This window comes from Acomys minous, assembly GCF_964271855.1.
Source record: "Acomys minous genome assembly, chromosome: 13".
Lineage (NCBI taxonomy): Eukaryota > Metazoa > Chordata > Mammalia > Rodentia > Muridae > Acomys > Acomys minous.
In genome coordinates this window covers 112,670,442-112,810,018 of record NC_140495.1, presented here as the reverse complement: position 1 = coordinate 112,810,018, position 139,577 = coordinate 112,670,442, and the positions used below count along the sequence as shown (strand labels likewise).

At 46.7% G+C, this 139,577-nt stretch overlaps 11 protein-coding genes across 19 annotated transcripts; 8 read left to right on the top strand and 3 right to left on the bottom strand.

Moving 5' to 3' along the window:
* Window positions 1-4,391: 4,391 nt before the first annotated feature.
* LOC311581533 (popy Class I histocompatibility antigen, A-1 alpha chain-like) lies at window positions 4,392-8,833 on the top strand. 2 transcript variants are annotated; one of them, XM_084753901.1, is made up of 6 exons: window positions 4,392-4,917; window positions 5,135-5,404; window positions 5,553-5,828; window positions 6,329-6,604; window positions 6,736-6,843; window positions 8,426-8,833. In XM_084753901.1, exons 1-6 carry the CDS (start codon window positions 4,845-4,847, stop codon window positions 8,473-8,475), a joined length of 1,053 nt encoding a protein of 350 aa, XP_084610027.1. In that variant the 5' UTR covers window positions 4,392-4,844; the 3' UTR covers window positions 8,476-8,833. The 2 variants fall into 2 exon arrangements, with proteins under 2 accessions (XP_084610027.1, XP_084610028.1); XM_084753902.1 differs by having other exon boundaries at window positions 4,838-4,917; window positions 5,152-5,404.
* Window positions 8,834-25,678: 16,845 nt separating this feature from the next.
* Window positions 25,679-29,344, top strand: LOC311581530 (H-2 class I histocompatibility antigen, Q10 alpha chain-like). The gene is made up of 6 exons (XM_084753898.1): window positions 25,679-25,761; window positions 25,986-26,258; window positions 26,422-26,697; window positions 27,329-27,604; window positions 27,738-27,845; window positions 29,106-29,344. The coding sequence occupies exons 1-6, from the start codon at window positions 25,689-25,691 to the stop codon at window positions 29,168-29,170; spliced, it is 1,071 nt and encodes a 356-aa protein (XP_084610024.1). The 5' UTR covers window positions 25,679-25,688; the 3' UTR covers window positions 29,171-29,344.
* Window positions 29,345-44,230: 14,886 nt separating this feature from the next.
* On the top strand, window positions 44,231-44,607 carry LOC311581550 (SRA stem-loop-interacting RNA-binding protein, mitochondrial-like). The gene has a single exon (XM_084753949.1). The coding sequence runs from the start codon at window positions 44,234-44,236 to the stop codon at window positions 44,567-44,569; it is 336 nt and encodes a 111-aa protein (XP_084610075.1). The 5' UTR covers window positions 44,231-44,233; the 3' UTR covers window positions 44,570-44,607.
* A 4,511-nt stretch (window positions 44,608-49,118) lies between these two features.
* Window positions 49,119-53,635, top strand: LOC311581845 (patr class I histocompatibility antigen, A-126 alpha chain-like; the record flags this gene model as incomplete). The annotated part of the gene is made up of 6 exons (XM_084754363.1): window positions 49,119-49,191; window positions 49,320-49,589; window positions 49,825-50,100; window positions 50,530-50,808; window positions 50,926-51,039; window positions 52,551-53,635. The coding sequence occupies 6 exons, from the start codon at window positions 49,119-49,121 to the stop codon at window positions 52,592-52,594; spliced, it is 1,056 nt and encodes a 351-aa protein (XP_084610489.1). The 3' UTR covers window positions 52,595-53,635.
* A 6,155-nt stretch (window positions 53,636-59,790) lies between these two features.
* Window positions 59,791-61,812, bottom strand: LOC311581532 (uncharacterized protein ZNRD1-AS1). The gene is made up of 3 exons (XM_084753900.1): window positions 61,430-61,812; window positions 61,170-61,245; window positions 59,791-60,748 (listed from the first exon to the last, which is right to left on the bottom strand). Exons 1-3 carry the CDS (start codon window positions 61,657-61,659, stop codon window positions 59,996-59,998), a joined length of 1,059 nt encoding a protein of 352 aa, XP_084610026.1. The 5' UTR covers window positions 61,660-61,812; the 3' UTR covers window positions 59,791-59,995.
* A 272-nt stretch (window positions 61,813-62,084) lies between these two features.
* On the top strand, window positions 62,085-64,507 carry UBD (ubiquitin D). Its single transcript, XM_084753944.1, is given in 3 exon segments — window positions 62,085-62,344; window positions 62,347-62,522; window positions 62,526-64,507. Coding segments are annotated over 3 exon segments (444 nt in total). The 5' UTR covers window positions 62,085-62,214; the 3' UTR covers window positions 62,664-64,507.
* A 1,012-nt stretch (window positions 64,508-65,519) lies between these two features.
* On the top strand, window positions 65,520-68,616 carry POLR1H (RNA polymerase I subunit H). Of its 2 annotated transcripts, XM_084753948.1 has the most exons (5): window positions 65,520-65,706; window positions 65,777-65,924; window positions 66,184-66,284; window positions 66,385-66,494; window positions 68,418-68,616. In XM_084753948.1, exons 2-5 carry the CDS (start codon window positions 65,789-65,791, stop codon window positions 68,440-68,442), a joined length of 372 nt encoding a protein of 123 aa, XP_084610074.1. In that variant the 5' UTR covers window positions 65,520-65,706; window positions 65,777-65,788; the 3' UTR covers window positions 68,443-68,616. The 2 variants fall into 2 exon arrangements, with proteins under 2 accessions (XP_084610074.1, XP_084610073.1); XM_084753947.1 differs by having other exon boundaries at window positions 65,522-65,924.
* Window positions 68,617-70,054: 1,438 nt separating this feature from the next.
* Window positions 70,055-73,270, top strand: PPP1R11 (protein phosphatase 1 regulatory inhibitor subunit 11). Its single transcript, XM_084753946.1, has 3 exons — window positions 70,055-70,327; window positions 71,771-71,879; window positions 72,096-73,270. The coding sequence occupies exons 1-3, from the start codon at window positions 70,259-70,261 to the stop codon at window positions 72,296-72,298; spliced, it is 381 nt and encodes a 126-aa protein (XP_084610072.1). The 5' UTR covers window positions 70,055-70,258; the 3' UTR covers window positions 72,299-73,270.
* Window positions 73,209-79,456, bottom strand: RNF39 (ring finger protein 39). The gene is made up of 4 exons (XM_084753899.1): window positions 78,294-79,456; window positions 76,602-76,624; window positions 76,071-76,162; window positions 73,209-74,547 (listed from the first exon to the last, which is right to left on the bottom strand). Exons 1-4 carry the CDS (start codon window positions 78,654-78,656, stop codon window positions 73,961-73,963), a joined length of 1,065 nt encoding a protein of 354 aa, XP_084610025.1. The 5' UTR covers window positions 78,657-79,456; the 3' UTR covers window positions 73,209-73,960.
* Window positions 79,457-80,205: 749 nt separating this feature from the next.
* LOC311581551 (uncharacterized protein) lies at window positions 80,206-100,735 on the top strand. 7 transcript variants are annotated; one of them, XR_014773786.1, is made up of 5 exons: window positions 80,206-81,151; window positions 96,356-96,465; window positions 97,632-97,716; window positions 98,457-99,312; window positions 100,315-100,735. XR_014773786.1 is itself a non-coding variant. In XM_084753950.1 (5 exons), exons 1-4 carry the CDS (start codon window positions 91,491-91,493, stop codon window positions 99,653-99,655), a joined length of 312 nt encoding a protein of 103 aa, XP_084610076.1. In that variant the 5' UTR covers window positions 91,311-91,490; the 3' UTR covers window positions 99,656-99,844; window positions 100,315-100,735. The 7 variants fall into 7 exon arrangements, 1 of the variants encoding a protein (XP_084610076.1); XR_014773789.1 differs by having other exon boundaries at window positions 97,627-97,716; XR_014773791.1 differs by adding an exon at window positions 99,650-99,844 and having other exon boundaries at window positions 97,627-99,312.
* Window positions 100,736-127,438: 26,703 nt separating this feature from the next.
* Window positions 127,439-136,836, bottom strand: LOC311581844 (E3 ubiquitin-protein ligase TRIM31-like; the record flags this gene model as incomplete). Its single annotated transcript, XM_084754362.1, is given in 9 exon segments — window positions 127,439-128,388; window positions 130,233-130,274; window positions 130,757-130,831; window positions 132,248-132,363; window positions 132,855-132,877; window positions 133,768-133,998; window positions 135,860-135,955; window positions 136,426-136,722; window positions 136,726-136,836. Coding segments are annotated over 9 exon segments (1,518 nt in total). The 3' UTR covers window positions 127,439-127,861.
* Window positions 136,837-139,577: the final 2,741 nt, after the last annotated feature.

Sequence of the window (139,577 nt, the reverse complement as noted above, 5' to 3'; positions counted from 1 at the left end):
TCTGAAATCAGGGATGCTGGGCTCTGCTACTGACCAAATTATTTCTCAGGTTGTGGATCCAAAGATCAGCCACACACCTTCAGGCTTCAGGTGGAAATGGCTGTGCTTGAGTTTCTGGCCACATTCACCAACAGAGGAAGCAACTGGCAGCTCAGCTCCCCGCGGTGAGAAGCCGCCTCTTCTGTCATTACCCACGAGCCATAACTTCTCCTAACTGAGAAGCTAACGCTGCTAGAGCTTCGACAGAAATGTCAAACGCCAAAGCCAGTGAGAGAATTATCCAGAAAACTCCCATCTCAGCCCAGCACTGACATCAGCACAGACAAGGCTCAGAGGACGGGGCTGAAGGAGAAAAGGCTACCCCTGATTCCTGAGGAGAGGGGACAGAGCCTCGAGATCTCCCTAGTCCAGTGGAAGAAACTGAAAACCATATAACAATGAGCTACAGAGCACAGGGATCAACAGCAGCAGAGCCAGGGCCGCAGACGCAGAGACGCATTAGCCGGTAAACGGCTCCATCCGTGAATGTATAGCGCATGAGCAAAAATGAGGCCAGGGCTGCAGCTAGCAATGGCTGAGGAGAAACTTTTTATTGTACACATGAGGGAGAGTTCAGCCAGAGGCATCTGGGAACATACAGACTGAACCAGGCCAGCAGACTGATCTGGACCATGGAAGTGGGGGTCGGGGGGATGTGGGAGGGCAGGAGAGGAAGAGAAGGGGGGGGCAAGAAAGGAGCCATGGACCAAGAGGCCAAGGGTGATCCGGGAGACCAAGGCAGCACGTGTAGCAGAGCTACATAGAAAAGAGAAGCTGAGGGAAGGGAAGGGAAGGCAAGTCCCTGGGTTAGAGAGGCTTAAGGTGGGAGGGGCAGGGGAGGAGCCACGGGTACTGAGCAAGACTTGTCTTGGGTTTCTTTGGGACTTAATAAAGTAGCCACACAATTCTTTGGAAATGATGTATAGGAAAACAAGAAGTGAAAATGATTTGGGGCAGGGGAGTGGGAGAGTTGAGACAGGGTCTCCCTAGGTAGCTTTGGCTGCCGCAGAACTCACTGTGTAGACTATGCTGGCCTGAGTGATGGGATTAAAAGCGTATACCACCATGCCTGGCATGGAAAAGAATTAGTTAACTAATTAATCAATTAGGTTTTTCAAGACAGGGTGTCTCTGTGTAGCCCTGGCTATCTTGGAACTCACTCTGTAGACCAGGCTGGGCTCAAACTCACAGATATGTCTGCCTGTCTCTGTCTCATGGGTGCTGGGATTAATCGCATATACCACTGCCCAGCAGGAAAAGGAATTTTATTTTAGTTTTTTTGTTTTGTTTTTTAGACAGAGTTTCTCTGTGTAGCCTTGACTATCCTAGACTCACTTTGTAGACCAGGCTGGCCTCAAACTCACAGCGATCCGCCCCTGCCTCTGACTCCTGAGTGATGGGATTAAAGGCGTCGTGCACCACCACTGCCCAACAGGAAAAGGAATTTTTAAATAAACAAATCTTGGCGCTGGAGAAGTGGCTCAGGGGTTAAGACTGCTTGTTCTTACAGAGGATCTTGTTTCAATTCCCAGCATCTGCGTGGCTCACGATCACCTGTAACTCCAGTTCCAGAGGATCCGATGCCTTCTGACCTCAGTGTGCATAAGCACACACATGGTGCACATACATACATGCAGGCGAAACACTCACATACAAGATGAAATGAATAAATCTAATTAAAAATTTAAAATGACTGCTCTTAAGAAAACAAATCTTGCCTTAGAACCTTATAGAGAAAAACAGCATTACTGCTTTTGGGGGAATGTTGAAAGGGCACACTCCTAAAGATCAGGGCCCTCCAGGGGTTCCTTTTTCCTTACAGAAAGATATACACTAATGAGTCAATGATCTTTGATTGCATCCTAGAACTAGAAGTAGAGGATCCAGGCTGGAGAGATGGCTCAGAGGTTAAGAAAACTGGCTGCTCTTCCAAAGGTCCTGAGTTCAAGTCCCAGCAACCGCATGGTGGCTCACAGCCATCTATCTATAATGAGATCTGGTGCCCTCTTCTGGCCTACAGGCAGAATACTGTATAAGTAATAAATAAATAAAATCCTTTTTTTTTTCTTTAAATAAAAGATTCAGAACTGGAGTTTTATTGCTATTTTTTTCTCTAGTCTTGGGTCATAGAAATTGCGAATGCCTCATATTTCTGATTCCATTGAGCTGTTGGAGTCTGTGAACTACGTATTAAATTGTCCAACTATCACAGCCAGCCCCGTATTATCAGGCAGTCTAAGTGGCTCAGGCTCTTTAGACCTCTTCTCACCAGTGTCTATTTAGAGAAAAGTTTGTCATATAGGGTTAATGTCACCATATAATGTCACAAACTATTTTTATTTCCATGTCCTCAGAGCAGACCTCAAGCTTCCTACTTTATTGTCTTTTTAGGAACTTATCTGGATTTAATTCGCTGAGAAGAGAATGACACGAGACATCACGTGATAACGGTGGTGGGCTGCTTCTGACGGCAAACCCATAGCCCTTCCTGAGAGGAAAGCAAACCTTTCCCTTTGGAAGCCTAACACCACCACTCTCAAGAGGCAAAAGAAAGAACCTGTAATAAATGACAGATTTTCACGTCTTCACTCTATAAAGCCAATCTTATCATGAAAGGAAGAAGAAAATTGGGCTCAGAAACCAAATATATTGATTTGAAAAAAATAAAGCAAAACAAAACAAACAAACAAACAAAACAAAACAAAGACAAAAAGAAAAACAAACAGGCAAACCCAAACCAAACCCAAATGCTATAATTCTTTGTGTTCCCTCAGGATGATGTGCCCTGGTTCGCAGTGATCAGCCTCTGCTCATCTTTCTTTCAGATTCCTTCACACCCTCACTTGCCATTTTTCCTCTGCACTCACATTTGGAGGGAGAAAAATTAATCTGGAGTCCAATACCTGAGGCATAATATGGATTTCCCTCAATACTTAAAGATGTTTTAGATTCCATAACCTTCATCCAAGGTTTCAGTTTCACACAATATGATGATAATTTCTTGGCCAGATAAAATGGGGTGTGCTTGCGGACATTATTTAGAAAGCTCTTGCAGAATGAGGCTTCGATGCCTCCAGATCAGGATGTCAATGCCTACAAACACCTGCTCTAACTTTAAGACACTAGCTACCTCAGGGCACTCCGAAGTTCAACCCAAAAGGCTTTTGATTTTGCCCAAACTGGTCCTCCAAAGAAGCAGTTATGTATCATTTTGGGAGCACCTGGCTGCCACCACCCTGATTCCTGATTCTGCTCTGTCTCACTCTGCCCTCCTCGCATTCTGAAACCTATACTCTCCCTCGAGGCCCTAACTTTCTTTAAAGACGACCCTTTGCCTCACAGATCCATTCGGTGGCACTTTTTTCGTGCTCCTTGGACCCTCTGACAGCAAGCATTTTCCCAAGGCCTGTGTGCACTGTCAGTCTGACATCCTAGTCGGCCGGCTTCTCTGCTAGGCTCCCCCTTCGTGACCATCACGGCTTGACGCAGCACCTTGAAAGCAGGAGGGGGTCTGGTTGGGAAGCTGGAGCAAAGCTGAGTATTCTTGTTCCCCTAAACTTGCTTTCCAAGAGGCATCGACACCAAGAAACACCTGAGTTATCTGAAGAGGTGCCCCAAAACCGCTTCTATAGAGCTGAGCCAGTGACGTGGGGATGGGGGTGTGGGTGGGGACAGGAATCTGTCAGGGGTGGGGACAGGAATCTGTCAGGGGTAGTTAGATGTATAGATGGATGTGAAATCTAACAGAGACAAGATTGTGGTCCGTTGACGCTTAGGCCCCACACAGAACGGCAGTTCTTAAAGCAAGTTTTGCGGAACCTACAAGGGTCACTTAGATGCTTTGACAGGATCCACAACACCATATTTTCATACTTTTAAATTTTACTTTTCATATTTACTGTACCACTCCTAACAGAGAATCAGTCTGTTGGCACCTTTAATATGACTCCAGGCTGAGGAGCCCAGTGGCGTTCGGAACTGTTAATAATTATATTGTCCAACACTGGTTACTTACAGGATAAAAAGGGCAGTTTCATTTTATAAATGTCTTTCGTTTGTTTTGTTTTCTGGTTTTTTGCTTGTTTGTGTAGATACAGGGTCTCATGTAGTCTATGCTGGCCTCAAACTCTGTAACAAGGCTGTCTCCACCCTCCAAGTGCTGAGATTACAGGCCTGGATGACCATACCTGGCCTATCTTTCTGTGGGGGGAAAAAGATTTATTGCATGTGCACCAATTGTTTGCAGGAGCCTGAGGAGGCTAAAAGGTGGGGGGAGGGTTAGAACCCAGAAAGTAGAGTGACAGGTGGTTGTGCCCATGCATGAGCCCAGATTATCTAATCTTGAGGAAACTTCACTTACACAGCCACAAAACAAAACTGCCCGGTATGGATCTTGGATTCTCCAGCCCCTGTCTTTTGGTTTTTAATATGAGGAACACGGGCCGATGTACATCTCTCTGAGGTCCTCACTCTGTAAAAGTGTACAGAGAGCCTGGAAACAAAATGTTGAGACACAGATCCTTGCACTAGGTACAGGAGGAAGAGGGTGTTAAAATTCCTGGTGCGACTCTCAGGTCTGGTCTGAGGTGACAAGACGCCACGGGTTAGGGATTCCACCTTACTTTTGAGCTCGGTTCTCCAGTTCACCACTTGAGTTAACTTAGTCTTTCTGCTTGGACACATGTTCTCGCTCCCACTGCATGTCTGAATTCTGGAGAAAGCCATTCACTCCCCACAAACCACAACGCTATAAAGTCCACAGAGGAATGAAGTCCCAGCCCCTCTAGGCCTTAGAAACACCTAGGATGGGAAGCCCGGCGCTCTCTGCCTTCCTGCCTTTGCTCACCGGAGCTTTGGCCTTGACCCAGGTCCACGCAGGTGAGTGCAAGTCAGGAGGGAAACTGTCGTTGTTTGGAGGAGCTGGGGCTTCGAGTGGGCGAGGACAACACTTAAAGCCTTGTCTCTGGAGTCTCTGGAATCGCCCACTCCTTTCTCTCCTCTGCATCCTGAGCCCTGCGCCCTGCTCCGCTCCTGGCCGGAACACCTCCACAGGTCTCAGGAGGAGGGAGTGGGTCTCACTGCCCTCTGCCGGTAGGCTTCCATTCTTTGCAGTTTTTCGCCACCGCCGTGTCCCGGCCTGGTTTGAGGGAGCCTTCCTTCATCTTCGTCGGCTTCGTGGACGACACGCAGTTCCTGTGCTACAACAACCAGGGGGAAAGTCAGAGGATGGAGCCGCGCGCGCTGTGGGTGACGCAGATGGGGCCCGAGTACTGGGAGCGGCAGACCCGGACTGTCAAGGACATTGCCAGGAATTCCCAAGTGAACTTGCGGGAGGCTATGGGCGTCTACAACCACAGCGAGGATGGTGAGTGACCCTGGGTTCCCGGGTTCTCAGGTCCAAGGAGGTTTGGCCCTAGTCTGCGGGACTCACGGAAACCCTGGACCGCAAGGGACCCGTGGCTGGATTTCCTGTACGGTTTTTGGTCCAAATACGACCCGGGGCGGGGGGCCAGGCTCTCACGTCTTTCAGTGTGTGTCTGGCTGCGAAGTGGGGCCAGAAGGGCTCTTCCTCCGCGGATACGAGCAGCACGCCTACGACGGCCGCGATTACCTCGCCCTGAGCCAGGACCTGAGCTCCTGGACCGCAGGCGACAGCGCGGCGCAGATCACGCTGCGCAAGTGGGAGGAAGCCGGTGTCTCGGAGCAAAGGCGCTCCTACCTGATGGGCGAGTGTGTGGAGTCTCTCCGCACATACCTGGAGATAGGGAAGGAGACTCTGCTGAGAGCAGGTACAAAAGCCACGAGGAATCTCCTCCATCTACCCTCGGGCTGAGGCTCAGGTCTCTCTGGAAGATAGAAGGGAGGAACATGGGCTGGGCTGGAATACGGCTTCCCTTCCTTGCGTCTGGAGAGGGAATAGGGTCCTTGGGTTTCCTGATCAAGCACCAGAGAGGGACTCATCTGCAGCCCTTTGTGAGCCATGGTCTCCCTTAGCCAGTGTTCTATGCCCGTTTGAGTCTGACTCCAGTGACACTGAGTCTGTCACCCCTCACTCAATCTGGACCAGAAACTTCTTTCTTTTGGGAGAGCCCTGTACTCCATCTTGTCTGAATCGTTCTGACTCTAGAGCTTTCCAAGGAGTAGATTACCCCAGGTGCCCGAGTCTAGAATATTGTACGGTGCTTAGATCCCTCAAGCCTTCTTCTCTGTTCCCAGGATGCTCACATAAACACTGCTGCAGTTCGTCGAAGAATCCAAAAGGTCTGAACTGTCCAACTCTCTTCCTCAGATCCTCCAAAAGCACATGTGAGCCACCACCCCAGACCTGAAGGAGACAGCATCCTGAGGTGCTGGGCCCTGGGCTTCTACCCTGCTGACATCGCTCTGACCTGGCAGAGGGATGAAGTGGACCAGACCCAGGACATGGAGATAATGGAGACCAGGCCTGCTGGGGATGGAACCTTCCAGAAGTGGGCAGCTGTACTGGTGGCTTCTGGGGAAGAGCAGAGATACACATGCCATGTGGTGCATGAGGGGCTGCCTGAGCCCCTCATCCTGAGGTGGGGTAAGGAGGGTGTGGGCCCAGAATGACCATTAGGAAAAATGGGGGAGCCCCTCTGGAGATCCTGAGGAGGTCATGGCTCAGCGCTGAGGGCCAGAGCCCACACCTTCCCTCTCTTTCCCTTCCCTTTCCAGACCCTCCTAAGCACACCACCCCTACCACTGGAATCATTGTTGGCGTGGATCTCCTTGCGGTTGTGTTTGCCGGAGCTGTGTTTGCCATTGTGATGAGGAAGAGCAGAGGTAGGGAAGGGGCTGTGTCCGAGGGCTTTTGTCTTACTGTTACCATAAGGCATAAACATACATGCATGCTTATCCAATCTAGGATCGTGTGTTCTGAGGCTTTCTAAAGCACATTTGAAAAGAAGTGACAGATATCGCACATTGATGTGATCGGACATGATCTGCCAGTTGGGACAGATCTGCAGGCTGGAACTTGGGCTTTGACTACATCTCTCTGTTTTTTCATTTTCTGATTCTGCTGTAAGTCTCCAGATAATAATTCTGAAAACACACTTGAGGCACTGAACTCAGAAATTTTCTGCTAGGATTTCCTACCCTGCATCTTTACTTATCCCTTTCTTCCTGCAGGTGGAAAAGGGTGTAGTGGCTCAGTCTGTCCTAAGAGTTTACTTTCCCCATTTTTATCTCGATCCCTTGGCAACTTGTCTCAGCTCCTGACCTTTCTTTCTTTTCTTTTCCTCTCCCTCCCCCTTTTGGTTTTTCGAGACAGGGTTTCTCTGTGTAGCCTTGGCTGTCCTGGACTCACTTTGTAGACCAGGCTGGCCTTGAACTCACAGCGATCCGCCTGCCTCTGCCTCTCGAGTGCTGGGATTAAAGGCGTGCGCCACCACACCCCCTGCTCTGACCTTTCCAGAAAGGGAGCAGAGACCCAGCCCCTCCCTCGCCTTCCCCAGCGCATTTCTTCAGCTGAGCACAGCTTGCTCCCCGCAGTCATAGGAGCACATGCACATGGTGACAAGGAAACGCAGAAACTGCAGAGGATGCTTTTGACAAGGGTACACTGCTGCATCCAGGAGCCACAGGGAAACTGTCCCAGCCAGTGACCAGCACCTGTGTTCAGGGAAACTGTCTCACCAGTGACCAGTGCCTATGTTCAGTGGCAGGAACAGTGAGTGTATCCTGTGTGGTACCTGGAGGTGGTAGGCTTGTGTGTTCTCCTCCTACTGTGAATACTCAACTTGGTTCTATTATAAAATAATATTTAGCCCTTCAACACCACGTATGCGTTTTACCTAGAGCTAAACCCATGGGAGAGAAAACAGTGTGTTTCTACCAACATGACAGTTCAGGGCTGATGCATGAGTTCTTTCTCGGGGAAAAATACTACATTCCTATTTGAGGCTGTTCTTTGATGTTTTTTAAAGATGCTCTGGTGATTGAATCGGTGACCACAAATCTTGTTCTGAAACAGCCAGCCTTGAGCCCCAAGCCCAGATATTATCCCCTCCCTGACTTGAGAAAGGTTTAAATCTTTTCACTATTTGTGTGTGTGTGTGTGTGTGTGTGTGTGTGTGTGTGTGTGTGTGTGTGTGTGTGTGTGTGTGTGCCACCTCATGAAGGAGCCTTCAGAAGTCAGAAAACCTGTTGGATTTCCCTGGAACTGAAACTGGAGATCATTGTGAGCCACAGGGCAGGTGCTAGGAACTGAACCCAGGTCCTCTGCAATCGCAGCCGGCGCTCTCAACTACTGAAACACCTCTCCAGCCAGTCACTTTTTATAAAGATGTTTATTTATTTTATTTTGTGTATGTGTGTTACTAATCAGCCCGCCTCTATCCCTCCCCCATCTTTATTTTGGCAGGGTCTCACACTTCGCCCCCTGCCGGCCGGGAACGCACTGTGCAGCTGTGATGGCCTGGAACTCACTGCGCCGCCTGCTGGCCGGGAGCTCGCTGTGCAGCTGTTGATGGCTGAAAATTCAGGAAATGTCAGTGGTGTTTCCAGAGATTAACTGAGGAGGCGACAGTTGCGCAAAGTGTGGGTGACACCAACCCATGATTTTGGGGCCCAGACTGAAGACAAGGGAGGAAAAGGAGAAAGCCAGCGAAGAGCCAGCATCCTCACAGTTGGCTTCCTGATGGGTGGAGTCGCCCCGGCCACCCGCTCCGGCTGCCATGGACTCCACCATGTCTTTCTTGACAGGATGGGTTGTACCTTCTTGAATCAAAACCCAAAATAAATCATCTTGCCTTGAGTTGCCTCCTTCTGATTTCGTTTTGGTTTGCTTTTGTTTTGTTACATTAATGAGAAACGTGAGCGATACAACTCCTACTCCTGTAAATCTTGCTGCCTTAACCTGAGCGCTGGTATTTCCACTATAGGGGAACACAAGCTGCTTCAAGAATGAGTCGTGCTACCATCTGTGAGAGAGACGGATGCATCACCTAGGAGATCCTGGCCGACATTCTGTGTAGTCTGAACACCAGCAGGCTCAGTCCGAGCTTATTAAACAGAATCTCAGCCCAGACCCTCTGGATCTTGCTGAGATGTCCAGGGGACTCCTGTACAAGGTTGAGACTTGTCGTGCGTTTTCTTTATTCTTTTCTCATACACTGCATCCCAACCGCAGACTCCCTTCCCGGACCCCGCCCAGTCCCCCTCCCCCAACACCCACCCACCTCTGCCCCAGATCCACTGCTCCTTCCGTTCCCTTCAGAAAAGAGCAGGCCTCCCAGCCGAACACGGCATAGCAAGATGTGGTACGGCAAGGCATAAACCCTCATATCAAGGCTGGACAAGGCAACCCCGTAGGTAGAAAAGAGCTTCACAAGCAGGCAAAAGAACCAGAAACACTGACACTCCCACAGTTAGGAGTCCCCATAAATACCTCAAGTTAAACAACCACAGTGTGTATGCAGAGGACCTAGTGCAGACCCGAAAACGCTCCGTGATTACCGGTTCAGTTCCTGTGAGCCCCTATGAGCCCTGCTTAGTTGGTTCTGTGGGCTGTGTTCTGGTGTCCTCCATCCCTCTGGCTCCTAAAATCCTTATCCCTCCCCCTCTTCTAAGGGTTTCCCTAATGTGTGGCTGTGGGTCTCTGTGTCAGCTGCTGGAGGAAGGCTCTCTGATGACAAGTGGGCGGGGCACCGATCTGTGGGTATAGTAGAATATCATTAGGAATCATTTCATTGTCTTTTTTCCTCCTGTCAGTCATGCTTGGTTCTACCCTAGGTCTCTGAGCTATGTAACTTCCGGTTCCTGGTCATCCAGGCAGTGTCTGGCATGGGCTCCCTCTCAGGTTGAGTCATTGGTTGGCCACACCCACAAGCCTTGATAGCAGTTAAGTAATGGATAACCACACTACAATCCACAAACCCAGAGAGGAAACTTCCTGCACATTGCACATTTTTAAAGCTCATCTCTGGCACTGTACTGTTTCAGGATTGTGGTCTGCCTATAAAACATCCCCCATAGGCTCATGTGTGGGCGGTGCTGCTGGAGGTTGGGCTGATGTGGTTGGATGCTAATTACTGCTTGCTGGCTTTTAATGTACTCCAAATATTGCTGTGTAACCTTGCCTAAAAACTTATTCCTGTTTGACCAATAAAAAGCCGATACACCTGGGCAGGCAGTTGGGATGATTGTGGCCAAGAGAGATCTTAGGAAGGAGAGAGGAGAGGAGGAGGAGAAAGGAGACCATCAGGAATTAGGTGGAGTCAGAAGCACATGGCTGGCATGGATGGAGGATTTCACCCAGATGAAGAAAATTAGCAAATATCTGGGATTATGGCTGGGAGGTAGCTCAATAGACAAGCAGATGGCGTGGGATTGAGTCTGGGAGATACAGGAAGTAGTTTAGGGGGTTAATATCTGGCTTGCCCCAGGCGAACCAAGGCTATCTTAAATTATAACATGCATCTGTGTTTTCATTGATTGATAGTAGGTTAGAAAATACTGCCATAATAATAATTAGCTTAATAACAAACATTTATTGGGTCGCATTTCTAAATTAACTGCAACGTGGTGCTGTTTAGAAAATGTTTAGGAGGGTAGAGTGTGGTTCTAGAAAGTGGTTGCTGGTGACGGTGCACCTGGGAGGCAGAAGTAGAAAAATCAATGCTGCTGAGGTTTTTGTTTGTTTGTTTTGTTTTGTTTTGTTTTGTTTTTTCGAGACAGGGTTTCTCTGTGTAGCCTTGGCTGTCCTGGACTCACTTTGTAGGCCAGGCTGGCCTCGAACTCACAGCAATCTGCCTGCCTCTGCCTCCCGAGTGCTGGGATTGAAGGCATGTGCTGCCATCCCTGGCCTTTACTGATTCTTTGTATGCAGAAAGAGCTCTGTATATAGAGGCTGCTGAATTTATTCCTAATAAACTAGAATTAACTTTGTTAATTGCAACTGCCCATCATGAGTGGAGACTATTCATTGTATTTTTCTCATATTTGGTCTCCTACAGGTTTTCCAGGTCCATTGCACAAGGAAATGAGGACATCGGCCAGTTACTATTAGGAAACATGTTAGAAGCCTCACATTTTCATGAGTATTTTATTTCCATAACCCAAGACCAGTCTCAAGCTTCCTACCTTCTTCTTCTTCTTCTCTTCTTCTTCTCCTTCTCCTTCTCCTTCTCCTTCTCCTTCTCCTCCTCCTCCTCCTCCTCCTCCTCCTCCTCCTCCTCCTCCTCCTTCTTCTTCTTCTTCTTCTTCTTCTTCTTCTTCGTAGAACCCTGACTGGGTTAGAATCTCTCTGAAGAGTGTGCCATCTCTTCAGTATTACCCAGGGTGAGATAAATATACAAGGTGGGACTGTCACTGACAGACCCATGGGTGCTGCCTAGGAAAGGAACAATAACAACACCTTTCGCTAGACACAGAAAGTTTCCTTTTTCAACAGGATGTCTAATTTCACTTCCTCACCTGTAACTGAATATTGTCAACAAAAGGTGATGGAAAAATGGGACTCAGACATCTATCCATTGATTAGAAAATTATTTGTGTCATAAATTGTTTTTACCCCTTCCTCTTAATGTGTCTTGGTTTACCATGATCATCCTATGTTCATCTTTCTTTTAGATTCCCTTATTCCCCCGACTTGCCATTTCTCTTTGATTTGTATTTAGAGAGAAAATCAACCTGGAGTCACGTACCGCCGATATGCTATGAATTTCCCTCAGTATTTTCACCAGTACTTAAATGTTTCTGGTTCTATACCTTTTACCTAAGGTTCCAATATTGTATAATACATTGATAATTTCTTATTTTGTAATAAGACAAGCAGGGCATTCTTAAAATTCTCCTGCTAAATTAGCTGAATCAGTAGCTATAAAATCCCCCACTCTAGATTAGAACATGAGAAACCTGGGGAACTCCAAAGCTCACTTCAAAATACTTAGCATTTGAGGAGCTGGAGAGATGGCTCAGGGGTTAAGAGCACTTGCTGCTGTTCCAAAGACCCAGGTTTGTTTTCATCACCCACATGGCAGTTAACAACTGCCCATAACTCAGTTCCAAGAGATCTAATATTTCTTCCAGTTTTTGCAGGCACTAGGCACAGACACACATACCAGCAGAACACCAATACACAAATTAAAACAAGCAATTTTTGTGTGTTTGTTTGTCCATTCTGTTCTCCCAAATGAACATCTCTAGAAATGCATGTAACATTCTTTTTTTTTTAAATGTAGCATTCTTTAACTCTGATTTACCCTATCTTTCCAGACCTCCTTCTCTCTCTCTCTCTCTCTCTCTCTCTCTCTCTCTCTCTCTCTCTCTCTCTCTCTCTCTCTCTCTCTCTCTCTCTCTCTCTCCTCTCTCTCTGTCTATCTCTGTCTCTGTCTCTCTCTACCTTTCTTTGAAACCTTATGTCTATCACTGTCTGTATCTCTGAACTGCAGTTTATATAATGTTAATAAGCCTGTATCACCACATGAAAATCATGGGATTGCTGAAGGCATTCTTGCATAGCCTTTTCCTTATTAGGTCCACCTAGTACCTTACTTTTCACAAAGAGTAGACCCTAACATTAGACACTGTGTCTGTGTGCAGTTGACGCGACCTCCTGCCAGCAGGAAAGACGCTTGACACAGGATCCTTCTCAAACACGTTTTATTGGGAGCGCTCCTTGAAGCTGAAGCGAAAGACCCCGAACCCCCCTAGAGCTTGAACTTAAATACCATCTAAAGCGGCGTGTTAACACCTCACAGGTTCAGGCAGAATGCCTAATTAACATATGAATGCAGATAGGTCAACAGCTACACAAGCGTAGTTGCAATTAGCATAGTCCCCCTGATGGGAGGGGCAACTAGAGATAGCTCTAGCAAACGCATGCGTACTGGCAATTGTTTACAGGTAGCAGCACACAGACCAGCGCCATTATTGGGTGCGGCTGGCACAATCGTGGCTGGCTCCTTACACTTCCCCCTTTTCTGTTTAATAAGAAGATGAGCAGTGGGGAAATACTCCGATCAAGGCATGAAACAACTTTGTGTACCATCCGATCGAGGGGTAAATTGATGTCAATACAAGACACCATCCTGCGTGCAATGGGTAGAGTCCCAGCAGGGTGCAATGGCTGTCCTGTATTGGGAAGGGAAACACATGCCTTCTGACGTGCAATGGCAACGAGGCCAGTCAGGTGCAAAGGCCATGTGATCAAGGGAAGCTCATTTCTTAAGGCTTGCAAGCCACACTTGGGGGGAAGCGCCCTGCTCAACTGCCAATAAAGCTTGGACCATAAGCATCTTATCACGGGTATGCTTATTTTTCATTTTGCAAATGACCCAGAGGCAAAACACAATACCGCAGATGGTAAAAGCTCCAAAAATTCCCACCCCCACCCATTCCTTAAAGTAAGAAAATGCAGAATGCAGCCAAGAGGTGAATTCTCCCAGAGTAACGGGTTTCATTCGGGTTCCATTCAGGTATGCAATGCTGACCAACAGCTGTCGGGATAGCTCTTCAGCCTCCAGCGTCCAATTTCCTGCAAGATATTCTGATAACAATTTACTTTGATTAAAAGAAGCTGTAAAGTCATACTGTATTGGAGTGATGCAAACTTGACCATGATGCGAAATGCATCCGGTCTGAACCATCTTATATAGTTCTTCCACCTGTTCTTGAATCAGGTCCATGCGCTGATTTGCCAATCGGAGGCCATGAATAAAATGCGCATTATACTTTTCTTGATTTAAGAGGGCGGTGGTTGTTTTACTAACAACCTGATCAAAAGTCTCAGCTGTTGCATTTGGTACATGTTGTTTTCCATCCAAACTAACGGAAATGGACTGTAAAGGAACAGCAGCAGCAGAAGCCCCTGTACTAAGATCAATCTTAGGGTTAACAATTTGCTGTGGTTCCAGCCAGGCACTTAAGGTGGTATGTTGAAGTCGAATACATGGCATGAAGCCATGAAATGAAAAGCAAAGAGTACCAAGCAAATGAAAATTAGATTGATTAAATGGTTTAGGGTCTTCCCCAAAAGCAGAGGCACAGGAAATCTCTCCTTCACAGGAGGTGGAGAAAAAAATGAGGAAACACAGTTGAATTAGCATGTACTGGCATGGGAAGTGGCCATGCTCTAGTGACGGCCCAAAGCTCTAAGGCTTGGACACTACTCCGGAAAAGCACTAACGTCTGAAGAGTCAGGAACAACAGGCTCGTCTTCCATGGAGTTCTGTCCCTGGTTCTCTTCTTGCTTGTTGTCATCTTGCCTTTCTTCTTGAACAATCCGTGTCAGCCTCTCGGGGACCCACACTGGATCACTCTGCTCCTGTGGAAAAACACAAACAGCTCCCCTGGATCTGGCTATTACCGGATCCGGGCCTCTCCATTGTTTTATCAATACATCCTTCCATTTTACAGAAGGGAATTTGGTAAAGGAGGCATCACTATGACGCTCCGCTGCCGTGCGATCAGCAGAATCAATTGTTAAGAAATTTAAAGTAAATAATGTTAAAGATAATTGATTCTTGGGGGTGAGCCCTTGGCTAATTCCCCCTTTCTGTTTTTGCAGCAATTCTTTTATGGTCCGATTAGCGCGTTCTACGACACCTTGTCCTTGAGGATTATATGGCAATCCAGTGACATGCTTAACTTGCATAGTGCCGCAGAATGAGTGGAAACCTTTAGAACTGTAAGCAGGACCATTGTCCGTTTTTAATTCTCTGGGTTTGCCCCAGGCTGCCCAAGCGTCAAGGCAATGGGTAATAGTATGTGCTGTTTTTTCTCCAGTATGTAAAGATGCAAAGATTACCCCTGAGCAGGTGTCAACGGACACATGCATGTATTTAAGTTTTCCAAACTGTGGAACATGCGTTACATCCATTTGCCATAGATCTTTAGGGCGTAATCCCCGGGGATTAATTCCTGTATGCGGAGGATGATGAAAAGGCACACAAGCTGTACAGTTAGTAACTATTTCCCTTGCCATAGCACGAGAGATTTGGAATTTTTTCCTCAGAGTTGCAGTAGGTACATGATATAGGGAATGAAATTCTTTGGCTGCTTTAATATTGTCAAATACTGCAAAAACTATTGAGCGTGTAGCAATATCTACCAAGCGATTGCCTTCAGCCATAGGGCCAGGCAGTAATGAGTGAGCTCTAATATGCTGAATAAAAAATGGATGACATCGAGACCATATAACCTTTTGGAGATCTTTTAAAATATGTGCCACCGGGCTACGAGGACAAATATTTCCTGCTACCTCCAACATGTGTACGGCATTAACAACATAGCAGAAGTCAGAAATTAAATTGAATGGCTCAGCAAAACGCTGAAACACTGTAAGAACTGTTTGGCATTCCACCAACTGTGGCGTATCAGGAGTAAATTGTAACTGAACAGGCTCCTGTCCTGATACCATATAAGCTCCTAGCCCTGTCTTGGACCCATCTGTAAAAATATCAATAGCATTTGAAATAGGTTCTGTAGCTGTCACCTTAGGAAAGATAATAGGATGAGTAGATGCAAAATGCAATAAAGGATCTTTAGGGAGATGGTTATCAATTTTCCCAGGAAAGATAGTTCTCAAAATTGCCCAATCGTCAATTGTGGCATATAACACCTGTAATTGTTGGGCATTATAGGGGGTAACAATAACATCAGGATATTGCCCAAAATGGGTTAAACAAGATTTCAAACCTTGTTGAGCCAACACAGCAACACTCGATGGATAATGTTCCACCGTTTTACTAGGAGATGAGTGGCAATGAATCCAAAGCAAATGCCCTTTTGCCATAATACTGCCGTAGGGCTACAAGGGGTGGCTAAAATACACAAGAAAATAGGCTCACCAGGGGTTACACGGGTGAGTTGAGCTTTTTCTATGGCTTGTTCTACCTTAAGAAGAGCTTCCCTTGCTTGAGGCGTCAATGCCCTGGGTGAGGAGATATGGGCATCTCCTTCTAAAATTTGAAACAAGGGTTTTAAATCAACTGTAGGTAAATTAAGATAGGGCCGAATCCAGTTAATGTCTCCTAAAAGTTTTTGGAAATCGTTCAAAGTTCTTAGGTTATCTTTACGTATCTGTAACTTTTGAGGTTTAACATAACTGTCAGAAATGACAGCACCTAAAAATGAACCAATATTTCCCTTTTGCACCTTTTCTGTGGCTATAAATAACCCTTTGCTTTCTAATTTTTGTACTGTCTGAATGTAAGCTGAATCCAGCATCTGACAGTTTGGTGCAGCCAGGAGTATGTCATCCATATAATGGCACATGCGCATCTTAGGGTAAATTTCTCTAATGGGTGCAAGTGCCTGAGCTACAAATAGCTGACACATAGTAGGGCTATTAGCCATGCCCTGAGGGAGTACTCGCCATTGAAATCTATTATCAGGTTGTTCATGATTAATGCTAGGCAAGGTAAATGCAAATCGTGGGCAGTCCTGGCTTGCCAAAGGGATAGAAAAGAAACAGTCTTTTATATCAATAATAATAATTGGCCATTCCTTAGGCAAGCTTGACAGTAACGGAAGGCCCTTCTGAATAGGCCCCATTACTTGCATTTGTTCATTTACAGCTCTCAAATCATGTAATAATCTCCATTTTCCAGATTTCTTTTTAATAACAAATATAGGAGTATTCCATGGAGACTGCGAGGATTCTAAATGACCAGCCTGTAATTGCTCTTTTACCAAGGCATGAGTGGCTGTCAATTTCTCAGAGGAAAGAGGCCACTGAGGAACCCATACTGGTTCCTCTGTTTTTCAAGGTATAGGAATAGCATCCTCAGTGGCCCTTAGGAAAAACCCAGGCCCTTAGTAGAGGATTGGCCTTTGGTTTGTAACGGTGTTGAAATTCCTTGTAAATATTTTCCCAATCCCTGACCCGGGGTATAACCCATACCTTGCATTAGTTTGACACTTTGAGGTGAGTAATTAGCTTTTAACTCATTAGTGAGCATCAATCCTAATTGTTCCATGACATCCCTTCCCCAGAGACAAATTGGCAATGGCATAACATAAGGAGTAAACTTTCCTTTACGTCCTTCAGAATCTCTCCAAGTCAACTCCTTAGCACTGATAGCTGGAGTATCAGCATAACCCAATCCCTGTAAAGTTTGCGAGGAAACTTGAGTGGGCCAATTTTTTGGCCAATCCTTAGTTGCTACAATGCTATGATCGGCTCCTGTGTCCAGCAAGCCTTTAAAAATCTTCCCCTCTATAGATAGGCACAGTGTAGGTCTCTGTTCTAATGATAAAGATAAATATCCAATATCTATCCCTGTGGACCCGAGGCCCTTATCCCCTCGTTCCTTAGACTTAGAGGGAAACTGTTTGTGTAGGCTGGGTAGTACTAATAATTGAGCTATTCTGTCCCCAGGGGATATTGCTGTAATTCCCCGAGGCAAGGCACACAAGGCTTTAATTGTTCCGGTATAATCCTCATCTATTACACCTGGAGTTACAGACAGCCCTTTTATAGCGGATGAGGATCGACCTAACAATAGCCCAACCGTGTTTGGAGGTAATGGACCTTTAAAGTCAGTGTCAATTGGCTGGACTCCCATTTGGGGAGTCAATACACATCTGGTGGTGGCACAGATGTCCAATCCGGCTGAACCCGTAGTGGCTCTCCTTGGGCTGTCAGAGGGCACAGGGATGGTGTTTGCATGGCCCCATATATTTGTGGGCCCTGTGGCCGAGAGCCCTGTCTCCTGTTTTTTGGCTCCGCCTTTTGTAAAGGTGTTCCATTAATATTCCTTACAGATCTACACTCATTAGCCCAATGCTTCCCTTTTTTACAGCGAGGGCAGAGGCCTGGGCGTTTAGCATTCTCCTGTTGAACAGACCTGCTATTATTCTGTGCCGAAGGACACTGTTTTTTTATATGTCCTTGTTTTCCACAGTTGAAACAGACTCTTCTAGGCCCTCTGTCCTTGGAGGCTGCCAAGACTGCTGCTGCTAGGCCTGCATTAGATAATGGTCCTCAAAGACAGAGAAGGCAGCAGCTATTCTTTTCCAAGTATTAGGTTCTGCAAAACTAGATCAAAAAGCCTTCCCCTTATTAACTTTGTGTTTATCCAGATGCACTGGATTGTAAGGAGGGGGCGCTAAAGGAGTCACCCTGATTGGCCCATTCCTTTCCTGCTCATATGGAGCTGTTACCTCCTTTAGGCTTTTTTCTTCTTCAATACTTAACTCCTCCTGTTCACTATAATTCTCGGACTCTGATTCACTGTTTAAATGCAAGCTAGTGAATACATCGAGTACCGGGTACAACTTATTATTATTATTATTATTATTATTATTATTATTATTATTATTATTATTATTATTATCTCCGGCTTTTTTTCTTACTGTTGTCTGAGCTCGACTATATATTTCTTTTTATCTTGTTTTTTCTCAGAATTAAATTCCTCTTCTTCATTATGTTTCTCTGTTTTTGATTCACTTGAGCTACTAAGCTCCAAGTTTGCAAATTCCTCCAGCACTGGATATAGTTTTCTTTTAGGATCCTCTGTTTTTTGTTCCTCTTTTTTTTTTTTTTTTACCTTTTTTTGTTTTATTTCATCAGTACTAGTACTATATTTTATCTTTTTCTGTTTCTCCCTTTTCTTTAAAATACCTTCTGTTTCAGACATACTATCCTGATGGTCGGCTAATATCTGTTGGCTGCTTTTAATAATTTCCTCACAACGTTTATCCTCCAAGCAGGCACGTACTAATCGCCACAACGGCCTTGTGCCTGCTCGTAATTTGCGATCTTCTGCTGCCCTGTCTAGGTCTTTCCCCAGTTTGTCCCAACTAGCAAGATTTAAGGACCCAGTGGGCTCAAACCAAGGAGCAACCTGGTCAACTTCCTGAAGAAAGCCCTGAATTGTTTGTGAGGATACTTTTAATTTTCGCTGTTTAAGAAGTTCCTGAAGTGGCCTAAGAAAAGGTGTTGATTGTTGATTCCCCATATTGCGCTTTTATCTACAAGCGACTTAATATATATATGGGCAGCCTGCCAAGTTATCTACCCTGGCCTTGCGGCTTATCGTCCAGCTTTATTCCCAGCAAATACAAGTGTGGTCTGGACGATGGCAATTCAGGAAAAAACAGCAAAGCAACACAACTACAGCCATCAGTAAAATTAAGCCTGCTGCCAGAAGGGGATCCACACCAAAAGGAGGCATGGCCTTGAGGGAGAACTTACCGGTACCGCCGCTCCACGTGATGAGTTCTGAATCCTCCCGAGTTTTTAACCTCGGGGGTCCCCGCAAGTGTCCAGTGGTGCGTGCACTGTTCTTATAAAAAATTTCCCGGGTTTCGGCACCAACTGACGCGACCTCCTGCCAGCAGGAAAGACGCTTGACACAGGATCCTTCTCAAACACGTTTTATTGGGAGCGCCCCTTGAAGCTGAAGCGAAAGACCCCGAACCCCCCTAGAGCTTGAACTTAAATACCATCTAAAGCGGCGTGTTAACACCTCACAGGTTCAGGCAGAATGCCTAATTAACATATGAATGCAGATAGGTCAACAGCTACACAAGCGTAGTTGCAATTAGCATAGTCCCCCTGATGGGAGGGGCAACTAGAGATAGCTCTAGCAAACGCATGCGTACTGGCAATTGTTTACAGGTAGCAGCACACAGACCAGCGCCATTATTGGGTGCGGCTGGCACAATCGTGGCTGGCTCCTTACATGCAGTGGTAGCAACGGCCATTGTAACGGATAAAGCCACTCATCCTCATGGTCTCAATACTGTGCCTCCCGCTGCACAAGTCCTTAAGACAAAATACCTGTGGGTCCCATGACCAACACTCCTCATCTGTCTGTATACATGAACTCCTTTAGTATCCATCTGTATACATGATCCCTATTTCCCTCAGTACGATCACCTCACAGCAATACAAGTGTTCTGAAGTAGCAAGAGGTTCTCAGATACCTCTGTAGACAACCTGACCTATTTCTCTGTGGTAATGCCTCTTAGGAAGCAGTTTTAGAAGACCATGTGCCAACAGATATTATCATGACTGCTCTATTACAGGTTATTCACTTTCCCACTAAGATTGCTACGGTAAAGAAGCTAAAACTACATGCATAGCAAATTAGAGGCCTGGCAGGTGCTTAATACAAACCCTGAAATGCCCTCGCTCTTTCTGAACACAATAAACCTGTATTTATCTGACTAATATTATTAATTTCCCACAGTCTAAAATGGATACGAAATGATATAAAACATCACGAAGGATTCTGGCCAAATGGATTCCCTGCAACCTTTAACATTTTGGTTTGCACATATCTTCTATAAAATGGGATGTGTGTGTTCCGGGGGTTACTTAAAGGACTAAGAGGTATTTGGTTCTGCCCTAGTTTCTACACAGGAAAGAACTTTATGCAGTACCACTAATCAACCAACTAACATTAAAATGAGAGAAAAATAATCTCATGAATCCATGATAATCACAAAGCAAATGAGATTAGGACAATTGGAGGGGCAGCCCTACAGGGAACCTTAGATTGCCAGGGCTAGTTCCCAAGCCCCAGAGACAGACAGCACCATGAAGCACACAGCCATTTCCCAAGGTGATGGGTCAGGACCCATCTACCCACTTTCCTACTCATAGTGTTCTTTTTTTTTTTTTAATCCTCCTAAAAAGAAGTCTTTTAAACATTTTTCTCTTTGTGGGTCATTCTTTGATTTCCTTCCTTGTAATCACGCGTGCATACACACACACACACACACACACACACACACACACACACACACACACACCCCTCAGCCAGGCTGGCTGTACCTTCCAAGTGCTGAGATTTCAGGTCTGTGCTACCAGGCTAAATTCCTTTACTTTTTTTTTAAATTTAAGATTATTGTATTTCCTTACAAGAGGAACACTTCAACAGACTTTACATGTATCAATCACCCCTTTCCAAATTGGGTACACATCAAAAGTAACATCTATAGTACAGGGGATACTAGATAAACTAAGGTCAGATGGTAGGGGAGGAGAGCTCCCCTATCTAAGGACTGGGGGGGGGGAGGGAGAGGAGAGAGGGGATGGGATCAGGAGGGGAAGAGAGAGGGGTCCATAATTGAGATGTAAAGAACTCAAATTACAGAACAAGCAGGTAATTTATATTCCATGGGAATAGTTCTGAGACTGACAGAGATATAAATGTATAGGCATAGAGAGGCCTCATGTGGACCACAGATTCTGTGACTTACTATTAGAGGACACTACTAGTAAGGGAAGAAGGAAGATCTGTAAATGCCTTACATAGACCCATACAATGACCAGAAAACTAGCTTTAATTGTTCTGTGCATCCCGCACACCTCATACAATTATAATGTTAGACCTGTATAATACTTGTGAGAGATTATGTTTTCAGAACAAAATAACCAGCTGGATCGGACCTGACAGGAATCATTCCTCCGACCACGATGGACACTGAGATCCTGCATCCTCCTAGTTGCAGACCCGGATGATTCTGTTGCTTTTACCCATCAGATTTGGACAGCTTCCTGGACAGCATTGTAGAAAACTTCTGATCCAATTTGGACCACCATTTCAATCTCCTTCTAAGCCTGGAATCTCTCAACATTTAGGAACTGAACCACAAATGCAATCACTAGATTGCTTAACCATTTTCTCCAATTTTGGGGGGCCCACTCCAAAGTATTATGTGCCCCAATCGAACCTGAAGAAACCTTAAGAGAACTATGCCCCATTCTTTCCGGGGGCGGGGTGGGGGGGGAGAGCTTGTATAGGTTGCTGTTTGCTCACTTGATCTACAAATGCTGATTCTCATTGGGAGGTGGTCATAAGTCATTATTGGTCTTATACAGAGGAAAAATTAGGGGAAATGCAGGAACATCTCTCTTTGCCTTTATCTTGCATACATAGGCAAGGAGATGGGAACCGAAAAGAAAGAAAGGGAGATTTAGGAACACAGAGGGAGGATAGAACAAAAGCTAGATGATTGAACCTTCTCCTTAACTTAAGGCCTTAATTGTTACTTATAATGAATGTTATGTCTAAGTCATTGCTATAAAATTTAGTATATTGATACAAAACATGGGCATGTCAAATACGTGGCAGACTTTAACACAAGAGTATATATCCTAAGTCTAACAGATAGATATGACTCTATCGATATATGAGGTAAAATAGTTGAATAAGGTCTTCAGAAGCCTCAGAGACACACAGAATATGGCGTTTAAAGTTGTTCTTATGATCCTAAATTTCTTCAACAACAAGACAAGTTAACTCCTGACAACACCCAGCCAGCCTCAAAGAAGTTGATGAGCATCAAAGAACCTCCTTATGAACATGGCTTCAAAGGTGGCAAAATAGCCACTGGGCAAAATGTCCTCGTTCCTGCCGCAAGCAGAATCTAACTAAAAATGGGCAACTTAGATACAGGCAGAGTCGACATCTGTGCTCTGCCAAGTCAGGGAAAGCAAGTCCTCAATAGTTCCTGCCCTGCGAACAAGTCTGGCAGAGATATTGGGCCAGAAAGCTGGAGATGAGGCTCCAACACTGTAAAGTGTTTTGGGGGGCTGGTCAGGCAGTACACTGTCTTAAGTCAATTTGTGCATTTTGGAAGCTGCTAACCCACAATGCTGGTTCACTCAGGAACTTAAGTTTTATTCCTGCTCCAGTCTCTGAGCGGCACTGAAGACAAGATAGTATAGTTTTACAACCAAGAAATTAAGCTATTAGAGTTGAGATAAGATAGATATTGAATCTCGTTTGGAAATTTACCCAACGAGACAGGAAAGATATTTACTTCAAACTGGACGACTGCAGACGGCCAAGTCACTATGAATGTAACATGTATAGAACTCATTATTCTCATGATGGTCACATGGTTCTCCCTGCTGTATGTAGTTTGTTTTATTCGTGTATAGTAAAATAAAAGTATTAAAAAAAAAAGAAAACTAACATCATGGATGTTTTATTTAGATGTGGATTTTGAACTATTAATACAGATGCCAAGTTACTACACAAAACATCCACAGGAACTTTTTCCATTTTTTTTTTTTTTGAGAGCGTTTCTCCACATAACCCTGACTGCCCAGGACTCACTTTGTAGACCAGGCTGGCCTCGAACTCACAGAGATCCACCTGCCTCTGCCTCCAGAGTGCTGGGATCCTCTGTTGTTATGCTCGGCTTCATATGAATTTCTTAAAACACAAGATATTCATCAGACAAATGAGGCTAAATAATTAGTGACTAACTTATTTTAGGAATGGTTGGTTAATGGCTTTTGAGGAAATGTGTTTAGATTTTTTTTTTTTATTACTTAGTCTTATTCTAATTTATGTTTCTTTCTCTGTTTGAAGATCTATTGCCACTTGATAATTGGTCTGATTTTCCTTTCTTCAGACAGCCACTTCCTTGTGAAAGTTCTAGGGAAAATTCAGATTAGAGGAAGTGACTGGGTCCAGGGGCTGTCACCACAAAATATGGAATATAAACATATTTATATAGGGTGGAGCATATATACCCTGATATGCTGATTTGTTTGTTTTGTTTTGTGTTTTGAAAAAGCCTCTCTCTGTGTGGTTCTGGCTGTCCTGGAGATCACTCTGTCTTCAGAGTACTGGGAACAAAGGCGTGTACCATCATGCTTAGCTCACAGTGTTGTTTTGTTGTTGTCATTTGTTTGTTCGTTTTTCTTTTCAATGGCTTTATTTACATTATGTTATTTTCCCATGCAAAGCTGGGAAAGCTGTTGACAGAAACTTACACTGAGTGGGAAGGCAATCTCCTATTAGAAGTGGGCAACACAAGACTCACCTGGCGCATGAAAATAACACAAGGCTCATAACAGTGATCCCCCCACAGGGCTGCGCCTCTTCTCAGGTCTCACTGCTACATGACACTGTCAGCAGACACGCTCCAGGGTAGCCTGCCATGCACAGGGCAGCAGAGAGGCTGGCAGCCACATGCCAGCGATGACTGTACCCAGGGCTGTGTCGCTCTGCAGCCTTATACTAGTTATTTTAACTAAAGGAAGTTAGGAGCAGATGCTCCCTCCAATGCTCCAAAGAAAATAACTTTCAAACCATTTACAAACTCATCTGTTTTCTGGACCTAAGAGGCAATTGCATGTCCTCCTAGCCTTTCTCTGAAAGTCATTTACCATCCCCCCACATGCTGCATTCTTTTCCTCCCACACAGAAAAATGATGTAGGCCAGACTGTTCCTCAAATTCCTCCTGTTTCAGCCTCTTGAATGGTGGAAAAACACCATGTGTCTCCAAGGATGACAAAAAATAATAGTGCTTGTAGCCAGTGGAACCCATGAACTCACTTTCATGAGCTGTATTGTGTCAAGTATATTGGTATGTTTCTAGATTTACTTGCCATATTTACTGTAGTTAATCTTTTGAAACCTTAGTATGACTCAAGGCTGTGAAGAACAAACTAATTAGGAGTTGTTACTTTCTTCACCACCACCCACTTGCAGAATTTAAGGGTAGCTCCCCGCACACACTTTGTTTGTTTGTTTGGTTTGGTTTGGTTTGGTTTTTGGAGACAGGCTCTCTCTGTGTAGCCTTGGCTGTCCCAGACTCTCTTTGTAGACCAGGCTGGCCTCGAACTCACAGCGATCCAACTGCCTCTGCCTCCCGAGTGCTGGGATTACAGGTGTGCACCACCACGCCTGGCTAGGATGGTCTCACTTTTTAAAAGCCTTTGTTGGTTGGTTGGTTGGTTAGTTGGTTGGTGGTTGGCAGGGATTTTTGTTTTTGTTTGTTGTTGTTGTTTTAGGTCAGAGTCTCAATGGTACTGAAGAGATAGTTTAGTGGTTAAGAGTTCTTACTGCTCTTGTAGATGATCTCAATTTGGGTCCCAGCACCCAGCTCACAAACACCTGTAATTCCTATACCAAGGAACCTGACTCCTTCTTGCGGCCTCCGTGGACATCCTTACACACGTGGCACACATTTACACGGTTCACACATACATACCCATGAATAAAATTAAATCTTTTTTTAAAAAATGTCAATGTCTAGTTTAAGCTGGCCTCAAACTCATGTCAAACCTCCTGCCTTATCACAGCCTGGAATTACAGGTGTTGGCCACCACAAACTGTTTAAATGTCCATTTTTAACATGGTAAATGTCGTTAGAAGTAGCCTGCATAAAAACTCTTTGAAGTCTTTAGTAGTGACTAAGCACAAACAAGAGATCTTGAAAACAAAACATTTAGAATCTTGTAGGGCACCGCTCCTGAACAGGACTGAGAAAGCGGAAGGGACAAAGAGCACCAGGTACTAGGGGAAGAAGGGTCCTCCATAAGTCTCTGGTCTGCGGTTTTGTCTTCAAGGTGCTGAGGAAACGAAGAGCAACGGGTTAGGAATCCCCTCATCCTTTCTACAGCCTGCAACCTGTGTCAGCTGTCAAGTAAACACATGGTCTCACACCCATTGCATGAAGTTTTGTCTTCAAGGTGTCTGAGGAGAGGAAGCAGCTGGTTGGGAATTCCCGCGTTCTTTCTACAGCGTATAACTGCGTTAGCCGCCCAGTCCTTCCGTATGGACACAAGTTCTCTTTCCCACCGCAGGTCTGAATTCTTGAGAAAGCCACCCACAGTCACTGTGGTCTCTCCCCACAGACCTCAACGCTATAAAATCCATAGAAAGGAACAAGGTCTCAATCCTTGCTGGTCCTTCAGACACTGAGGATGGGGCCCGCAACACAGCGTCCTGTCTTCCTGCTGCTCTCAGTACTCCTGGCTGAAACCCAGAGCCTCGCTGGTGAGTGCAAGTCTGAAGGTAACAGCTTCAGCCAGCCTGAGGAGCACTGGACCCTGGGTAGCTCCCAGCAGCACCTGGAAGCCACCTCTCCTCACCCAGACAGATCCTCCTGCTCCCATCTCCATCCCGTGTTCTGAGCCCTTTCCTCTGTTCCCTCCTGGGCCGCACGAACCTGCTGAAGGTCCCAGGAGGAAGGTCAGGGTCTTACCTCATACTGCCCGCAGGCTCACACTCCCTGCGGTATTTGGTAACCACGACTGCATCTAAACCGGGTCTCCAAGATTCCCATGTCTTCAGCCTTGGCTATGTGGACGAAATGCAGTTCATGCGCTTCGACAGCGACGCATCTACTCAGAGGATCCAGGCACGCGGGTCTTGGGTGAAGAAAATGGGACCCAAGTATTTGGAGACGGAAAAAAAGAATGCCGAGAGTTATTCATACAGGGCCCGAGAAAACCTCCGGTTTGCAATTCAGGTCTATAACCAGAGTGATAGCGGTGAGTGACCCCTTCACCCTTCATGTGTCTGTGTCCCCCAGAGTCTCAGATCCTAGGTTTGGCCAGAGGCTGCAGGATGGGCAGGGACCCTGGACCCAAGTTCCCGTTTTAGTTTAGGTAGAAATTCCATGGATGGGCGGGACTGACTTTGGGGCTGTGGCAGTCTCGCATACCTTCCAGTGTTTTATTGGTTGCGACGTGGGGCCAGACCGCCGCCTCCTCCGTGGGCACTATAGACATGCCTTCGATGGCAACGATTATATCAGCCTGAACGCGGACCTGAGAACGTGGACTGTGGCAGACAAGACAGCTGAGATCACCCGGCGACAGTGGGAGAAAGATCGTGTAGCAGAGGACTTCCAGCCCTTCTTGACTTTGACCTGCGTTGATTTGCTACAGGAGCACCTGAAGGCAGGGAAGGAGATTCTACAGCGCTCAGGTACCAGGGTTGCGGGGGGGGGGGGGGGGACACGACTCTTCTATATGTACTCGGAGTAGGGCACTCGCCTCCTAGGAGGAAGGAAAATGAGGTCAGCTGAAATATTGCCACTCTCGATTGCTTCCGGAGGGGGCAGGGCGCACCTTGTTTTTCTGACCCAACACCAGACAATGACCAGAGCCCTGTCCCAGGGCTCACACCTCTCTCAGAGTCTCTCAGGATGGTAGGAGAGAAGATCTTTGAAAGAAGAAATAGCAGATCCCTTCAACCTGCAGCCCCTTGTGGAGGAACTATGGCCTCCTATAATATAAGCTTGGCTCTGGCCTCACACCCAGTAGCTGTGGAAGTCTGACTCACATGATGCTGAGTATCTAAGCTGTCCACCTAGAAATCTTTTTCATGGTGTCATGGTGGGAAGCTTGGGAGTTTTCTACTTTGGACTGCCTTCCCATAACTGTAGAGTTTTCTAAGGAATAAATTATACTGATGCCTGAGTATAAACTTCTTGTTTAGGGCTTGCATCCCTACTCACCTTGACTCTTCTGTCTATTACCAGGACAGGGACACGAATACGGCTTAAGTTACCAGAAAGAATATAAAATGCTAGAAATTTTCATGTGTTTTTCCTCAGATCCTCCAAAGGCACATGTGACCCATCACCCTGGATCTAAAGGTTACGTCACCCTGAGGTGCTGGGCCCTGGGCTTCTACCCTGCTGACATCACCCTGACCTGGCAGCTGAATGGGGAGGACCTGACCCAGGACATGGAGCTCGTGGACACCAGGCCCGGAGGGGATGGAACCTTCCAGAAGTGGGCAGCTGTGCTGGTGCCTTCTGGGAAGGAGCAGGATTACACATGCCATGTGCAGCATGAGGGTCTGCCTGAGCCCCTGTCCCTGAGATGGGGTAAGGAGGGTGTGGGTGCAGAGCCTGTTGTCAAGGAAAACAGGCAACTTTCTGAGTAGGATCAGTTGCTGAGCTGGGGGTTAGAGCCCTTCAACTCTTCCCTCTCTTACCCCATTTTGTTTTTTCTTCCTAGAGCCACCTTCTCGGCCCACGGTTGGAGTAACTGTTGGTATAGTTTTCCTTGGAGTTGTCATCATTGGAGCTGTGATTGCCATTGTGATGATGAGGAAGAAAAGCGCAGGTAGGGAAGAAATTGTGTCTGGGTGCTTTGTCTCCATCAAGCCTTAGATGGATATTTGCTCATTGGCTGTTTTGTTACTCTAAGACACATCTACACAAGAATGCTTACCCAACATGGGGCTCTGTGTGCTAGATTTTTTTTTTTTTTTTTGAGACAAGATCTTCTCTTTACATTCACCCTAGCTATCCTGGTAATGACTGTGTAGACCAGGCTGGTCTCAAATTCTGAGATCCACCTGTCTCTACCTCCTGAGTACTGGATCAAAAGTGTGTGTGCCACCATGCCTAGCAAATACTACCACTTAAAAAAAAAGTCTAGGGTGATGGGGGTACTCCACGACGTCATTATCCTGGATCCCTATCGGTCTTTTTCTTTCTCCAGATGTAGTTGCTCAGATGACTTTTCCAGGAATCTGCTTTCATCAGCCTATATCTACCTTGTACCATCTTGTCCCAGCTCTTGAACTCTCTTCATGCACTAGGGAAATACCTAGTAAGAGTATAGAAAGGAGCTGGAGAGCAAGTTCCTTTGTCACTTCCCAAACGTTCCTGTAGTTGGCCACCACATGAGGCCTCGGTTCCACCAGCTGAATGACCACATGCTGGACCTTGACTCAGCACATGGTGGTAAGAACAATCTGGAGCTCCCGAGAAGGAATTTAGCTCAAGGGTGACACTGACACAAGGGTGACAGGTTCCATGGGAGCTGTTTCAGCCACAGAGGCCAGTTCCAGGCAATCAGTGAGGTGACCCATGGTTTCTGTGCCTGGTGAATCCTGGGTGAGAACTGATGCTGGCAGGATAGTCAGTTGTGTTCTGGCTTTCTCCTGTTCTTCCTTTTACCCCAGAGCCCCGGGCACTCCAATAGCATATGTTAAATTCCTTTATTTTTTAAAATAAGGATTTGGATTCCATTATTTGTACCTAAAAGTAAGAAATCAGCCTAGGGAATTTTCAGATAGCAGCTGCTCAGAGACTCTTGTTACATAATTGCTTGCAGTGTTTTCTATCTGTGGCTACAGCTCATGGGAGAGAAAACTATACATTTGTCAAGATGACAACTGATAATGCACACCCTCCCTTTTCTTTCTCAGCTCTGCCCCCACCCCCCCACCCCCACCCCGCAATGCCCAAATAAAACCCCCCCCTTTTTTTTTATCATTGGCCATAAATCTTGTTCCAAAATACTGAAGACTCTTTCCACATCCCTCAGTATGTAGCCCAGAACTCACTTCTCCCTTTCCCGTTTGTCTGTTGATAGGAGCTCATGGCATACAGAGATTCTCTGAGGATGGAAGACCCCCCCTCAGTGGTATCATCCCTTGAGCTGGGGCCCAACGTAAAAGAACAAGAGGAGCCAGATAAGAAGATCCCTATTCTCTGCTTCCTGATCTACTGAGGTTTGGGGACCAACAGAAACCATGCTCCTGTTACCTTGTACCCCACCGTGCCTTATGCTGAGATGGAGTGTACCTTCTTAAATCATGAACCAGAATAAACTTCTTCCTTTAATTTTTTTTTTCTGTTTGGTATTTTGTCACAGGCACACATGCTGGTGGAATACTGCATAAATAATAAATACATCTTTAAAAAAAAAAGAGTAACAAAAATCCATTAGGCCTTGAGGCCTCTGCAATCTTTCTCTCCCTAATCTGGAGTGCTAGACTTACATATATGAGACGCCACACCTTGATGTGATAATGTATTGGGGGCAGGAGCTTTTCCTACTCACCCACTCTAGTTCCCAGATAAGTTACACAGAGACGTATTACATTTATTAACAAGCTTTAGGCAGCATAACTGGGCAGATATTTATTATACTAATCCTTTATGCGAGTCTTGCTATTTCTCCTGCCCAGATTTACTTGCAATGTTGGTCCTGTTTGTGCTGTTTCTCATCCATCAGGTCAATTCTTAATCACCACAGACTTTCTCCACCTCCTCTTCCCCCTTCCTCTCTCCTTTCTTTGTGGTCCCTACCTGAGACCCCAAGATTGGGAGTAAAATCTCCACCTACCTCTCTCTTCTGCCCAGATACAGGCTGTCCAGCTTCTTTATTAACCAATTAGAGATAACTGGGGAGCACAGCTTACACAACACTCACTGATCAGCATACTTGACAATGCCCTAGTGTGGACTGCAGCTCAGGGCCCAAAACTCAGTGTTTGAATACACCAGACCAACCCCCACCATGCCTGGAGGCAGGAACTACTTATGTAATATGCCATAAGTGAAGTTGACGCTTAGGAGGTCTTTGTCTACATCCTTATAACTCTGTGACCCGAACACCAGAAGCCTCTGCACCTACTTTGTTATACAGAGAATCTTGGCCCTTCATCAGACTTCCCAAATCTTTTGGTTTTGTTTATGAGTTTTTGTTGTTGTTGTTGTTGTTGTTGTTGTTGTTGTTGTTGTTGTTCGTTTGTTTGAGACAGAGTCTCACTATGTAACCTGGACTGGCCTGGTACTTACCACTCAGCCAGGCTGTCCTTGAACTCAGAGAGGGAGGCAACCATCTCCGCCCTGAGTGCTAGGATTAAAAACCTGTGTCATCTAGCCTGGCTTCTTTCTGAATCTTCTTGAGAAGTTCAGGGGACTCCTGTGCATAGGAAAGTCTGGGACCCCAGAGCTGCACAGTCTGTTCCAGGCGTGTGCTCTAATGAGATCACTGAGCACTGGAGGGGCCCGGGTTCAGCCCTGCTCTCTTTCTTGTCTACAATTAATCATTTGTTTGGTGATTTTATTCATCTCCAAGGTTTTAAGTATCACTTAATATAACCTCCCAAATAAACTTTTCCAGCCCAGACAAGACTCCCAAACATCACCAGACTTATCTGTTTCAATTGTCAACCTGGTTACTTTGTGTCCTGTCTGCAAACAGCAAATCTATTCTACTGCTTGTACAGCCCTAAAATTTTGGCATCGTCTTTACTTATTTTATAGTCCAGATTTAGTCCAGTGTTGTAATGCCTACGTTTTAAATGAACCCAAACTTCAATTTCTTTGCACTGATTTCTCTGCTCACACCTTACAGAAAAGCAACCACTGCCCTTCGCCTAAACTGCTAATGAATTTCCAATTGCACCTCCATTGTGCTTGCTTCTCACAAATTCGTACAGTTCTCAACAAGAATGGACTCTTGTTTTTTAGTTTATTTGTTTTTGAAACAGTCTATGAAGCTGAGCTTGCACAGGAACTGGGAAGCAGACACATGAAACTGAAAGTAATCTGGCTCTTGGTTTTGTTGTTGTTGAATTATTTACATATTGTAGACATTAATCCTCTTTCAGATGTAAGCTGGTAAAGATTTTCTTCCCATTCCTTTAACTGTTTTTTCACTCTGTTTATTTTGCTGGGCAGAAACTTTTCAATTTCATGTGGTTCCATTTGTCAGTCCTTGGTATTATGTACTGAGCCACGAATCCTTTTCCAAAATTCCTGGTCTACACATATATCAAAAAGATATGAAGATATTTCTCTAGCATATTTCAGAGTTTCGTGCTACATTTAAAACCTCTGAGTCTCTTTTTCTACAGGGTAAAAGATAGGGATGTAGTTTTGTTCCACATGGGGATATCAACACTGTGTGTTGAATGGGTTTGCCTTATTCCCCCGATATATGTTTTAGGCATTGTGGTTGAAAATTAGAGAACTGTAAGATTTGTGTGTGTGTGGGGGGGGGGCAATTAGAGGGCCAAGGAATATCACAAAAATCACACCATGTAGGCTGGGCGTGGTGGCGCACACCTTTAATCCCAGCACTCTCGAGGCAGAGGCAGGCGGATCGCTGTGAGTTCGAGGCCAGCCTGGTCTACAAAGCGAGCCTAGGACAGCCAGGGCTACACAGAGAAACCCAGTCTCGGGAAAAAAAATCACACCATGCAACAGATCTCACACAAGAGATTTATTGGGGGATCAAGAAAGGTTGTCTCTGGAGGAGAGGAGAGGAGGAGAAAGGGAGGGGGAGAGAAAGAGTGTTACAGGATCTTTGATCCCATTGTGATCCCTGTAATTGTGAACTATAAAAATCTGCCACTGATCCTATTGGGATCTCTGAGATTAAACTGTAAATCTCTGTTTCTTGTGGTTGAGCCCTAAAACACCTCTAACCCAAGAACTTTCTGTTTATTGTAAACAGGTGATTAAGGTGTGGTTCAGCCAGCCTTACACACACCTTTAACCCAAGAGCTACACAGGATTTAATAAAGTTAAAACCCTAGGTCGAGAGGCAGAGCAAGAAACCAGCTGACAGGGATTAAAGAGTAGGAGGGACTTTGAGTTAATGGGTATTTAAGACAGCATGAGCTGGGCCGTGGTGGCACACGCCTTTAAACCCAGCACTTGGGAGGCAGAGGCAGGTGGATCGCTGTGAGTTCGAGGCCAGCCTGGTCTATAAAGTGAGTCCAGGACAGCCAAGGCTACACAGAGAAACCCTGTCTCAAAAAACCAAAAGAAAAAAAAAAAAGACAGCGTGTAGTAGAAGGGGTCTTTAGTATTTGGTGTTTTAGCTCCTGGGATTTTAGCTTGGGCTCTTGAGCTCCTCAGCACCTTGGCCTTTGGCTTTTTGGGCTTTGAGCTATTGCTAGCTTTGGCCTTTTCCTCCTGGGCTGTGGGCTGAGCTAGTGAGCCTTTTTGGGCCTTCCCCATTGGGACGTGAGCTGAGTAGGAAGTTCAGCTGGGTGCTTTCTCTGCCTCTCTGAGCTAGCAGGGTTTTCCATCTGGCAACTGAGTGTTTATTGGTAAAATAGAATGATCTGTAATTTTCAATTAAAAGGAGAGAGAGAGAGAGAGAGAGGGAGAGAGAGAGGGAGAGAGAGGGAGAGAGCGAGTGGTGATAGCTCAGACTTTATAGGGAGGTATGGAGCGTGCACATATGTGACCATTGAGGCAGTGGAAATGTTGGGTTGGGATAATGCGGATGCTGGCACTGAGGTGCCAAAGGCACTTGGTTCTGTGGGTGGCTCTAACACTGTAACTGTATATTATATCTGAGTCTTCTATTCTACCCGATTGGTTTGTGTCCACTTCTGTGCCAGTGCCGTGCCTTTTCCTTATCTTTCTTTGTTGTTACTGCTGTTGATTTTTGTTTGTTTATTGGGTTTTATTTTGTGTTTGGGTTTTTTTTTTTTTCGAGACAGGGTTTCTCTGTGTAGCCTTGACTGTCCTGGACTCACTTTGTAGACCAGGCTGGCTCCGAACGCACAGCGATCCACCTGCCTCTGCCTCCCGAGTGCTGGGATTAAAGGCATGCGCCAGCACTGCCCACCTGTTTGGTACTTTAAAGCTTTATTGTAGATGCCTTTAACCCCATTAATTGTATTCATAGGTGTTTAGTTATTTTATTTTGTTTTTGAAGCAATTATTTATGGGATTGCTTTCCCAATATTTCTTGTCATGTTTGTTGTTGGCTTTTTGTATGGGGCTTTATATACTATTACTTTTCTGAAATTATTTTAGATTTCAAACATGGGATCATGTCACTTACAAATAAAGATCATTTGAATTCTTTTAGTTTTTTTCCCCCTTTATTTCTTTTGTTTTATTGTTTGTTTGTTTGTTTGTTTTTTTAAGACATCAAGAACTATATTGAGGGCTGGAGAGCTGGCTCAGAGGTTAAGAGCACTGGCTGTTCTTCCAGAGGTCCTGAGTTCAATTCCCAGCAACCACATGGTGGCTCACAGCCATCTATAATGAGATCAGGCGCCCTCTTCTGGCCTGCAGGTGTATGTGCAGGCAGAGCACTGTATACATAATAATAAATAAATAAATCTTCAAAAAAGAAAAGAAAAGAAATATATTGAACAGGAGTGGAGAAAATAGTCACTTTGGCTCTCATCTTAATTTTAGGGAAAATGCTGTTTCCCTCACTGAGTATAATGCTGACTAGACTACAGAACACAGAAAATAGAATGTATTGGAGTACATTCCTTTTATTTTTAGTTTTTCAGGGTTTAAATTTATCATAAAAGATGTTGAACCTTGTCAAAGACACTTCCCGCATCTATTGAGGTGGCCCCGTGATCGATTCTGTCCTTGTATCTATTTATATTACATTTATTGTCAGGCATATGTTGAGCCACCTTTGCATGCCTGTATTACATTTATTGACAGGCATATGTTGAGCCACCTTTGTATGCCTGGAGTGATGCCAACTTTGTTATGGTATATAACATCTTAATGTGTTGTTGACTCTTGTTTGCAAGTATTGTACCAAAATTTTTCATCATGGAAATTGGCCCATTTTTCCTTTGTGTTTTTACACAATTTTAATATGCTGGTCTTATAAAATGCTTTTGGTAGTATTAGTTCCCTTTTTATTTTATTGGATGATTTTAGACACATTGATGTTGGTTCATCCTTAGAGGTAATGTTCAACAGTGAGTCCTTATGTCCTTGTATTTGTTTTTTAATTTTGGAGACCACATCACTGCTTCAATGTTGTTTATGTCCTGTTAGTTTAGTATTCATGGGACACACATCTAGAAAATTGTCCACTTTTTTTTTTTTAGATTTTAGATTTTTTAGATTTTTTTAGATTTTTTTAGATTTTTTTTAGATTTATAGACTAGACTATAAATTTTGAAAGTGCTACATAATGATACTCTGAATTTTGTTAATATCTTATTTAATGTTCCATATGTATGAGTCTCATTATGTAGTCCAGGCTGGCCTTGTCTTGCACTTCCAACAATTTTCTTGCCTCTACCTCCTGAGTATATAGGTGTTTGTCACCATGCTCAGCTTTTTTTTTACTGTGGGTATAAAACCACAATAGAGTGGAAATGTAGCAAAACTATAGGCTTGTTGAGTTAGTGAGCAATGAGAAAATACTTTACACCGGAGACAGAAATGATGGGAACGGTCTGATGAATTTTGATGCTAATTGCTGCTTGCTGTCTCTGTGATCCACCTTTTGATTAATAAAAGGCCATCCCACCTGGGCAGGGCAGAGGAGACAGAGGTGTGGCTAAGATTCCACAAGGGGAGAAGAGAGAACAGGCCACCGTGGGTTAGCTGGAGGGGAAGCACATGGGTGGTGGAGTGGATGGAGAATCCAGCCCAGATAAAGAACATTAGCAAGTATTTGAGATTATGGATGGGAGGTAACTTGATAAAAGTTATTAGAAACAGATGGCATGGGAGTGAGGCAGGGAACCCATACCTGCCCCACTATGGAAAATAGTTTAGAGGATTAATATCTGCCCTGCCCCAGGTTAACTAAAGTTATTTTAAAATATAACAAGTGTCAGTGTCTTGGTTGATAGCTAGCTGGGCCTACATATAATACAAATAATACAGATAATTTAAAACAATACAGAGCCAGGCTATGGTGGCGCACGCCTTTAATCCCAGCACTCGGGAGGCAGAGGCAGGCAGATCGCTGTGAGTTCGAGGCCAGCCTGGTCTACAAAGCAAGCAAGTCCAGGACAGCCAAGGCTACACAGAGAGACCCTGTCTCGAAAAACCAAAACCAAACCAAAACAAAACAACAACAAAAAACAAAAACAAAAAAACAAAACAATACAGAAACACATGAAATGCTTACTCCTTCAGTTTTTTTTCTTTTTAAAAGTCTAATTTTAAGGGCTGGGTGGTGGTTGCGCAAACCTTTAATCCCAGCACTTGGGAAGCAGAGACAGACGAATTTGAGGACAGCCTGGTCTACAGAGTGAGTTCTAGGACAGCCAGGTCTACATAGAGAAAAACCTCAAATAAAAAACAAACCGAAAATCCCCCCAACAAAAGACAAAACTTCCCTGACCCAGCCCAGGTGCATGGCTTCTCTGGCCTCTTTCTTGAGACCAGTGAACTAGTCTAAGAGTTGCTCCCAAAAGAGTTGCTCTTAGACTTTTTTTTTTTCTTTTAATTTGGCTTGGTCAGGCTTCTTACATTGGTGGAGAAACTTATCTGGGGCAGAAGCCTTTTACCTGCCCTAGGCTTACAGGAGGAGCAACTCTGAGGCTAGAGACTTGAAATAGGAAAGGGTGACCAGTGAGACAGGAATGGGGTGTGTGTGGCCCCATTTAGTCTGTAGACTGCTTCCTGCTGTCTGGATGGGGTGTCAACATCTTTGAGGACAAGAAAGTTGGGATGCTAGCCAAGTATGGGAGGATCAGCCTACTTCACTTGCTGTCCAGGCTGTGCGGGACCATCGAGGGCTAGCACTTCAAAGCTGTTCAGGCACAAATTTTGAGGGAACACCTAGAGCTGGCAGGTTGCTGTTTTACCAATAAAGATGCAGGAGCCAGATGTTGTGGTGAAAAACAGGCTCATCTGGCAGCTCAGGAGGAAAACGCCCAAAACCCCAAGGCCAAAGGCTTGACAGTTCAAGGCCCCAAAAAGCTAAAGGCCAAGAAGCTAAGGAGCTCAAGAGCCAGAGAGCTAAGAGCCAGAGAGCTAAAGCTAAAAGCCCAAGAGTAGAGGCCAAGAGCTGAAGCACCAAAGGCCCTTACACTTCTGTACACGGTCTTAAATACCCATCAACTCAAAGTCCCTGCTGCTCTTTAATCCCTGTCAGCTGGTTTCTTGCTCCGCCTCTTGACCTAGGGTTTTAACTTTATTAAATCCTATGTACAGATAGCTCTTGAATTAAGGTGTGTGTTAGGGCTTAACCACACCAAACAAAAGACAGGTTTATACAGTTCACAAACTCAGGGATCACATTGGGATCAAATATCCTGTAACACATCACTACCATTTGCAATCTGTACTGAAATCCATGTTGTAGAAAAAGCAGTAGACTCAAGCCTTTGAGTCATAGTAAACGCTTGGGGACCCAAAATGATTCTGAGTTAAAAGCATGAACACCTTTTCCTCTATGTAGAACATTGTGTGTATATAGACAGATGTTTTGGCTAAAGGAAAAGTACTTTTTGAGTCTATATTTAGAAGATAACCAAAGGAAAATTAAAAACTTGAGCTTGTGACTATGTTAGTAATAGTGTTTAGCAGAGATAGATTAATAATTTGTCAGAACTCTAATAACTGATGTTATAATTTTGAACTTGAAGTCAGTATAACAATATCATAGAGAGGGAAAGAAATCTGAACTTTTCATTTGTACATGTCTCTTAAATGACTTTCTTATACCTTTATAAATTGCAGTTAACCACCATAAGACACTTTCTGTGTGTGCACCGTCCTGGGGGTGGGGGTGGGGTGGGGGGACCAGAGAAGGACATTAGATTCTGTGGAACTGGAGTTACAGGCAGTTGTGGGCCACCGTGTAGATGGTGGGAACTGAGCCTCAGTCCTTTGCAAGATGCATGATGTTGTTCCCTACTCAGCCCGCCTCTATCCCTCCCCCATCTTTATTTTGGCAGGGTCTCACACTGCGCGCCCTGCCGGCCGGGAACGCACTGTGCAGCTGTGATGGCCTGGAACTCACTGCGCCCCCTGCTGGCCGGGAGCTCGCTGTGCAGCTGGGATGGCTGATCTTCATTAACTGGATTTAGAGTCTCTTAGCACCTGAAATTCAGGAAATCTCTGTGGTGTTTCCAGAGATTAACTGAGGAGGGGACAGTTGCGCCAAGTGTGGGTGACACCAACCCATGATTTTGGGGCCCAGACTGAAGACAAGGGAGGAAAAGGAGAAAGCCAACGAAGAGCCAGCATCCTCACAGTTGGTTTCCTGATGGGTGGAGTCGCCCCGGCCACCCGCTCCAGCTGCCATGGACTCCACCATGTCTTTCTTGACAGGATGGGTTGTACCTTCTTGAATCAAAACCCAAAATAAATCATCTTACCTTGACTTGCCTCCTTCTGATTTCGTTTTGGTTTGCTTTTGTTTTGTTACATTAATGAGAAACGTGAGCGATACAACTTCTACTCCTGTAAATCTTGCTGCCTTAACCTGAGCGCTGGTATTTCCACTGTAGGGGAACACAAGCTGCTTCAAGAATGAGTCATGCTACCATCTGTGAGAGAGACGGATGCATCACCCAGGGGATCCTGGCCGACATTCTGTGTAGTCTGAACACCAGCAGGCTCAGTCCGAGCTTATTAAACAGAATCTCAGCCCAGACCCTCTGGATCTTGCTGAGATGCCCAGGGGACTCCTGTACACAGCAAGGTTGAGACTTGTCGTGCGTTTTCTTTCCTTTTTCTTTATTCTTTTCTCATACACTGCATCCCAACCGCAGACTCCCTTCCCCGACCCCGCCCAGTCCCCCTCCCCCAACACCCACCCACCTCTGCCCCAGATCCACTGCTCCTTCCGTTCCCTTCAGAAAAGAGCAGGCCTCCCAGCCGAACACGGCATAGCAAGATGTGGTACGGCAAGGCATAAACCCTCATATCAAGGCTGGACAAGGCAACCCAATAGGTAGAAAACTGACACTCCCACAGTTAGGAGTCCCCATAAATACCTCAAGTTAAACAACCACAGTGTGTATGCAGAGGACCTAGTGCAGACCCAAAAACGCTCCGTGATTACCGGTTCAGTTCCTGTGAGCCCCTATGAGCCCTGCTTAGTTGATTCTGTGGGCTGTGTTCTGGTGTCCTCTATCCCTCTGGCTCCTAAAATCCTTATTCCCGCCCCCTCTTCTGAGGGTTTCCCTAATGTGTGGCTGTGGGTCTCTGTGTCAGCTGCTGGAGGAAGCCTCTCTGATGACAAGTGGGTGGGGCACTGATCTATGAGTATAGTAGAATATTATTAGGAATCATTTCATTTCCTTTTTTTTTCCCTGTCAGTCATGCTTGGTTCTACCCTAGGTCTCTGAGCTATGTAACTTCCGGTTCCTGGTCATCCAGGCAGTGTCTGGCATGGGCTCCCTCTCAGGTTAAGTGAGTCATTGGTTGGCCACACCCACAAGCCTTGATAGCAGTTAAGTAATGGATAACCACACTACAATCCACAAATCCAGAGAGGCTAAGTAACAAGGAGGGCCCTTGGAAGAGGAAACTTCCTGCACACTGCACATTTTTAAAGCTCATCTCTGGCACTGTACCTTTTCAGGATTGTGGTCTGCCTATAAAATATCCCCCATAGGCTCATGTGTGGGCAGTGCTGCTGGAGGTTGGTCTGATGTGGTTGGATGCTAATTACTGCTTGCTGGCTTCTAATGTACTCCAAATATTGCTGTGTAACCTTGCCTAAAATCTTATTTCTGTTTGACCAATAAAAAGCCGATACACCTGGGCAGGCAGTTGGGATGGGTGTGGCCAAGAGAGATCTTGGGAAGGAGAGAGGAGAGGAGGAGGAGAAAGGAGACCATCAGGAATTAGGTGGAGTCAGAAGCACATGGCTGGCATGGATGGAGGATTTCGCCCAGATGAAGAAAATTAGCAAATATCTGGGATTATGGCTGGGGGGGTAGCTCAATAGACAGGCAGATGGCGTGGGATTGAGTCTGGGAGATACGGGAAGTAGTTTAGGGGGTTAATATCTGGCTTGCCCCAGGTGAACCAAGGCTATTTTAAATTATAACATGCGTCTGTGTTTTCATTGAGTGATAGTAGGTTAGAAAATACTGCCATAATAATAATTAGCTTAATAACAAACATTTATTGGGTCGCATTTCTAAATTAACTGCAACGTGGTGCTGTTTAGAAAATGTTTAGGAGGGTAGAGTGTGGCTCTAGACAGTGGTTGCTGGTGACAGTGCACCTGGGAGGCAGAAGTAGTCAAATCAATGCTGCTGGGGTTTTGTTTGTTTGTTTTGTTTTGCTTTGCTTTGTTTTGTTTTTTCAAGACAGGGTTTCTCTATATAGCCTTGGCTGTCCTGGACTCACTTTGTAGACCAGACTGGCCCTGAACTTAAAGGGATCCACCTGCCTCTGCCTCCCAAGTGCTGGGATTAAAGGTGTGAGCCACCATGCCTGGCTCAATGCTGCTGTTTTAAATAACATCATTTATTTTGTATACTTGTAGGCAATTTTTTGCACAAAGGTATATTTCCTTTTTAGTATACCATATCTAGTTATTTTTTGATGGTTGTGCACATTTCTTATATACTTTGGTGATTTTCATGTAACACCATCCCCTGTCCAGTGCCCACTGTGTCCCTCCCTCTTTCCCACCAAGTGCCCCACCTGCTCCATGAGCTGTGAGTCTGGAGAGCATTGGCCGTGTGGTGTCCGTAAGACAGCTTCTCGCAGTGCTCCTCCCTGTCCTCCAGCCTAACGTTCTTTTGGCAAGATGATACCTCAGCCTCAGAGGGAGTGATGTAGACGGCCTGGCTAAGACAGAACATTCAGCAGACAGTGACGTGCAACGCTTTGGCCAGTTAGGCTCTACCTTAACAGGACTCTTAAAAAGGAGCATCTCTGGGCAAGGCTAAGAGTAGCAACAATCCGTGGGCACCAACATAAATATTCAGAAGGGCATTTGACAGGATTACCATTCAGCAGCACAGCAGTAGTAGGTGGGGCCCTACCTACCCCCTATGGCTTAGGAATTCCGTTGCTATGGGCTTCTCTCCATGTTTACAATATGAGGCATAAATTCCCACCTGGGTACCAGGCCTCAAATCTAATAAGATTGGTCATCTCCTTATCTCTGACAACATGAGAGTGTTCTGTCTACAGCCTTAAGCAAATGGGAAGGAAATGTTTATCAAACTCTTTGTGTGTGTGTGTGTGTGTGTGTGTGTGTGTGTGTGTGTGTGTGTGTACATCTGTGCAAGTACCCTTGATGGTCAGATCCTTGAATCCTCAGATCCCTGAGAGACAGTTATGAGCACCCAGCAGGCCCTCTACAAGTGCTCTTCACTGCTGGTTCATTTCTGTAGCCCCTGCTCCAGCTTCTCGATGGCTGGGTGCACAGCCCCATCAAGCTCCTGGGATGGTGACGAAACCAAGGTCCTCCCGCCTTGCCAGGCAAACACTCTGCTGAGCTACAATTCCTGCTCCAACTTCTTGGTCTTACGAGGCAGTGCAGCTGCTCCTCATAGCCTCCCTGCCTTGGGCTCCTGAATAATGAGATTAGAAGTGTGAGACGTGATGCCTGGTACAAAAGCAAGACTCTTAACAAAAGAGTCTAATCCCCCTCCATGTGAGAACCATAGAATTTACTTTCTAATGTTTACAGGTTTTATAAAAGGTGGGTCAGCGGAAGAGTAGCTGACTTGTATTTAAATGGGAGGACATATTCCCTAAAGATGAGTATATGCCACGCGGGTTAAATACGGCACACATGGGAGCAACAATCGTGATCGAACCCTGAGACTACTCAGTTCTAATAGATCAGGAGCTGGAAGTTTTAACGATAGTGGCGTGACGTCTACTCTCTGGCTAGAGAAATGATGGCCAGTGACCCTAATTCTCTCCTTATGTGCCAGACTGCTAGGCAGCTAGTTACATTTTAGCAGGGTCCCTTCCCTCATGATCAGTGGCTTAGAAAACCAAGAACTGATGAAGGAGAATGAGGAGGAGGAGGATGACTGGAGGGGATGTGGATGAAGGTGGGGAAGATGAAGGTGATGACAAAGGCGAGAGAGGAGGGCACATTTTTTAAAAAGCCACAGACTGAGTTGTAGTTATTTCCCTCTGTCCCTCCTGTGTTCATTGTCTACTTTTGAGAGCTCTTTTTCTCAACACCATGGCTTTCGACTTATTGTTTGAAAATATCTTGAGCAAACAAAACGGGAAAAGACTCTCCACCTTTGTGTGGGGGGGCAGGGGGGGAACCTTTCAGTTCCCTTCTCTCTGCTGGATGCTGGAGGCTTGCTTGGCTCCTGTAAAGCAGGTCGTAGAGTTCCAGCTTTGTTCCTACTTTCTGTATAATGGGCTCAGAGATTACCCTGGGCCTCTGTGTGAATAGGGACAGTTAGGATTTACCAACACAAACCTGTCTACTTTCTCTTAACTAAAAAAAGGAAATTAAAGGGGTGTAGAAGGTCAGCAAAGGTTGGATTTGAGATGTCTGGGTGGGTTAAGTGGGCATTTGTGACAACAGGGCTTCTCCCTTAGCATGTTAATTGTGATGTTTAACATAGATCCTTCCAGCTTAAGATGAAACTTTTAAAGTAAATTTCCCCCCTAACGATGACCTGAGCCCTGTGGGAGAATCATCAGAACTCATAGGGTTTTATTTGAAATTGACATTCTCCATTGTAATTTTTTCTTTCTTTCTTTCTTTCTTTTTTTTTCTTTCTTTGCACTGGAAAGGAAAGATGCTAAGTTTTAAAGATTAAAAAATGTTGCAGGGGTTGGGAGGCAGGGACGGGGAAGAGAGGAGGGAGGGTGCTGGGATCAGAGTGTAATATGATTAAATAAATAAATGAGGAAAAAGTATACAATAAATGAGCCAAAAATAAAGAAACAAATAACCAGGAGTGGAACTGAAAGACTCTAATAACTGGTCAGAGAAACGAGACCTGAGTTATTTCTCTGGATTTGGGAGGAGTGACAGCTGAACTGCCTGGAAATACCTTTAATTGAAAACTATCTAACCCTGGTTCAGTGCGGTAGTTTGGGTGAGAATATTGTTGGCAGAACTGTTTGGCAAGGGTTAGGAAGTGGGAAAGGTTTCAAGAGCCCACAGCAGCCCCAGCCTTTCTCTCTGTTTCTCTCTCTCTGTCCCTTCCCCACAGCCGCCTCCAACTCACAGGTCAGACGTGAGCTCCATGCCCTCCCACCTGCGGCTGCCAGGCTTCCCACCATACCTGGCACGGACTCGCCCTCTGCAACTTTAAGGCCCCAGTTAAATGCTTTCTTTGCTAAGTTGCCTGGGTCATGGTGACTCTTCACAGCAATAAACCAGCAACTAAGAGAGAAGAGAAGTAACATCTGAATTGCCCGAAGACCTTTAATTGAGAACTATCTAAGCTTGGTTCCTGGATTCTGTTTGTTTGTTTGTTTGTTTTTGGCTTTTAGTTTTTCGAGACAGGGCTTCTCTGTGTAACAGGCCTGGCTGTCCTAGACTCCCTTTGTAAGCCAGGCTGGAATTGAACTCACAGAGATCCACCTGCCTCTGCCTCCCGAGGGCTGGGATTAAAGGTTCCTGGATTCTTTAGGATTACTGCATAGCAGAAGGTTTTCTGATCAATACAGACTTACAATTAATTACCTCTCCTGTGAGGGTCGAACCACTGGCCCGTCAACCCTTTCAACTTTAGAGATTTACTTAATGAAATAGTATGAACTAACGTATAAAGTGACACAGTGCTCTCTCTGGCGGTTGTCTACTCTGCAATAGCCTCTGAGAGTCTTCAGCTATGTTCTGTGTGTCTCGTCTGACTTTTTTTTAGTTTTTAATGGGGATGACAAGAATCTAGAATCTGAAGTGAATCCAGAGTAAGATCGCTGTGATAAGAACAATCCTGTGTCGTGCTGGGCGTGGTGGCCTACGCCTTTAATCTTAGCACTCTGGATCAGAGCCAGTTCTGCCTGGTCTACATCGTGAGTTCTAGGACAGCCAGGACTCTTTCAAGGCCCTGACCCCCCACCCCCCCCTTTAAGAACAACCCTGTGAGCCAGGCGTGGTGGCGCACACCTTTAATCCCAGCACTCGGGAGGCAGAGGCAGGCGGATTGCTGAGAGTTCGAGGCCAGTCTGGTCTACAGAGTGAGTCCAGGACAGCCAAGATTATACAGAGAAACCCTGTCTCGAAAAAACAAAAACAAAACAAAACAAAACAAAAAAGAATAACCTGTGTCATCAGGACCACTGATATTCACAATACCTTTTTAGTTTCCAAATTCTCACCAGCAAATCTAAGTTTAATGTCACTGTGTAAGGTAATAAGGAAGTGCTTCTCTTTGGTAGCCTCAGACCAAACCTCAAAATTCCTATTTCTTTTTTTTAAGGGTTTATATTCATCTTTATTTTCAGGCATGTATAAATGTTCTCTGTGGGGGACAGGGTATACGCACATGAGTACAGGTGCCCTCGGAGGCCAGAAGAGCTGAGCCCCTGGAAACTGAGTTCTATGTAGGTGTGAGCCACCCAGTGCGGGGGTTGGAACTCAGGCACTCTGTAAAAGTAACCTCAGAGCCATCTCTGCAGCCCTGTATCTCATACTTTCTTCCCTCCACGGAAATCTGTCCAGAGGGCCGAGCTGCCCGTTGCCTCTTCTCACGCTGACTGGAGGCCCCAAAGCCTCCTGCACTAGGATCCGCATGACAGCAGACCACAGTCAACAAGGCCTCTGGGAAATTCTCCCACCATCTTGTTCAATTCATATCCAACCATACATTTACTCCTCCTGAGAATCTGAAAATTCTTTTCTCACCACATTGTTTTGCATTGAGAGGAAACTAGTGTCTAGGGAATTTTCAGATAGCAACCGTTCAGGAAATGCCTGTGTATAAATTGTTCCTTGCATCTTTTACCTGAAACTAAACCCAATGGTAACCCTCCACAAGATAACTTAGGACTAATGATATATGCCCTCCCTTTTTTTCTCAGGAAAAAAAAATTAATTAAGAAGCACATACAGGGTTTAACATGGCAGCCTCCGCTGTGAGGGGAGCCATGGCGCTGCGTTCGCGTGCTGGTCGGCCGATTGCTTTTATCAGAAAAATTCCTTGGACTGCGGCGGCGAGTGAGCTGAGACAACATTTCGCTCAGTTTGGCCATATAAAAAAGTGTACTCTACCTTTCGACAGAGAGACTGGCTTTCACAAAGGCATAGGTTGGGTTCAGTTTTCTTCACAGGAAGAACTTCAGAATGCACTACAACAGGAAAGTCATATTATTGATGGAGTAAAGATCTATGTTCAAGCTCAGAAACCAAAGGGTTTGCAAGGGGCTCAAACATCTGATGAAGAAAAAGATTTCTGAGCTGATTAGTGTACTACCCATTAAATAAACATACCTGAGACTTTAAAAAAAAAAAAAAAAAAAAAAAAAAAAAAGAAGCACATACAATCCCATATATGACCTTCCCCCATCATAACTGCATGCTTACTACTAACATCAGTGGCAACAAATCTTGTTAAAAAAATACTCAGGTCTCTGTCTAGACACATCGTATCATTTGGATACCTAAGAACCGAACCCAAGACTTACTCCCTGCCCTTTTGTTTTTTGTTTTCTTTCCAAGACAGGGCCCTACTATGTAGCTCTGCCACAAGACTCACTGTGTAGACTAGGCTGGCCTCTAATTCACAGAGATCTGTCTGCCCCTGCCTCTGCCTCCTGAGTACTGTGATTAAACACATGCTTGAAAATGGACAGTCCCGCCCCTCACCCCCACCCCCAGAGTCTCATCCCACACCCTCAAGCTGGCTTTGAATTCACTGACCTGGAACTCACTTCGCCCCCTGCTGGCCGGGAACTCACCATGCTGCTGTGGCGGCTCATCTTCCTTGTCAATTTGACTGGATTTGTAATCTCCCAGGAGATGCGGTTCTGAGTGTGTCTGTGAGGAAGGAAGACCCATCTGAGTTGGGGGAAAAGGGAAAAAGCAGGTGAGAAGCCTCATCCTTTCTGCTTCATTATCCACTGAGATTTGAGGCATCCCGGCCACACCTTCCAGCAGCCATGAACTCAGCCATACTTTATTATGAGGGATGGTACCCTCTCAAATCGTGAAACAAAGTACATCTTTCTTCTTTTAAGTTGCAGCATCAGGTATTTTTGTTACAATAATGGGGAAAGTAAGTAACACAGAAAAGTGGATGGACACTGGAGTCCCAGCAGTCCTTCTGTCTCATTCCAGGAGTGTTGGGTTGTAGAGGCATGAGCTATCACACCCCGCCTCAGGAAAGAAGCCAAAAGTGAGAATGAGTCACTGCCTATGGGCTCTGTGTCCACAGTCTGGCAGCCGTGCAGTGCCAGCAGCCTCTATACCAACTTTGTAATAAGTTCAGAGAATTTCAGCTCTGCACCGTAGTCCCTGAACCTTGGTATGTTTGGGGGACCCCTGTGCATGCCAGGTCTCTGGTCTCTGGGCCCTGTACACATAGCCCCAGAGCTGTGCAAGTCTACTTGAGGTTCTGAGGAGAAGACTGAGCACGGAGCCGGGAGTCAGTCCTCGCTCTCTTTCTTTTCAACAGCCGATCGCTTCCTTGGTAACTTCACTCACTCCAAGGTCTCAAGTGTCATTTAACATCACCTCCCAAACCTATTTCTCCAGTCGTCCACACACCTCTCCCAACAGGACTGCTTTCCCTCCTGTCAGCCTACAGCACCTCTACTCTGCTTGTACACTTCTAAAGTCTCAGGGTAATCTTTAGCTCAGCTGTGCTGGGATTTAAAAACACACACTGCCATGACTCTTTTTTTTTTTTTAATGTAGATGCCGTGGATCCAAATTCAGGCGTTCATAATTGAACAGCGCTTACTATACCCATTGAAACCTCCAGTCTCCCCTTTATGAAAGCCTGTGTGGACTTTAAACCCTCTGAAGAGAATGGTGCTGTGCAGGAAGCCTCCCTCACCTTGGGTTTCACACACACCTGAGGCTGCACCGCCCTGACCACAGAATCCACGGATATGGCCGGGGAAAAGACCAGACTTTAGAGGAAAGATTTGGAAGGAACCTTTAGTAAATTCCCCTTTCCACTTCCTCTCATGTACGTCTCATCTTGCCAACAAAGGAAAAAGGAAACTGGATTCAGAAATAAAACCTGACTTACATAAAATTTAAGTGCCACTGTTCTTTGGATTCCACGGTGACAATGTGCCCTGATCCATAGCGAGAGCGACCTCTCCACTCCTTCCTTTTAGATCCCCTCATAAATGAACTCGACATTTCTCTCTGACTTATGCTGTTTTGTTTGTTTTGTTTTTTGAGACAGGGTTTCTTCTCTGTGTAACAGACTTGGCTGCCCTAGAACTCTGTAGACAAGGCTGGCCTTGGAGCTCACAGAGATCTGCTTGGCTCTGCCTGGATCAAAGGTATGTGCCACTACACCAGCTACTCTGATTACGTTTAGAGGGAGGAATCTAGGTTGACATACCTCAAGGCAAAGTAGATCAGGACAATCGTAGGGCCAGCCCTATGGGTGACTTCAAAGACGCTAGGGCCAGTTCACACATACCAGCGACAGCACGCCCGAAGCGGACAGGCATTTCCCCAAATCATAGACAGGACTCTACTTCTGTCTACTTCTTTCCATGTAATGTTCTCATTCTAAGTCTCTTTCAAGGAGAAAGAGAGGAAACTTTAAACACCCCCTCTCCTTAAGTTCATTTTTTTTTTTTTGAGACAGGATTTCTCTGTGTAGCCTTGGCTGTCCTGGACTCACTTTGTAGACCAGGCTGGCCTCAAACTCAGAGCGACCCGCCTGCCTCTGGCTCCCGAGTGGTGGGATTAAAGGCGTGCGCCACCACGCCCGGCTTTAAGTTCATTCTTTATGGGTCACTTGTTGATTTTTTTTTTCCCTCTCTACATTGACCAAACGGGTCTTGATTTGAGTTAATACTCACTATTAATACTCTGCTTCCTGAGCACTGGGAATATAATCATGGGATACCATGCCTGTTCTCCATACACACACACACACACACACACACACACACACACTTACACATACACAAACACACATACACACACACATATACACACATACACACACATGCACACGTACACACACATATACACACACATACACACACACACTCACATACACACAGACATATATACATATACACACATACACACATATACACACACACACGCACAGGAATTTTTCAGCCATAGGGAATAACAACTTATGTAGTTTGCAAGAAAATGGTCAAATAAAGACAGTCATGTTAAGTGAATTAAGCCAGTATCAGAAACACAAATTATCTTTTCTCTCATTTGCAATTTCTATACTTTATATAGGTAGATAAAATCATGATGTACATATGACGTGAAAATAAAAAGGAACAAAGGAGAACAGAAAAAATAGTGGAGAAGGGGGAAGGTGGTGGAAAATATGTCTAACCTACACTACATACTTCAGTGGACACACCCTAATGTAACACATTACCACATAAAATTAATACACACAGTGAAAAGAAAATATGTCTAACCTACACTATATCCTTCAGTGGACACACCCTAATGTAACACATTACCACATAAAATTAATACACACAGTGAAAAGAAAATATGTCTAACCTACACTATATACTTCAGTGGACACATCCTAATGTAACACATTACCACATAAAATTAATACGCACAGTGAAAAGAAAATATGTCTAACCTACACTATATACTTCAGTGGACACACCCTAATGTAACACATTACCACATAAAATTAATACACACAGTGAAAAGAAAGTAAAGGGAAACTGCCTTTGGATTTCTACTTTTTTTGAGTTTTTCAAATTTGGAGGGTTTTGTTTGATGTAGGATCCCCTGTAGCCCAGGCTAGCCTCCAATTTTCTATGGAACCTAGGATAGTCTTTGTTTTGTTTTGTTTGAGACAGGGTTTCTCTGTGTAGCCCTGGCTGTCCTGGACTACCTTTGTAGACCAGGCTGGCCTCGAACTCACAGTGATCCACCTGCCTCTGCCTCCTGAGCGCTGGGACTAAAGGACCAGCTTGGAACTGGGGATACTTTTAAACATCCAGTCCTTCTGGAATCACACCCTGTGATAATATTACTATCACACATGATGTATTACACACATCCTTCAACAAGGACACACCTACTTTAACAAGGCCATAACTTCTAATTCTTCTCAAGTAGTACCACTTAAAAAAAAGATTTGTTATTATGTATACAGTGCTCTGCCTGCATGTACACCTGCAGGCCAGAAGAGGGCATCAGATCTCATTACAGATGGTTGTGAGCCACCATGTGGTTGTGGGAATTGAACTGAGGACTTTGGAAGAACAGACAGTGCTCTTAACCTCTGAGCCATCTCTCCTGCCCAATAGTGCCACTTCTTGATGATTAAACATTCAAACATATGAGCCTGTGGGGCGTCATCCCTATTCAAACCATCACACGGCCTGTATTTTACTTTTTTTACTATGGTAATGCTGATCGATATAACCTACATAAAAATCTCTCTGAGAACCTATTTGGTAAAGCCATAGAGAGATCCTAAAACTAAAACACTGAGGATTTCTAACTGACATAGACCCAAGGAGACACTGATAAAGAGCACTAGGTACAGGAGGAAGAGGGTGGCCATAGGGTCTCTTGTCCCAGATTTTGTCCTTTAGAGTGGGGAAGCCAAGGGCTGCGGGTTTCCATCAGCCCCGAGTTTCATTTCTCCAGCTTACTTCCCCTGTCTTTCTGCCTTAAACAACTGTTCTTTCTCCTACTGTATGGCAGAGTTCTGGAGAAAGCCAATCAGAGTCACTGCAGTCTCTTCCCACAAACCTACAGTGCTATAAAACCCACAGAGAGGAACTAGGACCTCGGGACTTCAAAGCACGAAGGATGAGGACTCCAGCTCCCCGAGATTTCCTCCTGCTGCTCTTGGCTGCCCTGGCTCCAACTCTGATCCAAACCGGTGAGTACAGGGTCTGGAAGGAACCGGTTTCATCTGGGAGGAGTGGGGAATGGCCAGAGGGGGGGTGTACGACCACTGTCCCCCACCCCCACCGGCACCCCCGTTCTTACGGTGCACACCGCCCCCAGGTTCACATTCGCTAAGCTATTTAGAAGTCACCGTGTCCCGGCCTGGCCTCCGGGAGCCCCGCTACATCTTCACTGGCTACGTGGATGAGAAGCAGTTTGCGCACTTCGACAGCGATGCGCAGAGTCAGGAGTTGGAGCGAAGAGCGCCGTGGGTGAAGCAGATCGGGCGGGAGCAATGGGAGCGAGAGACGCTTGGAGTCAAGGACGCTGTACTAACGTCCCGAGCTCTCCTACGGGCCGCGAGCAACGAGTACAACCACAGCCAGGACGGTGAGTGACCTGGACTCGGGACTCACAGCCCCCCACCCCCCACCCGGGCCCTCTTTACCCGCTCTAGTTTCTTGGGGTCCCCGGGACTGAGATTTAGCCTGGAGGTTGCAGGACCCGTGGAGACCCTCGACCCGGGCCTTGAGGGCTGTGACTATGTTTCAGATTCAGGTTAGGTCCAAATCCCATTCCTCGGGCTGGGACCAGGTAGGTAAGACTAACAGTGAGGGGCGGCCAGTCTCTCACACGCTACAGTGCAGAACCGGCTGCACCGTTGGGCCGGACGGGCGCTTCCTCCGAGGGTACAGTCAGCACGCCTACGATGGCCAGGATTACGTCGCCCTGGATGAGGACCTGAAAACGTGGAGGGTGGCTGACTCAGCGCCTCAGATCACCCAGCAAAGATGGAAGGATCCTGTTTTGGCAGCGACGGTCGGGGCTTTCCTTGAGGTGGAGTGTGTTCAGACCCTCCTCAGCTACCTGGAAACGGGAAAGGAAATGCTGCTGCGCACAGGTACAAAGCAGCCGAGGGGGCCGGGGGCACTAACTACCCTTGGACTTGGGCCCCAGTCTCCCGAGGAAAGAGGAAAATGGGATCCGCTGGAATATTGCCTCTCCCTTTGGCCTTGGGCAGTGCTTGAGAGCTTCTGGGTTTCCAACGTCTTTGGAGACTGATTGCAGTGATTCAGACTCTCTCAGCCGCTGTCTAGTTGGGATCCCGAGTCCATTTTGCCAGTGGAAGAAATAGAGTCTTGGGCTGGTATAACCTCATTCTAGAATTTGCCAAGGAAATTCCAGGTGACTGAATCTAGGCTGCAGTCCCAGTTTGCACCCCATTCCACCCCAGTTCTTCTGTGCACTGCCAGGATGGTCACATGAGTACAGCTCCCATTATCCTAGTAAGAACACAAAGTGCCTGAGTTTTCAAATTCCTCCCCCTCAGATCCCCCAAAGGTACATCTGACCACCCATTACCTCAGACCTGAAGGTGATGTCACCCTGAGGTGCTGGGCCCTGGGCTTCTATCCTTCGGAGATCACCCTGAGTTGGCAGAGGGACGGGGAGGACCTGACTCAAGACATGGAACTGGTGGAGACCAGGCCTGCAGGGGACGGAACCTTCCAGAAGTGGGCGGCTGTGGTGGTGCCTTCTGGGGAAGAGCAGAGATACGCATGCCGTGTGTACCATGAAGGGCTGCCCGAGCCTCTCACTCTGAAATGGGGTAAGGAGGACAGGCATAGAGTCTGTTGGCAGAGAAAGCGAAAGCCAGGCTGAAAGACCCGAGCAAGGTCAGGGCCGAAAGCTGACATCAGGCCTTCAGGCTTCCTTCGTTTCCTAGAGACACCCCATCCCACCATCCCCATCGTGGGGATCACGGCTGGCCTGATAGTCCTTGGAGTTTTGGTCACTGGAGCTGTGGCTGCCGCTGTGATGAGGAAGAGGAGAAGCCGAGGTAGGGAAGGGTTGTGTCTGAGGTGTTTTCTCTTCCTGGGAAATTCTAATCCCCAGGTAAAATGTGCCTATTTCATATTCTGTTAGTATGAGGCACATAATGTGCGTGCATAGCTACCCGATCTGGGGCCATGTGTGTATTAACACTAGCTTTTTGTAAAGCACTTGTGAAAAGAAAGGACAGAAATTTCATATTATGATTCTGGAGATTTTTTTTTTCAAGACAGGGTTTCTCTGTGTACCCTTGACTGTCCTGCTTTTGTAGACCAGGCTGGCCCCGAACTCACAGTGATCCAGCTGCCTCTGCCTCCCGAGTGCTGGGACTACAGGCGTGCACAGCTGTGCCGGGGTGATTCTGGAGGTTCTTATGAGTTAAGAAACAGAGCGAGGCCAGCTACAGGGTTAGCTTCATGAGGGCATTTGGTCCTCTTCCTCTCCATGTGTTTCCTCGTGTTTCCTGGTCTTGCTGTACATTTGTAGCCAGACTTTAGAAACTTGCTTAAAGTCTAGTCATAGGTGGTTTCCTAGGATCTCATAATACTGCACAGTGTTGGCCATTTTCCCCATGGATGGAAAAACGATATAGTTATGTGCAGATAATTTCTCCAGGAATTGACTTTCCTCATCCTATTTTCACCCTCTGGCCACGCGACCCATCACTTAGCTCTCTTACCACGTGAGGGAATGCCCTATGTGAGTCTCGCAAGAAGGCAAAGACCAGGTCTCTCCACACCTTCCCAAACATTGCTGCGGGCAGAGTAGCTGAGTTCTCTGCCCCACAAGATGAAGGGCCACATGGTAGAGTTTGACTCAGCAAAAGGTGACAAGGAAAAACTGCAACTGCAAAGAACAGGTTTTGGCAAGGATGGTGACGCCACATACAGTTTCCAGGTTCTCGTGTCTTTCTTAAATTTGGCTCTTTGGCTTTTCCTTAAATCAGTTAAGCACCAATACCTTATACAAAAATGTTTATGTTTAAATAAGAATATGAATTTCATTATTTCTACTAAGGAGTGAGAAACCAGTTCAGAAATTTTTCAGATAACAACCATTCAGAGACCTTTGTTGTGAAAAACCGCTTCCTAAATCTTCCATCTGAGCCTACACCCCACGGGAGAGAAAGCAATGTCCGCATGAGTATGCGTAACTGACCTCATGTGTTGTACTTTTACCGTGTCTTAAAAATTCTTAGCCGGGTGTGGTGGCGCACGCCTTTAATCCCAGCACTCGGGAGGCAGAGGCAGGCGGATCGCTGTGAGTTCGAGGCCAGCCTGGTCTACAAAGTGAGTTCCAGGACAGCCAAGGCTAACACAGAGAAATACTGTCTAAAAAAAAACCAAAAAAAAAAATATTAAAATGCCTGTCTAAGGCCCTTCACCTTGTGCCCTGCGCTCATCACTGATCAATAACACAAATTGTATTCTAAACTAACCCTAACCCTCTTCCCAGACCCATAGTTTAGGTGATGGATCATAGAGCAAGGACTCACTTTGTTTTTGTTTTTTCACACAGGATCTCACACTGTACCCCAGGCAGGCTTTGAACTCACTGCGTAGCTGTGATGGTGAAATGTCAGCGTCCACTTGACTGGATTTAGGATCTCATAGGAGACGCGTCTGCGAGTGTGATTCCAGACAGGACGAACTAAAGAGGGGATTTGGTTGGCATCATCCATGGCCAGGGTGCCCGACTGAACAAAAATGGAAAATTAAGGAAGCAACTAACATCCATACACAACTTTCTGATTCCTTCCTGCACTGACCTACTTGCTCTCTACAAACCGCTGAGCCGTCTCTCCAGCCCCCAATAATGTTTCTTTAAAACTAAAGAAACCAAAATTCCAGAATTCTTACTACACTTAGGTGGCCCCCCCAATGGTTCAGGACCCACAGCTTTAGACACTAGGATTGAGACAGAGAGCAAGTCCTTCCATCACGTTCCCAAACATTCCTGCAGCTGGGCATTGACCACATGCTGGGCCTCTATTCAGCACCCGGGGATAAGGAAGACTTGGAATTGCATAGCCTGCATTTGGCATTGCCATATTGAGTTTCCTGGGGAGCACAGTGACCAGCTCCAGACTAGTAAGTGGCTCCTTTATGGGACCTTAATGTTGATGCATTTGTGGGTTCCGTTCATAACTGTGGTTTATTAAGCTCAATTTCACATGTAAAATTCCTTTATATTTAAAAATTAATTTGGACTCTACTATTTGTGTATGAGGCACTAATTCATTCTAGGGAACCCTCAGGTGTTCACAGACTTTTTGTTACATGAACTGTTTCATAAACCCTTCTATCTACTCCATGGGTGTGGAAATAAGGTGTCTCTTAATACGATATTTCAGGACACCTGTCCTTCCTTTTACTTATAAAAAAAATTAAGTGCCCACTTGAAACTCATCCCTATTATGTGTCCTGTTCTGATCACTGATATCAGTGGCCTCAAATCTTGGATGACCCACTGTTTAGATTGCTGAACTTTTTCTTCTTCTTCTTCTTCTTCTTCTTCTTCTTCTTCTTCTTCTTCTTCTTCTTCTTCTTCTTCTTCTTCTTTTTCTTCTTCTTCTCCTCCTCCTCCTCCTTTTTTATTTTATTTTATTTTTATTTTTTGGTTTTTCGAGACAGGGTTCCTCTGTGTAGTCTTAACTGTCCTGGATTTGCTTTGTAGACTGGGCCAGCCTTGAACTCACATCCACCTGCCTCTGCCTCTGTCTCCCTGAGCACTGGGATTAAAGGCGTGCGCCACCAAGCCCAGCTACCGCTGAACGTCTTAAAGCAAGGTTTCACCCTGCATGCCAGGGTGCCCTGGAACTCCTGGTATAGCAGTGGTGGGTCATCTTCACTGAGAGCTTGACTGGGTCCAGAATCTCCCAGCAGATGCATCCTTAGAATGAGTGTCCGTGAGGGTGTTTCTGAGAGAGAATGAACTGAAAGGGAAGACTCACCCTGGATTTGTGCTTCACCGTTCCACGCCCTGGGGGCCCAGGCTGAATCGGAGAGGAGAAAGCCTGGCGAGTACCAGCACCCTCTACTCTCTGCCTCCTGACACAGGAAGATGCGTGGAGTGCCCACCACACGACCCTTCAGTCATGAACGTCCTCACCGCGATGGACTCTCCTTTCCTCTTCCCTCAGGCTCTTCTGCCAGGTATTTTGTCAGAGCAGTGAGAAAAGCAAACAACAGTCAACACTGACCTTGTAATCCTCCTGCCTCCGCCCGGGATTACACGTGTGAGCAGCCGCAGCTGGCCCTGGGAATCACTTATGCATCAAGCTGTGAGGCCGATGCATACAGGCTGGCGGCCCCTGGCGTCCGTTCTTCCTGCTGTGTGATCTGTGATCCGTAGCCTCAGTCCAAGCTATATAGAGCCTCAGCTCTACAAGAGGCGGAGAATCTTGAGCTGCTTTAGGGCCTCTTGTGCACAGGAAAGCTGAGGCTGTTTTATAGCCCTCTGGACGCAGCCCCAGAACTGTGTAGTCCACTCCAGCACACAGGCAGGAATTGATCTCGGTTCCCTTCCTTTTACCAATCACTCCTTTGCTGATTGTAGTCATTTTTTAAGGGTTTGAAAGCCATTTAACATCACAGCCTAGACCTGTTTCTTCAGCTCAACATGTCTCCCATGCATCTCCTAACTCATCTGCTGAGCTGCCCAGCCCGTTGCTTCATCTGAATTTTTCCACCTCCACTAACAGCAGTTTCGTCCTTAAACTTACACAGCTCTCAGTTTCTGGGTCCTCCTGTCTCCTCATATTCAGTTTAATTCAGGGGGCTGGAGAGATGGCTTAGAGGTTAAGAGCGCTGATTACTCTTCCAGAGGTCCTGAGTTCAATTCTCAGCACCCACATGGTGGCTCACAACCTTCCACGATGTGATCTGATGCCCGTCTGGCTTGCAGGCGTCCATGCAGACAGAGCACTGTCTACATATTAAATAAATTTATAAAAATTTTAATTCAGTAAGAAATGTTGTCATGTCCATATTTAAAATAAATCTCAAACACAATTGGCCTTCTGATTTTCCTTTTTACACATTTACAATACAGGTAGATGTTGGTTGGGAGAAACCACCAACATCTTGTGGCCTGGAAAACTGGGCAGATTTCCTGATGCCTTCCCCCACTGACTTGCTTGTTCCTCACCAAACACATCCATTTCTCAGCAGGGCAGCAAGAATGATCTTTATTTTGTGCCTCCCCAAAGTCGCATTATGTAGTCCATACTGGCCCTTAACTCAGACACCCCTACCTTCGTCCACCAGGGGCTGGGATTAAGGAGGACACTGCTACATGTTAGCTTTTTGAAATGGTCTCCTAGAGGCTCAGGGTGACTCTGACTCCTGACCTAACTTATGGGACTATAGGCAGGTGCCACCACTGCTCATCCTTTTATGGGTTTATTTAACATTTTCTTTCTCGGCACGTTGCCTTATTTGTGTATGGAAGACCTGCGAGTGTTTGCTGTGTTGATTTTGTACAATGCTTTGTTGAAATGGTTTGTAAGATCCAATAGTCTCCTGCTGGAATCTTAAGTATGGGAGGTCTCCCCTTTTCTGAGAGGGGGAAGAAGGAGTGGGAGTTAAGGGGGGGGGCTTGGAGGAGAGTGGGAGGCGAAGCTATGATCAGGATGTAAAGTAGATAATTGAGGTTTTAAAAAACCAACAGAACAAAACCAGAATACGTTCACTTCTGCCTGATTGTACCCTTCCTTTTCCTGCGCTAGTGCTCTGGCAAAGACTGCAATCAGTACCCTGAACTCCAGTGGAGAGAATGGTACCCTGTCTCCTTCTGACTTACAGGAAATACATTTGAGTTTTTCTTCACTTAGTAAGAATACAGGCTATAGTTCTGTCATGTAAAGCCTCTTTTAGGTTGAGGTATATTCTATTTTTCTCTCTGGGCTCAAGGAAATAGACTGAACATTATTGAGAACCTTTTCTGAGCTGGGCGGTCATGGTGGGGCACGCCTTTAATCCCAGTGCAGGGGAGGCAGAAAAAGGCAGATCTCTGTGAGTTCAAGACCAGCCTGGTCTGCAGAGCGAGTTCCAGGATAGCCAGAGCTATACAGAGAAACCCTGTCTTGAAAACCAAAACCAAAGGCAAAAACCTTTTCTGAGTTTGAGATGTTTATCTACCTAATGTATGACATTTACTGATTGGTGTATCATGAACTATCCTTGTGTCCCTAGAATGAAGCCAACTTGAACATGATATATAGAAATATATGTTAAGCTTGGTTTCTAGGTATTTTTGAGAATTTTAGCATCCATGTTCATCAGATAAACTATAGTTTTTAGTTTCGGTGTTCAGTTTGGATAGCTTAATGAGTTTAGAGGTGTTCCTTCTCTATTTTATGGAACAATTTGAGGGTCATTACTCTCAGTCAATCTGTAAATGTCTTGTAGAACTCAGCAATGAGTCAGTCTGCCTGGACCTGGGCTTTTTTGGGGGGGGGCGGCTGGGAGACTCTACACCACTGCTTCAAGAGACAAATCCAGCCATTTCCATAAAGACCTTGTCTAGAGCACTCTCCAGTCTCTTTACGGGAATAGTGGACCTCAGGGCTACAAAGGAAACTAGAGTGATGCTGACGTCAGACCAGTGTCACCAGCTGATGGGTGGATTAGCACCCAGAAGACAGGAATAATGTTTACTCACGCTGTACTGGGTATGCTGGGCAGTGCCACATGTAGAAATTTAAATTCAACCAAATTAGAGAGACTTTGTCAAAAAAAAATTAAGCATTCATTTCCTCCCGCATACTAGCCACGTTTTGAATGGCCAGTGGCTACACACAGGCTGTGGCTACTCTTCTGTAGAACAGAGATACATTTGTATTACTGCAAGAGTTCAGCTGGACAGCACAGAGCCAGCAGTCTTCAGCCAGTGCAGACCTGGGTATCAGAAGCATCATACACTTAGCATACAACCTTAGGACACAGAGGTTTTATTTGTCTGGTTCTCCTCTCAGAAACTATGAATTTCTACCTCCTCAGCTTTTGGTACTAAGAAAATGAACTGGTGAGCTGACTCAACAGGTAAAAGCATTTCCTGCCAAGATTGGAGAGTTGAGTTCAATCTGTCTCCCACATGCTGTCCACACACACGCACGCACACACACACACACACACACACACGCACGCACGCGCGCGCACACACACGCACGCACACACGCACACACACATACACTGAGGCTGGGGAGATGGCTCAGTGACTGAGAGTACTAGTTACACACACACACACACACACACACACACACACGCACACGCACACACACACACACGCACACGCACACACACACACACGCACACACACACATACACTGAGGCTGGGGAGATGGCTCAGTGACTGAGAGGCTGGGGAGATGGCTCAGTGACTGAGAGCACTGGTTACTCTTCCAGAAGATCAAAGTTCCCAGCACCTGCGTGGTGGCTCACAACTCATGCACACAAAACACCCATATGCATAAAATAATTTTTTAAAAAGGAAAATGAACAGGTGTAATGCACATGCCTTTAATCCTAGCCCTCTGGAGGCAAAGGCAGGCGGTAGATCTCTTGTGAGTTCGAGGTTACCTTGGTCTACACTATGAGTTCTAGGACAGCCAGGGCTAAATAACAGAGAAATCCTGTCTTAAAAGAAAGGAGAGAGAGAGAGAGACAGACAGACAGACAGACAGACAGACAGGCAGACAGAGGGGGATGAAAGAGGGAGAGAGACACACAGAGAGAGATGGGGGTGGGGGCAGAGAAGAATGAATTAAATGGGGACATAATAATTGCATTCACCTTGGTGAATAAATTCTCACTAAATTCATAATTTCTATTTCATGGTTTTCAATGAGTTCTGAAGACATGTGTCTGAAAGGCTGGATTTGCTTAACCCTGGAGTTAAACCTATACTAAAGGAGCCTGGTGGCGCACACCTTTAATCCCAGCACTTGGGAGGCAGAGGCAGGCGGATCGCTGTGAGTTCGAGGCCAGCCTGGTCTACAAAGTGACTCCAGGACAGCCAAGGCTACACAGAGAAACCATGTCTTGAAAATAAAAATAAAAATGGAGCTGGGCATGGTGGCACACACCTGTAGTCCCAGCACTCTGGAGGCAGTGGCAGGTGGATTTCTGTGAGTTCGAGGCCAGGGCGGTCTACAAAGCAAGTTCCAGGACAGCCTACCTTGAAAAAACAAAGAAACAAAGAAACAAAAGCCTATGCTAAAGGAAGATGTTGCTTAAGTGCGTGATAGGAGTTGATAAAATTCAATGTCTACTTACATTCCCTTCTCTAACCTCCTTTCTCCTCTTCCTCCTGCTCACTTAGGCAGGGCCTTCTTCTGTACTGTACCTGTACACAACCCTTACACTAACCCTCAACACATGCTACCTGGTGGCACAGTGAATCAATCTTCCAGGCTGCGCAGGAGCTTCTGCTGAGTTAAACACTCTATTTCTCAGGAGGAGGCGCATTAAGACTCAGAAGGTACACAATGCTGAGTCCCAGGAGGTTCCTGAAGTTTAGAAGATTCGCAAGAACCCTCCCTTAAGCAATGACAACTGGAGAGAGGACACTGACCTGCCTGGTACCCTGAGTCCTGCAGCTCTCACAAGTCATCACCACACCATGGTGGGCTTTTTGGTGACGCAGAGCTGTCTTTGATCATCCGTGCTCATATAAGTCACATCAATAACTTGTTTGCCAAGTTGGACCTTTCTGGGATTATTTCTTTGGTCTGTCATTGCCGCCTCATCTGGGGAGGGTAGACACGTGTTCATGCCTCCCCCAGGAAAAGTCTCGCATACCATTTGCTCCAGTAATGTCCAGTAATGAACACACTGTCTAGCACATAGGAAGAGTCTCAAAATTAAAGTTTTCATATAAATAAATTGTATGTTACAAGTCAGAATTTTAGGGCGTAGTTAGTATTTCTCTAGTGAAGGCATCAATCTACCTACCAAAGTGTAAGATTATACTGAACTGTGACATTAGTAAGACAACTTTGAAAATTGAAGCAGGGGAACCAGAGAGTCTGGCAGATGAGAAAAATTCCTTATTCACCATTACTGAACAACTAGGTCTTCCCAGCATGCAGAGCTAACATCTACTAAACAACCGTACACAACAATGTCCCCAAATGCCTATAGCACTCCATAAATCCCTCCATAAATCCCACAAGTTGTCCTTACTTTACAAATAAGGAAACTGTTTTGTTGGCAGTGGTTCCTCCCCCCCGCCCCCCCCCCCCCAAGACAGGGTTTCTCTGTGTAGCCTTGGCCGTCCTGGACTGCCTTTGTAGACCAGGCTGACCTCGAACTCACAGTGATCCATCTGCCTCTGTCTCCCTGAGTGCTGGGATTAGAGGCGTGCGCCACCATACCCAGCTAGGAAACAATGTTTAAAAGGATAAGCAGGGCTGGCAAGATGAGGCAGTGAGTCAAGGCTCTTGCTGCCCAGCCTGATGACCTAAGCTGAACACGTGACAGAAGTCAGGGCACCAGCTCTCGCACGCTGTCCTCTGACCTCCACTTTGACCAGTGGCATGCATGCACAAATACACACAACTAACACACAACAAATAAATATAACCTAATTTTTAAAGGATGATTTGAGCAAACACAAAGTAATTAAAGAGCAGTTAGGGAAGCCTTCAAGCCCAGGCTGTCTGATAAGTGTGTGTGTACCTGTCAACTAGAAATAGCACCATTCCTGAGCTCCTGCAGACAACCAGCACACAAAAGAAAGGTTCATATAAGAGACATGGTTTCAGCCAGGTGGTGGTACACATCTTTAATCCCAGCACTCAGGAGGTAGAGGCAAGTGGTTCTCTGAGTTCAAGGCCAGCGTGGTCTACAAAGTGAGTTTCAGGACAGCCAGGGCTACACAGTGAAACTCTGTATTAACCCCCACCCCGACCCCCAAAGGAAAAAAATAATGGTTTTTATCACCAAAGATCTGAAACTTTATTAGTCCTTTATTTTCCCCATTTGAGTTCTCAGAAAGGGTGGCACAGCCAAGAATCTCCTCCCACAGGGTTTTATAATTGTCCGCACATCCTCTTCACCCTGAGACTTTTCCATGAGGATATCCACTTTGATCCGACTTGTACTGGAGGGCTGGAAAAGCGGGTACGCGACCACTCTTTCAAACTCCCTCATCTCTTTCTTCCCGCGATGGCGCCTCTCGGGCAGCAGGACTTGGCTGTAGCTTTTTCTCAAAATTCTTTCTTTGAGTCTTTGCTCTAAGAGTTCCCTCCCTCGAACCATGCGCTCTCGATGATCTTTAATCTGAAGCAGCTCCCTCTCATTTACCTGCGTTCTCTGGGCTTTCGGGCTGCCACACTTTTCTTGCACAATTTTGGGAAGTGTTATCTCACCGAGGAGTTGCGGCTGCCTCCCGGCTTTACTCTTAAAGTCTCTGACCTGGCCGGTTCTATGAATGTGCTTTTCTATTTGTTTCTTCTCTCTCTCGGGCACCAAATAATGTTGTTTTTGTTCCTCTGTGCTTGATGGGGTTGCCTCTTCCACTTTCATCTTTGTTTTTCCCCCTTTGACTTCGCTTTTCATCATTTTCACTATTTTTTTATTATAATAGGACTCTGCCTTTGCAAGCCAGTAGTCCAGAGAACGAGCCTGATCCCTGCAGAGTGCTTTCCTCGCCTCTTGGCATTTTTGAGTAACCAGGTGTCTTGCTGCTGTTGTGTGTACACCACCAAGACTCTGTCAAAGTGAGGTTCAGAATTTTATAATTATTCCTTTAAACACATTTAAAAGCAGTTTGCCTTCCCCAATACTATTAATGAAGGAAGGAGTCTTGGGCAAGAACCTTAATCCCAGAACTCTGTGGTCATAAGCAGGTGGACACACACACACTCATACCCACACCTCTACCTGTTATTTACTTTAGAGTAACAATTTAATTCTTCCGCCCCAGGCCCCCAGGCAAGCCTGGGTGTTTTGAAGGTGTGCAGTGTCCATCCCCAGGGAGTGACTAGCTTAAACGTCACTGTCAGGGTTATTTACAAGAATGGAAGCTGTTGGCACAGGATTGCTGCCTCAAAGCATCACCCGGAAGAAGGGTTTTAAACCTCAGCTTCCTTTTCTGCGTAGCTCCACACTGTAAAGTATACAGATAATTTACCAGGATCCTTTTCTCCAGTGGAGACTGTTGACCTTCTGCAATCCTAGGGTCTCTGGATGCTTTTGCCCAAGCCAGTCTAGAAGATTAAAAAGTGAAGGTAGATTTTACTGTGGGAGAGGCCATGTTTGCTCACATAACATCCTATTCAAAGAACTCAACTATTTTGACCAAGAACAAGCACCATTTCTCCATGGAGAAACCACTGCATTTCCAGTGCTGTAAAACAAAGACCATTCCTTTGACGTGAACTAAAAGCATACCTCTCCTGCGGATTCGACACAAGCCATTCAGAATCGTATTCTTGAGACTCACTGAGGGAAGAAACAGGCTCTTTGGTGAGGGGTGGCCTGAGGCTATGCAAACCAGACTGCTCAGTCTCCAAGCCTCTTCTGTCTTCTGAGATAACTCTAGTCTCTCGTTTTGCCAGCTCCTTTTCTTTCTGCACTCTGTCCAGCAAGGCCTTCTGTGCCTCTATCAGCACGTACAGCATCCTGGCTTTGTTTGGTTCTGAAATTCTATTCTTGTTTCATCATCTGGCCTCTGCTTGACTCACTGACACTGCCAATCATCCTTCACCCTAAACCCACTTAGAGATTATTCCATGTTGAAACCCTGGGACCGAGCGCTGAGGCCCCTCGGTGGGTCTATCAGGCTGATGGCACCACAAGTGAACACCATCAAGTTTTTGTGAGTCATTCCTGCTCAAACCTGAGTCTATTGTGAGGTAGCACTGAGCCACCGAAGCTGTCTAGCACACAGCTTGGGGACCCTCGAACTACATTCAACAGCGGAGGCTTTGAGGACTGACAGGAATAAAACTGCACTGTAATTCTACTATTTCCTCAGCATATGATGCAGGTTCAAGTCTCAGCACCACATGGCAGCTCATGACCATCTGTGACACCTTCTTCTGACCTCAGTGGGCACAAGGCACACACAAACATGCAGGCAGAGAATCTCAAAACATATAAGCAAACCTAAAAATACTTGTAAAAATCAATCACTTGCTTTCCGATCCGCCATCTGCGGTGGAGCCACCGCCAAGATGCAGATTTTTGTGAAGACCCTTACGGGGAAGACCATCATGCTCGAGGTTGAACTCTCAGATACTACAGAAAATGTAAAGGCCAAGATCCAGGATAAGGAAGGAATTCCTCCTCATCAGCAGAGGTTGATCTTGCTGGTAAGCAGCTGGAAGATGGCCGCACTTTGTCAGACTACAACATTCAGAAGAAGTCCACCCTCCATCTTGTGTTGAGACTTCGTGGTGGTGCTAAGAAAAGGAAGAAGTCTTACACCACTCCCAAGAAGGGCAGGCCTAAGAGGAAGAAGGTGAAGTTGGCTGTGCTGAAATAGTATAAGGTGGATGAAAATGGTAAAATTAGCCGACTTCGTCGAGAGTGTCCTTCTGATGAATGTGGTAGCCACTTTGACAGACATTACTGTGGCAAGTGTTGTCTGACTTACTGCTTCAACAAACCAGAAGACAAATAGTTGTGTATGAGTTAATAAAAAGAAGGAACTGGGAAAAAAAATCAATCACTTTATTATGGTATCTTTGGTAATATATAACATTTTGATGTTTAAATTCGAAATGCATGAATTATAATGTATATTTACAAACTGCTTATAACATTGGAGAGGCTCTAATATCTAATACTTTGTCTCAGTGACGTCTTAGACATTTTTTTAAAGCTTTATTTTTATTTTTGATGTGCACCACATGCTACTATGCACTCAGAAACCAGAAGAAGGCATCAGATTCTCTGGAACTGGAGTTAGCAATTGTTAGCTGCCCTGTGGGTAGTAGGAATTGAACCTGAGTTCCCTAATAGACAAAGGAGTGCTTTTAACCACTAGTATTTCCAGCCCTTTTTAGCCTTTTTTTACTTACAGTTTGAGAGTGAAAAATTAGCATCCTGTAACCACTTAGCAGGCAGAGGCAGGGGGAGAATATGAATTCACGGTCAGCCTGGGCTATCAGACCCTGCTTCTAAAAAATAATCATGACCATCTCACTTGCATTTCTTCATTACTTATGTGTATGAATTTTTGCTTGCGTGTATGTTTGTGCACCACTTGCATGGCAGGTGTCTGTGGGGGCCTGAACAGAGCATTGGATCCCATGGAACTGGAGTTATAGTCGGTGTGAGCACCCGTGTGGCGTGGACATTAGGAGAGGAACCAGGGTCCTCTGAAGAGCAGCCAGTGCTCTTAACTACTGAGCCATTTCTACAGCTCCACACTTTCATTTCTTACACAAGGCATCCAATATTATGATCCTAAGACTCAGAATTCTGATTGTTATCGTACAGTAGCTAAGCATCTTTCCCTCATAGCTATCTCAGGGTTGGGAATTCTACTACTCAGGGGCTTGCTTACCAAGACCCTGGGTCCATCCCAGCAGGCAGCACGCACATGCCTGGAACCCACACATACACCTACACACGGCCCGACACAAGGATCATAGTTATTTTAGAAACAGGGGTTTGCTACATACTGAGGGTAGCTTGGACCTTGCTCTGCAGCCCAAGGGGACTCAAACTCACAACCCTCCTGCCTCAGCTTCACTAGTGCTAAAATAAAGGCATGTACCACCACACAGGCATGCCTGCTGCACCTTCTTATTAAAGCATGTATGTCTTACATGACATCTACAGGTATCGCTGTGGTCTTTACATGCCTGGCTGGAGCATCTAGTGCACTTTCTCCATTTCTAACTATTCATTTTTACTGAAAGAGAGAACACGGATTTCAACTATGCAGGCCAGGTCTCACCTCGAACCCTGGCACAGATGCTAAATATTTATTGGGTAGACAGAGCTTTTGTTGGGAAAGGAATGCCATACCTAACACTGTTTGTGTTCCTCCATTGCAGTAAATTCAAATCATGGGGACAGTCTGATGGGTGTCAAACTTTAAAGGGAAAGCGGGGCTAATTTCAATTTCTACTTTGAAAGGCACAGGTTCAATTTAAAACAACCGACCATCAGGGCTGGGGAGGTGGCTCAGAGGTTAGGGGCACTGTCTGTTCTTCCAGAGGTCCTGAGTTCAATCCCCAGCAACCACATGGTGGCTCACAACCATCTATAATGCGATCTGGGCCTTCTTCTGGTGTGCAGGCACACGTGGGGGCAGAATACTGTATAAATAATCAATAAATCTTTAAAAAAAAAAAGTCCGACCATCATGGGCCGGGCAACAGAGCTTTCCTAGACACCCTTAAGTAAAACGACAGGGTCCACCCTCTTTGGAATCTTGCCGAGGGCTTTTAACCCCTTCCCTCTGGTTTTACCTCACATTAACTGCCAAGAATGACAGGTGACGCTCTCTCCTTTGGAAAGAGCAGAGTTTGTGCCCTTCAGAAAGCAGCTATGAGACCAGACTTAGCATGGCAATCAGGCTGGCTGCTGCAGGGCTGGGAGCCCTAGCTTCAAGCTGGTCTTCCTTCCGCACACACGTTTTCCTTGCTTTGTAGGCCTCAGGCGAATTAAACGACACTAGTTTATAGATGCCTTGTTGTTCATTTAGTGCACGGCAGGTATTTAAACACAGGTGAAGGGGGGTTTAGGGGAGTGGAAGTTGGTCTGCAACTGAAAGCCAAACGCAATCCCTAGTAAATCCAAAGAGGCTCACGTGAAAAATGCTAGCTGCCCTCATCCAGCAAGAGCCTGCGGGGAGAAGAGCCCTAGTGTCGCCTGTCGCACCACGCTCCAAACCCCTAAAGCTCCTTCTCGGATGCCTCATTCGTCCTCTGCCTTCACCCTCACCACTCCATGCTCCTTACGAAGCTGACTCGCTCAAGTGCTCAAAACTGACCAAAAATGACGCGAGGGAGCAGCAGGGCGGCCACCGCCCAGGAGGCTCCGAGGACGCGCAGGGATGCTTCTTAGCTTTGCTTTTGGCCACTGAGCAGCCGCAAACAGACAAAACCGTCTCAAGAGCCGGCAGGAGCCGTGGGTCACTCAATCCAATGGATTCAGTTGCTCTGGAAAAACAAAACAAAACAGAACAACAAACAGCACAGTGTCAAGGGGACGTTCCCGCCGGCACCCTTGCCCTGCCATGTGTGGGGTTCCCCTACGAAAGCAAGAAACCCCCAGGATTAGGGCGGAGCGGGAAAGCAGCGTGCGGCCTAACGCTGCCCGTTCGCCTTTGCTTCGTCACCGTTACAGAACCTGCCCGTGTGCCGCTCTAAACACCCCACCTCTCCGTTAGAGATCCGGCCGCCCCCACTGCAGCTCACTCGACTAAGCGCGCCATTAATTATGACGTCACGACGCAACGGCCGTTGCCCCCCGCACCCCACGCCAAGGCGCTCTAGCCGGCCAGACGCTCTTCCTGCCCGGCGCCTCGGGAGCCGACGCTCTAGCCCGCCGGGTGCACTCGCTTCCCGGCGTCTCGGGAGCCGACGCTCTAGCCCGCCAGGCGCGTTCGCTTCCCGGCGTCTGGCTTCTTCCCGCCTGCGTCCGGGCGCCCGTTTCCCCGTGGCTCTCCAGACGCTGCGGTCAGGGCATCCAGTGCGGGGAGGACCCCGGTAATTACCGCCCGGGACGCGGCGGGGAGCCACCTGCAGAGCAAGACTCCTGCGCCTCTCTCGTTCCCAGGTCTCCTCCGCCATGGAGCTGGCCCGCCCCTCCGCCAGCTTCCAGTCCGACTTGGATTTCTGCCCAGATTGTGGCTCGGTCCTGCCGCTGCCTGGAGCTCAGGATACTGTCACCTGCCCTCGCTGTCGCTTCGCCATCGACGTGCGAGGTGAGGGGCCACGCTGCGACCCAGACGAGGGTACGGGTGCGAGGGTCCTGAGCACGGCCCGGGCTTAGGGAGGCGACACCCAGACCGGAATATGTCATCCGAAGAAACCAGAAGGGAGGATGTGACCCACCTGGGAGAGTGTTGGCTGGGATTTGTCGCCTCCTCCGCCGTTTATATTATCATTGTTTTTGTTGCCTCTTCCGTTTCTGTTATTATTGTTGCTGTTATTATTATTATTCCCCCCCCACCCCCCGTGCAGATTTCGAAGGGAAGGTTGTGAAGACCTCAGTTGTGTTCCACAAACTGGGGGCAGCCATACCCACGTCTGTGGACGAAGGATCTGAATCCCAGGGACCAGTGGTAAGGACTCCAGGGGAATGCCTGAGGTGTGGTAGTCCGTCTCCTGTACGAAAGCAGAGACTTAGGACGAGGTCTCCATAACCCTTCCGCGCCTTCCCAGATTGACAGGCGCTGCTCTCGATGCGGTCATGAGGGCATGGCCTACCACACCAGACAGATGCGCTCAGCCGATGAAGGACAGACTGTCTTCTATACCTGTATCAACTGCAAGTGAGACCCGGCCCCAACGCCCGCCCCGCTGCCCTTTTTCAGTGCTTGCGAACAACAAAATCAGTGACAGATTTGTATTAAGCATTTCATTTGATCCAGTGCATAATAGGAAGGTTTCTAACCCTCTTTATTATTTACTTTGTGTTTTCCAAGACAGGGTTTCACTATATAACCAGGCTAGCCTTGAACTCTCAGCCACACAGCCCAGGCTGAGCTCAAACCTTAAGCAGTTTTCCTACCTTTGTTTCCTGAATGCTGAGCTTCCAGCGTGTGGCACTCCACCTGGCTTGGTTTTTTTTGTTGTTTTTTTAAAAAGATTTATTTATTTGTTTATTATTTATTCATTATGTATATAGTGCTCTGCCTGCATGTACACCTGCATGCAAGAAGAGGGCACCAGATCTCATTATAGATGGTTGTGAGCCACCGTGTGGTTGCTGGGAATTGAACTCAGGACCTTTGAAAGAACAGACAATACTCTTAACCTCTGAGCCATCTCTCCAGCCTTACACCTGGCTTCTTAAAAAGACTTTATATCTTAAATTATGTGTAGGCATTTGTATCTGCATATTTGAGTGCAGGTGCCTGCCAAGGCCAGGGACGCTGAATCCCTGGAGTTTGCAGGTCGTTGTGAGCCATTGAATGTAGGTGCTGAGAACTGAACTTGGATCCTCCGCGACTGTGTAAGTGCCTGACTACTGAACTATCTCAACAGCTCCCCCTTACTCCTTACAGCTGATCAACTAAACTTTTTAAGATATGAAGCTGGCTGTGGCGACATATGCCCCAAAGAAAGGAGGATCATGCATTCAAGGCCAGCCTGGGCTACGCTGATGTTCTGTCACCAAACAAAACAAAAACAAAACTACCAGAAAGGAAAATTTAAAACACAGGAAGTAGACATTGTATTGCACAGTGGTACAGTATGCTGAAATCTTCTACCGCAAAGGGGCAGCTTTAATCTTGCATGCTTCAAAGAACATGGTCTGAACAGTTGGTGCACTTTTCCACCTTGTCTTTTGAGGTGGAGCTCAGGCTAGCCTGGGTGCACAGTGAGCTTTGGACATCCTGCCTGCCTGTTACTGCCCAGCGCTTCTCACCACACCCAGAGTTTCTCTATTTTTATTTATTTTATTTTATTTTTTGGTTTTTCAAGACAAGGTCTCTCTGTGCAGCCCTGGCTGTTCTGAACTCACTTTGTAGACCAGGCTGGCCTCGAACTTACAGCGATCCGCCTGCCTCTGCCTCCCAAGTGCTGGGATTAAAGGCGTGCACCACCATGCCTGGTTCAAGGTTTCTCTATTTTTAAATGGATGCTAGGAATCCAAAGGCAAGTCCCTCATGTCTTAGCAGCAGACACATTACCCACTGAGCCATCTCCTCAGCCCCTCAGTCATTACTTTTATTTTTTTTTAATATTTTTAATTTAATTTTAATTTATGTGCATTGGTTTCAGATCTTGGAGTTAAAGACAGTTGTGAGCTGCCATGTGGGTGCTGGGAATTGAACTCAGGACCTCTGGAAGAGCAGACAGTGCTCTTAACCACCAAGCCATCTCTCCAGCCCCTTGCCTTATACTTTTTGACTGAATGCTAGTTTTTTGGAACTTGAACTTTAGGTTTCTTAAGGTCTGGGTGAAGACTGCATTTCCAGCATCTGTAGGGTTCTTTCAGATAGCTCTGTGCCAAGATTTCCAGCTACAAAGCTTTTCTTTTTTATGAAGTACAGTTTAGCTCTTTCTTTTTATTGGCTACTGATTTTCTGCCCTGGAAAATCTTTGCATATTCAAAGGTAATAATTAGATATTAGCTACCTTGAGGTTAGAGTTGGAGGTTGCTTGGGGGAAGCTCACCCATCCCTGTTGTCGCACACTGCTAGAAATTCTTTTTGGTTAAATATAACAAGTCCTTTCTTTCTCCATAGGTTTCAGGAAAAGGAAGATTCTTGACCTTATTTTCAGCAGCTCAGCTATGATACTTTCTTCCTCTTGGAAGGTGAAGATATTGGTCCTTTGGTGCCTTCTCCATCCCCTCTGGTTACAGTGCTTTGTCCTCAGAATGAGGTCACCGCCCGACTCTTCTCTCCCCTAGTTGAATTGACTAAAGTTATATTTTCTATGAAACTTGACTTGTGCGTGATGTTCATGATCTCTTACTCTGGTGGTACTTGCCCTGTAACCCCAGCTCTTCAGGGGCAGAGACAAGAAGGTCTCAAGCTTGAGAACAGTGAACTCACAGGAGTTTGGAGCCAGCCTGAGCTACCTAAGAAGATGCCTAAAAACTAAGGGTAACAATAATCTGTCTTATCCTAAAGGGAATTTAAGTGACATAGAGATAAACCCGTTTTAAAAAAAGAAGAAGAAGAAGAAGAAGAAGCTGAAGCTGAGTGTGGAATGAGGCTGTTGTTGGTCTGCGGCTGCTCAGAGATTCCCCGTGGCCACAGATACATTTTAATAAGACATTATTAAATATTCGTGGCAACTGAGAGTACTCCTGAGATGAAGCATCGAGTCATTTCTTTTCATGGCTTATAAAGTAGAAATTCACAAAATCACACGCATTCTGCCTACACGTAGGCAGGCTCTAGTTTTAATATATATGTCTTGCAGTTGTACAATATATGTCTGTATTAAGCAGAGTACAAAAGCAGAAATGGCAGTCATAGGACATATTACCTTGCTAGAACACCAATTTAAGAATAGTTCTTACGCCTTCAATCCCGGCACTCGGGAGGCAGAGGCAGGCGGACCGATGTGAGTTCGAGGCCAGCTGGTTTACAAAACAAGTCTAGGAACAGCTAAGGCTACACAGAGAAACCTTGTCTCAAAAAAACAAAAAAAGAAAAAAAATCTTTGACAGGTGATGGTGCTGTATGACTTTAATCCCAGCACTCGGGGAAACAGAGGCAGGTGAATCTCACAGTTGGAGGCCAGCCTGGTCTACAGAGCGATTTCTAGAATGGCTAGGGTTAGGGTTAGGCTACACAGAGAAAACCCTGTCTGGAAAGAAAAGAGGGGAAATAGTCTTCAGTATCTGTTTGTTTTGTTTTGTTTAAACAAGCCTATACAAGTTAGGTTTTTGTTTTTAATCTTTCATGCATAGTAACCATCACAAAGCCAATAAAAAAAGATACATATGCATATATTCTATCTAAATCTAGTTTCTCACTGTAAGAAAACAAAAACTGGGATTTGGGGATGGACAGAGATTTAACAAAATATAATCAGATGACTCTGACATCGTCGCCCCGCATCTAGCCTTTGCATTCCTCAAACTGGGAGCTAAATGGCAGTCTGAGTGTGCTCACACCTTTGTCACCCAGGCTTAGGGGCACAGCACAGGGGAAGGGGCACACAGAGCTCACATCCGCCGTGCTCCGCGGCTCGGAGTTAACGCTCCAATGACCGTAGGCCCCGGGCCACCTGACCCCACCCCCACAGTGACATCACTTCCGCTAACTCGGCGTCTGCGCACTGTTACCTTACGGCGGAACTAATGTACTGACGCCTGCTTTGGCTCAAGCGGTGCTGGGGAAGGAAAACTGGGTTCTACAGGCTGCGTCACACCCGGAAGTGGAAGGCCGGAAGTGGGGTTGGACAGGTCCTTCCCCAGGGGTGGGGAAGCAGAGGCCCTGGAGGAGGGGGAGAGTGAGAAGCCTGAGGATCCTGGCCACTGCTCCGAATCGTGTACCGGTTCCCTTAGATCACAGAGGCGCAGAGAGAGGGAGGGTGGCCTCATCCTGCTCCCTCGCTTTTCGCTTTAGCCATGGCCGAGGCAGGGGCCGGGATGAGTGAGACCGTCACTGAGACAACGGTTACCGTGACAACCGAGCCCGTGAGAAAGGCGGGCAGGGGGCGCCTGTTCAGGGGTCTGGGAGGGAAGTGGAGCTTTGGAAAGTTGGAGGGTTTGGGATCCGGGACATGTGGGGTTGACTTGTGTTGGGAGAATCGCGAGGGACAGAAAATGCTTGGAGTGGCTCGGATGGCGGCAGCGACTGGTCAGGGGACGCGTGATCCGCAGTTACAATTAGGGTGCAGGTGTTGTGGCTTGGGTGGTGGTCTGCGTGCGCACTAGAAAGAAACTGGGTTGAGGAGCAAGGACGGTGCTGGGAGGAAATGAAACGCCGTATGAGAAAGCATGGCCTTTGGAGGCAAACGTGAAAGGCGAGGGCTTAACCGGTAGTTAGTCACGCAGTGGATGCGAGTTAAAGCGGAGGGAACGAGGAAACACGAAAATTAGGCGAAGGCAGTATCTTTGACAGATCAGAGAGGAGAGGAGCAAGGAGCAAACAGAAAATTTGCAAGAACAAGTTAAATTGCTTTCAAAGGGAGAAAGATGTGTCTGGGTTGAAGGAGCCTGGTAGTTTAGTAATTATTAGAGAGTAAGTGGCTGGGATTAGGGAGCCCTGGGCTTGAGGATGAGAGAAGAAAGAATAAAGGCTTTCTTTGGAGGAGGAGGGTTTTGGAGTTTTGTTTTGCACGTGTGTGTGTGTGTGTGTGTAGGCCCAAAGTCAACCTCAGATGTTTGTCCGGCACAGGCTACCTCTTTTGCTTGTTGGTTTGAGACAGACTCATGTTTCCTGGAGCTGGCCAAGTAGGCTCGGCTGGCTAGGGAGAGAACTGCCTGTCTCCACCTCTTCAGTACTGGCATTACAAACGTGCACCACCGCCACATCTGACTTTTTTTTTTTTTTTAAATAAACATCGATTCTGGGCCTCAAACTCAGATCTTCATGCTTGAAAAAAAAAAATCTCTTGACCAGCAGAGTTGTCTTCACCAGCCTTACTTTATTGTTGTTATTTATTTATGGAAGAAAAGCTTCACTGAGCTGCAGAGGCAGGCTTCTGTCTCCGTCCCCTGAGTCTCTGGCTTCCATGCTCGCAGTCTCTTTAGAGGGAGCAAGAATGGGAGATGTGGAGAGAGGAAGGGAGGGCAAAGTCGGGTCACAGGAGACCGAGAAAATAACTTTGCTGTAATATTAATACCCACCATGCATGATGGGGGAAGAAAGAGGAAGAGACAGCAAGGGTTGTTTTCCTTTGAAGATTTGCTGGCACCTTCCCTAGGTTAAGCTTTGTCTCTTTTACATACTATTGGTTATGGAGAACAGGAATTCATACTCCTCACAAACAGGGTAAAGCCATGGTGCTCTGTTCTGGCTCTGCAGTGGCCTGGTGTGTGGTACTGACTGAGCCAGGGAAAAGAGGAGGTTCCTTGGGAAACAGGAAAGGTCGGGAGGAAGTTAGCAAGATGTGCCCACACCTCTTCGCCTTGCAGGAGAACCGGAGCCTAACCATTAAACTTCGGAAACGGAAGCCAGAGAAAAAGGTGGAATGGACAAGTGACACAGTGGACAACGAACACATGGGACGCCGCTCATCAAAGTGTGAGTGCGGTGCCTGGCAGCCCTGGCCACTCCTCCCAGATGCTCACAGCACTTACGCTCCCCCACTTAAGGGGGGGGGGGATAAAGCTATGAGGTACCAAGGCCTGCGGGGGGAGGGGGGCGCCGAGAGTGGGAGAAGAGTGGCCCAGAGAATTTCCATATAGACCTGGTAGAAATGGAACTGACTGCACCTTGTGTCCCTCCCTCTCCATCCAGGCTGCTGTATTTATGAGAAGCCTCGGGCCTTCGGTGAGAGCTCCACCGAGAGTGATGAGGATGAAGAGGAAGGCTGCGGTCACACACACTGTGTACGGGGTCACCGCAAAGGACGGCCTCATACAACCCCAGGACCCGCCCCAACCACTCCTCCACAGCCTCCTGACCCCTCGCAGCCCCCTCCAGGACCTATGCAGCACTAAATCCCTCTTGCCATTCATGTGTCTGCCTGGCCCCAAATGTATCCATCTGGCTACCTGGGGACTCAACCCGTGTGGTCTGATCCCTTCTCCTGTCCCCTCCCTCCCACTCCTGCCTGATAGAGAAGAGGGAGAGGAGGGCAGATAGAGACCCTGGAATTCTGACTCGCTGCTGTTCCAGAACCCAGGCTTCTGGGTTCTCCCAGCCCCTCTCCCCATGGTTTGCCCCCTTGCCTGGGATCCAGGCATGGTGGTCCCAGCCTGTTCCTTCTGTTCTCACTGCCAAACTACCTGTCCTGGGATCCAGTTATCCGGCCATCCGCACCCTCAGCTTGAGTCCCAAGCACCTCAACTGGGCTCTCAACAGTCCCAGCTTTCACTGCCAGGGCCCCAGGCAGATCCCAGGCAGCCTTGCACTCAAGCTCTGCGTGTTAACCCTTCCACTTACGCAGTTATCCTAAGTCTTAGTTCCTGCTTGTGGGACGTGAGGTTGTGTGGAGCCCACAGGGCTCCCTGGCCCACACCCCTCTGGCCCTCAAAAGGAATTCGGAGAGGTCTTTCTCACTTCTGCCTCTAATGGAAAGTGGAACCAAAAGCAGTTGTGCCCGGAGTACAACATTTCTGACAGAGCTGGCTGAGACCAGTGACTTAGAGACAACGATTTTCTCAGCCTTTAATCTTTGAACTTCAGCATTGATATCTGAGGGGCCTGGGTCCCTAAAAGGAAAGGAGAGAGCAAAGAGATGAGGGGATGGCCCCGCAGTACACTCCCACCCGTCCTCCTAGGGTCTGACGTCTCTACCAACCCAGGTGTCTTGCCATCTCCGCCCTCCCCACCTGGTGCTGGGTTCTGGGTATTGATTGTCCTCTATGCCTCTCGCTGTGCACAGTACAGAGATCAGCGAAACCCACGCCACCACTGAGATCTCATTTATTGCCACAGATGCACAAAATAAATAACCCGAGATTGCACAACGTGTTAAATACAGGCCCATTTATACACAAAGGGAGGGTGGGAGAGTACACAGGATGTTTGGGGTGGAGAAGGGAGGTAGCACCGTTGGTTCTTTCTGTGCAAGATGAAGTTCTAAGAAGCTGTTCAATGGAAAAAGACTGAGCATAGAAAGCAATCATAAAGGGAAGGTGGAGGGTAGACTGCCTTGCATACACTTGCCAAAATTTATGTTTTAGGCTCAGATGTGAGCGGCTGCTTAGGTTATGAGTTAAGCATCTTGTTTTAGGACTTGTTTTTCTTGATGATCTCAGAGTGGACATTAGCAGGAAGCGCCACCTTTCCTGCTGTGAATCAGGCTCCGAGCCCTTTGGGATTGGAGGTTAATATGGGTTGTTTCCCAGTACTGGTGGGAGAGACAGAGCCTCTGTCTCTGTCCGGGCCGGGAATAGCACAGAAAGAGAACTCAAGAAGAGGACTGAGTTAGGGCATGGAGACCCAGGACCACACTGGCCTAAAGGCACGATGTACAAGCCAGTTGAGGTCTTGCTTTGGGAGAAAGAATGCGAGTGGGTAAAGGGTGCTTATTAATATAATCCTGCTGCGACAGGTGTACAGACAGGATCACTGGAATAGATGGAGATTTCTGCCTTGGCGAGAAGTAGCCTCAAGGCCTCCTGGCTAGGCTAGGCTAGGGGCTAGAGACCAGAAGCTCAGCCTTCTCCTGGCACGATGCGCAGAGGGGCGCGGGGGTCACAAGTGCAGAGCAGCGGGAAGACGCGTTCCCCGAGCGGGCCGGGCGCCTGGAAGGCGAAGAGTAAGTCCAATGAGCGGCCGTCATAGAAGGCCACACGGCCCCGCTCCCAGTCCAAGTCCACGCGGATGCGCCGCGGCGGGGGCCTGGCGCCGCCCAGCAGGGTGGGCTCAGGGGCCGTGAGCGCCCACAAGCGGCCGCCGCGGCCCTCCACGGCCCACACAGCTTCCGATGGGCACAGCTTGGTGAGGCCCTTGCGCGTCACGGACTCCCCGGCGGCGCCCACGGCATAGGCGTAGCAGCTCTCTCCTGCGCCCTCATCCTTCACCGTGGAGTCTCTGCAGGGCGCGCCTTCCGCGGTCTCCACCTCCCAGCAGTGGCGGCCTGACGCGAAGCCCTGCGCACCCAGCACGGCCGGGAGCTGATCGAAGCGTGCTGGGCTGTCCAGCGGCGCCGGCGTTCCTGGTGGGGCCAGACTCACGCCGCGGTGGTCAGAGGAGATGAGCAGACCACGGTGTGCAGTGCGAGGGTCAAGCGTCAGGTCAGCTGCGTAACAAGGAGACACCACGTGAGAAGTTTCTTGAGTCCGGAGAGGGAAGGCTAAAGAAGAAGCACTGAGGGCACTTAAGAGAGGCTGAGTCCCCTTAACAGCTCAAAGGGCGACTGGCATCGGAAAAAACTAAGGCACTGAGCAGGAGGAGGCAGGCCACCCTTCGCTCTCATGCACCATTTTTGTCGAATTCCACGTGGACAAGGATTATGCTGGTTCAGGGCTGGAACCACCACGTGGAGACAGGAGGGGAGGCTGTCTGGTTTGTGGTGTTGGTGGAGGAAGAGTGGCTGACTGAAATTCTAGGGAGAATGAGGTCAACTGCTTAAATCTGTAAACTGACTTAATCCCAGCACTCAGGAGACATCAGAGAGCAGATCTCTGTGTGTTCGAGGACACCCTGCAGAGCAACTTGTAGGTCAGACCATCACAAAGCAGAAACCCTTGAATCCGCAGCATCTGGGTGGGGCGTGGGAGCCAGGTCAGCAAGATTACTGATACCTGATAGGAACCAAAGTGATCAAAGGAGGGGCGAAGGGAGGAATCTAAGGTAGCCAGTAAATCCAGCCACCTACCCTGGCAGGAGGGGAATGGACAGGCCCATTTCTATAGGAGGTGTGGCCAGAGGAGCGTTGGAGATCTCCAAAGGGACTAGAAAGAGCTACTGACCTTGTAGGTATGGGGTGTTTTAAGGAAACACTTCTGCATTAGGAGCTAGAAGCAATTAGTGGGAGGGATGAGTGGCTAATTGGTGGAACATCCCTAGGCACTTTTTTTTTTAAGGATGGAGAGCTACATTGGGAACGGGCATCGAAGGGGAAGGTGATGCTGGGGTCTTGGGACTGGTCCCTGGGAGAGGGCGGAGGCAGGGATTCCTGAGAGTAAACTTGTACTATTTGGATATACACAAAAGGATGAGGAAAACCTGGCTGAGGTCTGAGGAATTGAAGATATATTGCGCTGGGTTAAATTGTGCCTCCTGGCCAGGACTGTTGTTACATACCCATAGCCCCAGGACACAAGAGAAGGAAGTAGAGTCCCTAGCCAGCCTGGCATACATGGACACTCATTTAAAAAAAAAAAAAAGTAACAGGGTGGGAGTGGGAGTGTGGTGGTTCAATTTGCTCCCCAATTTTTCTGAATTTACTTTATGTGGGAAAAGGATTTTCACAAAGGTAACCAGGTTTTTTAAAAAAATCATTAGAGTGGGCACTGATGTGATATGACTGTGCTACCTTAAAAAGGAGAGGAGACACTTGGACACATCTGTGAGCCAAGGAAAGGTCAAGGCTTCCAGAAGCCAGGAAAGAGGTATGGGGGTAGAGCTCTCCTTAGCCCTCAGACTTCCACCTGTAGACCTTGAGGTGTGGATGGTTGCTAACGCCGCCTATTTGCTGCACTTTGTTATTTTGGCCCTAGGAAATAAAACACAGACACCAAAGGGGGCTTGGGCATTTCTGAGAGCCAAGAGGGAGCAAACAGCATAGGTTATGATTCACTCCTTTTTTTCCCTCCTCACCTGTCAGTCTGTGAAGCATGTTTTTCACCACAGGGTAATCTTCAGGGAGGTCCTCCTCTGAGTTGGATGACTTGGGTGTTGGGACATCAAATCTGGACAGATTAAGGAAGAGCCAGGAAGTTATTAGGATCCCTGTCTTTTGATGCTGGTTCTGAAGACCCCTACTACTGCTTTTTAATTCCTTTTTCTTTTCTTTTCTTTCTTTCTTTCGCTCTCTCTCTCTCTTTCTTGAGACAGGGTTTCTTTGTGTAGTCTTGGCTGTCCTGGACTCACTTTGTAGACCATTCTGGCCTTGAACTCAGAGATGCCTCTGCCCCTGCCCCTGCCCCTGTCCCCCCCCCCCCCCCCCAGTGCTGGGGTTACAGGCATGCACCACTTCTCCTGGATAACCCACTCACTCTACACAGAAACAGGCGAGGCTACACTCCGAAAAGCTTGTTGGTTAAGTGGAGATAAGATGTGGGCCTGGAGAGGCAGTGATGGCTATGCCTCAGGTAGTGAAAAGGAAGAAACAGTAAACATGGAACTCACCGTCTCCAGGTCTTCCTCATATCCTGGTATGGGCAGAAGAGGGGGGGGGGAAGTGTGTTTCAGTGTGAGGTTCATATGTGGGACATCCTCCCCTCAGCCTCAGTGAGCTCTGACTGGTTGATACCTCCCACCCCTTAGCATGCTCTCTTCCCGCCCCGTGCCCCATTCTTCCCTGTTCATGGCCTTCCCTCCTGCTCACTCCGTCCTCCGAGGCTTCTCCCTTCCACAGCCTCAACTTACCTACATTTTACCTCTTGTTTAACCTCCCCGGGGCCCACGCTCTCTTTCAGTAGCGCTATCCTTTCCCACTTTCTTGAGCAGTGTATTCCAGACAAATGTCCATCCCTTCGCCACAAAGAGCGAACGCACACACCCATATTCCTTGAGCTAGGGGTTGTTATATGAAAGCCTAACAATAAAGCTGCTTTCCTTTCTTGTCTTAAAAGCTCGGTGGCGTTTATTGGGCTCTTTGTTTTATGTCTCTCTACCCTCAGGCCCATAAACTCAGTTGTCCCAAGCGGCCCTGCAGAGAGCCATGGCAGCCAGAAGAGGGCGCTGGATTCTCTCCCTTCTAAACACTGGGATTCCTCCATCTCTATTCTCTGCTGCCCAGAGATGATGGCTGGGAAGGCCAGTGAGGCAAGAGGGAGGAAAGAGAACGGCAATTACACCTAGACTAATTAGGAGGTCTGTGAAGCCTTCAAAGGCGGAAGCCAGACCCGGGGCAGGAGGGCTGCTAAGGGGGGAAACAGCCAGATGAGATGGTCTTGAGGTACTGCCAAGGAGTGGGGAGTGGTTGATGTCCAGAGGGGCCCAGGGAGGGCCTAGTGGGAAGGACTGCCTGTGTAGACTAGCCAGAGGCCTGCCAGCTGCTCACCCGGACCTGGCCTCCGCCTGTTTCCGCCCCTGCCCGGGGACCTGGGAGGAGCTGAGAGCAATAACAACCCAGAGCTCGGCTAGGGCTTGTGAGGGAAACCCCTGCCTCGCTTGTGGCCTTTGGGTCTGCTCCCCCCCACCCCGCCCCGCCCCGTTTGCCAGTTTCCTTCTCCCCCTTCCCACGTCTGCACCCAGTTTCAACCTTGGCTCCAGTTACTCTCTGCTCATTCTGCCCTATCTCCACCCTCCCTGGGCTCCTCCTCTCGCTGCTCACCTAGGTGTCTGCACCCACCCCAACCTACCCCCCTTTCTGGTCCCCACCTGTGAGCCTCCTCAGTCCCGGCTTTGCAGGAAGCTTCTGAAATCTCCAGGGGCCTCAGCGATCTAACTGCCACCAGCATGTTTCTGCCTCTACAACCTCTTCCCGCCAGCGCTGACTAGACTCCCGGCATCTGTCCAGCCTCCTCCTCCTCCTCCTCCTCCCCTGACCAAGTGTCAACTCCTTCCAGCCTTCCCTAACGCCTCTCAAACTACTCACTCAAGACTTACCCTGTCTCTGTCCCTTCCCCCACCCCCTTTCTTAAGATAATATTTTAAATTCCTTTTTCTATTGTATGTAGCCATCTCTGGGCTGGAGCTCGCTATGTGTTCCAAACTGAACTTGAGTTCTCAGCAATCCTCCTGCCTCCACTTTCCCGGTGCCCAGGTGTCTACTACGTACATTTCCTTTAGGGCTTTAGAGCGAAAAGCAGGGCTCCCACCTTTCCTAGGACACCCACAAACCTCTTCGTCACTAACAACCGGGACCCGCCATACCTCTCCGTGCGGGTCCAGGCAGCCCATGGTGGGGATGCGGCCCCCGCGGCGTCTCCCGGTCCGGGCCCCGGGCTCCGCCAGTTTCTCACGCAGCCCGCGGCTGATGCGCACCTCCACTGCCAGGCGCACGTTGGACCTCAGGCTGCGTCGGGGGCACGGTTGGCCACAGCAGGGGCAGGACGGCGGCGCCGTCTCCGAGGCCTGCGCCGCCGGGGTCCCCCAGCAGCGCGCCAAGCACGCGCGGCAGAAGCTGTGCTCGCACGCCAGCAGCACTGGGTCCTCGAAGGGGCCCCCGCACAGCGGACACGTCGCCAGCTGCTCCAGACGCTCCACCAACCCCGGGCCCAGCTCGGGAGCCTCCATGGAAAGCAAGGGTCCTGGCGCACCCTAGTCCGCAGCCGCCCCCGAGCTCGCAAGTGGCGGACCACCCTCGCTGCGTGCTGCTGACTCGGCGCCCTTCGCTGCGCCTCCCTCATTCACTTCGCGCCTCCTATCTAACCCCTCTCCCGGACTGCCTCGGTTACCCAGATCCGACTCAGTGCGTCTCCTAACCACGTCAGATTTTATAGGGAGGGAGGAGGCCCCATGCAGGAGGTAAACAGCAGCCCTTGCGTAACGCCTCATCTGGTTCTCCGGCTTCCCTACTAAGGTTTGGGGTAGCAGGGTGTGGAGACTTAAGGCACCTAGGTCCCAGAACCTAGGAGGTAAGTCCCAGAGCACGCCCTGTGAGCAAGGTGGCAAAGTCGGATTTGGTAGCCCCCGTGAATGAGTCCCTGAAGAGCGTGAATCTCCCCCTTGGCCTGTGGTGTGCCTTCGGTGGGCAGGGTGCCCAGGCTCGCTCTCGGCATGCGAGCCCACATCGCCAGGGCATGAGTCATGCCAGGTGGCTGGCACACCTACATCTGGGGGCTGGGGGCCCGGAAGCTTGGGTCCTTGGCTGTGTGGCTTTGGCAGGCCTCTGAGTGTTGGCGTGTGGCTGTCACTCCTGGCGCCTCTCTGCTTCCCGGCTTCCTTCCTTACCTATTAAGGTCTTGGGACACCCGGGCTTTGGGATAAGGGCTGGAAGCAGGCGCCTGCATTCCTGCCTCTCAGGTTCGGGCTCTGCATTCATTCATTCCTGTCCTTTCTCTCTCTCTTTCTCTCTCCTCTCTCTCTCTCTCTCTCTCTCTCTCTCTCTCTCTCTCTCTCTCTTTCTCTCTCCTCTCTCTCTCTCTCTCTCCTGAAGTTTCTGTTTTCTCTATCCTTTTCCTTTGTGTTCTTATTTTCAACTTCTTCGTTTTTTTTTCTTTGTACCTGACAATTAGCTACTTCATCTGATGAACAAATGTGCACCCTGACTGGATCTTCTGACTGTGCTGCTAAAGGGAGTCACTTGCCTGTTTGTTTATGTTAAATTTAAATTTCGGATCCAGGGTTAGGGTTAGGGTTAGGGTTAGGGGCTCCCTTCTGCTTTCTTCTCTGATCTTTCCTTGCACCCTCATCTCACCTCCACCACCGTCTTTCCTCCTCCCCGCTTCTGTTCCACCCTTTCCTCTCCTCCTAGCTCCCCTTTCTCTTTCCCAAGCCTTTCTGCCTGGACGCAGTTGGGAATGTCTGAAAAAGCTTCTGTCCCCACAGGTGACCGCAGACACTGCTTTACATGTGTCATGTGCGCTGATGCTCGGCTCCCGTGTGCACAACAAGCCTGTAGATACACTCAGACAGTACAAACATAAACATGCACCACCTCTGTCCCAGAACACTGGATGTCAGGAGGTTGTTGAGGGACAGAGGGACACACTCAACCAAAACACACAGAGAGGGACCATGTCATTAGTTTTATTGTTGGTAATCACAACAAAGCAAGGCATGGGGCTTCGCAGAGCACAGGCACTTTATTAGGCATCCCCTCCAGGCACCCGGCTTCCCCCCCCCCCCCAGTTACTAAAGAGGTGTGCTCGCTCAGATGGGCACCGTGGTAAACAAGGTCCACAGAAGCGGATTCACAGACCTCCCAGCTCAACGTCGAGATGCAAAGACAACACTTTGGCGAAATGGGATCGATGGTGCAGGCCTGCAATCCCAGAACTTGGGAGTATGAGGCAAAATGATTGCGGCGAGTTCCACGTCAACTTTGGCTACATAGGAGACACTCTGTCTCTCTCAAAAAACAAATGACCACTCCCACTTAAAAAAAAAGGCCAACTTGGTCTAAGTCTGTTTTGCAAAAGTGGCACTGTGCCACGCAATATGCCTCGTCCCGATTCCTAGAAGTTGGAATACATTACCTTACTTAGAAACGGAGAATTAACTTGAGGTGGTACCATGTTGGTGAATCGGCTGAGCTTAAAGCAAAAAGAATATTCCATAGGCACATCCACTATAATCACAACCACTCTGAAAAGCAGAGGGCGGGAACAGAGAGAGGACAAGAAGTTCTCAGCCTGGCATTGCTGACTTCAAAAAAAAAAAAGTTTTACTTATGTGTAGTCGTGTGTATGAAAGCATGTGGGGGAGGGTTGTGGCGGCCAGAAGAGGACATCGCATCCCCTGAAGCTGGTCTCAGAGGCAGTTGTGAGTCAGCCAGTGTGGGTGCCAGGAGCCTAACTCAGGACACACTGTCAGCCGTTGAACCCTCTTGCCAGCCCCATATTTGGCTGGCACTGATGATTGAAGATGGGAGCCATCATGCGAGGAAGCAGAAGCAGCCACAGCTAAGGGAATGGATCATCCATCCACTCAAGCACTCACTGGGAGCCGTGTCCTGCTGACACCTGGAATTTACTCCCATTGAAACCCTTTACAGACTTGGGAAGTGAAGAATTAAAGGGCAGCAAATGTGGGGGCGAGAGAGATGGTTCCTCAGTTAAGAGCATAAGGTAAGTAAGATGTTTTCTTCAAGGTTGCCAAGTGCAAAATAGCCAAAACATTATGAACGTGACATTTATATAACTCCTCACTGTTTCTTGGTTCTTCTTGCTGCATGTAGTTTATTTTATTTATGTGTAATAATAATATTTACATGTAATAATGCGTAGTAATATGTGTAAAAAAAAAGAAATATAATAAAAGAGAAAGTGTTTGCTACGCTTCCAGAGCACCTGAATTTAGTTCCCAGAGCCCACATCAGATGATTCACAATCACCTGTAACTTCATGTGGCCATAAATTTACACAAACACACACACACACACACACACACACACACACACACACACACACACACACACAGAGAGAGAGAGAGAGAGAGAGAGAGAGAGAGAGAATATCACACTAAGCTGTGTATGTCTGTTTTATTCTGATTTCTGGATTTTACTGCTTCTCTGCCACCTTGTGAGTCCCCCTTTGTCTCCTCTTTCCTCCTCCTCCTCTTCCTCCTCCTCCTCCTCCTTCTCCTCCTCCTCCTCCTCCTCCTCCTCCTCCTCCTCCCCTTCTCAGGGTCTCACTATGTTCCTAGACATCCTATCTAAAGCATGCTGGCTTGAATTCACAGGGAATTACCTTGTCTCTGCCTCCTAAGTGGAGCATTAAAGGCGTGTGCCACTATGTTCAGCTGGATTACTTAATTTCATTGACCGTATTTCTACTTTCAAAGCCTTTCAACAAAGTTCATTCCCGACCTGGGCCTGGAGTATTAGAAAAATGCCTCCCCAAGTCTCTTTAGTCCACGTGCCTTTCCACGACTCTTGAGGTCATCTCTCTTCAGTGGCTTCACAGCCTTGTTTGGGCATTGAAACCACCGGACAAACTTAAGTTTCTGGTACCCAGGTGACACATCCAACCAATGGATCGGAATCTCTGGGCACGAGTGCCAGGCATCATCAGATTTCGGGGTCTTGCCTGACGTGTTGTGTCACAAGTCTGCAGTGGTCCAGCCCCTCCTGCTCTGGCTGCAGAGCCCTTCAGTTTATCTATATGTTCATATGATTTATACGTTCTTTTCTTTTTTCTTTCTTTCTTTCTTTCTTTTGTTTTTTGTTTTTTTGTTGTTGTTGTTGTTTTTCGAGACAGAGTTTCTCTGTGTAGCCTTGACTGTCCTGGACTCCCTTTGTAGACCAGGCTGGCCTTGAACTCGCAGCTATCCTCCCGCCTCTGCCTCCCGAGTGCTAGGATTAAAGGCGTGTGCCACCACCGCCCGGCTGATCTATATGTTCTTATTGTTCCTTCACTTTGGAGAAAGCTTCAGATGCCTTTCCCCATCATGTCATCCAAAGGCCTCGTAGTCAGAGAGGACTTTTGTGTCTCAGTGTTGGGGATGGATGCCACGGCCATGCGCCTGCTAGGTAACTAATCCATCATGGAGCCACATCTCCAGCCCCATAGAAGGCTTTACTCACTCGCGTTTATTTAATTTTAAATTATCTGTATATGCACGTGCCTGCATGAGTTCGTGTGCACATATTCACAGGTGCCCCCAGAAGCTATCTTCAACATCTTTATCTTGGTCTTCAACCATCTATTTACTTACTTTTATTTCTGTCCGACAGATGTTAAGCCCCACAGAGGAGCAGGAATGTAGTGCCTTCGCGTTCATGACCGCCTGACACACACCTGGCCCAGTGCCCGGTTACTCACTGTTGGTTGGGCAAGGTGAGAAGATCCTCCGAGTGACGCTGCTTATCCCATCTAAGTGCCAGACAAAAACACTCTTATTAGTCAATAGTCCTTCCTCGTTTGTCAGGTGCGGGGATGCAGGTGGTGCTGCAGAACGCTCGGATGAGAGGAGAACTGGAGCTCAGTCCGGCTGCAGAGGCTCATGACTTGCTTTCCTCCCGTAACCAGCTGGTTTCCAAACCCTCACACCTGGTGGTTCTAGGACACTGGTAAAGGAAAGGGCATTCACACTCCCCCAGGAAACATTTCACTCCTCAAGACCTTCTCCCTCCCTCTCCAGACTCCCTAATGGGTTTACCTTAATAACGATCCTCTGATCCTCCCCAGAGTTCACTCTATGACCATAAACGGAGGGTGGGGCTGTGTGTGTGTGTGTGTGTGTGTGTGTGTGTGTGTGTGTGTGGTGTGTTCGCGCGCGCTGGCTTGGCTTGGCTTGCTCCAGTTGACTGTAACAGAGTCCTGCCCTTCCTTAAAGCAGGTGCCTCCTACACAGCTGTTCCCACCCCTTTCAGGATGCCCGCTTATGGTGCTGTGTTATGGCACAGAAACTCTGCCGAGTCTACCAAGGAATGCCAGAAGTGGAACAGGCTCCTTCCTTTCTTTCTCCTCCCTGTTTTCTTTCTTCACTCCTTTTGTCTACCCACCACCACCACCAAAGTCTGTCTTTCCTCTTTATCAGTAACATCTCATCTTTTTAAACCATCTCTTAGTGTTTAAGCCCTCAAGGAGAGGAGGTAGGCCTGAACAGGTGTCTGGGAGAATGATAGTCAAACAGTCATAGTTCCTGCCCCTTAGAAAGCGTGATAAGGCCAGTGACGTACATCCACCATCACCCCAAATCTATCATTACTAAATTAGGGAGTATAACAAGACAGGTAAGCTGCCTCCATCCCCAAACATACTGGGGTGAGGGGTGGACTGAGAGTTCTTTCTGTGGACAGACAGGAGGACAGGAGGGAGTGGTTTCAGAAAAAGCCTCCTGGAGGAAGTGAACTGCAAATGGAAGGCTTGAAATGAGAGGACAGTGGGAAGACTGAACAAAGAATTTTTTTTTCTCCTACTGAAAGTGGTAAAGGAAAACCCAGGGAGAAAAGAGTAAAAAATTGCCAATGCTGCAATCCCCTTTCGACTCCCACGCATGGAGGTCCTGCCTTCAATCCCCACTGCTCCAACAACTGCTCGTTTTAAATGAAACATCCTGCAGTGTTCACTGTTCTTTCGCATTCTTGTAAGTTCTCCGGGGCAACAGTTCTAAGGGCTCAGAGTAGAATCTCTCCCGATGGCTGTGTGGCCCCAGAAGGGATGGGGTTGAGGTGGAGGTGGAGGAAGCTGGACCGGATCTGACTTGATGAAGCTGTGAGTGAGAATCTTGCCCATCAGCCCTTCTTCTTAGTTTTAACCCTAAAATGGCTTGCTGAGGGATTTGAATAGGTTCAGAGTTCCCAAGTGGGAGCCAGGCCACGGGGCTCTGTCCTGTGCCCTGTCCGCTTTCTCTTAAATGTCTATTATTCTGAGACTTTGCTTCCTCTTTTCAAACCTGAGCCCGCCCAGGGCTGTGCATTAGGGGGTGTGTTCCACCACTAGCCTACTCTCAGCCCTTTGCTTTCTTTTCTGACCCTCTGTGTAGCAGTTCCTCTGGGAGTTGGGGATTCATCACCATGGATGCCCATTTGCTGTCTTCTTGCCAATCAATACTTTCCCTGTTGATACCACAGACACGCCTTTATCCAACCTTTAAATATCTACGATTCGCCCTTCTCTCTCCAGTGTTTTCTAGGCCTTCTGTTTTCCACAGCCTCTTAGCAGTATTCCTTTAAGAGCTAACTATTCTCGAACTCGTTACATTTCACCGTTCAGCAAGTATTTTCTAAACACCCCCAGTCTACCCTCTACCACTGCTGAGGAGTACGGGGGACGCAACGCAGAAGTCAATCACGGTTCCTTGTCCTTGGGCAATTTAAATTCTACTTGCAGAAACTAATAATAAGCAAGTAAACAAATAAACTAGCCAGATAATTATAGATTATAGCTTCTTTGAGGCACATAAAGAGGCGAATACACAAGGGATTAACCGGAGGAGGAATGGAGTAGCTTTAATAGGGTAATAGGCGGAGCTCTGCTGACATTTAAGCCGATCCCTGAGGGATGAGCTGGGGAAGAACCAGCTAGGAAGCAGCCTTGCAACTGACCAAGAAGGTTCAACATGGCGTTGGAGAGATGCCAGAAGCATCTTAGTGTCAGAATAAGAACTTGGCTTTGTTCAGAGCCTTAAGGGATTGTCTGGTCTAGGTTTTCTGTATTTAAAAGTTAATCCTACTTTAGCCTCTCCATTCCTTTTTCTAATTCCGGTTTCCATGCAATTTACATGCAGGGTGGACTTCTCTCTTTCGTATCCACCTCGTCATCATCACATTTTTCATCTGCCCAAGATCTTGCAGCGAACCATACGTAGCTGACTTAACCTGGTTCCTGAGCATAAGATATCTGATATATAAGTGGAAAAACCTTTCTAACTCTCATCCCTTGGAAATGAAGGAGTGGGTTTCTTTCTGTCTCATAGGCACCTGCTTCAGATATTTATAATATGCGATGCATCCAGTGTTGGGTCATAGGAAACATAAGGAGCAAAGGGGAGGTCCATGCTTGGTGACATTGGATTTGGGGCTCAGGCAGCAAGAAGGCTGCTCAGCAGCTCTGGAGGTGGAGCCCAGCAGCACAGCTGCTTGTCAAATACATATAAGGCTCCGGATTCAACCACAGTAATGAAAGAAAAAAAAGTGTGGGATATTAAACAATTACATATGAAATGAAGGAAAGTACAAGGTGATGAGAGCTGTATCGAGCCAGGCTCAGGGTAGGGGGCAGAAAGCCAGTGAGCATTTTAAAGAGCAAGAGATTTAACTCAGGTAACAAGAGGAAAATAAAACCAATGAAGGGTATGGAAGATTCAAAGTCAGGAAGTCACAACAAGATCCTAAGGGACACTTCAGGACCAACCCCATAGTTCAGAAGTCACAGGTACTGTTAGCACAGCAGACACTGTCCTGCCTCTGACACTGCTGCTTGTTAAATATGTGTAAGGCTCATGTCTACTGGGACTTGCCCATCTTCCTATGAAGGGCAATTAGGGCAATTACGTCTTCTGTATTTCTGCTTTTCAAATTCATATAAATCCACCTATTTGGGAGAACTTTAATTCGAATTCAAAACTCTAGCCTCAAAGAATACTGAGAAGTGTTGAGCTCTCTAATTTCTTCAGCTAAAAGGGAATGAAGTAACTGCATATCGAGTGTTGGAAATAAATAAGGCATCTACTTGAATATTTTAAAATATTTTTATTGAATATTTTTACATATACATTTATATGATTACACACATATGCACAATAAACTACCTACAGCAAGAAGAACCATGATATAATCAGGAATTTTATATATATGTTGCATTCATAGTGTTTTGGCTATTTGCATTTGGCAGCCTTGAAGGAAAATATCTTTCCTAACTTGGTGAGTCTAAAAATTTGAATGTAAATCAATGTTTATCATAGCTCATCATTAACAACTTAAAACATCTATCTACACCTAAAAACATCTTAACACCTAAAGAACTAAACTTAATTGTAAAACTAAACTATCTGGTCTTCAACCCCATCAAAGACTTGAGAAGGAATAAAATTAATTACCTGAGTATACAGGGACTGCAGGTAGCAGCTTCCCAAATGAGAAGATGACAGAGACAGTTTGCTGCCTGAACAGTCACCCAAAGCTCTTTATAATGTTAAAGCATCATCTTCAGGCTTCTGGCCCAATATATCTGACAGACATATTTGTGAGGCAGGAACTATTGAAGATTGCTTACCCTGTCTTGGCAGAGTTTGGCTGTCAACTCTGCCTGCATCCAAGCTTGCTCTTTTTAGGGCAGAGATGAGGAAATTTTGCCCAGTGGCTTGTTTGTCACATTGCCTCCATAAGGAGATTTGTTGATGCTCATCATCTTCTTTGAGGTAGGATGGGTGTTACCAGGGTTAACCTGTCTCACTGTAAATGTATCTTCGAAATAATAAAAACATTTTAAAATGCCATATTCTTTATGTCTCTGAGGGTTTTGAAGACCTTATCCACTTATTTTATCTTGTCCATCTATAGAATCCTATCTATCTGTTACACCTAGGATGTATACTCTTGTGATAGACATAAACTAGTAATCAAATCAACTCTGAGATTCCATCTTACACCCATCAGAATGGCAAAGATAAAAAAATTCAAGTGACACCACATGCTGGCGAGGATGTGGGGAGAGAGGAACACTCCTTCATTGCTGGTGGGAAGGCAAACTAGTACAGCCACTTTGGAAATCTGTCTGGCGCTATCTCAGAAAACTGGGAATAAGGCTTCCTCAAGACCCAGCTATTCCACTCCTTGGAATATACCCAGAAGATGCTCCAGCACACAACAAGAAAATTTGCTCAACCATGTTTTTAGTGGCCTTATCCATAATAGCCAGAACCTGGGAACAGCCTAAGTGTCCCTCAGTAGAAGAATGGATAAATAAACTGTGGTACATTTACACTATGGAATACTACTCAGCTATTAAAAACAAGGAATTCCCGAAATGATCTAAAAATGATCATAATGAGTGAGTTAACCCAGAAGCAGAAAGAGTCAAATGGTATATACTCACTTATATCTGGACACTAGACCAAGGGGCATGTCCCATGAAAGTCTTCACTTACCAGGAAAGTGGGACAGAGGGGAGGACATCCTGTTGGGACTCTAGGTGAGAGAATCATGGGAGGATGGGGAAATAGAAGGATCCAGAGCGTTCTAGAAACCTACAAGAAGAATATTATGATGGGCAGATCTGGGCCCAGGGGTCCTGCTCAAACTATGGCACCAACCAATACATGCAGTAAACTTTGAACCCCTACCCAGATCTAGCCAATGGACAGGACATTCTTCCACAGTTGAGTGGAGAGTGGGGTCTGACTTTCACACGAACTCTGGTGCCCTATATTTGACCATGTCCCCTGGATGGGGAGGCCTAGTGGCACTCAGAGGAAGGATAGCAGGCTACCAAGAAGAGACTTGATACACTATGAGCATATACAGGGGGAGGAAATCCCCCTCAGGAACAGTCATAGGGGAGGGGAATAAGGGGAAAATGGGAGGGAGGGAGGAATGGGAGGATACAAGGGATGGGATAACAATTTAGATGTAATATGAATAAATTAATAAAATATATTTTAAAAGGAGATAAACTAGTAATTGATATGACCATGATTTGGTCAATTAACAATTAACTTGTATAATTTACTTATCCTAAGCAGCCTGCAATAGCACTTTCAAAGTACTGGAAGTAAACCTTGTATTATAGTTGAGTTGTATGCGTATAGTACCGCATATTAGAGTAGAAATATATATAATGTGTATAAAGAATAATCTTAAATTTGAATTCTATACCAATGTATCTAAAATTAGACTTATTTTGCATCTATATACAAAATCCTATACTAATGAATTAAAAGTAATCTTGTGAGTAACAATTAAGGCATTGAGTTGCAGAGTAGATTCAATAGTCTACTTTCTGTCCCAGTTGAATATTTTAATATGAGTATTCTGGAAATATCACCTGAAACATATTTATCTAAGTAAACATCCATTGTTTACGCAAGACTCAAATATAAGCAGAGCCCTTGTATTTTCATCTGTTTTTGTTTGTTTTGTTTGTCGTGACTGGGGGTCTTGCTCTGCAGCCCTGACTGGTGTCGGTCTCCCAAGTGCTCAGCTTCCAATGTGCCCCCACGCCTGGCAGTCATTTGGTAAGTCTAGGAACTTGTAACCCGGCACAGGGACTGGTGGAAAAGACCCTTTTGTAAGGAGGTGACAGTGAAGGGCGACGTAGGAGATGAAGAGTCCATCATATGCAGAAAAAAGGCAAGAGCTTTCGAGGGAGAAAGAACGCTGTAAAGACCCAGAGGCAAGGACGCTGGTCATGTGAGCGGAGCTGGTGCTCAGCGAGCAACATCTGGAGATGGTTAAAGATGATGGTGAGGACTTAAGCAAGGGGTAGATCCTAGGGAGTCAAGAGAGACAAGGGTGGGGGAGACCCCCAACTCCTACATGCTAGTAATAGCCCTCAGAGTGGTGCAAGGTGGGTCCTGAGGAGAGAAGAATGTTCCAGTACTTTAGGCAAGAGATGCTGGCTTGCAGCAGTGGGAGACAGGGGGCTGGAATTAGCAGGTCAGTCTGGAGCATAATTTATAGACAGGGCTGGTGAATGTGTGGAGTGAGCTTCAGAGGATGAGGGCGAGGAAAACGAAGGTCCCTCCCTCCCTCCCTCCCTCCCTCCCTCCCTTCTTTCCTTCCTTTCTTTCTTTCTGCTTGTCTTTTTGAGACAGGATTTCTCTACATATCCCCGGCTGTACTGGAACTCACTATGTAGACCAGAGTGCCCTCAGACTCACAGAGACCCCCCTGCCCCTGCCTCCTGAGTACTGGGACTAAAAGCGTGTGCCCCTGCGCCCCGAGAGGGGTGAGTTCTTAATTCTGTGCCCACAACTGCACCTGCACTAGTGCCGTGACTGAAAAGGGGAAAGCTCATAGTCAGGAGATGGACTCAGAGGGGACATGAGTGGCAAGAATCCCTGCTTCCGTCAGACAACTGTGTGCAAGGACTGTGCCCTTCCTGCAGCAGATTCTCTAATCTGGCCTCTGCTGTCTTTTCTCTCCCCCATATCTTCTCCTTCATCTCCTTTCTTTCAGCTTTCCATTTCCTGAGTGTTCACTCCACAAACCCAGCACATAGGAATTTCAGTTAACGAGTTGCATTGGCACTGACAAGTTTCAAATTTGGGGGTGTTTACAATCTTAGATTTTTTTTTTTCAAATTAGGAATGGCAATGATTAATCTGTATCTTCCTTCCTGGGAAGGAGGACAGAGAACGCTGGGCAGGGCAGCTTAGGTACGACTTCAGTAGGTAAGAGAAAGATTGCAAGAGGGTGAGAGGAGGGGTCAATTGCTCATCTGCAGAAAGCTTCTCAGGATGGAGCAGAGGCTGCTACAGCTTTGTGATTTGGCTGAAGCAGAGACAGCGGTAAGAAATTCAGAGTCAGGGCCTTGGCGTGATTGTAAGGACTTTCTTTAGTGTGGCTGAAGTGATGGGGCGGGACCGACTGTGGCCTTGTGCTGGTGGCAGCAGCACTGTTAGCAGTTGGGTTGGATGTGGTGTGAGAGCAACAGAGGAGCTGAGGAGTGCATTGGCCCTGGCTCAGGGAGGGTGCAGCTGCCTGCAGTTTAGGCGAGGGGAACTATGAATGAAGACTAAGCGTTAAGTGTTACGGGGCTAAAGAGGTGGCTCAGGAACGGAGAGAATTGGGTTCAGCTCTCAGAACCCACACTGGGTGGCTTGCAGCCACCTGTAACTCAAGTTCCAGGGGCTACAGAGGCTCTCTAGGCACCTAGATCCACATGGTGTACATACAGACAAGCAGGCTCACAACACACACACACACACACACACACACACACACACACACACACACACACACACACACAATTTCTTAACAATCAGAGTTTTAAAAAGAAAGGGTTAAAGATTAAACTAGGTATGGTGGCACACCTCTGTCATCAGAGCTCTCTAGAAGCTGAAATGGGAACCTTTGGCTGTGATTTAGAGGCCAATCTGGACTACACAGCAAGACACCTAGAAGGAGGGGGAGGGGAGAAAAATAGGATGACGTGGGGGCAAGTGTAATCTAAATGCAGGAGGTAGCTGTGAGCTGATGTCTATGAAACCTACCAATATACAATATGTACCAAAGGTTTGCATACGTGAAGCTGTCATGAACTGCGCAGCCCCAAGTAAGCATATGGCATAATGGGTAGTGGTGAAACCAAAATAGTTCAGGTGTTTTTAATTTTTTTTTTCTGCTCTCTTACCTGCCTCACAGGAGTCTAAGCATTCTTTTTACTGTAAGGAAAGTGGAGATCAGGCAGAATAAGAAGAAGCTCATTTGTCTGAGATCAGAGTTAGCCTTGGGGACTGAGCGGCAGCCTGTAGTGCTCATCTCCCCCCCCCCCGCCCCCCCCCCGAGTGTACTTTGGGTCAGAAACAGGAAAGAAACTTGAAGCCGAGCAGTCCAGCTGGGGAGGAAGGCAGCAACCCAGAGAGTGACCTAGAAAAGCCTCCTGAGCTGAGAGCTGGTTATGTAGTTCTCGGTCTTGGCCCAAAGAACCTACTCTCCCTCCCTCTTTCCTTCCTCTTACCTGATGACTTGTCACCAAAGTATCACAGGCACGCTGCTGGCAGCCAGCCTGGCAATTAGCGAAGCAGCCTCTCCCTCCGACTTCCTCTAAAGCCAAGCCTCCAGAGATCCCCCAACTCACCCCTCCAGCCATGCCCCACCCTCCCTTGCATCTCTGAGAGTCTACATTGGCCCTAGGACCCGCCTTGGACTCTCAGCTGCCCTCCTGGATCCCCTCCTGGCACAGAGGTGGCATCTGGCACCCTTCTATCTACCATCTCTGAACACCTTTGTGAGCCTCTTTCAAACCTGGGCTTGGTAGCTGCGTCCACACCCATCGCTGCTCCCTGTCCCAGGGCGCCATGGAAGAGAAGGAGGGACTTCAGAGAAGCAGGGGAAAAGGAGCTCGCAAAAGCTCCCGAGGTGATCCTAGCAAGGGCATGAAGAGCTGCTGCTGGGAGGAGAAAGGTGAAGTGGACGCTGAAAGGGGACTTAGGGAGGACAGTGCCCACCAGGGTGGATGGAGAGCAGAAGCTAACAAGCACCAGAAATAAGTCAGATAAGCAGGGGTCGGGGTGGGGGTGGGGGGTGAGGGGTGGGGGGTGGGGGTGGTGTCTGGCAAAAGTGGCTGACTCTGAGAAGGGATTTCTTCAGAAGTGTTACAGTTGCAGAAGAGGCAACAGTGTTTTCATCTCCTTACATCACCTTCAACTTTAAGTTTCATTTCCGTATTCATCCCACGTTCACCATTGATGTCATCATGGCCGTTTTACAAATCACAGAGGGAGGAAGGAGAAGAGAATCGCTTAGCTATTGAGAATGAGAGTTTCTCTCTCTGGGAAGGAGGAGGAGGAGACTGGTAGATCTCTAGAGCTGACTGGCTACTAACTTACAAGGGAGCAGCTTACTTGTCAAGCTCCAGACCAATAAGAGACCTTGTTTCAAAAAAAACCAAGATGGACAGCTCCTGAGAAATGACAGCTAAAGCTGGGACACACACACACACACACACACACACACACACACACACACACACACACACACACACACACACACACACGAGCCTGGTGGCTCATGCCTTCAGTGTCAACACTTGAGAGAGACAGAGGCAGGCCAGAGAAACCTTGTCTCACCAAAGCAAACAAACAAAAGGGAGGACTGTCTTTCTCTTTCCTGTTACAGCGGTGTCTGTTATGAGGAGAGAATAGACACCTAGGAAGTTAAACCTTTTCATCCTGTCTCTCCCCCCTCCCCCCCACCTCCTCCTTTAAGGGCCTGGGCTCATTGTGGGCCAGGCTGGCCTTGAACTCTTGATCCTGTTGCCTTCACCTCCCAAGCACAGGTTTATAGCCCTGTGCTGCCATAGCTGGCTCTTCCCTACCTTTGTTTCTCACCTACTGAAAGGCGAAGACACTTTGCCTTCCAAAGACTGAGCTACTTGTCAAGAAGTGATGTGATATAACCTAGCAAACCAGATAAGGGCGTGGCCCAGGGCTGGAGGGCTTCTTTGGGGGAGGGCGGTTTAGCAAAACCTCACAGGGGAAGTCTGGGAAGGGGAAATGAACCAGAGGACAGTGGGAGGAGGCAGGAGAGGGCCTGCCAGGCAAAAGCTAGCGAGCAGAGTGTGTGGGAGAACTGGATAGGTTCAAAGAAAACAAAGGAGGGTGTGAGAGGGGTTGGTTAGGGAATCTACAGCAATGGTTGTGGGGACATTAACACCAAATTTATGGTCTGTTCAAAACCATTGAGAGCTGCCGTGAGGGCGGAGAGATCTTACAACCACAGTATTATGGGATATTTTACAATGTTGCAGGTGCTGAGAACTTCGGTGAGATAAAGAACATTAAGTGAATATTTCCATATGCCAGGTGACAAGTAAAGTGCTATCATGCACAGTACATGAATTAATCTATGCTGCAGCTAAAAAAAAAAAAAAAAAGGAACTTGGAACATAGCCTTGTGGTAGAGCAGGCGCTTAGGCTGCGCGAGGCCCCGAACTCCATCCCTAGCTCTGAAGCAAAGCAAACAAACCAATAAAAAAGAGTGAAGAAAACTCATGTGGGCAGACATGAGAAGAGCTCTAGGACGCATGGTTAAAAGAACAAAGCTAAGAACACCACGTGCTACGGTCATGGCCCGTCCTACAGAAGGGCACACAAGGGAATGGCTTCGGTTTGGGGAAAGCAGGGAGTGTAGCGCCCAGACAGCTGTGACAGAAGGCACATCTGGGGGTGGACAGGAGAGGCTTGGCGAGGCTTGGCGACGGCTTCATGTCTGGGCCTGGCACAGGGAGACGCTTGGAGCGAGGCGCCTCTTGTTCCTATACCCTGGACAAATCTCAGTTTGTTTTTTTTAAAATTGAATTGAAAAATTCTTTGGAGCAAGGCCACGTGCGGTCCTCCTTTCTAAGCCTCCTGAGTGCGGGGACTGTAGGTGTACAGCTGCCGCATACAGCTCAGGGAGTTTTAAAGTGGGGTTGAAATGCAGTCTGACTAAACGTGTTACCAAGATGATTCTGGCTCCAGGTAGAGAACAGATGGGTGGAGGTGTGAGAGAACAGGAGGCCGCACAAGGCTGGACCGTGGGAAAGGAAAGGGGGAGGAGGAAGAGTGTGAATCTCACCTGAAGGGGCAGGTGGGCAGTGATTCTTGTGATTCCTGGCCGAGGGATAATAAGGACCACACGGCACGGCTGATTATTTTTAGAATCTGAATAGAAGTAACATGTGGAAATTAAATGTCAAATAATTTGGAAGAAGCAATTAGAAAAACAGCAACCCCTTCCCGCTGTCTCTACTACTTCCAACTCTTATCTGAGTTGGGGGTTTCTTGGCATTTAATTCTCAGCCTGAAACTATCAGAATTATATTCCGATCGCTGGCCCTTCCAATTTTCACCATTATCTGTGGATTTACGTTTAGGAAAGATCTAGGCATTAAACTAAAAGAAAATTATCTCACTCAATTAACAAGCATTTCCCTACTCTCACGATCTTATAGATATTCCAAAAGCATGCATAATGTGCTTATTCATGTACATAAACACATGAAAACACACAGAAAAATGTCCTTCTAGACTTCGTCCAATTGTTATTCAGGAAGACAGTAGTCAAAGGAGACTTTCATTCTTTATCCTCAATGAATGTATACATTAATTACTTTCATAATTAAGAATCCACACAGCAGGGGGGGGGCGAAGAATCCACACAGCAATAATTATTTCACATGGTTTACAGATGTGAGGGACTAAGGACTGACTGTTAAGTAACTTGTTCAAGATTTTACAACAATTAATCTCTTAGATGTGACCCTAGAGGAAGAAAAGTCAGGGTGAAAGGACCTGGAAAAGGAAATCGTGTGTGTGTGTGTGTGTGTGTGTGTGTGTGTGTGTGTGTGTGTGTGCAGTGTGCATGTGAGTGCGTGCATGTGTATATGTGTGCATGTGAGTGCCTGTATGCGTGTGTGTGTGTGTGTGTGTGTGTGTGTGTGTGTGTGTGTGCAGTGTGCATGTGAGTGCGTGCATGTGTATGTGTGTGCATGTGAGTGCGTGTATGCGTGTGTGTGTGTGTGTGTGTGCGCGCGATGTAGGTGTGTTTGGAGAGCCGGGTGTGGTCAAGTACCCCTGTAATTCCAGAATTCAAGAGACTGAGAAAGGAGAATTGTGACTTTGAGACCAGCCTGAGATGCAGAGTAAGATACGATAAGAAAGGAAGGAAGGAAGGAGAGAAAGAGCACAGCACAGCCTTGGGTGGAAAGGAATAATGAAGACAGAGCGGCAACATCATGGCTGTGTGGTTTGCATGTTGAAGGGTAGAGAATGCTGAAGGAGTGAAGGGCTCTGCACAGAAGGGTGACCACGGAGGGTGGCCACGGAGCCACATCCTTAGAGAGCACTCCTGTGGCGCTCAGGAGCCAGGCATGCGCCGGCTGCCGACTTACCCCACAGTGAGTCACCGGATCCCTGAAACTGACAGCCAGGGTGAGGTCAGACAGGAGGCAGAAACAAGACGGCCCTTGGGCACTGGGAAGCTGAGCCTGTCTGGTCAGAGGCCATGATCACAAAACCAACAAATAATTCATATCTGATAGGTTTTCCTTGGGGCTCAGATGAGTAGGTCCAGGAGTCACGGCGAGCGGTGACAAAACAATTTTGCCAGGAAAATAAGCTGCAGTTTGCCCTGGGAGAACAGGATCTGTTAGGGAGGAGAAGTGGCAACCAGCCTCAGCCAGGCCACCAAGGCAGCTTGCTGTTGCAGTCACCACCCAGAGTCACCTGAAGCCTTTCATGGACACAGAAGGGGTGACTGTGGGGATTGAAAGTGTCTGTCCTGGGGCTGGAGAGACAGCTGGTGCTTGGGAACACTGTCTGCTCTTTCAGAATACTTAGCATCCACGTGGTGGTTCACAACTCAGAGGATCTGATAACCATTTCCTTTTTCTGGCCTCCAACGGCACCAGTCTCAGACGTGGTATACAGACACACAAACAGCCATATGCACAAAAGAAATAAATATCAAAAAATTTTAAAAGCAAAAGATGATACACTGAGTCTACCCATTAAAAAAGAAATAAGCAAAGAAAGAAAATGTCTGTCTTCGTGACCTAAGATTTTTAGGCCATGTTGGGATATCTCAAGGATGAACCCAGCACTTGGGGTATTTGAAGAATTCTCAAAATTGAGCCAGCCCTCTGTGAATAGATGCATATGCCCTAACCACACTAATGCGTTCCCTCGGCTCCTCTCTTCAGAACTTGGCTGAGGGATTGTGGCTCAGTTGATAAAAGTGCCTGTAATGCAAACCCAAGAAACCTGATTCCAATCGTCAAACACACCCCCAACTACTACTACTACTACTAATAAGTAAATAAAACACATTTTTTTTTCAAAGGAGCTCGCTGACAATCACACCAGGCCCTGTCCTCCCACACATAAACTGTCCTACATAATGCCAGCCTCAGACAAGTTTACTCAGAGACCATAATACTGTCAGGGCAAGGTCATGGTCACATGATTAGCGATCCTCACACGAAATATCAAACATCTCTTGGACAAAAGGAAAATAATAGTTCCACCAATTTTTGAAACAACTGCCACCTTTATTTTTTAACTGATTATAGACCCTTCTTCATTTCAGTATTCCCTATTTATAGATAAGACTGTTTGGGATGTTTAGCCGTACAATCTATGATGCTTTCGGACAGCATTGACCTAATGTACTCTCCTTTTAGACCCACCCCACTATAGGACAGGTTCTGGTGCTCATGAGGAACGTCTCCAGTTCCCAGCAAGGTGCACAGAGAAGACCATGCTGGTGGGAGAGGGTGGTGCTAAGCAGAAGGTGATGTCAGAAGAGACAGAGAAGCCATGAATTCTCTCAGCTAATATTTATAGAGTAGTGATGTGTGTGCCATGGACAGCCAAGGTGCCAAAGACAACGGTACATATGGCACCATTCCCAACTTGTCAGGAAGAGCCATGTAAACAGATGGTTGTGTGTGGACACAGGTGACTGTGCCTGGGACATGTTCTCTGCCCACCTAGGAAGCTCATCTAAAGATCTGTGGGGCGGGAGGAAGGACTCAGGAAGGGCTCTCTGAGGAAGAAGGTGGCTAAGGCCCTAGATCCTGGTGACGGGTCCTTCAGGAAGAATTAGGAAGACAGGTGTAATCAAGCACACTTGTACTTTCAGCATTCAGGAGACGGAGGCTGGAGAGTCATGAGTTCAAGGCTACCCTCAGGTACACAGTAAAGCTGAGGCCTGGCTGTAAAAATCCTGCTTCAGAAACAGACAAATAGCAAACAGGCAGAGGAACACAAGCAGGCCAAGGAATGTTAGATATTTAGCAGTTCAGGGCATGAGCATTTGGTGGCTGTTTGGTCTCATTAAGGTGAGGGATAACACATAGGCGCAGTTAGTGATTAGGCTAGGGACTCAGACTCCCGTAGGTACTGAGGTACTGAGATCTCACCCTTTAGAGAAAGGAGGTACATCACAAGGATTCTCTAACCCTGATATGATCAGATTACGTTCTAAAAAAATACTTTAATTTTTAAAAAAATAATTTCTTTGACTGTATAGTTAACTTAAGTGCTGCTTTTCTGGGCCTCTAGAACCACCTGATTTCCACTTCAGAAATCTGCCTGCAGGACTGAATGTATCCACTCTCAGGAAAGCAGGAAACAGGCTCGCCCTGAGGCCCTCAGGGATAAGACCGGGATGCGCTGTCCTAAGACTCTGCCTTCTCTCTCTCCATCTCTCAACAAGCCCCAGCCATTAGTTACTGTTACCATCACTAGGAACCTTACCTGTCAAAAGCAATTCACGGGATGGGCTTGCTCTGACTAATGTCTTGAGAGACCAGAGTCTATCGTGGTGGAGAAGGCACTGCTGAGGGGCTCATGGTGGTAGGACCGTGTGGCTGGGGTGTCTCTGATTGGCAAGCAGAGAAGGGGATGCTTTTGCTCATCTGACTTTCTTCTTTCTCCCCTTTTTATTCAGCCCAGGAACCCCAGTCCACGGAATGGTGCCACCCACATTAAGAGTGGATCTTCCTCCCATAGTGTAACCTACTTTTTTAGTCTTTTAAAGGTTTGTTTTTACTTATGTGTCTGTGTGAATATATGACTGCCATGTGTATGTGAGTTCCCAAGGGGCCGGAGGAAGATGTTCGGTGCCCTGGAGGAGCTGGTGCTGTACACAATTGTGACCTTCATGACATGGGTGCCAGGAACTTAACTGGGGTCCTCCGGAAGAGGAGACCGTGATCCTAACTGCTGACCCATCTCTTCGTTGCTATTGTAAATTTAAAATTTATTGTGTGTGTGTATGATTATGTGGTTGTGTGTGTATACATCTGTGCGTACACCCATACGTGTAAGTGGAAGTCAGAGGTCAAAGTCCCGTGTCCTCCTCCGTTGCTCCCTACGTTGGTTTTTGCAACAGTGTCTGTCTCACTCATGTTCACTGGTTACCCAGTTACCCAGACTGGCTGGCCGGCGAGTCCCCAGGATTCTTCTGTCTCCAAGCACTGCGATTACAAGCTCAGATAGCTACCCCAGCCTCTCACATAGGTTCCAGAGAGACCCAAACTCAGGCCGTGCCTGAGTACTGGGATCAAACGCGCATGCGCGCCACCATCACCTGCGGTAACTTAGTTTAAAATGCACGGAATGATATGACGAGCTGGGATAAAAGGCTGGGCAAGGAGAACTGAGTGTAATGAAATGCAAATGCTACCGTCTAGGTCTTAGCCATGGTAATGGTTCTGGGGAACCATCAATCACTGCACAGTCCTTTCAACTCTTCGCTCTGCTGAAAAATGTTCGTAGAGTGAAATTTGGAGGAAGGGTCCGCATGGGAGCTAATGGCGTCATCCCAAGCAGCAGCAGTGATGGAGGACAGTGGATGGAGCCCCGAAGTAGGAGCTAGGAGTGGACAGAGCAGCCCCCGAGGACTGTGAGGGGGAGGCCAGCCACCAGAGCAGTGGTTCTCATCCGTCTCAGCGCTTCCTCATGTTGTGAACACCAGCCATATCATAACTATAATTTTGCTTCTGTTATGAGTCATAATGTAACTATCTGATATGGGGCCCTAAAGGGGTTGCAACCCCCTTGGCTGAGAACCATTGCACTAGAAGATGATATCAACACATTTAGATGGGATAAAAAGGCAGGAAAAAGGAACCTGGGAGGTGGTTGTTAACAGCACTGCCTGCTCTTCAAGAGGACCAGGGCTGCATTCCCAGCACTCGCCTGCTGGCTCACGGTCACCTATCACTCCATTCTCAAGGGATTTGAAAACTTCTTCTGGTCTCTGAAGTCACTAAATGCATGCGGTACACAGACTTACATGCAGGCCAAACACCCATTCATTTAAACATAACTTGAAAGAAAGAAAGAAAGAAAGAAAGAAAGAAAGAAAGAAAGAAATGGTGGCACATGCCTATAATCTCGGCAACCCGGAGGCTTAGGCAGGTGAATCTCTGTGAATCCCAGGACAGCCTGGTCTGTGTAGTGATCTCCAGGACAGCCAGGGAGACTTTGTTTCAAACAACAACAACAACAACAACAAAAAAACAATAACAACAACAAAAACAACAGTGGGGCACGGTGACAACACTCCTGAAATTTCAGCAGCCGGGATCAGAAAAATTGCCACAAGCTGGAAGCCAGCCTGATCTACATGGTGAGTTCCATGCCAGCCAAGAACACGTAAGACTGTCTAAAAAAAAAAAACCATGACAACATAAAAAAGCAGAAGTTGGGAGGTGGGGGTGCAGCTGAGGGAACCAGGGGAGGGAGGGAAGTGCCTCGTATCTGTTTCAAATCTGCTTTGTACTTCTCTGGCCGGTAGTCAAGAATCAAAGCACATCAGGCAGCCGTTACCATGCCGACAGAACCTGTATTCTATTTTTTTCCTGAGATGTCTGAAACAAGCATGTTAAGACAGCTACTAAACCCGGTTAAAGCCAAAACATACGATCTTTAGCTCAACTTTATCGGCACTTCTCTTTCATACCTAGAACTAGCTGGCATGGCTCGGTTGTAAGCTAAAAAAGGTAGGAGCCCACTTCTGGGGTGGAAAACCTACCAAACCCACCCATCATCCCTGGGCTTGGCTTGAAATCTCACCAGTCCCTGCCCTGGAATTCCTACATAACCCGTCTCCTTCTCAGTTCACTGCTCCAGCCGAGGCAATCACCCTCTTGTGACTCCCAGTAAGTCTCTGCATGAGGCCTGTTGTGTGCTGTGACATCTGTGGTATTCCTTGGCTCCTGACCACCAGCATGCTTTTCCCTCAGCCCTGTAACACTTACAGTGCTGGTGCACACTGTAATCATAGCACTTAGAATGTGGAGACAGGAAAATCAGGAGGAGTTCCAGGCCACCCTGAGCTGTGAGATATTGCCAAGACGGAGAGCTACAGAGGGATGGCTCTGTGGTGAAAAGAGCATGTCAGAGAACTCGAATTTTGTTCCCAGCACCCATATCAGGCAGTTTACAACCTCCTCCTAAAACTGGCTCCATGGGATCTGATGCTTTTTGGCCTCTGCGGGCACCTGTACTCATGATCACATGCCCACACAGAGGCACATAGGCACATACATAATTAAAAACAAACCTTAAAAATAAAACCCCTTAGGCTAAGCAATGCACTTCATAATGTGGCTTATTATTTCATTTGCAGAGTTGTTTAAGAGAGTAAAACAGAGGTCATCGAAATGGTTTGGTGGAATGCAGGCATTTGGTGCCTGATGACCAGAGTCTGATTCCCAGAATCCACATGGCGGAAAGAGGAAACTGACTCCTCCAAGTTGCCCTCGGACCCCTGCACATGCGCAGTGACGTGCCGCCCAACTCCCTGCCACACACCTAAATAAATACATGCCAAAACCAGTAAAAGACAAATAAGTAAACTAGATCATTTTTAAAACTTGGCTTGACCTTTGGACCCGGTTGGAAATTATATCCTTTGAGCAATGTAACTTCAAAAGCCACAAAACCATACACACAGCCATTGTTCAGACAGCGAGGTGTGTCTCCTAATGCCTGCACTTAAATCTGAAGCATCATTTTTTCTTTCCTTAATAAATCCCAGCCCTGCTTCACGATGGCTCATCATCAAGTTCTGTTTTTTTGTGGTGTAAGTCAAGATCTCAGCTTCACACTCATGGCGGTCCTTAAAAGGAGAGCTCCTCGGGGGGTGCAGGTGGTAGGCCCATACAGGCAGGCCCCTGACAAGATGACTAGGGAATAAGGAATCAAGAACTGATCTGGGCTCAAGGTGACTTCAAGGTCTTACAGTGTCCGTGGGAGTTTGCGGCATCTGGTTCCTCATGGGGCCCAGCACTGTGGCCTTCCTCCCTTGATGGTGATGCCAGTTTTCTCTGGTCTTCCTCCAGAGCAAGTTCTCTCCCTCTTGGCCTCCCCAGTACCTGCCTGCTCGACTCCCACCATCCTGGCTCCCTGTCATTGTATTTAGCCTATCTGGCAGGGACGGTGTGCTCCAAAGAGACACGTGTGCTCCTCTTGCACTTTCGTACTATTAAAAGGGATAACGAACTGGGATGGGATTGCCCTATGCGAAGTGTGAATGGCAGCCCCCTGTGGTCTGGGGTTCAGGACCCCGACAGCCAGCACTCCCCTCCCACTGCGTCCTGACCTGTCATAGAGATAGTAACGGTAAGCAATACAGGGCCAGGGATGCAACGCAGTTGGTAGTGTCAGCCTAACACGCACAAGATCCACCGCAGACGACGCCTCTCTAGCATTGCCTAAGTGGGGCATGGATCACGTGAGATCCCAGCGCCCAGGAGGACCGGAGCTTCAAAGTCTTCCTCAGCTGCATGGGGGGGGGGGGGGCGGGGCAGCCTAGGCTACAGATCCTACACCAAAAGCAACCAGGCTGTCAAGATGGCTTAATGGCTAAAGGCCGCAAAGCCTGACGACCTGAGCTTGATCTGTTAGACTCAACATAATGGAAGGAAAGAGCCAACAACCACAAGTTGTCCTCTGACCTGCACCCTGTGGCGCGCGCGCGCGCGCGCGCGCCACACTTTAAAAATGTAATAAAATTGGTAAACAACAAAAATGAACGAACAAACAAAAAGAACGAATACGGGGAGGTCTTGATCAGCTCCTGTTTGGAAGACTTTACATTTAAAACGCATCACAAGGGGTCCGTCCTCTCAGTCTTTCTGGTCCAGACCCTCCGCAGCCTAAGATGAGGCTGCTTCTGTCTTCAGGACCTATTAACACTCTCCCCGGGGTTCTGTGCTCTGAGGGGCTGGCCTCTTGAGAGCTGCACACTTACTCCAGGAGGAGTGATGCCTCTTCCTGGGGAGGGTTTTCTGGCCCAGGATAATCGAGTGAGATTCCCAAGACTTTGGCAAAGACTTAGTGGATGGTTTCCACGGCACAAACGCTAATCGGCCGCCCCACTCCGGGGTCAGGAGGGGAAGAAGCTGAGCTCAGGGTACACTGGCCCAGTCTCTGCGGCCAGCAAGGAGGCTGAAGTTCATGACTGCAGCTCTGAGTATCTGCCTGGGAATCTGGACAGACCAGGGGGTGGTGCCGAAAGTCAGGAAGAGTTGTTTGTCTATGTGGGCCTGCGTGTCCCTAACCCAAAGTTGTCCCTTCGGCAGGCAAGCCATGGCTACTTATGTAATCGCCGCGCCTTGCGGGCAACTTGGGGAACTGGACAGAGGAGCCAGACCTGAGCTGACTGTGCCTCCTGGAATCCGCGCTGGGGTCGGGCGGGCGGATACAGGGCGGGGCGGGCCTCAGTGCGGACACGCGCCGGGCAGCAGCGTGAGGTCGGCTGGCCACACCCCGCACAGCCCAGCCACCAACCCCACCCGCCTATTTGCCCGTCCCCCATAGGCTGCCGAAGGGAATCTACACAGAAGGAAACCTTCTATCCAGTGCCCTGTACTGCTTGGAGTACCTCCCCAGGCCCCTTGATTTGCAGGTTCATGTAGTTCCGGGGTAGAACCTTGCCCAGTAGGCATGCGGTCCTGAGTATGTTCCAAATACCACAAAATCAGCCAAGAAAAACAGATTAAAAAAAAAATGGTCTCTGGTTCCGTCGTTTACAAGTCCGCTTTACTTTTTTGAGGGTCACCCAGAAAACAGGGCAGGTTTTAAATTCAATTTCCAGACCCATATGACAACGCAGCTTTTGGAGGTGACTGTGATGCAGAATCCATCTGACAACGCTAGAATAGTACTGGGTTATGGGGGTGACTGACACTTCAGGGGAGAAAGCACGCAGTCCTGGGGGCATCATTGCGGTCTAGTAAGAGAAGGAAAGGCAGGCGGGTTTACATTTGAAAATGAGCCAATTAGTCCAATCCATCCCCAAGTGAAAATCAAGCTTTGATGACTGATCATCACCGTGTACCAGCATCTCTGAAAAGATCCCTGGGTTCTGGCTCAAATTCAGTTCCAAATGTTGGCTCTGGGAGACCACACTTCATATATGTAGGTCCGTACACACAGGTGTGAATTTTCGTTATGGAAAATCTCAAAATGTCTCTATACAAGGAAACAGGGACTAGGTGCATGGCTCAGCAGTTACGAAGGCGCTGCTTCTGCAGAAGACCTAAGTTTGGTTCACTGCACCGCGTGAAGGCTCACAACTGCCTTTTAACTCCAACTCCACTGTCCTCTTCTTGTCTCCTCTGGCATTGCATGCACATGAACACACACACACAAACACACACACACACACACAAACACACACACACACACAAACACACACACACACAAACACATACACACACATATATACACACATACACATGCAATAAATAAATGTATTAATTTTTTTTTTTATTTTAGCCGGGTGAGGTGATGGATGCCTGTAATCCCAGCACTGGAGCAGACGGAGGAGGTGGATCTCTACAAAGCAAGTCCATGATAGCTAAGGCTACACAGAGAAGCTCTGTCTCAAAAAACAAAACAAAACAACAACAACAACAAAAACCCAAACAACTTTTCATTTGAACCCCACAACCCAGCCAGTGTGGTGGAACACAACTTTCATCCCAGAAACTGAGAGGCAGAGCCAGGAAGATTAGGAAGGTGTTCAGAGCCAGTCTGGACTGTGTGAGACTTTGTCTTTAAAATCCTTTAAAAGCCAAACCAAACCAACCATCTAACCAAACAAACAAACACTTAGAGATGCAAGGTTAATGGAAGCATACGGTTGGTGTTCGCCTTTCTTCTCATCCTTATAAAATTAAATTACAATTTATTTGCTCTAGACAGGCCCAAACACGTTTGCTATTGCATTTGGTTGATTTATCCTTTAATATCTTTTAGTTTGTGTTCCTTTCTTCAGATGGTTCTCTGTCTTGTGAATGAATAAAACAAAAGCAAAAAAAAAAAAAAAGACATTTTAAAACTTTATTGTGAAACATGTTTTAACCTTAAAAAAACACACACAAAAATTAACCATACTCAAAGACTCTGTATCTCCATGAACTTCTATGCAGACAGCCATTTGAAACGGATATTTTAGAATTTGACATAGTACTTTACACTTTCACTATCAAATATGTTTTTTAAAATATTTATTTATTACATATACAGTGCTCTGCCTGCATGTACACCTGCAGGCCAGAGGAGGGCATCAGATCACATTATAGATGGTTGTGAGCCACTATGTGGTTGCTGGGAGTTGAACTCATGACCTCTGGAAGAGCAGTCAGTGCTCTTAACCGCTGAGCCATCTCTCCAGCCCCATCAAATATGTTTTAATGCACTTATCCACCACAAAAAAAAAATGAGAAAAACCATGACAGAGTTACTATTACAAAACCAATTAGTCTTATCTCTTCTTTCATGCTTTTGTTCAGTCCTTCCTTGTTCCCTAATTATTTAGCATTTCTTGAGTACTTTTTTCCACATGTTATACTGTGCACACATGTACAAGTAAAGACGCTTTGGAGATAAAACATACCGCAGATAATCTGGAAAGGACAGATAGGTACATCTATTCCACCCAGTAGACAGACATTTCCCTCAGCAGCACATGGGATCCCCTCCCAAACCATCACCTTGTAGGAATAACTTTCTGTTTCAAGGGAAAATGCAGCCTATGTTTATGCTGACTTTCCTAATTAGATGTAGGGTTATTTATTATGTCGCTATTCTTCTTCTTTTATGTCATAGAAAAAAAACCCTAATATTTTAGATTGAGAATCCTGCTCTCTTGTTGCTGGTGGTGGGTTTTTGTTTGTTTCTCTGTGTAGCCCTGGCTGCCCTGGAACTAACTCTGTAGACCGTGGCTGGCTTTGAACTCACTTTGATCGGCCTGCCTCTGAATGCTGGGAATAAAGGCATGCGCCACCACTCCCCAGAGGATCCTGGTCCTTAGTGACAATAAAGACTCATTATTTGGCTTGGAGATGTGGTTCAGCAGTTAAAAGCACTTGCTTCCCTTACAGAGAACCCTAGTTCCATTCCCAGAACCCACGTGACAGCTCACAACTGCCTGTAACTTCAGGATCAGGGGATGTGACATCATTTTGACCAGTTAAACACAAGAAGAATAGGTTTTGTCCTGAGCACCATGTATCTAGGTAGCTGATTGGCTAGGATATAGGTTTGGGGACTATTCTGGGAGAAGGGACCATAGCAGGGCATTGTGGTTTTGTTTAAGTCAAACATAAATAATTAATTCAAGCAGAATGTTCAACAAGTATTGAACTGTAAATAAAAGGCTACGCAAGCTCCCAGGCTTGTAGGAGCGTGAGAGCCCAAGCTTAATCTTACTTTAAGATCATCTGCAAACTAGATTTGGCATCTGTCTGGTTGACTTTGCACACAATCTTGAAGCCTCAGTCTCAGGAAAAGATGACGTCTAGATTGGCCAATACTAGGCATTCAGAGTCACGGGGCTGCAGGGAAACCGGGCAGAAAGTAAAGGGGAAGGGGCAGCTGAGGTGCCTGTCAGCAGGGTGCAGCCAGACGCTTTCCAATAGCAGCCGTGCTTTCTTCACCCACGGCCTGCTGAGGTTTGACTGCTGCCAGTCATGTCAGAAGAATTGTGTTTAGGGTGTTTAGACCTTGTGTTTAGGGTTAAGTGTGGTGGCACAGGACTTTAATCCGAGCACTTGGAAGGCAGAGGCAGAAGGCTCTCTGTAAATTCAAGGCCTGCCTGGTTACAAAGCCCCAGAACAGCCAGGGCTACAGTGCAATGGTTCTCAACCTTCCCAATTCTTCGACCCTTTAATACAGTTCATCCTCATGTTGTAGTGACCACCTCCTCTCGCCATAAAATTATTTTCATTTGCTACTTAACAACTGTAATTTTGCTACTGTTTTGAATTGTAATGTAAATATCTGATATGCAGGTTATCTGATATTTGACCCCCCCCCCCAAGGGGTCATGACCCACAGATTGAGAACAACTTGCTTAGCCTCCCGCTCTCCCTTTTAAAGAGGTAATGGAAGTAGGCGTGCAAGACTTTAGCACCAGTGGTGCAAGCCCAGCCCTCAGCAGGCAGAGGCAGGTCAAGCTCTGTGACTTCAAGGCCAGCCTGATCCACATATGGAGTGCCAGGACAGACAGAGCTGTCTTGGGCAGAGAGACCCTGTATTTTTTTTTTTAAAAAGAAAGAAAAAGGAGGGGGATGAGGAGGAGGTGGAGAAGAGGGGGAAGAGGAGGAGGAAGAGGAAGAAAAAGAAGAGGAGGAGGGGAGGAGGGGGAGGAGCGGGAGGAGGGGGAAGAGGAGGGGGGAGTTTTGTGTTTAGCAGTCTTTGAGGGATTCCGGTATTAGTTCCTTCCTTGCCTCAGGGAAAGAGGGAACATCAGGCTCTGCCAGGTCAATCCTAGGACCAAGCTTCATCACCTGCAGTGCATCCCATCCTGAGGAAAGGGCGGAGGGAGTGGCGAGGGACCAACTCTGGGCTCAGGATGTGCTGCGTACTTGGGACAAGGAGCTGGGAAAGGGAGAAGACCTGCCCGATGAAAGAGGAGTGAAAGGGTTAGATGCGCCTGTCCGTGGTGACATCGTTGAACACTACCTCCCGAAGTCATGATCCACGTGGATGCCATCAGTTTTCCTCTGGCGGACTGGCGGATTCTCCCAGGGGCAGCTCTCCGTGAGCGGCTAGCATCCGAGGCCAGCAATGCCAAGAGTCCAGGAGCCATTTATAGGCCTCACCCACAGAAGGCCACTCCCGAGAGCCTTCTCTGGGACCATGCGGCCATGTTCCCGCCATACGCCTGCTTTTCCTTCCTAAGGCCCCCAAAGCTCCGCCTCCCAGGCCCTGTGGCCAGGGGACATGACAGGACAGCCCAGCACCTCGGGCGAAGGGCAGAAGCACTGAGAGTCTAAGTACTTCCCTGAACTGCCCAATGGACCATCTTTAGGTCCTGAGAAAGGGCTAGGTCTGGAAGGGCAGAGGCTGCATACGGGGTAACAGGGGCGTAGGAATATAAAAAAGGATAGCGTTAATCTCAAAAACGGAAGGAGAAAGACCGTTGTTGACAGACCCAAATCATCATAGCTAAATTAATTAAAGAAAGCTTTTTAAAAATTCCTTTATATGGGCTGTCTCTTGCTAAGGCCGGGTTTTAGTGACTAGCACTGGATGTGAGGAAGACAAGTCAGGGATAGGGGTTTTCAGGCGGGGCGGGGGTTGGTAGGTTACAGGAGCAGAGCATAAGCATAGCCAGTTAGTCCCTCCTGAAACAAAGACACGGTTACAAGGTGGGCACGGCGAGGTAGTCTTGACAACGGGTAGTCACAACGAGGTAGTCACAGGTGGTCGTATAACCTTGAAACAAGGGCAGGGTTGCAAGACGGTTATAAACACATTTTTGAAGCAAGGTCATGATCGCCATTCCTGGAACAGGCAGGTACAGAACCGTTTGTAGTTAAGGGTTACAGGTGGAGCATAGTCCAGGCCTTGAGAAACAGCGGTTTAATGGTAAATCGGAATGAAACTAGTTTGTCTTCATTATAAGATGGATTTTAAGCCTAAGATGGAGGCAGGCTGGTTCCTCAACAGACCGCCCCCGGGGCCCTTTCCCCCCAGCCCCCCACCCCCCACTTCACCCCCTCCCCGTCTCCCCTCGCGCCTCCGCCCCCATTCCCACCCCCACCCCTGCTTTGTAACACTTCCCCTCACTCTCCCAAATCACAACCCAAGTCCAAGGGAAGTATTGCGCCCTCTCCCAGTCTTAAAGTTTTGTTTTCTGAGACCTGGTGCCATCTGACCAAAATGGCCTGGAACCTGCTGCTGAGCTCATGATGACCTTGAACTCTTGTCCTTGCGTCTGCACCACCCAAGTGCTGGGATTGTAGGTGTGAGTCGCCTCCATCTGCCCACCCCACCATTTTAAAATGAACCCTTGACTTCACCACTAGCTGTTCTGCCTGTGGATGACAGCTCCCCCTGGTGGTGGTGGGAAAGATGGGCCCTGCCTTCCTCACTCACTGCCTCTAGTCACAAGGACTGAGCCTTGGCCTAATTCTAAAATGAGGTCCCTCAAACGTAATAACGATGGGGACGATGGGGACGGGAGGAATACACAGAGGGGAATATTCAGACCGCGCTACCCGGCTCCACCCTTGTATTAGGGTTCAGACATTGAATGTCAGCCAGTTCGTCCAGGCTAGGCGGGTCCTGACAAAGGCTTGAGCGGCAGTGCTCCTGGCTCTGCTGAGGTTGGACACGGAGGCTGGTTCTAGCTGCTCATTTGTTGTTCCACGTCAGTCTTTGCTGCGGTGACAGCTCTGCCTGGCTGGGTGTGGGGAAGAGATGGTGGATGTGGAGTGCGTGTTAGAGCGAGTGGCCGGGTTCACGGGGTAGGACAGGGTCCTGCTCTGTACCACGTCTCACTCCTCTCCTCAGGGACTTAAAGGCCTGGGTTACATGAAACCCTGTCTCAGAAAGGTGCCTGGTGGCTCACACCTTAAACCCAGCACCAGAGACGCAGAGGCAGGTGGATCTCTCTGAATTCAAGAGCAACTTGGTATACATAATGAAGTCCAGGTGGGGCTACATAGTGAGACAGTGTCAGAAACAAACAAATAAAATAAACACGGGGGAGAGTGGCCACGTGGCTCAGTAGTTAAAAGCCCAAACCTGATAAACCAGAGCTGGATTTCCCCAGGGATCGTGGGGACAGAAGAAAGATGGCTCCTGTAACACACACACACACACACACACACACACACACACACACACACACATACACACACACATATACACACACATACACACACACACATACACACACATACACACACACATACACACACATACACACACATACACACACACAGACACACAGACACACACACACACACACATACACACACACAGACACAGACACACACACATGCACACACACACAGACACACTCAGACACACACACACACGCACATACACACAGACACACACACACACACACATACACACACAGACACACACAGACACACAATACACACACAGACACACAGACACACACACAGACACACAGACACACAGACACACACACACACACACACACACACGTAAAGTGGCTAGATGGCTCAGCAGCAAACATGCTTGCTACCAAGCCTGGCAAAGTAACTGGAATCCACATGGTAGAAGGAAAGAACACATCTTTATATGCACAACATATGCATATGTGGACATATGTATATTCACATATATACATGCACTCTATATGTATTTATGCATATGTACTCACTCAAGCACACATACATGCACATATAAATAAACATACAAATTTAAAATAAGTAAGTGTAATTTTTGTTTGTTTTTTGAGACATATTTTCTCTGTGACAGCCCTGGCTGACCTAGACTCTCTTTCGAATGCACATCGATCCACCTGTCTCTGCTTACCTGAGTGCTGGGATTAAAGGCGTGCACCACCTCATCCAGCTAATAAATGTAATTTTTAAAACAAACACACAAGAAATAATAAAGAGTTCCTCCCTGGTCTTCCCTACCTACACCCTGATCTATGCTCACTCACCAGCTGCTACCAAGTGGTCATCAGTCTGGGGCTGAAGTCTTGACCATCTCCATCCTCTGGACCCTCCTCATGAAAAGCCTGGCTTCATCCCAGAGCAGCGCTAAAGGAGTGACTGCGCCTGCAGGAGGGGTCCCCACGAGGGGCGGAATGAAGGAGGGCGTGAAGTAGGTGGCATTTGTCCTCCTCAGTTAGCCGACCCCTCACTATATGAGGGAGATGGAAAGAAAAAAAGAGAGAGGTCAGTGGTGAGTGAGATCCAGCATCAGTAATCAGGCAGTTCGGACACTTCCTGAGGGAGACCATGTTTTTGAGGCAGAGGAGGTAAGGCACCTTCCTCCACCCCTTACCTACCAGTCTCTGTCCCCTGATGTCTGCAGGACTGTCTCGCCCCTCCTCCCAGGCTGCCTCCCTTAGGCTCCAATCCCTCTTTGTGCTGTACTCTTGTTCCTGTCCCTCTAAGGTCAGAGAGGAACTGAGAGGAAATCATTGCAGTCTAGGTGAGGTGTCCCACACGTTAGGAACCTGTTGCTTCAATCTGGTCTTCACATCTCCCTCCTGCCGTGTCAGCGCTGTGCATGGACAGAGCTGCAGACCCAGAGGTCCCCTCACTGCTCCGTAGGGAGACCAGCATGCTAGCCAGGGCTCCTACCTGAGATGGGCAACTCAGGATTATTTTTTCTCTAACAGCCACCCTAAGGGTTGGAGAGACAAAACACATTTTAGTCTTGATAAGCAGAAGTTACAGGCTGAAACTCTGCACCAGGCAGACCACAGACAACACTGGCCGATGGATGCAGGTGCGGACCATCCTCCACTCACCGGGAAAAAGAGAAAACTGGCCTTTTTGTGAGACTGCAGAAGAGGGTTCCCTGCAGGCGCCTCCACAGAGTGGAAATGACTGAATGCAGAGACTCCAGCAGCTCCCACACACAGAAAAGCAGCTGGAGAGACAGAAGCCCTGAAGCCTGTCCATTTCCTCTGCAGTGCATGATAAAGTTTCCAGCTATGGGATACATGAGTTTTCTTTTTGCATTTGCTTTTTGTTTTGTTTTGATTTTTGGTTTTTGGTTTTTCGAGACAGGGTTTCTCTCTGTAGCCTTAGGTGTCCTGGACTCGCTTTGCACACCAGGCTGGCCTCAAACTCAGAGCAATCCACCTGCCTCTGCCTCCCCAGTGCTGGGATTATAGGTGCCCACCATCTCGTTCAGCTATTTAGTCTCATTTTGAAACAGGCTCTCTATGTAACTTAGATGGCTTAGACCCTGCTTTGTAGACCAGGTTGGCCTTAAAACAGAGACAATCCTACTGCCTCTGCCTCCTGAGTGCTGGGATAATAGGCAGGTAGCACCAATCTTGCAAGTCTGGTGGTGTGATGTCTAAATGTCCTGCAACCTGAGAGTCATTCCTCTTCTCCCTGGAGTTACAGGGGTTCACTATGAGCAGCTGATAGCAATCCCTACCTTGGAGGACAGTTGTGAGTGTGGATACTGGGTGCGGGGTGCTCAGCAGCAGCAGGAGGCCCATGGGAAATGGCATTTCTGGTATTATCACTAGTGGCAGAATTGCAGCTGCCCTAGGAGATCGGAGATGCGATGAAGACAAACACTTGTGCCTTTCATTTTGCGTATTATACTATTAACCTCAAAGACCTTTAAATAAACCTCAAAAAATTAAGAAAATTCCCAGAATCCCATGCTGAGAAAAGGCCTGAGACCCTCCCCAGTTCTATCTAAAAGAAAAACTTGCCTCCGTGGAAGAGATTTCACTTGGTTCTGACAATTCCTTCCTTCTTTCTTTCTTTCTTTCTTTCTTTCTTCTTTTACATATACATTTATATTATTACACATACATACAATAAACTACAAACAGCAAGAAGAACCATGAAACAAACAGGAATTATGTAAATGTTACATTCATGGTGTTTTGGCTATTTGTATTTGGCAACCTTGAAGAAAACATCTTTTCCATCTTGGTGAGTCTAACAATCTGAACGTAACTCAGTATCTGTCACATCTCATCTCTACCAACTTAAACGATGCTTCAGAGCACCTGACAGGACAGGACTGAGACAATGATGGCTCAGCGATGGTCTTAATGGTGAATGCCACTTGTCCTCTACCTGAGAATGGACTGTGCATTACTGTACCCTGTGGCTCAATTCTCTTAACCAATATATTTTATTATGAAGTATTAACCGAGCGTACGTCCCTTATAACCTGACTAACCAAAACAATAGGAAAAGAGGATTAAAGAATAACAAAACCATAAGGATATCAGTTCAGAGGAGCGATTCTCCTGGGGTAGTCAGCAGGATTTCTTCTGCTGGAACCTGGAGTAACCAGAACCCGGAACCTCAGCCAGGAGCCCCGAAGACTTCCCTGGAGTGGTTCTCTCCAGGAGCGTCTGGAAGTGGAGTGATGAACAGCCAAAACTATCCCAAGTCTCCAAAGGCCCCGCCTCTTGTTTTGGGCTCATTTACATATCTCCTCCCAGAGTCTGTTCACGGGATCTTTGCAGCTGGCACCAATACAGCTCCCACGCGAGGTGGTTTGTCCTCTAGTGGATTAACCTCAGCTGTTCTCACAAGACCGTTCCCCATCCCACACTTGGGATCATAACAAAAATAGCTTTATCTCTCCTTCAGTACCGTTTGCTTCTCTCCCCAGTGTGGCCACTCTGAGCAAGTCTCATTCCTCTACTTTTATTTCAAGTTTAAAAAAAATATGTTATCTTATGTATATGAGTGTTTTGGCTACAGTTATGTCTGGGGACCACATTTGTTCCTGGTTCCCATGGAGACAGAAGATGGCAATTAGAGTTTTTAGATGGCTGTGAACCACTATGTGGATGCTGGGAATTGAACCTGAACCCTCTGAAGGAGAAGCTGGTTGAGAATGCCTGGGCAGGCACCAGCATGGAGACAGGATGGAGTCGGGAAGGGTGACGCCCCCAGTCAGGGTCACAGCGTTATGGCAATATAAAAAGAGAAGGAACAACGTCAGGTCAAGGCTTTAGTTTCCTGCTTCTCAGAGTCCCTGGGTACAGCTGGAGGGAGGCTTCGGGGAAGTCCTGCCTCTATCTCAGCTTTACAGTTTTGTTGCCTGAGGCCTTGTTCTTCATTGGGCCAAGCTGTCCTCAAACTTTCAACACAGCTAAGGATGACTTTGAACTCTTGTCTTCCTCCTTTTGCCTGTAAAGTGCTGATTTATAGGCCTGTACCTCCCTCCACCTTCCTCCAGCTTAAAATGAAAATCCCTAACCTCAGCACTCACTGCTCTTCCCTTTAAATACTTTCTCTTTACTATTGTGCATATATGTGTGTGTGTGTTAGGCTCAAGGCATCAAATCCCCTGGAATTGCAAGCAGTTTTGAGCCACTTGAGGTGGGTGCTGGTGAATCTAACTGAGAGATTAGGAAACAAATTCAAGGCAAATTAGTACACACTGCTGGCTGTACTATGTGCAGGTGAGAGAGCTCCCCCTGGTGGCGACAGATTGGTAGTTGTCCTCTCACAAAGCCAAAGCTCAGGGCACCCTCTCACACACAGAATGGTAGAAAGGGATGGGACCTCACAAAAAGGAATATTCAGAACTTCTCACCCCACCCTCTCCATCCATTTGCCTCAGACATTGAGTATGAAGGTTCATTACAGGAAGTAAAGTCTGTATTTGTCCCCCATAAAGGCCTTGGCAGTGAAACTTCTGACTTTGCTACAGGTTTAGAAAAGAAGTCTCATGCTAGCTCCTCGGTTGTGGTCTCACGTCGCTTTGCTGCGATGATAATTCTCCCTGGCTGGGGTGGGAGTTAGGGAGAGATGGAAGAAGAGGCAGGTACGGAAGAGAGAGTGATCAAGTTCATGGCGCTGTGCTAAGGGTCCGGCCAACCCCAGGCTTACTGCTTCCCAAGCCTGGATGAGTTGCAGCTTTGGAAAACAGTCCTTTAGAGAGAGGAAGGGAGCTTAGTGAGAAACTGGGGGGAGGCCGTGGTGTGAACGTGGCTATTCCATAGAGGCCATCAAAGCCAAAGTGATTTATAATGGATGGGCAACAGCCTGAGTTGTCATGCCCAGACATGGTGGCAGACACCTGCAATTCCAGCGTTCTGGATGCTAATGTGAGGCGACAGACATGAATTCAGGGCCATCGTGGGCTGAGTGCCTGTCTAAAATAATCAAAATAGGAGGACCAGGCAGCTGCTGCCAAGCCTCACAACTTGAGTTCCATGGTATTGTGGAGGAATGTCTTGAGTGGATGTAACAACTGTCAATAAAGCGCTGTTTAGCAATCAGCTGGGCAGAAGGACAGGAAGTGGAAGGTGGGACTTCCTGAAGAAGGGGCGGGGCCAAGATGGACAGTTGGGAAGGGGATGCTTTAGAGTGGAGGAGCACTGGGAGAGAAATGGCCGGAGGATCACCATAGTGGCAAGTGCTTGGGGTCTGTGTATGTTATGAGGTTTAGAGTAGTTTATATTAGTTTAGGAGTAGATTTGTATCAGTTTAGATTCTGCCCAGTGCGTAGTGCTAACAGGTTTAAAGTACATTTCAGACTCTGTGTCAGTTATTAGCCATCCTAGGCCAAACTGATACTGTTTACTGTAACAACTGAAGGAGAGAACGGACTCATGCAAATCGTCCCTGGCCTCCCTGTATGTCTATGCACACTACATAGTTAAATTAACACTATTTAATTTTAAGAATACAAATAAATGCAAATAAGTCATGAAAAGCATTCTTCTCTGGAATGTTCCCAGGTCTTTACCACCTTCAATGTCCCCCACCCCCATTTCTGTGGTGAGTATTATGGGCCTCTCTCAACTCCATTGTAGTTGGGACCGACTCACCCAATTGGTTCCCTGCAGGCTGGTAGTGAAAGTGACTTCCAACTCTAGGAACTTCCCTATGGGATGCCCTGCTTCCCTCAGAGGGCAGTGCTGAAGGGGCATCTGTCCCAGAAAACAGGCACCCGGGTGGTAGAGGAAGGGATGGGGCGTGGGAGGTAGGAGTCCATGGTTTCACTGATCCATTTGAGAGAGAAAAGGGGAAAAGAGTCGATGCTCGGAAGGACTGCTCAGCAGCTGTCCTCCAACACGGCCTTGGGCTGCTGGACTCTAGAGGCAGAGGAGGATGGGCAGAGGGGCTGCACCTGAAGAGCTAGGTACCTGCTGAAGGCGGCCTGGCACATACTCAGGGAGCAGCAGTTGGAAAGGTCGGTGAGATGTCTTCCTCACCCTGTGTCTGTCTGCCCGTTTGACAAGTTGGCAGAACTGTAGCTGCCTTGTCCGTTCCACTCCCTCTCTCCCAGGGAGGCAAGTTCTTCCTCTGGCTGACATCTGGAATTCAGCCTTTTTCCTTTCCTCAGTGTGGGATGTATGAAAAATAGTGATTCTTTGAAATAATTGTTTTGTTTTAGACAGGGTCTGACTGTGTATCCTTGAATGGGGTAGAACTTGCTAAGGAGACAAGGCTGGATTCAGACTCACAGGGATCAAACTGCCTTTGTGCTGTATGCTGGAGTTAAAGTTGTGTGCCACCTCACTCAGACTTAACAGTCTCAAGCACAAAGGGAGAGGCACACTTGCCTGTCTATAGAGTGTCTCCTCCCTTGGCAACTTGTCATAACACCTAAAACAACAGATTAATGGCCTCCTAGGTGATGGTACCCTACATCAATGATAAGATTTAAGAAATCACCCAGAGGTTGTGGAGCACGCCTTTAATCCCAGCACTCAGGAGGCAGAGGAAAGTAGATCGGTGTGAGTTTGAGGCCATCCTGATCTACAAAGTGAGTCCAGAACAACCAAGGCTGCACAGAGAAACCTGGTCTTGAAAAACCAAAATTACCCATGGAGGAAAGCTCAGTGCCCTATGTGGAATGCCTTAAAGAGGCATTTCTTAAACACACCAACGTAGATTCTGCCTCTGAAGCAGGAAAGGAACATCCACACTCCCGTTTATATTACTTCCCATTCCTGCTCAGATATTAAGAAAAAGATGAAAAATAAGGAACAAAATTCTAGGCTTTCTTATTCATAATAGCCAGAACATGGAAACAGCCTCAGTGTCCCCCAGTAGAAGAATGGATAAAGAAATTGTGGTATGTTTACACTATGGAATACTACTCAGCTATTAAAAACAAGGAAATCCTGAAATTTGTGGACAAATGGGTTGAACTAGAAATGATCATAATGAGTGAGTTAACCCAGAAGCAGAAAGAGTCAAATGGTATATACTCACTTATATCTGCACACTAGCCCAAGGGGCATGTCCCATGAACGTCTTCATTTACCAGGAAAGTGGAACAGAGGGGAGGACATTCTGTTGGGATTTTAGGTGAGAGATGTATGGGAGAATGGGGGAAAGAAAAGGATCCAGAGGGTCCTAGAAACCTACAAGAAGAGCACTATGAAGGGCGGATCTGGGCCCAGGGGTCCTGCTTGAACTATGTCACTAGCCATGGACAATACGTGCAGTAAACTTCACATCCATACCCAGATATAGCCAATGGACAGGACATTCTCCACAGTTGAGTGGAGAGTGGGGTCTGACTGTCACACAAACCCTGTTGCCCCATATTTGACCACGTCCTATGGATGGGGAGGGCAGGAGCACACAGAGCAAGGATAGTAGTCTACCCAGAAGAAACTTGATACCCTATGAGCATTTACAGGGGGATGAGGTCCCCCTCAGTCCAGTCATAGGGGAGGGGAATAGGGGGAAAGCAGGAGGGAGGGAGGAATAGTAGGATACAAGGGATGGGATAACAATTGAGAAGTAATATGAATAAATTAATAAAAATATTCTAGGCCCTTTTATAGCTGTAAAAGACTCAGGAACGCAGACAAATAAGACAAGGTGAAGACAGCGCAAGAAAAGCCTGAATGAAAATGTTTTGAAAAAGCTCAGCAGATATCCTGAATTTGAGCATCCCAGGGATGGACAATATAGCATCAGAGGGTTCGAGGATGGACAGCTGGACATTTCAGAATCCCAGAGGTTAGTTATCCCTGGACCCTGAGAATTCAGAATATGGAGAGCATTCCTAGAGGCAAGTGAGTACAGAAGGTGGCAAGCCTGCTGCTTACATTTTTAATGTTTTTCCGGGATTTCTATGATGGCCTCATGTCTTGATTTTACTTCATTGACATTTTTACCAAACAAGAGGGACCTCTAGCTGATTTAAGGCAACCTTCCTTCCGAGTATTGTACTGGTGTGAGCCACCATGTCCAGCTTCTCTGAGACAGGGTCTTTCTGTTCACACCAGACTGTCCTGGAACTAGCAACCATCCTCCTGCTTCCGTGACCTAGAATTACAGATGTACACCACCATGAGAGGCTTTCAATTGGACAGTACTGGGCTAGGGGTTGGGCAGCCCAGGCAATCTCAGAGCCTCCACACTGTGGTCTGACGCTAGGGAGTGACACAACTGCATATCTCCCCAAGGGACTTGTCTGCAGTGCAAGACCCTGTCTGGGTGGCACTTGTAGTTTTATCTTGAGAGATTCAGTGAGCTTCCTGAAGAAGGCCAGCTGCCCTCCATGATAGGGACATACTGTTCTGTCTGTCTGTCTTCCTTCTGCTTAGCCAGACCAGCCTGGACAGCCTGGGTACCCTGTTCCTCCTCCAGAGGCTTCCTCAGAAGTTCAAATTCCTGGAGGATCGGTAACTTTTCTAGTTGTACCCTGGCCTGGGGACCAGAGGAGGGGACCCAGGGATGAGCCTGGGGCCTCCAATATCCTTCAAGCCCACCAATCCCTTCTTTTTTATTTTTTTATTAATTTATTCTTGTTACATCTCAAAGGTTATCCCATCCCTTGTATCCTCCCATTCTTCCCTCCCTTCCATTTTCCACTTATTCTCCTCCCCTATGACTGTTCCTGAGGGGGTTTACCTCCCCCTGTATATGATCATAGGGTATCAAGTCTCTTCTTGGTAACCTGCTGTCCTTCCTCTGAGTGCCACCAGGTCTCCCCCTCCAGGGGACATGGTCAAATGTGAGGCACCAGAGTACGTGAGAAAGTCATATCCCACTCTCCACTCAGCTGTGGAGAATATTCTGACCATTGGCTAGATCTGGGTAGGGGTTTAAAGTTTACCGCCTGTATTGTCCTTGGCTGGTGCCTTAGTTTGAGTGGGACCCCTGGGCCCAAATCTGCCTATCATAATGTTCTACTTGTAGGTTTCTAGGACCCTCTGGATCCTTCTACTTTGCTATTCTTCCATGCTTCTCTCATCTAGAGTCCCAATAGGATGTCCTCTCCTCTGTCCCAGTTTGCTGGTAAGTGAAGGCTTTCCTGGGACATGCCCCTTGGGCTAATATGCAGATATAAGTGAGTATATACTGTTTGAGTCTTTCTGCTTCTGGGTTAACTCAGTCATTATGATCATTTCTAGCTATACCAGTCACTTCTTAAGTGCATTTGAATCTTGTGCTGAGCACCAGCGTACAACAGTGGACCAGACACAAGCCTGGTCTATTCCTAGTGAGAACCACGTGGTTCCTCCTTCTGCCCAGACTAAGAGTGAGTCTGAGCCTGTGGAGAGGACAGGGCTCTTTGGCATGTACAATCTCTAGGGTAGCCAGAGGAATTCTCCCAGAGTGCTGGTATCATTACTAATGGTCACCACTCACTCTCATGCCCACCTTCCTCATGGCCAGGGCTAGAGGTGCTGGGATGGAGGACATTTGAAACTTTGGGAACGTAAGAAAAATTGGAATGGCCAGGCATGGTGTGAACACCTTTACTCCCACCATTCGAGAGGTAGAGGCAGTTAACTCACTATTGGTTCAAGACCAGTCTGTTCCACACACTGAATTTCAGGACAGCCAGGGTTATGTAGAAAGGCCCTATCTAAGGAAAATGAAAAGAAAAATACTGGAGTGGAGAGCACTGGCTTCTTTTCCCAAAGGACCAGGCTTCCTTCTCACACTCACATGGTAGCTCAGAATGATTTGTACCTTAGTTCCAGTGTGGCTACAGCGCCCTCTTCTGGACTCTGTGGGCACTGTATATATGTGCCCCACAGAGGTAAGTTCAGACAAACATCACACACACACACACACACACACACACACACACACACACAAAATGAAAATTAATAAGGACAGGTGTAATGACAGACACCTTTATTTCTAGCACTAAGGAGGCAGACACAGAAGGACGTGTCTCAAGCATAGAGAATACCGCAAAAATGGAATCATCCATCCAGCACTGCCTCTGTAATTCTCCAGAACAGATACTGTGAGTGCACGCTGCCTATAAAGTCGGAACGTGCCAGAACCTTGAACTAACTAATCATATCTACAAGGCAATAGAGAGAACAGAAAGACAAGAGTGTCAAAGTCCATTTGTGAGGACTTTCCTAGGCAGTTGCTTTTTTCTGTTGACAGTGTCTCCTGCCTTACAGAAGCTTCTCGGCCTAATGAGGTCCCATTTATTAATTGTTGACCTTAAGGCCTGGGTTGTTGGTGTCCTGATCAGGAAGTTGTCTCCTGTGCCAATGTGTTCCAGCCTCTTCTTCACTTTTTCTTCCAACCAGTTTAGTGTCTCTGGTCTTATGTTGAGGTCTTTGATCCCCTTAGACTTGAGTTTTGTGCATGGTGACAAATATGGGTCTAATTGCATTTTTCTACATGTAGACGTCCAGTTAGACCAGCACCATTTGTTGAAGATGCTATCCTTTTTCCATTGAATAGATTTGGCTTCTTTGTCAAAAATCAAGTGTCCAAATGTGTGTGGATTCATTTGTGGGTCTTTGATTCGATTCCACTGATCAACCAGCCTATTGCTGTGCCAGTACCATGCTGTTTTAATTACTGTTGCTTTATAGTACAGCTTGAGATCAGGTATGGAGATTCCTCCAGAGGATCTTTTATTGTAAAAGATTGTTTTAACTATTCTAGGTTTTTTGTGTTTCCATATGAAGTTGAGAATTGAACTTTCAATGTCCTTAAAAAACTGTGTAGGTATTTTGATAGGGATTGCATTTAATCTGTAAATTGCTTTGGTAAGATGGCCAATTTTACTATGTTAATTCTCCCAACCCATGAGCAAGGAAGATCATTCCATCTTCTCATGTCATCTTCAATCTCTTTCTTCAGAGTTTTGAAATTTTTCTCAAGCAAGTCCTTTGCTTGCTTAGTTAGAGTAACACCTAAATGTTTTATATTGCTTATGGCTAACAGGAAGAATGTGGTTTTTCTAATTTCCTCCTTTGCATGATTGTCATTTGTATATAGGAAAGCTACTGACTTTTTTGAGTTAGTTTTGTATCCAGCCAATTTGCTGAAGGTGTTTATCAGCTGTAGGAGTTCTCTGGTGGAATTTTTGGGGTCACTTATGTACACTATCATATCATCTGCAAATACGGATAATTTGACTTCTTCCTCTCCCATGTAGATCTGCTTGATCTCCTTTTGATTTCTTATTGCTCTGGCTAGAACTTCAAGAAGTATATTGAAGAGATATGGAGAGAGGGGGCAGCCTTGTCTGGTTCCCAATTTTAGAGGGATTCCTTGAGTATCTCTCCATTTAATTTAATGTTGGCTATTGGCTTGCTGTATATAGCCTTTATTATGTTTAGGCATGTGCCTTGTATTCCAGATCTCTCCAGAACTTTAAACATGAATCGGTGTTGGATATTGTCAAATGCTTTTTCTGCATCTAAGATGATCATGTGGTTTTTAAAGTTTGTTTATGTGGGAGATTACATGGATGGATTTCCGTATATTAAACCATCCCTGCATGTCTGGAATGAAGCCGACCTGTTGATGATGACTGATATCTTTGATGGGTTCTTGTATTCGTTTTGCAAGTATTTTATTGAGTATTTTTGCATCAATGTTCATAAGATAAATTGGTCTGAAATTCTCTTTTTTCTTGGGTCTTTGTGAGGTTTAGGTATCAATGTGACTATGGCCTCATAGAATGAATTTGGTAATGTTCCATCCATTTCTATCTTTTGGAGCAGCTTGAAGAGTATCGGTATTAGCACATCCTTGAAGGTCTGGTAGAATTCTGCACTGAAATCATCTGGCCCTGGGCTTTTTTGGTTGGGAGACTATCAATGATTGCTTCTATTTCTGTAGAGGAAATGGGACTATCTAGCTTGTTTATCTGTTCATCACTCAAATGGATCAAGAAAATCATCCATTTCCCTTGGGTTTTCAAATTTTGTGGCATATATGCCTTCGAAGTAGGATCTTATGATTCTTTGTATTTCTTCAGTGTCTGTTGTTATTTCTCCCTTTTCATTTCTGATTTTGTTGATTTGGATACTCTCTCTACTTTTTAGTTAGTTTGGCTAATGATTTGTCTATCTTGTTGGTTTTCTCAAAGAATCAGCTCTTAGTTTTGTTGATTCTTTGGACTGTTTTTTTGTTTCTAATTTATTAATTTCAGCCCTGAGTTTGATTATTTCCAGACGTCTACTCCTCTTGGGTGTTTTTGCCTCTTTTTTTCTAGGGCTTCCAGCTGTGTTGTTAATTTGCTTATGTGCGATGTTTCCAATTTCTTTTTATAGGCACTTAGTGCTATGAATTTTCCTCTTAGCACTGTTTTCAATGTATCCCACAAATTTTGGTATATTGTTCCTTTATTTTGATTGAATTTCAGGAAGTATTCAATTTCTTTTTTTATTTCTTCCCTGACACAGGTGTCATTAAATAGAGAATTGTTTAGTTTTCATGAATTTGTAGGCTTTTTGTTATTCCTGTTGTTGTAGAAGTGCAACCTAAGACTATGGTGATCTGATATGATACAAGGTATTATCTCAATCCTCTTGTATCTGTTTAGGCTTGCTTTGTGACCAACTATGTGATCAATTTTGTAGAAGGTTCCATGGGGTGCTGAAAAGAAGGTGTATTCCTTTTTTGTTTGGGTGAATGGCTCTGTAGATATCTGATAGATCCATTTGATTCATGGCATTGGTTAATGATGTTATTTCTCGGTTTAGTTTCTGTTTCAGTGACCTATCCTTCAGTGAGTTTGGGGTGTATTATTGTGTGGGGATCGATGTGTGGTTTAAGTTTCCTTAATAGATCTTTTACAAATGTGGTTGCCCTTGTGGTGTGAGCATAGAAGTTTATAATTGTGGTGCTATCTTGGTTGACTTTACCTTTGATGACTATGAAGTGTCCTTCCTCATCCCTTTTGATTAATTTTGGTTAAAAGTCTATTTTGTTAGATATTAAAATGGCTACACCTGCTTGTTTCTTGTGACCATTTGCTTGGTATATTTTTTCTAGCCTTTTACCCTGAGATAATGTCTATCTTTATGGGTGAGATGTGTTCCTTGACTGCAGAAGTACGTTGGATCTTATTTATGCATCCATTCAGTTAGTCTGTGTCTTTTTATTGGAGAATTGAGACCACCGATGTTGAGAGATATTAATGACCAGTGACTATTAAGCGTCTTAACTTTGATGTTGGTTCCAGCAGAGTATTTGTGTTGTTGTGTTTTTGTGATGGTGTAGTTTTGGTTATAGCTTGTCCCTCTGGGGTGGCGTTTTCCTTCTAGTACCTTCTGTAGAGCTGGATTTGTGGATAGGTACTGTTTGAATTTGTTTTTGTCATGGTATATTTTATTTTCTCCATCAATGGTTATTGATAGTTTTACTGGGTAAAGTAATCTGGCGTGGCATCTGTGGTCTCTTAGGGTTTGCAGAAACTCTGTCCTGGCCCTTCTGGTTTTTATGGTCTCTGTTGAGAAGTCTGGTGTAATTCTGATAGGTTTGCCATTAAATGTTATTTGGCCCTTTTCCCTTGAAGCTTTTGATATTTTTCTTTGTTTTGTATATTTTGTGTTTGTGATTGTGTTATGTGACCAGAGGTTTTTTTTTTTTTCTGGTCTATTCTATTTAGTGTTCTGTAGGCTACTTGTATGTTTATAGCCATCTCTTTCTTTAGATTGGGGAAATTTCTGCTATGATTTTGTTGAGACTATTTTCTGGGTCTTGGAGTCTGGCATCTTCTCTTTCCTCAATGCCTGTTATCCTCAGATTTCTTTTTTTCATGGTGTCCTTGATTTCTTGGATGTTTTGTGTCAGGATTTTTCCAGATTTGGCATTTTCTTTAATGGTCGCTTCAAGATCTATGATTGTATCTTCTAGACCTAAGATTCATTCCTCTATCTTTTGGATTCTGTTAGACAGGCTTGCCTCTGTGTTGCTTGCCTTCATCTCTGACTCTCACATTCTCATTTTTTTCTGTCCGTGTGTTTATCATTGAATCCATTTTCCTTTTCAGATCTTGATCTGTTTTATTGATTTCTTTCATCTGATTGTTTGTATATTCCAGAGTTTCTTCCATTGCCTCTTTACAGTCCATCAGAGCTTGAACAGTTTTATTGATTTCCTTCATCTGGTTGTTTATATTTTCCTGAACTTTTTCCAGTGCCTCTCTATAGGCCTCTTTTATGTCTTCCACCTGTTTGGCTGCATCTTCCTGCATTTGATTATGAATTTCATTTGTTTCCTCCATTACCACCCTCATTACTAAGGATCTGAGGTCATTTTCTTGTATTTCCATTGTGTTTGAATTCTGTGGGTTGTTTTCTTTGGGATCGGTGGGATCTAGAGACGCCGTATTATTTTGGAGTTCATCGCATATGAGTTTACGCTGTCCTTTAGTTTCTTTCTGTCTATGTTTTTGAAGGTAGCTTCCAGAGTTGTGTGGAGGGAGTCTGAAGGTAGATTCACCTGTTTTCTCATGTTTTCCCTAGGCTGGAAGCTCTGATGCTTCACTGGTCTAGATGGTAGGACGCCAGCACTGTAGTTTGGGTCTCTCACAGTCAGTAATCCCCAGCTTCACTGTACTTGTCCTGGGTCTCAGAATGTGTGCTAGGTCAGGCCAAAGTGTCCACAGCCTTCCGGGTCCCCTTGTGGCACTGGAGCTCTCCAGGGACTGACGCAGGTCAGGCGGAGGGGTCTGATGGCCACTCTATTCCCTGTCTCCCTGAGATTTCTTTAGTCCCGGAGCTCTGATGCTCTACTGGTCTGTGGTTTCTGGTCATGTTTTGAGACCCAGACTGCTCCTGGATTGCAGGTTAGTGTCACCGGGCCCAAACCACACACACTAAGTCCAGTTAGCGTCCACAGACCCAACCTGAATGTTGAGTTCAGTTCATATCTCTTGACACAAATGGGTTTCGGGGCCTAATCCAGGTATTTAGTCCAGTTAGTGATGAGTCCAACCAGGGTCTCGGGCCCAAACCGCACACTGAGCTCACTGAGTTCAGCTAGAGTCTCAGGGCCTGGACTGTGCACCAAGCTCAGCTAGAGTCTCTGAAACCAAACCACCCACCAAGCTCAACAGGGACTCGGGGCCCAGACTGCATGCTGAGCTCAGCTAGGTTCTCTGGGCCCAAACTGCACGCCAAGTTCAGCTAGGTTATGGGGCCCACATCTTGCACTTAGTCCCCTCTCCTACAGCAATTCCCACTGATCACCACGCCAATTGCCTCTGCTGGAGGGTTCCCAGCTGCAACCACTGCTGCTATGGTCTGAGAACATCCGCGCTCTTCCTGTGTTCAGGGGTAAGCCGGTTTTCTGTATTTTGATCCTTTTGAACTGTGGAGTACTACTCCCGCTGTAGTGGGGTGGGGAGCTTGGTGTTCCTGGCTAAGAATTCCATGCAATTCCCTGAATCATTTACTGGAGCTTCTAAATATGGTCCATGCTGCTCACTGCCATCTTAGAGTCCCCGAATTAATCTTGTTTTAATAGATGTGATTATAACCAAGCTTGTGTCTTCAGCTTGTGTCCCACGGTGTTGCTGAGGTGACTACAGCAGACCTAGATTCTATGGGCTTCAGACTTTTTAAGACTTTTTGTGTGTGTATGTGAGTGTGGATGAAAATTTTTTTAATGTCTTATGTTAAGGGGGAATTCCGCACCATGTGATTTAAATTTTTCTATTCAAAACCTGGGTTATTGTGTGTTTATTTCTCTTGTCTTGAGTTATGTTCAGAAGAGAATAAAACTTAATTTTTTAGGTTGAGAATCTTGGATTTTAGTGACCCTGACATTATTTGCTTCCCATGTGTACATACAAATGCATAGATCCAAAGGAACAGTAGCAACACCAGTATTTTATGATTCAGTTAAATTTTTGTTAGGTTTGTGTTTTTGAGATGGGTTTCATTTTGCTGCTTAGGCTGGTCTCCAACTTGTATGTTCAACCGAGTCTCCTGTCCCCGTCTATCTGACTAGATGGAAACACAGGCTCCTAAGGACCCAGCTAAGTCACTCAACATAACTTCCCTCTGGTGTGTAAGCTGCCAGTCACCCAGATAGGCTCGCTTTGTCTCATTTGTCTATTGATGATGCAACCTCCATTTTTGTCTAATTTAATTAATAGGTTACTTGAGTTAGTGTCTCACTATGCAGCTCTGGCTGGCCTGGAGCTCACAAGTAGACCAGGCTGGTCAGTAACTCAAAGAGATTGCCAGGCTCTCCTACAATTAATTTGATTTTATAATGATTCAGCTGTTAAGACAGAGAAGAAAGTCAGTCAAGGTGATCTAGGCTGCCTCTTGTACCTGCGACTTAGCAGGTGTAGGTGGACACTCTCTGATAGCAACTGGTCTTAAGGTCTGTTGATGAGATTACTGTCCTGTCACACTGTGCCCTGGCGAATAAGCTTGTGTTTAGACTTGGGAGTGTTCAAACCTTTCTTCTAAGCTCAGGCATGTAAAAGGAAATGTTATTCACCTGTTTCAATCACAGTCTCAGAGGCTTACTGCCTCTTCCTCTGCTAAAGTAGGCCCAACCCTGGGAAGCTGCTAGCCTCCATGTAATCTAACCTAGGCCTAGAATGTTTTTAGCCTCTGAGATTTACTGCTTAATGAGCTCACCCTTTCTGTTCTTACTGAGCTCTGGGTTGGCTGGTTCAACTGAGCTGTTCTGGCTCAAACTCCTCTCCCAGTTGCTTTATACAACTTGGCTTTTTTCTCACGCTCTGAATTGTTCTGTTTGGCCTCAGACTAACCCCAGCAATCTGTTCTGATGTTCTGGCACCTTCTCCTCTGGCTAGTTCTGTCTTCTTCTGTGTCTAGCTTGTTCCCTCATTCAATCCCCCTCTGTAAAACTCTCCCAGAAAATGCTGTCCCCCTCCCCTGCCACCTCATGCAGTGTCCCTTTAAGTAACTTTCCTTTCCTTTCTCTTCTCATGAGAATTGAGTCTCTCCTATTCTGACAAATTTTTCTCTGATTCATCACTTTCTTTTCTTTTCTTTTCTTTTCCTTTTTTTCCCACTCAATTAAACATCACTTTCAAACATAGGTACTTCCTTCTACAAATTAACTTTGCCTTCATTGCTTGGAATTAAAGGTGTGGACCACCATTCCTGGACCTAAGCGTCTTTAACTGAAACTTTCTCTGTACTCAGATCTGCCTGCCTCTGCCTACTGAGCTAAAGGCGTGTTTGTATTCCAGCCAGATCACACAGGCCTAAAAAATCTTTGGATTTGATCTCTTTCCAGAGCAGCCATTTTATGAATTGAAATTCCTCTACCTAGGGACTTGGGAGAAAGGAAACTATGAGCCTGTATCAGGTGTAACCCAGGCCAGATTTCAACCTTACCACCATCACAGTGCTATGGGTCAGAAGCCAATGAAGGACACAGGGAGTGTTGTAGTCCAAGAACTGCCACACAAACCCCTCAGACACCCATCTTAGTGAAAGATCAATGGCTTATTGAATGCCTGTACCAGGCTGATGGCCATCAGGGTAATAATCAGTTAGGCCTAACTGTGAAGCTGGTCAGCTCCTATGGCAGGCATTTTAAAAAGCTGATAATGATGAGATATGATAGATATTGATTTACATTCAGAATTTTAGATGCACCAAAATAGGAAAGATGTTTTCTTCAAGGCTGCCAGATACAAATACCCAAAACACTATGAATGTAAAATTTATATAATTCTTTATTGTTTCATGGTTCTTCCTGCTATAGGTAGTTTATTGTATATATGTATAATACAAATGTATATGTAAAAATATTTAATAAAAAATTGTAAAAAGAAATAAAGGAAATCTGTAACCAAGTAACAAGCAAGTAACAAAACTGTAACCAGGTGTAGGAAACATACTGCTACTATGTAGCAACCAGGTAGCAAGGGGAGGGCAGGATTTCATCATTTTGATTAGCTAGACAAAGCCTCTCTAATTGACCTTTGATTTCATTGGTTCTGCAGTTGGAACTTTACAAAGTGTCCAGGTAACAAATTATACAAAGTTTGAGGAATGAAACCATAGAGACATAATCATTGGAAGGCAGAGCCTGAAAACTTGAACTTAATTTCACCTTAAAAATCAAGATGGAAACTTAAAAAAATGGCTAGACTGTAGTGATAAGGGGGAACACCCACCTTTGGTGGGAGAGTCTGCAACAACACAAAAGGAAGAAAACACATCTAACCGTAACCTGATACTAAATTTCAACACACAGAAAAAGTTGAATGTGCATTACATGTTTACGGTTTCAAGAACAGTGTTGCAAAGGAATTTTAATTGAGCCAACACACCAGGGTCCATCAAGCTCAGAAGAGTTGAAGGACCCCAGGTAGCCAAAAGCAGTGGGTTTAAATTGTTGCATAATTCAGCAACAGCAATTAATATAAACTTAACTGGCTAACAAAATTAACCTCTAAGGGGACTGGGTAGTTTCCCCCCCCGCCCCCGGCACAAAATATCTTCTATTTTATTTTTTTTCATTTTTTTCTCCTTTATTAATTTTGGATTGGGTAGTTTGAATGGAGCATGGGAAGGAGTGAGGGAACAGCCTGGAGGCCATTGGCCTTAGCACATATTAAGGTATGATAGGGGTGGGCATGAAGGTGTGGTTATTCTGGGAACTATCTTGAGCTAGTGCGTTCTGAGCATGTGGGGTAGAAGCAATGAGGTGTAGCAGTGGAACTTTTTCTTAACTTGTCTCACCTTGGCATAGATCTTTAATAAAGGTTTAGTATTGCTACATTCTGCCTAACTCTGGCTGACCTGAATTCTTCAGTATGGCCAGATCTTTCCATGGCCTGTAGATGAGGTCCTGCTACAAACTGTGGCACTGAAAAACCTTCTGTCTAGTGTTTAGGGTATTCAACTGTCTTCTCTACTCAAGGAAAGAGGAACCAGTAGGAAGTGTAGGGTGCATAGAGTGCCCCAGTAGGGCCAAGCTTCACTCCTGACACTTCCATCTCATCACCTCAGATGGAGGACCCACAAGAGAGCACCTCTAGGGGCTCAGGGTGATATGGCTGGGGGAATCTTGGAGCCCTACAATGGGGAAGATCTGCCCGACAAAGGAAGTGTGGAAAGTATAGATGTGTTTCCGGGTGATGGCATCATAGAAGACGACTCTCCCACGGTCATAATCCACATAGACAGCCACTTTCTTAACCCTGACCTGGATACTTTCCAGGGCATTGCTGTTGTAGAATGGCTGGCATCCGGAGGATGAGACCCTCAGTGTCCATATGCAGCTCCATGGGCTGTAGCTCTGACTCTTGGCCCCTAGAGCTGACTCTGTGGCCACACCCACCATCCATCTCCCATCAGGGGGTCCATGGATTTCTGCCTCCCACACCTGACGTCCTGAGGAGAGGCCTGGGGAACCCCTCACAGTGAGGAAAGGGTAGAATGGTAGAGGTATTGCCTGCTCATTCCAAGCTGCTTTGCTGACCACATACAAGGTCACTATCTTTAGATCCTGAGAAAAGGTGAGGTCTGGGTCAGCTGAGGCCGTGTCCAGGGTCACAGGGACTGTGGGAAGATAAAGAAGAAGAAAGAGGGATAGCCTCGTGTCAAGTCCCACAATCTCTACCTTTGAGCTCCTCAGGGAGCAGCTGGAGGGAGAATTTCTCTTTGCAATCCCAGCACATGTTCCCAGAAAACTCTTGACTCCTGACTGTTTGTATCGGTTTTCTGAGAAGGGCTCTCAGGTAACTGAAGTGGGGCTGAAAGCCGCTGTGTAGCTAAGATGATCTTGAACCTCTCATCCTCCAGGTTGAACCTCCCTAGTGCAGGAATTGTAGATGTGGGCCACCTTCCATATTCCCTACACTTCTCTCCCAGTACCTCTCCCCTCTCTCCATCCCCAATTCTCAAAGTTACCCCTAATTTTATAAGGGACTGTTCTGTGGGCACAGAGGTACACTCCTGCAGATCATAGAAAATGACTTCACAATGAGGCCCTGAAAATATTGCATCTTGTAACAATGAGGCCATAGCTTCTCCAATTCCCCATTTCTTGGATCTGTGGCAAACAATTGTGGCTACTATGAGAGGTCAAGGCTAAGCCTGAATTTCTAAAATGTTGTCCCTGGGACCAGGGAGCCAACTCAGTGGATAAGGCACTTGCTCCCAAGCGTGATACATGATTTCAGTCCTGAAACCCACATAGTGGGAGGCTGATTCCACCATGTTGTCCTTGACGTCCACACATAGGCACATGTACACACACACACACACACACACACACACACACACACACGAGAGAGAGAGAGAGAGAGAGAGAGAGAGAGAGAGAGAGAGAGAGAAGAAGAGGAAGAAGAAGGAGGAGGAGGAGGAAGAGAAGAAGAAGAAGAAGAAGAAGAGCAAGAAGAAGAAGAGCAAGAAGAAGAAGAGCAAGAAGAAGAAGAGCAAGAAGAAAAAAAAAGCCAGGTAAGATGTCTTAAGCAAGTACAAATGATTGCCACCAAAGCCCAGAACTAACAAAGATGTTGGGAGAGAACAACCTCCACAAAATAGATTTCTGAACTGCATGCTGTGGGCCTCATCTCCATTGTGCACACACACACACACACACACACACACACACACACACACACACCACACTATAGTAAGCAAGAAAAGAAATTATTTAAAGGGAAAATAAGGAGAGGGAAAGGGCAACATTGGGGAGAGTAGCCCACACCTCACCAACTCTTCAGTAAGACAACTGAGTATCACCTAGAGATTGACGTGGTGTGCACAGAGCCCAGGCTCACAGCCAGATCCACCTTCAAGAACCTGGAGTAAGGGGCTGTGCTTTGTTCCAGGGCAATGCCAAGGGATTGAAGTACACCTCAGAGTGGAAGGGGATGGGATAGAGCTGGGCATAAGATGGTCCAGTTTTACTGACTTGTTCCCATTTAAGGGACAGCAAAGGAGAAAGGAGAGGTCAGTAGAGCAACAGGCACTGCTGAGCTCCATAGGCTGCAGTAGGGACATGGACCACAGGGCATGGGGCCAGCACATCAGGGGTTCCTTGAGGAAGGCGAAGCCTTTCCAAGGAAGGAATAGTTTGGGAAGAAGAGGCAGATGAGAAGCCTTCTCACCGTATGACGGCCATATCTGGCCCTTCAGAGTCTGTACAGTCACACAGCCCTTCCTCTCATTCTCCCCAGTCATCTCTCTTTTACTCAGCTTTCTGTTCTTTCCTTATTCCTGTATCTCTCAGGGGAACTGAGAGCACTCATCCATGAAGGGTGCTCTGCTGGTTCGGCAGCTCTTCCTGGGGACTGGTCTCTCTTTCTCCTGCTGTGTCAGAGCTGGGAAAGAACCTGCAGACCTAGATGTCCTTCACTTCCCTACAGGAAGACCCATGTGCCAAGCAGGAATCCTACCTGAGCTGGGCAACTCTGACATATTCTTCTGTGACAGGGACCCTAGAAATTGGAGAGAGAAAATGAACTTTAGGTTGATAACAAGAAGTCACAAATTAAAATTCATATTGGGGATTGGTGGCTGAACCTGACTTTTACCCTAGCTCCCCTCATAACTGAACCACCTCAGATGACATCATCACGGGCCCTTTGTGTCAGATGACATCACCACACAGGCCACTGAGTCAGCTGTGCTGGGCCAGCAGAGTCTGATTGTCAGCTCCAACGACAGACTGAGCTGCCTCCACCTGGGCTTTATGCAATGAAGAGATAAATTCAGATATTTTCATTCATTTTGAAGATCTTTTAAGTAGTAAGGTGTCACTATGTCATGATTATCTTCATTTAATATAATAAGACAATTCTAGAAGCTTGTTCTTCATTGGTGTTCACAAACACCGGCCTTCCTCAATCTCCCACTAAGGAGATGACCTTCCCTCTGGTGTTTCTCACTTTCCTCAAACAGCTGATCAGCACACACTTACAGATCTCTAAATCCTCTTTATTCAGGCTGTTCAGGAATGAGTCTTTACCCCTCTTCCCTTCATCCTTCAGGTTGTCTGTGAGGAGAGAGTGAAGAAAATGGAGAGTTCACAGGGGTTAAATAAGCATGGAACCCCGACCACACAACGAGGCTCTGATTGCAGATGCTGAGAGACATGGGACTGGAATTTCTCTCCTAGTCTTAGAGAACCAAGAAGACACCAAAGAGGGAGAGCTGCCCTAGGCCCTCCCCACAGTGGCCTCCAGTGCAGCTCTGTGCAGAGCAAACCCATGAGGAGCAACTGACATAAACCACTAAATTGTGAATTTTCTACACGCCATTTTGAAAACAGAAAAGACCAGGGCATGCTGAGATGCAGGAAGCTGAGACAGGAGGATGACAATTTTTAGACGATTTCACAGTATGTGGTGAGTTTCAGAATCTGGGCTATTCACACAGTGTCTCAAGAGAAAATAAAAAGGGAGCTGAAGTGATGGCTCAGAGGTTAAACCAGTGAGTTTGTTTGTTCGTATGTTTGTTTTTGAGACAGGGTCTCTCTGTGTAGCCTTGGCTGTCCTGGACTCACTTGGTAGACCAGGATGGCCTCTAACTCACAGGATCCACCTGCCTCTGTCTCCCGAATGCCCCCTATGCCTGGCAAAACCAGTGTTTTTAATCAGTGGACCCAGGTTCAATGCCCAGTACCCTCTGAAGTTTCAATCCCAGGAAATCTGACATCCTTCTCTGACCTCCATGGGCACCAGGCATGCATATGATACATGCACATAAAACCCACATACAAATAAATAAAACTTTAAAAAAAGAAATGAGTAGCTCAAAAGTAAACAAACAAAACAAAACAAAACATTATGATTTCAGCATGTAGAATAAAATCTAGTGCTTCCTGGGCACAGTGCTGGGTGCTAGAGTCCTAGCCACTCAGAAGGCTTATCTTCAGTAAGAGGCTACCCTGGGCAACAGGGTGAGATGCAGTCTCCAAATTTTTAATTTCTCTATTTCTATTTATGTTTGTTTTACATTGCTGCATTTTACGTCTATTTTAATATTATGTCTTTCAGGATCAATGTGTATTCTTTACCTACACAATAGAAGAATGCTATATTCTGTGCCCAGGGGTACATGTGGCTAGCAGCAACCAAATTGGGAACATACATCCAGCCTCATGCACACCACCTGGTAAACAAGATGAAAACTGTGAGATTGGAGGTGATTTGCTGCTGGGGCTGTAGCTCAGAGGTTTGTCAAGCAAACACAAAGTCCTGTGCTCCACCCTTAGCACAACATTAACCCCTTGGGAGCCCTGCTACAGCACAACATGATACATTTCTGGATAAGGATGCTTAGAAAGTACTCAGCACTCAGCCTGGCTTCTGGGAGGCCCAGGGCTGGCACCAACGAGTTCAGGCAGTGTCTGAGGTGATGGAGGGAACCCTGAGGCAGGAAAGCACAGGAGGGGACAGCCACCTCTCACCTTTGAATTCCCTCAGGCTCTGTGTGATGGAGTCCAGTCTCGCTTTTGCTTTACTGGTTTTGCTCTCCAGGTCCACAGGAACTGGAGTTGGCTTGAAAAACTGAAATTCCTTACTCCTGTGGAGATATATTGATCTTAGTGGTGAGTTCAGGGGGCAGAGTGTGGGCAGGAAGGGCCTGTGGGATGGGTTCCTGGGCTGGAGGCAGAGTGAGAAATACAGTCTAGACCCAGTGAGCTGAGTGTCAGGAGCCCAGGTCTGAGAGTGCAGGGCTGAGTGAGATCACACCTGAGGAAATGTGGAAGTGAAGATGGAGATGGATGCAGGGAAGGGAAAGGGGCCAGGGAGGCAGCACAGGAAACCCAGGACTCACCCACTGAATCAAGGGGAATGTGCAGGGGGAGCTGGGAAAGAAGCTGGGTGCTTGGAGAAAAGACCTGAGCTTATACCCAGAGGTCCCATGTGCTGTGGACACTTTGAACCTCCCCACCTGCAGCCTAAATAGTTCATAGTTGAGTTACTGGGGCTGTGAACACACTCGGACATAGGTTGAATGTTGTATGTGTGAGTGACCCAGAAAGCACAGTGCACATGGGATGCCCATCATACCTGCCCAAGATGCCTTTGACGTCCTGGAAGAGAAAGAGAGAACAATTTCACAGCTTCCTGAGTCACAGGCACTGAGAGGAAGTTCAGACTTAGCTGGAGGCAGAGAGAAAATGCTGTTCCTTTCTCTTTAGCACCCTCCACCTCTGTCTCTCTGTCGCTCTGTTTCTCTCTTTCTCTGTCAATGTCTGTCTGTTTCTCTCTCTCTCTCTCTGTCTGTCTGTCTGTCTGTCTCTCTCTCTCTCTCTCTCTCTCTCTCTCTCTCTCTCTCTCTCTCTCATGTCTGTGTGTGCCTATTTGTGTATATTGAAAAGATAGAAAAGTTGTTTTTCAACCCTGGCCAATCGGTATATTCTGAAGTGGCCTCAGGGCTGTTCTATACTTTCTGAGAAAAATCACACCCTCATACATGTCTAGAACATCTGACAGCACATGATGTCCAGAGCTGAGCTCTTGCCCCCTCGGGGATAAAATAACTAGTAACCAATCATTTTAAAGTGCATTCTTAAGAATCAACCATGGTCCAACAACTCTGCTTAACCACCAATTCTGTTTCTGTAAGAGTATAAAAGACCCAGGCTTTGCTTATTCAGAATCTTCAGCTCAATACAGCTTGGTAGACAACATCGCGATGGATCAATAAAGCATCTCTTGCTGATTGCATCAGACTGGACTCTCACGTCTCATTGGGCTCCAGGAAATAGGACCTAGCCCTCAGGTCTTACATTTAGTGAGTGTGCTTGCTGTGTGTGTCTGTATGTGCAAGTGTGTGTTTGTGAGAGAGAGAGAGACAGAGACAGACAGACAGACACACACACACACACACACACACACACACACACACACACAGAGAGAGAGAGAGAGAGAGAGAGAGAGAGAGAGAGAGAGAGAGAGAGAGAGTTCCCAAAGGACTCACCTTTAGTAGCTCCATGGATGGGGCTTGTAGCCTACTTTTCAGGGACTCAGTGAGCTCCCTGAGGCAGGTGAGCTGTTGCTCAATCAAACTGTCATAGTGTCCCATCTGCTTGTCTCCCTGCTGCTCCACCCAGTCCAGCCTGGACAGGAGGATATGCTCTTCCTCATCCAGTCTCTGACGCAGGTGCTTGAATTCCTCACTGATCTTTAGTTTCTGAAGATGTGCCTGGGCCTGGGGACACGGAAGGAATGTAGAGATGAGGTGGGCATGAGAGGCGTCCTCCATGCCTCCTTTAAGCCCATTATCCACTATTGTCTATTTATTGGCAAAATCCCACTATATAGCCCTGGGTAGCCTGGAATTCACTAACTACAACAAGTTGGCCTTGAATTTTATAAAGATCCACCTGCCTCTGCCTCCCAAGTGCTGGAATTAAGGGCATGTACCACACCTGGCACCATTCACTCTTTAAGTGTATTTAAAGATTATACCCACACCAGTTTAGAACACCTTGCTGGGGGAGGGGGAATGGGAGGCAAGGAGACCAAGTTACTTCCTGTATCCGCAGATTTAGGCTGGATGCTTTCATTTATCTTCAAGGACATCAGCCAGATGTGTTGGGGCACAACTATGCAATCTCAGCACTTGGGAGTGCAGGCAGGAGAGCCAGGAGGTCAAGGCCAGCCTCTATCTTAGGTCATCGTGCACTGCTTGAGCCATTGTCTCAACAAACAAACAAACAAACAAACAGAACATCACCATCAAAAACCCAGGGTTGGGCTGTAGTTCAGTGTCTAGAGAGCTTGCCTAGCATGCATGAGGCCCTGGGTTCAATCCCCAGCATTGCACACACTGGGCCTGCTGTTACAGCCCTGTAATGGATCAGCAGCTGGAGGCTATTCTTTTGTACATAACGATTTCTAGCTTGGGCTACATACGATGCTGTGTCTGGTGGCCGGAGAGATGGCTCAGTGGTTTAGAGCACCTGTTGCTCTTATAAAAGATTTAAATTCACTTCCCAGAGCCTGCATGGTGGCTCACTATCATGGTAATCCCAATTCTAGTGGATCTGATGCCCTCTCTGATCTGCATGTGTACCAGGCATGCACCTGGTGTACATACATACACATAGGGAAAGCATCATTCACATAAAATTCTATCTAAAGATAAACAAATAAAAGATTGTCTTAAATGTCAGTGAGACATAAGCACACATAAACAAACAAACAAAGGAAATAAACAAAGAAAGTAAGAACACTTTTCAGCTTAGCTGCCTTGCTGGAGGTTGGTCTGGGATATTTTGATGCTAGTTACAGCTTGCTGTCTTTTAATCTGCCCCAAGTATTGCTATGTAACCTTGCCAACAAATTTATTCCTATCTGACCAATAAAAAGCTGACATGCATGGGCAGGCAAATGGGATAGGCGTGGCTCACTGGTCTTTGAGGAAAGGGAGAGAGAGAGAGAGAGAGAGACAGACAGACAGACAGAGACAGAGAGCAAGAAAAGAGAGAGTAGGTGTTGGGGGGGCCTGGAATCACCATGAGATAGGAAAAGAGCCTTCAACAGGACCTAGAGAGGTGGCTGGAAAGTTAAGAATGCTGTTCCACAGCACCTGAATTCAGATCCTAGCACCTACCTAGGGCAGCTCACAAATGCCTATAACTCCAGTTCTTCTGGTCTCTCCCGTATCTGCACATAATGACTTTCACTCACACAGACACGCACATAAAACCATATACAAAAATAATCAAACTAAACCTTTTAAAAATGCAAACAAAATCAGGTGGAATGTATTCTGCTGGTGTCGTAGTCTCTGTCTTTTTTTAAAACCGTGTAAGGCTGTGGTTAGAAAGAGCAGGTATATTTTTTACACAGTCTGCTGTGACTAGAGGGACAGACCTCCCCTCCATTGGTGCAGCACCCTGGCAGCAGGTAGCAGAGCCCAGGGGCACAGGTCAGAGACCACACCCTCGGCCCTGCCCCAGCCACCATGTCAGCAAGACTTTGTTCCCACATGGAGGAACAAGGAAGGGTAGGACTTTCAGCAGAGACACCTCAGTGTCCTGGGATGTGTTTGGAATGTTTCTCACCTTGAACACCAGGATTGCCCCATCACCTTGCTTTTTCTCTTCAATTATTTCCTTGTCCTTTTGCTGCAAATCCTGGGCCTGGGACTCAATCTGTACCTGTAGGGAGAGGGCATTTCAGTCAGGCTCTCCCTCTTGGGAGGTTTTCCCAGGGTGCTGATGTCATTATTAGCAGACCCCCTGTTTTTCTCTCAATACAACAAGGGGGTGATGGGAGGACATGGAACTTTCTGAGAAAACATTACTGATGACCATGCGGATGGCACCTTGGTGTTATGGGGAGAGACTTCCCCTCCTCGGTGCCATCCACTTGTTTATGTGGTAGATTTCATCTGCCTCACAGAGAGGCAAAGCCAGGAGCATTCAGGGCATGGATCTCAAGGGTGGACACAGCACTGGCTTGTCTGGATGCCCCAGGCTCTATGTCCTCTGAGCCTGGTTACAAACTGCCAACTCAAGTGCAAAGACAGCAGCAATGGCTGTCAACCAGCTGGAGCAGGCAGCCGCTCCTCTCTCTCCAGGGACTCTGCTCTGCTGGGCTGGGGACAGAGAAGGGCCCAGGTGCCTACCTTGTAGTTCTGGGCAGCCTCATCCATCAAGGTGACATGGTGGGATCTGTGGACCTTGGAGTCCCGACACACCACACAGAGGAACTCCCCATCCTCCTCACAGAAGTAATGGAGCTTTTCCTTGTGCCTCTGACATCTCTCTTCTCCTTGTGGTTGGATCTCAGCAGAATCCATGGCTTGGATTTTCTCTGCAAGACTAGCCAACAGCCTATTGGGCCTGAACGTGCTCTTGTTCACAGAGCATTTGCAGAGGGGACACTGGATGGTCTCTGACGTTTTCCCCACCTGACTGATGCACTACAAGCAGAAGTTGTGCCCACAATCAGTGGTGACAGGGTCTCGCAGGACATCCATGCAGATGGGGCAGTTCACTTCCTCCAGCAGTTGAGTGGTCATGTGTAGGCCCTCCATGGTGGATCAACAAGGCTAAATTGAGATGTTAAAGCTCAGGACTCCAAGGCAGACACTGGTTCTGAGAAAGGAAAAGGAAACAGGAAGCAGAGGTTAGAGAGACTCTCAGCTGGGGGACTAGAGAAGGACCAATGAAGAGGAGGGGAGTGATAAAGAAGTAAAGAGTAAAACTTACATGGGGAAGATTGTAAAGAGATGCTCAGTCTCACTCACCGTCTCTCAAGAACAAACAGATACTGAGTTCGTGCTGCCTGTGAAGTAGAGCAATGGTTCCTGGACCTTCAACTGATTAAACTTATCTTTGGAAAGCAGGTACAGGGAACAGAAGGATGAGGTGTCAAAGTCCACTCAGCTGCAGGTAGGGAGTGGCAGGAAGGTGTGCTAAGCCCCGCCCCCCAGCAGAGCTGCCTCCCCACCCTGTCTTCTGCTGGCTTTTTCTCCCTGTCGCTGATGCTCCCCTTTGTTCTTTCTGGCCTGTCTCTCTTCCTCTGTCTCTGTACTTCTCAGACCCCCCAGCTTGCCTGAGCTGTGGCCTTTGTCTTGAGGAGGAAAGTATCATTCAGTGTTACTTAGTTCTCTCCAATAGTTTAACATTTCACTTCTTAACCTTTCGCTTGCTCTTTTGTGCCCAGGAGTCATGTGCTTCTTTCTCTCCCTCCTGGCTCAACTCTCCTCTCTTCTGTCATTAATCTTTAAATTAAAAGGATTTAGAATTATTTATTTAATTTTATGCACAGGAGTGTTTTACCTGCCTGTATGTGTATACACAGTGCACATGCCTAGCGCCTACAGAGGGACAAAAGATTGTTGCCTCCCGCATAGAAACTGGAGTTATAACCGGTTATGAGCAGACATGTGGGTGCTGGGAGCAGCAGACATGTGGATCCTGTGTTAGCTGAGAGCACAATGAAGCCGTCTCCGCAGCCACAATTTTAAATTTGATTTTACAGTTTCAATGTCTCCCATCCCCCTTCTCCCCCTTCTCACTTTCTTCTCTGGGCTTGGCTGAGCCCAGGACCTTTCCCGTGCTCTGTGGTTCTCTGCACTGAGCTCCGCTGCAGCAGCTCAAACATCTGTCTTTGTCTTGGCTCTTATTCCTCCTCTCCCTCCATCGCAGCGCTCACTTCTCCTCCTTCCTTTTCTCCCCACGGCAGCCATTTCTTCTACATTAATTTCATTACTCTGTCTTTTTTTCCCCTTGTCTGTTCATGTTCTCCCAAACCATTAAATGCTATTTGATATTTTAAATTAAAAATATTTTTATTTAATCATTAATAATTTTACATGTTTACATTGTTTCTTGATCCACATCCCAATCATTCATGTTACTTGTCCCAGATCCAACATGCAGCATGATTCCCTCTCAGCTCTGTCTCCTTCTTCATATGTACACACACACACACACACACACACACATACAGAGAGAGAGAGAGAGAGAGAGAGAGAGAGAGAGAGGGAGGGAGAGAGAGAGAGAGAGAGAGGTGCGGGGGGCTTGTCAGGGAGAGGGAACATTTCTCTGTTTAGCCCTGGCTGATGGCTGATCTGGAACTTGCTCTGTAGACCAGGTTGGCCTTGAACTCAGATCCACCTGCCTCTGCCTCCTGAGTGTTGGAATTAAAGGCATGCACTACCACTGCCCAGCCACTTATATTTTCAAATAGCTGACTGTTTTTTATGTATAAAGGTGCTTTGCCTGTGTGTATGTGTGTGCACCATGTGCATGCCTGGCTCCCATGGAGGTCAGAAGATGGGGTAGGATGCCCTGGGACTTGAGTTACAGATGCTTGTGAGTCAGCATGTAGGTGCTGGGAAAGAAACAAATGTTCTTATCCCTGAGCCATCTTCCCAGCCCTTTATTCATGTTTATAACACACTGTCCAGGGGGTTGGGAAAACCCACACTGAGTCCAGTTAGCACTAACCATGTGTAAATGGTGTGGTACCATCCCCTGGAGCACAGGCTACTACAAGGCCACAACCCCAGGAAAAATGGTTCACCCTTCCCAGTAGCTATTAATTCATTGCCAATAGCTCCGCTCGGTGAGGTGGGGCCATCTAGGCTGGAATGGTGACTGGCCTGGACTTCTACAGGAAACCATATGTGCTGAGTTCATGGGTCCAAGGCCATTCCCAGGTCACACAGGCTGTGGACGATTGCTTGGCTATGGCCCCAGCTGCCATTCATTCTGCTTTGCCAGGGACAGTCCTGGATTTACTTTTCTCCTGGTATTAATGTCAAGAGTACGTCCTGTTTTTTCTCAAAGTTATTCACTAATAGTATAGTGGTCACTTTAATCACAGCAACTGCTGAAAGCCCAACACTTTCAGGCCTGTCTATTTCATTTGCTTTAAGGTTGGAATAAAGTAAACCATCTGTGTACGGTTGTATAGCTTGCATTCCTACTCAACCATCAAATCTAGAGGCAAAATTTCACTTATTTTTAAATTAAATTATTTCTTTAGTTGGAAATATTTATCTTTAGAATGTATTAAATGTATCTTTAGAATGTATAAAAATTAATAATATTTATAGGTATAGGTGTTTTCCTGTATGTCTGTGACCCACTTGCAGTACTCTCGGAAGCCAGAAGAGGGCATCTGGACCTCCTGGAATTGGAGTGACAGGTGGCTGTGAGCTGCCCCTCTGGTGCAGGGAATCTAACTTGGTTCTTCTGAAAGAGCAGGAAAGTCTCCCACCCTTTAATACAGCTGCTCATGTCATAGTGTAGTGTGTTTTCATTG

Bases quoted from the DNA above. Each gene is read 5' to 3' on its own strand.
- LOC311581551 (XM_084753950.1), top strand. From the start codon at position 91,491: ATGGAAGAGAAGGAGGGACTTCAGAGAAGCAGGGGAAAAGGAGCTCGC. The intron at 91,597-96,355 runs GTGAAGTGGACG...CTCTCCTTTTAG, and splicing joins CTGCTGCTGGGAGGAGAAAG to ACCCACCCCACTATAGGACA. The intron at 96,466-97,626 runs GTGATGTCAGAA...CTTTTTATTCAG, and splicing joins AGGGTGGTGCTAAGCAGAAG to CCCAGGAACCCCAGTCCACG.
- LOC311581533 (XM_084753901.1), top strand. From the start codon at position 4,845: ATGGGAAGCCCGGCGCTCTCTGCCTTCCTGCCTTTGCTCACCGGAGCT. The intron at 6,605-6,735 runs GTAAGGAGGGTG...TTCCCTTTCCAG, and splicing joins GCCCCTCATCCTGAGGTGGG to ACCCTCCTAAGCACACCACC. The intron at 6,844-8,425 runs GTAGGGAAGGGG...TTATTTTGGCAG, and splicing joins TGTGATGAGGAAGAGCAGAG to GGTCTCACACTTCGCCCCCT.
- LOC311581550 (XM_084753949.1), top strand. From the start codon at position 44,234: ATGGCAGCCTCCGCTGTGAGGGGAGCCATGGCGCTGCGTTCGCGTGCT.
- PPP1R11 (XM_084753946.1), top strand. From the start codon at position 70,259: ATGGCCGAGGCAGGGGCCGGGATGAGTGAGACCGTCACTGAGACAACG. The intron at 70,328-71,770 runs GTGAGAAAGGCG...TTCGCCTTGCAG, and splicing joins TTACCGTGACAACCGAGCCC to GAGAACCGGAGCCTAACCAT. The intron at 71,880-72,095 runs GTGAGTGCGGTG...CTCTCCATCCAG, and splicing joins GGGACGCCGCTCATCAAAGT to GCTGCTGTATTTATGAGAAG.
- RNF39 (XM_084753899.1), bottom strand. From the start codon at position 78,656: ATGGAGGCTCCCGAGCTGGGCCCGGGGTTGGTGGAGCGTCTGGAGCAG. The intron at 76,625-78,293 runs GTATGGCGGGTC...TGCCCATACCAG, and splicing joins GCCTGGACCCGCACGGAGAG to GATATGAGGAAGACCTGGAG. The intron at 74,548-76,070 runs GTGAGGAGGGAA...CTTGTTACGCAG, and splicing joins CATGCTTCACAGACTGACAG to CTGACCTGACGCTTGACCCT.
- LOC311581532 (XM_084753900.1), bottom strand. From the start codon at position 61,659: ATGCTGTACGTGCTGATAGAGGCACAGAAGGCCTTGCTGGACAGAGTG. The intron at 61,246-61,429 runs GTATGCTTTTAG...TTAATCTTCTAG, and splicing joins GTGTCGAATCCGCAGGAGAG to ACTGGCTTGGGCAAAAGCAT. The intron at 60,749-61,169 runs GTAAATTATCTG...TCACTTTGACAG, and splicing joins CACTGGAGAAAAGGATCCTG to AGTCTTGGTGGTGTACACAC.
- POLR1H (XM_084753948.1), top strand. From the start codon at position 65,789: ATGGAGCTGGCCCGCCCCTCCGCCAGCTTCCAGTCCGACTTGGATTTC. The intron at 65,925-66,183 runs GTGAGGGGCCAC...CCCCCCGTGCAG, and splicing joins CTTCGCCATCGACGTGCGAG to ATTTCGAAGGGAAGGTTGTG. The intron at 66,495-68,417 runs GTGAGACCCGGC...CTTTCTCCATAG, and splicing joins TATACCTGTATCAACTGCAA to GTTTCAGGAAAAGGAAGATT.
- LOC311581530 (XM_084753898.1), top strand. From the start codon at position 25,689: ATGGGGCCCGCAACACAGCGTCCTGTCTTCCTGCTGCTCTCAGTACTC. The intron at 26,259-26,421 runs GTGAGTGACCCC...GGGCTGTGGCAG, and splicing joins CTATAACCAGAGTGATAGCG to TCTCGCATACCTTCCAGTGT. The intron at 27,605-27,737 runs GTAAGGAGGGTG...TTTTCTTCCTAG, and splicing joins GCCCCTGTCCCTGAGATGGG to AGCCACCTTCTCGGCCCACG.